At 45.8% G+C, this 144,179-nt stretch overlaps 2 long non-coding RNA genes across 2 annotated transcripts; both read left to right on the forward strand.

Moving 5' to 3' along the window:
• The first annotated feature begins 44,553 nt into the window (after window positions 1-44,553).
• LOC128322516 (uncharacterized) lies at window positions 44,554-66,437 on the forward strand. The gene is made up of 3 exons (XR_008305750.1): window positions 44,554-44,840; window positions 64,968-65,007; window positions 65,176-66,437. It is a non-coding gene; the product is annotated as an uncharacterized LOC128322516 (long non-coding RNA).
• A 33,687-nt stretch (window positions 66,438-100,124) lies between these two features.
• On the forward strand, window positions 100,125-115,485 carry LOC128322521 (uncharacterized). Its single transcript, XR_008305751.1, has 2 exons — window positions 100,125-100,321; window positions 115,064-115,485. It is a non-coding gene; the product is annotated as an uncharacterized LOC128322521 (long non-coding RNA).
• The last annotated feature ends 28,694 nt before the right edge of the window (window positions 115,486-144,179 follow it).

Raw genomic sequence — 144,179 nt, forward strand, 5'->3', positions numbered from 1 at the left:
TGACAGCCAACAACCTGGATGGCTTTAAGAAGGGTTTGGATAATTTCATGGAGGAGAGGTCTATCATCAGCTACTAGTTAGCTAAAGGCCACCTCCAGCCTCAAAGGCAGGATGCCTCTGAGACTCTGAGTACCAGTTGCAGGGGAGTAACAGCAGGAGAGAGGGCATGCCATCAACTCCTGCCTGTGGCTTCCAGTGGGATCTGGTGGGCCACTGTGTGAAACAGGATGCTGGACTAGATGGGCCTTGGGCCTGATCCAGCAGGGCTGTTCTTATGTTAAGTTTGTTCTCTCTCAGAAGTGGATACAGCTGGTTTATCTGCCGTGATCAATGGAGAATATGCAAGTAATGCAGCACACAATGACTGCCACATACTAGTCTATTTGCTTGCATGGGGCGAGAGAGGCATCATGGGCCATCGGAGAGCATGTGCCTGCCAGGCATTTGCCTAGTTACTGAGTAGCTCCTATCAGCCATCACGCCAAACACTTCATCTCACAGATGAATATAATGCATATTGACAGAGAGCTTGCTGCTGTAGGTAATCGTGCAGCCGATCCTTCGTCATTCTCAGCCAGCATTCCATGGGTGCATTTGTTTTCCAGCACATTATAAACAGCACCAGTGAGTAACGAAGGGTTGTCATGTCACTGCTGGGTTTTGATCTGCCCTGCAACTGAACTGGAAGAGTTCAGACAGTGACTCACTGTTGGTGAGTTAAGCAACAGCTGTTGGAATCTCTATCTGTGACTGCCTGGGAAGGCTGAAAGAGAGCGTGTGGGGTTGTAGTTATTCCCAGAAGGATGCCTGCCGGCCATGCCCTTATTGTCCCATTCACCTGAAGGCGGAAACAGGGACATCTTGGCAGGTGGGAGGATGTCCTGGCAGTGTTCTTTCTTCAGTAGTAGAATGGCGCCATTGCTCAGAGGCAGAGCATTTGCTTTGCAGGCAGAAGGTCCCAGGTTTAATCTCTAGCATCTCCAGGGAAGGCTTGGAAAGATTCTTGCCAGAAACTTTGGACAGCCTCTGCCAGTCAGTGTAGACAATTCTGAGCTACATAAAGTAATGATCTGACTCAGTGTAAGGCAGCTTCCTGTGTTCTTGTGTAAAGGGTTGTAACGTGTGCCGTCGAGTTGGTGTCGACTCCTGGCGACCACAGAGCCCTGTGGTTTTTCTTTGGTAGAATACAGGAGGGGTTTACCATTGCCACCTCCCGTGCAGTATGAGATAATGCCTTTCAGCATCTTCCTATATCACTGCTGCCCAATATAGGTGTTTGCCATAGTCTGGGAAACATACCATTGGGGATTCGAACCGGCAACCTCTGGCTTGCTAATCAAGTCATTTCCCCACTTTGCTACTAGGTGGCTATAGGGGGAGTGCTTTGCCAAAAAAAAAAAAAATCAAATCTGACCCCATGACCCCATTAGAACAAAAAGTGAGCAATTGCTAGATCATGAGACCAAAGGTCTATTTGATCCAGTATTTCTTTTCCAGCAGTGATCCAGCCCCAGATTCTTTTGAGTGCTTAGCAGCAAGGCCTGAAAGCACCCGGTCTCCCCTGTTCTTTGTCCCCAGTATCTGGTCTTCAGAGGCATACTGCCTTTGCATATGGACGTACCATATGTCCTTGACAGAACTTCAGTGTCTATAATCTTCCATCCAGTGCAAGATGATAGACTGTTCCTAGAAGGGGGCTGTTTCCGATGGAGCCAAAACAGAAACCAGCACTGATTAGCCCCACAAATGAAATTAATGTTATTTACATACTTGCCATTTGCATTCAAAACCCTGCTTTCATCTTACTCCTCCTCCCCGATCCATGCCTCAAATTACTGACTCATTCCCATCCCAGACAATTTGTGATAGTGCAGTTCTAGAATTCCCATTCATACCTCCCTTCTCGGTCCCTGCCTCAAACATATCGCTGATTCACTTTCAAAGACTGTGCTCGTGGGATGTCAGAATTCCCATTCATCTTTCCCCCCCACCTTGCCTTGAATCTTGCTGACTCACACCCAAGAGCTTTGCTCTTGTAGGATCCTAACATTCCCATTCAATGCCTGAAATATTAATAAGGACTGAAACTTTACGGTCGATCTGTGGGAGGAGGAGGAGGAGGCATGGCAGCAATACTGGTAGAAGCTGTGGACCTGCCTCCAATGCCATCTGCACCAGCCTTCCACGCCAGTATAAAAAGATCAAAATAGATTTGGTGAAGATGGAGAGTGGCAGTGCCCAAGATCTCATCTCAGCGTGGCTATAAAATTAACAAGAGAGCTTTGGGAATGACACCTTTGCAGCCCAATGTTACTTGCAATTCTCTTGTGACAGTAAGTAATAATTTAACAGTCAACCACTGTTTGTACATGAAAAGCATAATAAATAGAATAAGAATGAGAATGGCAAGGAGTACTTATGAGGTTAGGCTGTTTAGTCAGCTGCGGCTTTTGCAGGAGATGGCAGACCCAGCCATGGAATTTTCATGCAAATTGGACTACTGTGATGCAGTCTGCATGGGGCCCGGCTTCAAAAAGTGCTCAGAGACTTTAGTTGGTCTGGAACGCAGCTGCCAGAGTATTGACTGGGATGGAGTGTGCAGAGCATACTACTTTAGTGCTAAATCATCTCTCTGTGTCCAGTTCAAAGTGCTGCTTCTGATGTTTAAAGCCTACTTCAGGCATTTCGAGGTAGTGTGGTGTAGTGGTTAGAATGATTTTTCTTTAAGAATCACCTTGCGATTGTTTTTAATGAAAGGCGGTATATAAACCTATAAATAAATAAATAAATAAATAAATAAATAAATAAATGAACATAAGAAAAACCCTACTGGATCAGGCCCAAGGCGTATCTAGTCCAGCATCCTGTTTCACACAGTGGCCAACCAGATGCCTCTGGGAAGCCCACAGTCAAGAGCTGCGGGCATGCCTTCTCTTCTGTTGTTACTCCCCTGCAACTGGTATTTAGACGCATTTTGCCTCTGAGGCAGGAGGTGGCTTATAGCCCTCAGACTAGTAGCCATTGATAGACCTGTCCTCCATGAATTTATCTAAACCCCAATTAAAGCCATCCATTAATTTAGGAATGATACCCCACCTATTTTCCAAAGAACTCAAGGCAGCTTATATGGCATTATGACTATATAAGTAATAATAAGGACCAACATGATGCGCAGCATTCTGGTGCCAGAATGCTTCACATCATGTTGCCAAGATCTTAATAACTGTTACCACCCATAAGTATCTATGCAACCACTTAGATCTACAAAAGAGGCCCTTCTCTGCGTCCCCTCACTATCTGAGATATGTAGGTCACAGGATAGGGCCTTTTTTATCATGGCACCACACAGTTGTAGTATGCCCTCGTGAGAGAAGTGTGTTTGGCCCCATTAATGCTGGCCTTCCACCATATACAGTGAAGATGTGATTTTTTTTTAAAAAAAATAGAGCACTTGATGGTAGGTGCTAGGACACTCACATGCTGTTGTATCCTGGCTTATTTTATCTGGTTCTGTTACCTGGATATTTTACATTGTATTTGTTGGTTTTTAATGTTTTATTTCAGCTGGATAGAAAGGTGGAATACAAATATTTTAATACATTAATTAGAACCAGCTGGGCCAGGCGTAGAGCATCTGTACCTCTAGTTCGCTGTCACTCCCCCCCCCCGCCGCCACCCCCGGCTTCTTCCCCCCACCCACACAATTTCCTTCACCCACCCACCACTTCCCCCCACCTGCCCACCACCACCATTGTTTTCTTCCCATCTGGCCTCCGCCACCTTCTTCCTCCCCTGCCATTTTCTCTGCCCGCCCACTGGCTGGCTGTATGCTGCCATTTGCCGCCATCTTTCCCCCCGCCAGCCCCTGGCCTGGCTGCTGCCGCCGCTGCCATTTTCTTCCCTCCCGCTCATCCCTGTTGCTATCCAGCAACTGCTCACAAACTCTCATGAGAGCTGCCACTCATAGTATTAGCCACAGGTATGTCTTAGCGAATGATAGATAGATAGATAGATAGATAGATAGATAGATAGATAGATAATAGAACAAATAATATTATAAGATCATAGAGGCATATGTGTCTCAAAGGTCAGACCCATTCCACTTCTTTGTGTCCAGTTTCTCAACTCTGGCTCTGTGATGTCTCAAATGGAAAGGGAACCTTCTTCTCTGGAGCTCATACCACAAGTTCCCAAATCCACAGTTTTTTCAAAGAGCTACCCAATATTGTTTCACTTTGTTGTTTCTATGGGTTCTTCCAGGAGGCAATAAACAGCACTTGCAAGTAAGTTGAAGGTGAGAGTTTACTCAGCATCCAAACACTCTCGCAGACTTCTGTCAGCTTTCACATGGCCAGCAGCCAGGGACCTAGTGTGATTTCTGAAGCTCCACCTGCTGGCCGGCTCTTGCTTTCTGTGATTAACCTATCACTTTTCAATACTATGTTTCTGAATAGGGAGGAGAGTGGGTTAATCAAAGAAAGCAAGAGTTGGCCAGCAGGTGGCACTGTAGAAATCGTGCGAGGTCCCTGCGGTGTGTCCTGCATGTGTGATCCTGCAGGAAAAACCAATGGAAGTCTTCAAAAGTGTGTGGATGCTGAGTAAGCTCTTGCCTTCAGTTCACAAGCTCTTATAAAGTGCTGTTTATTGCCTTATACTTGGGCTGATCTCCCTCATTTTGTCTTTGCTCATAATTGAGAGGACTTCTATATTTCATTTTAGAGAGGAATTGCAAGAGGTACTTCTGAGCACTGTAGCTCATGGTCATAAGATATTGCAATAATGTGAGTGAGTCCTGGAAGATACATGTCTGATCTAATGTGTGTAAGAAAACCATTAGTCTTTAGGTGATTGGCACGGCAGGCTGCAGTTGCTGGTTGAGCTCATTGAGATAATTTATAGATCATGGTGAATCATGCCAGTGCGTATTTTTAGCCTTCTGACATAATTATTGTGGCACTTCGTCAAGTGAGTTATTGCCATTTTCATGATCATACCTATTGAGGAGCATTCATTCTGCAAAAGCATCACTGACCTTTTCAGCACCTTGGACAGCTGGTTTTTAAAACCCACCTCCACAATGTAGCTGTGTGTGCAAATCATGTACTATAGAGGTGTGGTCCAAACTAGAAGCACTTCTTATTTCATTTAAAGTAGCCACACACCCTGCTCCCAGTGCTGAGTGGAATCACAGTGTATGGGGGGGGGGGCAATTATTTTTGCTTGCACCATTTCCTAGTTATTCTAATTGCCCTTTAGGGGTGTGCACAAAACTGGAAAACCCAGTACGGTTCAAGTTGAATGACTCGAGCCAAAGTGGATCCGGTCTGGTTTTGTGCATGTTGAGCCAGGCACAGAAGGCAAGGAGAATCACTCCTAGCCACACTGCAGATGCAGTGCTGGCTGGATTTAGCTCCTAAATGGAGCCGTGTGGCCCCGTTTGGAAGCTAAACCACACCCCCACATCTGACATCAAATTCTGGGAGGCGTGGCTAACTGCTCCCTGAGTCTGATGTCAGATGCTGGTGCAGGGGGTGGGGCTGGGGGGGTGCGCAGCAGCAGGCTGAGCCTGGGCCATCGCTGGCCTCCCTCTGTGCCTGGTTCCAGCCCTTTCTGCACTGGTTGCGACAAGTTTGGGGGCCGCCGCGCATGTGCATTTGTGTGGCTGAGTGATGACCCCCCAAGGTACTGCGGGAGGTAAGTTTAAAAAGAAATTCCTCGTAGAACACCCGAACCAGTTCTGAGCCAGTCCTGGGGGGGGGGTTCAGCTCGACCTCGATAATCTACTAGTTTAATTGTAAGTACTTGAAAAATGACAACTTTTAACTCATAATGTAAATTTTAAGATATTGCATATGTTGTAGCTGGGCTCACATGTTATCCGTCATGGGCAGGAACAAAGACTCACGGCTTTCCCTGGCTCTTAATTTCTCCTTCTCCTTTTCTTCCCTTTCCCTTTTCTCTTTTTCTCTCTTTCCCCCCCTCTTCTTCTATCTATCCCTCTCTTTCTCCTCAGAGTAGCAGTTGGGCTCCTAACTGCTGCCAGCCTCTCCTTTCTCTTCCTTCTCATTGGCTGCCACTCTCTGAAACATCCCACATATTTAGTAGTTTGGTTGCAGTCCCCGCTTTCTTCTGTCCACCCTCCCCCCCCCCCCCGCCCCAAGTTAGGTGCCTTGGCTACATGGAGATTTCATTTTGCTTAGAAACAAAGACTAAATGTTGAGCCAATGACTTTCCAGAAAAGATAGGTGTTGTAGAGGAAGCTGAAAGAAGCGGGGAAAGTGACATCACATAGCCGTGTCCTGGGGTGGAACTGCGGGTACAGGAGGCACAGACTCTGCCATTTTGTTGTAAAATGGCATCATAGAATCATGTCAATTGGAAAAATCTTTTACAATTAAAGTTCAAAAAGTAGCTCATCATTCTTGAGTAGCAAAAATGGTTTGATAATGTTGCTTATATGAGATCCAGTGATTGGCACACCCCACTGAAGGACTTCAAAAGACTCCACCTCAAAATGCATTCCCCCCTGCAATGTGTATATGTTTTTATTTTTAGAAACCAATAAAATATATATGATTTCAGTGTGTTACATGAATCTAGTTCCAACTGTAGTATTTAGCCTTACAGAGCTCAGCATATACTTGTCAAGAGTATATGGGGAATATCCCAGTTTATCCTCACAACAACCTTGTGAGGTAGGTTATGCTGAGAGATGGGGGCCAGCCCAAGGTTGCCCCACGGCTTAATAGAGATCTGAATCCCTGAGCCAAGCCCAGCCCACTACATCACACTGGAACATAGTAACATAGGAAGCTGCCATATACTGAGTCAGACCATTGGTCTATTTAGCTCTGTATTGTCTTCACAGAATGGCAGCGGCTTCTCCAAGGTTGCAGGCAGGAATCTCAGCCCTATCTTGGAGAAGCCAGGGAGGGAACTTGGAACCTTCTGCTCTTCCCAGAGCAGCTCCATCCCCTGAGGGGAATATCTCGCAGTGCTCACACTTCTAGTCTCCCATTCATTTGTAACCAGGGTGGACCCTGCTTAGCTAAGAGGACAAGTCATGCTTGCTACCACAAGACCAGCTCTCCTCTCCTCACTGAGGCTATTCACACATGCAAAACTGGGCTAAGGGTGCCCAGCCCAGTTTTGCACATGTGTGAACCACCGGGATCAGGCCCAATCCTGGCAGCACCACAGCAGCAAACCGCCCTTCTAAATGTTTATTTGATCATCTGTCAGCCGCGGCTACTTGCTGACAGACTCAGGGGGGATCCTCATAATGTGCCGCACACTTGCGCAATGCATTATTGGAGCTCCGCGCAACAGGGTGACGCTGGGTGGCGCAGGAGCTGGTGCTCATCTGGGTGACCCAGGGGTGGCAGCCTGCTTGTGTGCGGCGGCAGGGGGTAAGCACTTTCCAGCTTCCTCCCCACAGACAGGGTAGCCCTTTCTCACTGCACATGAGAAAGGGCTCACTGTGAGGCTGTTCTCATGCACAGCCTAACCTAGGTTAGGGATGCCCAACCTGGGTTAGGCTGCACGTGAGAACCGCCAGCATCAGCCCCAATTCCAGTGGACCGGTGCTGCCTAGCTTGGCTTTTTAGCCCAAGTGCTAGCTGAGGTTCAGGGAGCTAGCCTTCCTTAAGCCAGGCTACTTGCTCATGTGCAAGCTGGGCTGGTTCCAGCCTGTCTGCATACAGAGATGGGCACCTAGAGCACTCGTCTCTTGGGGGAATCCCCCATGCACTGCACGTGTTGCTTGGTGCATTGTAGGATCTCTGGAGAAATCCAATAGGGTTTCCCTGTGCAGGCTGAGGAGAGGAGAGCTGGTCTTGTGGTAGCAAGCATGACCTGTCCCCTTAGCTAAGCAGGGTCTGCCCTGGTTGCATGTGAAAGGGAGACTAGAAGTGTGAGCACTGAAAGATATTCCCCTTAGGAGATGGAGCCGCTCTGGGAAGAGCAGAAAGTTCCAAGTTCCCTCCCTGGCTTCTCCAAGATAGGGCTGAGAGAGATTCCTGCCTGCAACCTTGGAGAAGCTGCTGCCAGTCTGTGAAGACAATACGGAGCTAGATAGACCAATGGTCTGACTCAGTATATGGCAGCTTCCTATGTTCCTATGTTCCTATGAGACTGGGACAAGAGGTCCTGGCCTCTGTTTATTCACACTTCAGGGTATGAAGATTCATCCATGCTGCTCCCGGCAACCCTTCAGGATTGCAAGCGGTTATCTGGGGGAAGGTAGGTTGTACCCTGCCACCCACCTCACCCACCTGACTGCGTGCACGCACACGGTCGTGTGAACAGCCTCTGTATCTTGTTGGAGATGATGTAATTCATTTTTCATAGCTACCATTCAGTGGCTAATGGTGCATCTAGTGAGAGAACAAAACCTGTTACAGATGCCCAGATGGGACAAAGTCAATAGAAGCACTGACTGGCTGCGATGCTGACTGCAGAAGAGAGAAGCCAGCATTCCACCTCCCTGTGGTGAGCTGACATAACTTATTAGCTCTCCCCTTCTAAGTTAGAGAAACCATCCTTTGGAAGGATTTCTGCCGGTTCCTTTCCTGCCGCAGTGCAGCTAGCTTCATCCACAGTCGTTGCAGGGGAAGTGAGAACAGCTCTGCATTTAATCCAGAGTGAGTTAAGAGATATGTTGGGAAGTGATCTGACACGTCAGAGGAGTGAAAGAAAGGAAAGGCTGTTGGCAGGGACTCCAGAACCCATGAGAGTCCTGCTTTGCACCTGCTGCAGCTGGTGAGCGTTCTCATTTGTCCACTCTGTGCTTCCTACTTGTGAGAGGGAGTGTATACTGCTTTCAGGTCACGTTCTGCCTTCCGTTCTTTCTGCAGTTAGCTCCATTTTCACCTAAGTTCACTTATACATTACATTGTTGGGTACGAATTCTGTCTCTTCTGGGGGCAGGGTGGGAAAAAGCAGTCCTGCAGCTTGAGTCTATAGGCGTTTTCCTGGACGTAAGTGCAACTCAGTTCAACAGGACTTACTTGGGAATAGGTTTGCATAGCAGGGCAGCCTTAAGGAGGGAAAGCCGCACAGCTTTAAGCTGATCAAAACGAGAAGCCTCACTGTGGCAGAGTTGCTGATGCCCGCCTTTGCTCAGCACCTAGCCCCTTTTGCATAGTGCCTTGGGGTTAAGGTGGGGAGCAAGTTCTGTCCACTCCATTCTCCACCTTTAGGACTATCCTCTGTAGTTTGTACCTCTCTGGAGGATCCTCTCTGGAGGATCTAGGTTCCCTTCTCATCCCTGCAACTGCCTCCTTCAATAAGGAAGAGCAAACCTCCCAACTGGATTCTGTCCCTTCCCCTTCAAAACCTTTATTAGCCCTGTGTTACCCTCTTGCCCGTGATTGCTCCCAAATTTGCTTCAACCTCAGCCCTCACTTCCTTTCTCCTGGTCTCTCTTCCTTGGCCGCTCACTCCCCTGCCAGAGAGGCTACTGTGCAGTTGCTCTCTGCTTTGCTGCTTTGCTTAGCCCATCGTCACAGGGCCCAGTGCTCATTCCTCCGTTCTGGCCATGAAGCCTGAGGGAGGCCCCTGGTTGGCTAGGCTGCAGTTGCCCGCTGCTTTGCTGGGTTTGGTGGGCCCTGGAGTGGCTTCTAAGAGGGCCACCAGGCAACCTGAGTGTACAGATATCACTGCCTTGAACCCTCCAGCTGCTGAGGTGGGCAGGGTGGGAGCAATGTCAGGACACTCACCCATCTCTGCCTTCTGATTCCTAAACACCTATACTTGGAAATGTGTGCATAGGGTTGGGGGAAGTATTGCTTTGTATTCTCCCTAGTATGAGAGGCAGGGAGTTTGGGGGAGCAGAATTTTGCTTTCGGGGCAACAGGACTAGAGACTTAACAGTGGCTGGTATCCTGCTGAATGAAGCGCTTGCAGAAGGATGTCACACTAGCACAGGACCGTTGCACTAGCTACTTGCTAGTGGGAAATAAGAGGAATTGAAAACTGAGCTGGAGAAGAATTTGGGAGTCATAATGCTTGCCTCATACAGTAGTTGAGTTGAGCATCACAAGTCTCTGAGACCTTCATTTCTCTGCTCAAGCAGATATAGTATGTGTAGTTGCTCATAGCCACTAACCATCAAAGGTCACTCAGCAAGCACCACCAGTTTGGAAGCCTTAAGAGAAGGTCATTTTGCATTTCCAAAGAGGACGCCTGCAAGATGTATCCATGTTTCTGCAGAGCTATTTCCGGGGAAATTTATCTGTATTTCCAAGCCAGGAAATGCAAGTCTCCATGACTTTTGTGTTAAATGCTCTCCAGGCATGCAGTACAAACTGTAAAGCAGAAGAGATTAGCTCTCTGTATGCATAATATTAACAAGCACACCTTTTAAGAGAGACAGCCAGCAGAATCAAAGGTGAGATGCTGAGCAGAGAGATTTCAGCATGACCTGGAATTTCCAAATTCACCTGGGGTTTAATGGCACAAATGTTGGCTCAGTTTGTACTGCTGGAATAGAAAGCTCCTTTGAAAACAAATTACTTTTGCTCCTAGATGATATAAATGAATGCAATTTTTTTATTTTAGCTTGCCTTAAAATGGGAGGAAACAATTTGCTATTCTAAAAGGTATTATCTGCATTTAGTGCCAAGGGAAGGTTTTTAAATCTTTCATTGCTTTCATCCTTCAAGAGCAGTGATTGCTACTTGAGTGTTCTATCCATAAATTCTTCATCTAGTTAATGATTGCTTTACTAAAACTTGCATTGATGTCAATTGGCCTCAAAATAGCATTGAACATTCCATGGCTGCCTGAGCAGGAAGAAATTTCAGGAACCAACATTTACAGGGTGAGTTTCATTGTGAGGAGAGAGTGCTTCCTGCTGGAATCCCCTGCTAACTAAGCAAAGAGGCACCTTCTAAAAGAGGTGATTCTCTTTATTTAGCAGAGGGGGGGGGGGAGCAACTGGCCTTATCCATCCCCAGCACAGCATTTCTCCAGTGGCTGTTGCTGGTGTCTATCTTATGTGTTTGTTTGTTTGTTTGTTTTAAGACTGTAAGCCCTATGGGGACAGGGAGCCATTTCATTCATTCATTCATTCATATCTATGGAAACCACTTTGGGAACTTTTGTTGAACAGCAGTCCATCATAATATGTCGTATTCATAATAAGACCTTCAGCAGTCAGCACCCCTGGCAGCTTTTAGAAAATGCATCTTTTTAGAAAATGCACTTATCCCTGTTTAATCAGGGTTTTTGTTAATTTTTAAAGGAGTTTTAAACTGTTTTTAATTGTCTTGATTGTTTTAATTTTTGTGGGTTTTATATTTTCACTTTGTAAACCACCTTGAGACATGTGTTTTGGTGGTATATCGATATGCTAAATAGGAACATAGGAAGCTGCCTTATACCTAGTCAGACCATTGGTCCATCTAGCTGAGTATTGTCTACCCAGTAGACAATACTCAGTGGCAGTGGCTTCTCCAAGGTTACAAGCAGGAGACTCTCCCTTCTGGAGATGCCAGGGAGGGAACCTGGAACCTTCTGCATGCAAGCATGCAGGTGCTAATTGGGAACCACTGCTCGAAGGGGAATATCTTACATTGCTCACATGTAGTCTCCCATTCCAATGCAAATCAGGGTGGACCCTGCTTAGCAAACAGGATAATTCATGCTTGCTAACACAAGGCCAGCTCTTCTCCCCTTTAAAATAAACTAAACTAAAAGTGTGCTGGAGAATTATGGCTCACTCATAATCTCTATTTATTTTCAAATATACATGTTGATCATGGAGGCAGTCAGTTTGACCAGTCAGTCATGCTTATTTTTATGTTGCCTTTCCACAATATAGTGTCCAAGGTAGCTCACAACAAATTACAATGATACACAGCAAAATATTGACATCTATATATCAAACCATTCAGTAAGAGTTCAATACACAGGGAGAAACACCACATTTCAAAAATTAAATAAATCAGTTCAAATGTATATCCATCTTCTCAGTATATGTTCAGCATATAAATTGAATAAAGAAGGAGAAAGTATACAGCCTAGTCTTACTCCTTTGCCGACCTGGAACCAGTCTCTTTCACCATGTTCCATTTGGACTGTGGCTTCCTGTCCTGTGTATAGGTTTCTCATGAGAACAATGAGATGTTCCGGGATGCCCATTTTCCTAAGGATATTCCACAACTTGACATGGTCGACACAATCAAAGGGTTTCTGTAGACAATAAAGCACATATTGACTTCTTTCTGATATTCTTTGGCTTTCTCAATTATCTAGCGTGCATCAGCAATGATGTTTTTTGTTTCCCAGCCTTTGCTGAAACCAGCTTGAATATCCGGCATTTCCCTTTCCACGTAGGGATCTAATCTGCGTTGGATGATCCTGAGCATTATTTTGCTAGTATGTGAAATTAAGGATATTGTGCGATGGTTTGCGCAATCTGTTAAGTTTCCTTTCTTTGGTATGGGTATGTAGACTGACCTCTTCCAATCTGTTGGCCACTGTGTCATTCTCCAGATTTGCCGGCATAGTTTGGTTAAAGCCTTGACTGTTTCTTCTTCTGTTGCCTGCCGTATTTCTGTAGCTATTCCATCAATTCCTGTAGCCTTCTGACTTGGTAATGACCAAAGTGCTGATCTAACTTCATCTTCCCATACTAAAGGTTCTTGCAAGTATGGAATAACTTCTAGAATGTCTTGGATGTTGACGTCCCTGCTGTACAGATTTTCAGTATACTCCTTCCATCTCTGTTTGCTCTTCTCTGAATCAGTTACTATCTGTCCTTTGGCATCCTTTAACATTTGGCATCCCTAGATTAATATCTAGTTATCAGTCAATAATCTAAAGATGCAAGACATAAAGCAACATAACCTACAGCCAAATACTAGAGGTATCCAACTATAACAATACAGCTCAGCATTATAGCTCTCCAAAATATACTTTCTGAGTCAATCAAGGGAGGCAGTTAGGGAGACAATGCTAGTCTTTAAAAAAGGAGCAGTCCCAGGGCAGTCCTTCCATGAGGCAAGATGAGGCAGTTGCCTTAAGCAGCAGATTATTAGGACACTAGTGGAAAAACAAGATGCCCCATCTTCTTCCTCACCACCTCACCTGCCTCCTGCCACCACTGTTTGAAAAAAGGGAAGGAGGGCACCATTTGGCACCTACTGGGCCACCACTGAGCAGCCCCTGCTAAAGCAACAGTATACCCTGCAGTATACCAGCATATATACTGGTATACTGTATACTGCAGTAGATTGTATATGGCAATATACCAGCATGGTGTAGGGTTAGAGTGTTGGACTAGAACTGGGGAGACCCAAGTTCAAATCCCCTTTCAGCCATGAAACTCACTGGGTGACTGGGCCTAGTCTCTCATCTTGTCACTTATCTCTCAGCCTAGCTCACAGGGTTACTGTGAGGATCAACATAACCAGAAGAGGGTTACCAAGATGATCAGGGCCAGGAGCACTTTCCCTATGGGGCAAGGCTACAGTATCTAGGGCTTTTGAGTTTGGAAAAGAGGCAACAATGGGGAGACATGGTAAAGCTGTATAAAATTATGCATGCAATAGTAAGAGTAGACATGGAGAAATCTTTCTCCCTCTTTCACAACAGTAGGGATGTGCACAAAACCAGAAAACCTGGTTTGGCTCAAATCGAACTGGACTTGAGCTGAACCACGTCTGGTTTGGTTTTGAGCACAGTTGAACTGGGACTGGTTCGGTTCGAACCAAGCCCAGTTAGGTTCGAACCAAGCCCGGTTCAAGTGGGCTCAAAGCTTTAATGGTAAAGGAGAATCTGGTAAGGATTCCCCTTTACCAGTAAATGAGAAGAGGGGACCAAGGGGCTTTGTTAAACATATTTGGAGCAGAAGGGGAGTCACAATTTACCTTAAAATTGCTGCTGCCTCCAGCAGTGGCTGCAGTGGCCTCAGGTGGCTACAGTGGTTCCCCCCACCCCACCCCACCGGAGCAGGCGGGTTTGGGCCTCTGCATGTGAATGGAGGTCAATAAAATTCATGGATAACAGGTCTGTCAATGGCTACTAATCTGGTGTCTATAGGCCACCTCAGGCCTCAGAGGCACAATGCCTCTCAATACCAGTTGCAGGGGAGCAACAGCAAGAGAGAGGGCATGCCCTCACCTCTTGCCTGTGGGCTTTCCAGGGGTATCTGGTGGGTCACTGTGTGAAAAAGGATGCTGGACTGGATGGACCTTGGGCCTGATGCAGCAGGGCTGTTCTTTTGTTCTAACCGTGTATACCAATCTAGTCTCCTTGGAGGAAGAGCGGAATATAAATGTAATAAAATTAATAGCTGTATAAATCAAATCTTCCTTCGCTTTTGCTGTCTAAAACCCCACTGATAAATTGTTTCCTTTAGTCCTTACTCAAGCAAGTGGAGTGTATCTAGCAGCTAGTAGCCTCTACCCATCCAAGGGCACTCATTAAGCACCACATGTTCAGAAACCATACACAAGCTTGAAGAGAAGGTCATTTTGTATAGAGGATGCTTAGAACCTGCTTCTGCAGGGCTACCTAGTGGGAATTTTATCCATCCCCAAGCAGTGTTGGAGTGGGGGGATTAATTCTCCTTCAGAGTGTTACATTTGGAGCACCAAGACAAATGAGACAGATGGAAATACTTCACAGCCTGTCAGCATTCAGCAACAGGCAGCAACGGTGGTGCTGTTCAACTCGTAAGTGCAAATCATGTTAGAATTCCTGCCATGTCTTTGGCACAAGGAGCGGGAAGGATGACATCATTAATCAGCAGTGACTCTGTGAGCTCATTCACAAAACCTACAAACAGAATCACTTTAGCTTGACCGGCTGGAACAGGATAAGGGAAAGGGGGAGTATGACGGCAGAGAAAAGTAACAATTAAGTTCAATTACTTTCTATTAATCCCAGGAAGGTCCTCCAGATGTTCTTGAACAGTCCTAGAAGCTAGTTTCTCTCTGTACAATTAAACTAGCTGGAGCATGCCATTTTCTGTCTTGATGCATGGTAAGGAAAACATAGAGCGAGAGAGAGCAATATCTTTCCTTTCGGACAATAAGTGATAAAGTGCTGGATAACATTTAGGTTATACAGAAAATTTTGGCATGCTAGCTGTTGATTTTTTTTAAAAGGCAAGAGGATGGAATATGTTTTGGAACCAGGACAGAATGATTCCTATCATGTACATGTTATAATATACATGGAGCTCCAAAATGGCAGTCTCATATCATGTTCCTCATCCTCCTTGATAACGTGTTACACAATTTGCTGCCACTCCATATAACTGATGCTGGAGACAGAGGAGCAGGGAAAATGCCAAATATAACAGCATCAGGTCATGTGTAAGTTATGATGGAAATGGATAGATGTGCAAGTAACCTGTATTAGACATGCTGGCTGACATCCTGACTAATGAAGCACCAGTGCAATGAGAGAAACACCAGTGTTTCTGAAAAATCCAACTAACACACCTCCACTGCTGGCTCAGTGGTGAGGGCAAATTTAGATGATCTCTCCTTCCCCAAAAAGTGTTCTGTGCTCCTCCCAAATATGTCCCTGAGGGTTGCACAGCACTTTGGGTATCACAGATGGCTTCTAGGGGAAGGGGTGGCTGTTGAAATCCCACACATTCACACCCACACATTCACACCCTAGCTAGTCTTGTGGTAGCAAACATGAACTGTCCCCTTTCCTAAGCAGGTCCACCTGAGTTTGCTTTAGAATGGGAGGCTACATATGAGCACTGCAAGATATTTCCCTTAAGGGCTGGGGCTGCTCTCGGAAGAGCATCTGCACGCTTGCATACAGAATATTCGAAGTTCCTTTTCTGGCATCTCCAGATAGGGCTGAGAGACTCTTGCCTGCAACCTTGGAGTAAACAATGCCAGTCTGTGTAGACAATACTGAGCTAGATGGACCAATGGTCTGACTTGGTATAAAGCAGCTTCCTATGTTCCACTGTTGCAACTTTAGTCTGAAACTCTTCAGGAACACAGGTGCTACTCTGGTACTTTTCCTCTTGCACTGGTGCTTTATTAGAATGTCGGCCAGTATCAGTGAAGGTAAACTTATCCCAAAACCTCCTCCATGTTACTGTATTGCCAGCCTCAGAGGCAAGATGCCTCCAAATACCAGTTGCAAGGGAGCAACAGCAGCAGGAGAGATGGCATGCCCTCACCTCTTGCCTGTGAGCTTCTCAGGGGCATCTGATGGGCCACCGTGTGAAAGAGGATGCTGGACTAGATAGCCCTTGGTCCTGATTCGGCAGTGCTGTCCTTATGTCTTTATGTCCATTATATTGTACATGTGTTCAGGTGTCTGTACACAGGTACATGTTTTTGTGCGAATGGATTGTACATGTGTTTATTTTCAAAGTAAACCTGGGTGCAGACCCTCTCAAATACAAGGAAAGATAGAGGCTGTTCTCATGCGTAGCCTAATCCAGGCCAGGGATGCCCAGTCTGGGTTAGGCTGTGCATGACAACTGTTGGGATCAGGCCCAATCCCAGCAGGCCAGCACTGCCTAGCCTGATTTTTTAGCCCAACTGCTCGCCGAGGTTAAGGGAATGAGCATTCCTTTAACCCAGGCTACTTGTTCGTGTGCAAGCCAGACTGTTTCCAGCCCGGCCACACACAGAAACTGGAACCTAGAGCACCCATCTTTGGGGGGGAATGTCCCAATAGATCGTGTGTGTTGCATGGTGCATTGTGGGATCTCTGGAGGCCAGGATAAAAAATCCCATCCTCTGTTAATCTGCGCTGCTCCAGGCAAAACTGGTCATGTGGGTGTGTGGCTTGCACACCTTCAGGGCTGCGAGTGGTCATCTGGGGGAAGGTAGGTTGAACTCTACTTCCCCCGGCCTGCCTGACGGCACATGTGGTCATGTGAACAGCCCCATAGGATTTGTATTGCTGTAGGTATATTCAGCATAATATGTGAATAACTAATCATGCATACAGATTTGTAGGTGTGTCCATAGCTTGTACATGCATTGAATACAATGTGTGACTAGGTCTTATGTGTTTTAACTACCCCTTCTCCTCTTCCTTCAATGAAATTCCTGCAAATAAAAAAAAGATTTTTTTAAAGTATGCTTAATAACTTTTTTGTTTGACAGTAAATATGTGAGCAGCAGCTGCCTGCTGGTCTGGGAGCAAGAGGAAGCAACAAGCTTATATTTCTCTCCTAAAGCTGTCCTGCCAGCTCTTTGACCTCGGGGAGCACTACCAACAACCCACATAACCTTACCTTGCTCCTCTGCAATGCCAGGTCAGTCCAAAATAAATCGGAACTCATCCATGATTTGATTATGGATGAAGGGGCCGACCTGGTGTATATTACCAAGACTTGGTTGGGAGAGGCTGGTGGCCCAGACTGGTCCCAGCTTCTTCCTCCAGGATATTCTGTAGAGGAGCGGGTGAGGGGATGTGGGCGGGGAGGTGGAGTGGCTGTGGTCTATAAGTATAACATCTCCCTTACCAGGGTCCCTATTAGGGTATTGGACCATATTGAATGTGTGTACTTGAGTTTGGGGACCAGGGATAGATTGGGACTTCTGTTGGTGAACCGATCGCCCCGCTGCCCAACAGAATCCCTTACTGAGCTCATGGACTTGGTTGTAGAACTTGCGTTGGAGTCTCCCAGACTTTTGGTCCTGGGAGACTTCAGTGTTCGTTTCGGGACCAATTTGTCCGGAAAGCTCAGGAGTTCATAGTGGCCATGGCAACTATGGGCCTATCCAAGTGGTCTTTGGACAGACACATAATGTAGGTGACACGCTTGATCTGGTCTTTTACTCTGATCAGGGTGGTGTTCCATGGGTGGGGACTCCTACTATCTCCCCATTGTCATGGACAGACCACCATCTGGTTAAGGTTGGACTTACAACCACTTCCCACCTCCGCAGGAGCGAGGGGCCTATTAGAATGGTCTGCCTGAAGAGGTTATTGGATCCGGTAAGATTCTAAGAAGCCTTGGAGGGATTTAATGTTGGCTCTGCCAGTGATCTTGTTGATGGCCTGGTTGAGAATTGGAACAACTTGCTCACCAGGGCAGTAGACACGATTGTTCCTCAGCGTCCCCTCCGACCTGCTTCAAAACTGGTCCCTTGGTATACGGAAGATCTACGGGGGCTGAAGCGGCAAGGTAGGTGACTGGAGCGCAAGTGGAGAATGACTCGACTTGAATCTGACAGATTATGTCATAGAGCACATTTAAAGTTCTATGCTCAGGCGATACATGCGGCAAGGAAGTGGTTCTTTTCTGCCCGTATTGCTTCTGTGAACTCATGTCTAGCGGAGTTGTTCAGGGTTGTGAGGGGATTAGTATCTGCCCTCCGTCCCTTGAATCAGGATTTGGAGTAATCAGTTATCCGCTGTGATGTATTTAAAGAATTTTTCGCAGATAAAATCTCTCGGATTTGGGCTGACTTAGATGGAAACTCCAATTAATTTGATGTCTGAATTGGAGGTGTCCAGCAACTTCTCTTATGTGGTTCAACTGGATTGGTTTCAGTTTGTGACTCCTGGGGATGTGGACAAGCTGCCTGGAGCGGTGAGGCCTACCATTTGTTCTCTTGACCCTTGTCCAACATGGCTTGTTCTATCTAGCAGGGAGGCTGTTTTAGGAGGCCTGGTGGAAATCATAAATGCTTCTCTGAGGGAGGGCAGGATGCCCCCTTGTCTCAAGGAGGAAATCATTAGATCTCTTTTAAAGAAGCCTACATTAGATCCCTCAGAGCGGAGCAACTATTGGCCTGTTTCCAACCTCCCATGGCTGGGCAAGGTAATTGAGAGGGTGGTGGCCTCTCAGCTCCAGGCGGTCTTGGAGGAAACTGATTATCTAGACCCATTTCAAACTGGCTTACGGACGGGCTATGGGGTGGAGACTGCCTTGGTCAGCCTGATGGATGATCTCCAGTTGGGAATTGACAGAAGAAGTGTGACTCTGTTGGTCCTTTTGGACCTCTTGGTGGCTTTCGATACTATCTTTGCATTTTAAAATTTCATTGGCTTTTACAATAGCTTTACAATCCAACTAGATTCTTTTATTTGACCATAGTATCCTTCTGGAACATCTGAGGGTGTTGGGGGTGGGAGGCACTGTTTTATAGTGGTTCCACTCCTATCTCTTGGACAGATTCCTGATGGTGTCAATTGGAGACCATTGCTCTTCAAAATCTGAGCTTAAGTATGGTGTCCCTCAAGGCTCCGTACTCTCTCCAATGCTTTTCAACATCTACATGAAACTGCTGGGAGAGATCATCAGGCGACTTGGAGCGGGATGTTATCAGTATGCTGATGACACCCAGATCTATTTCTCCATGTCAACTTCTTCAGGAGATGGCATATCTTCCCTGAATGCCTGCCTGGAAGCAGTAATGGGCTGGATGAGGGAGAATAAACGGAAGCTGAATCCAGATAAGATGGAGGTACTTATTGTGCAGGGTCAGAACTCCAGAGATGATTTTGATCTACCTGTTCTAGATGGGGGTCACACTTCCCCAAAAGGAACAGGTTCACAGTCTGGGAGTAGTTCTAGATTCACACCTCTCCCTGGTTTCTCAGGTTGAGGCGGTGGCCAGGGGTGTTTTCTATCAGCTTCGGCTGATACGCCAGCTGCGCCCGTTTCTTGAGATCAATGACCTCAAAACAGTGGTAACCTCCAGGTTTGTTGGTAACCTCCAGACTGGACTTCTGTAATGTGCTCTACGTGCGGCTGCCTTTGTACGTAATCTGGGAACTTCAGTTGGTTCAGAATGCGGCAGCCAGGTTGGTCTCTGGGTCATCTCGGAGAGACCACATGTCAATCATGGTCAATCACCACAATCAACTCCCTTGTTGATTGAGCTACACTGGCTGCCAATAGGTTTCCGGGCAGAATACAAAGTGCTAGTTATAACTTATAAAGCCCTAAACGGCTTAGGCCCTGGGTATTTAAGAGAACATCTTCTTCGTTATGTGCCCCGCCGCCCATTGAGGTCACTTGAGGAGGTCCGTCTCCAGTTACCGCCAGCTCGTCTTGTGGTCACACAGAGACGGGCCTTCTCCATTGCTGCCCAGAGATTGTGGAATGCGCTCCCTGCTGAGATATGATCCTCCCCATCTCTGGCTATTTTTTAAAAGAAGTCTGAAGACTCAACTCTTTATCCAAGCTTTTTCACCTTTTTAAATTTGTAGGTTTTAATTTTATGCTGTTTTTAAATTGTTAAACTGTTTTAAACTTTTATATTTGTTTTAATTGCTTTTATGTCATTGTTAACAGCCCAGAGATGAAAGTTTGGGCAGTATACAAGTTAAATAAATAAGACATTAAGCAAGGGAACACAGCAAAGAAATAATAAATAAATAAATAAATAAATAAATAAATAAATAAATAAATAAATAAATCACCAAGTAAACAAGAGGGGAAGGAGAAACTAACTAAGTCTTTTAGGGCTGGAGATTTCCTAGGTTTTGTTTTCTGGCTGGGTAGAAGTGTTCGTGTCTTTGACTGAAGAGTAGCCAGAGTAGGGGATTCTCTCCAGGTGAGTGCCTCAGCTTGTGGGAGGGGTCACATTCCTGAGCACAGTCAGTTTGTCTGCTGGTCTTGAATACAAGGGTGAAGACCCGAGAGCACAGCCAACAGGAAAAGCAAACAGGGCATTGGGGTTTAGTGGGAAGTGTGCTGGGGAGCCTGAAACAAGTCCACCTGATCACAAGTAGCCCAGTGGAAAGAGAAGGTAAGTACTACTCCCGCCTTCATATTCTTGATAAAGGAAGTTTGAACATTTAAATAGCACCAATACAGCTATCTCCAAATACTGTGAACAGCCAACAAATCCAGTTATGAAGATAGAAAGCCAGCAGGAGAGGGGGCACTTCCCAGTGTATTGCACAGAGTGCCACATGTATGACTATTTGCTCCATGGGCAGAAACATGGGTGTGTGCTTGGTGCAAGGAGCTCCTGACTCTCAGGGAACAAGTTCATTCCCTCGAGACCAAGGTGGCAGATCTGGAAACGCTCAGAGAGACAGAGAGGCACGCGGACAAGACCTTCAGGGATGTGGTAGAGACATCCCACTCCAAGGCTGATAGCTTCTCTGCTCTCAGGGTAAATGAAGGTCTCAGGGAAGGAGGATATCAGTCTGAGGGAAATGCTCCCTTAGAAGAGACCCCCTTCTGTGGACAATGAGCCCATATCCTCTCGCACAGGGGATACTCCTCCGGGAGGTGGGGGCCTCCTTGTAGTGGGTGATTCGATCATTAGAGGTATAGAAAGATGGGTTTGTAACCCGCTTCTTGACCGCACAATGACTTGCCTGCCTGATGTGAAGGTTGTGGACATCACACAGCATTTAGATAGGCTGTTAGGCAGTGCTGGAGAGGAGACAGCTGCTGTGGTGCACATGGGGAAATGTAGTTGGGAGGTCCTGGAAACCAAATTTAGGCTGATAGGTAATGTTTTAAAGGCCAGGACCCCCAAGGTAGCATTCTCAGAAATGCTACCTGTTCCACAAGCAGGTTCTGCAAGCCAGGCAGAGCTGAGGGATCTCAATGTGTGGATGAGATGTTGGTGCCAGGAGGAGGGGTTTAGATTTGTTAGGCACTGGGATACATTTTGGGGAAAGCAAGGCCAGTACAAAAGGGATGGGCTGCACTTGAACCAAGATGGAACCAGACTGCTGGTGCTTAAAATCAACAATGTCAGAGAGCAGCTTTTTAAATGATGCCTGGGGAATAGCCGACAGGAGCTGGACAGTATCCGGTTCAACAAATGCCATCCAGAAAGGTGCAAGCGTGTAAAAGATTCAGATAAAACAGAAGGGGACAGAGCAGAACCACATAAAGAGCAGAAAGGAGCCTGTGCCAACTGGTCAAAGAGTCTAAAGAAAGATAGTATACATCAAGTGAGAGATTCAGCATATAGGTTCTTATATGCCAATGCCAGAAGCCTACAAGCCAAGATGGGCGAGCTGGAGTGTTTGGTTGCTAATGAAGAAATAGATATAGTGGACATAACTGAAGGCGCACCTTGGAAGTCGAGTAGCACTGTATGCTAAGGAAGGGATAGAATCTAACAAGCTAAAAATACTAGGTGGACCTGAGTCCTCCACAGAAACCATCTGGGTGACAATACAAGGCCTGAAAGGAAATGTGCTACTGGGGACATGCTATCGCCCTCCAGAACAAAATGCTGACAGTGACTGGGAGTTGCAGGGAAAAATCAGGGAGGCGTCAAGGAGAGGTAGGGCAGTAATAATGGGTGACTTCAATTACTCACACATAGACTGGGTAAATTTACAGTCAGGTCATGACAAAGAGGTCAAATTTCTAGATATGCTGAATGACTGTGCCCTAGAACAGTTGGTCTTGGAACCAACCAGAGAGAAGGCAACCTTGGACTTAATTCTGAGTGGCACCCAGAACCTGGTGCATGATGTCAGTGTCATCGACCCTTTAGGGAACAGTTACCATAGTGCGATCAAATTCAGCATACATGCAGGAAGAGAATCAGCAAGGAAGTCTAACACAGACACTTTGAATTTCAGAAGAGGAAACTTCTCCAAAATTAGGAGTATGGTGAAAAGAAAACTGAAAGGGAAAATCACTCCTGAGAAAACTTAGCTGTCATGGGATAAGGGGACAAGTACATGTGTGGATTGCTAACTGGTTTAAGAACAGGAAACAGAGGGTAGGTATAAATGGAGAGTTTTCACAATGGAGGGAAGTAAGAAGTGGGGTACACCAGGGATCTGTACTGGGACCGGTGCTTTTTAATTTATTCATAAATTATCTAGAAGTTGGAGTAAGTGAGGTGGTCCAATTTGCAGATGATACCAAATTCTTTTGGGTAGCGAAATCCAAAACAGATTGTGAGGAGATCCAAAAGTATCTCTCGAAACTGGGTGAGTGGGCAACAAAATGGCAAATGCAGTTCAATGCTGGCAAGTGCAAAGTGATGCACATTGGGATGAAAAACCTCATCTTCAAGTATACGCTGATGGTCAGTCACCGACAGCTCAGATCCCAGGAGAGGGATCTTGGGGTCATGGTGGACAGCTCGTTTGATTTTTCTATAAAATCATGCATGGTGTGGAGAAAATGGATAAAGAGAAATTTTTCTCCCTCTCACATAACACTAGAACCAGGGGTCATCCCATGAAATTGATTGCCAGGAAATCTAGGACCAACAAACAGAAGTACTTTTTCAAACAACGCATAATCAGCTTGTGGAATTCTCTGCCACAAGATGTGGTAACAGCCAACAACCTGGATGGCTTTAAGAGGGGTTTGGATAACTTCATGGAGGAGAAATCTATCAATGGCTGCTAGTTGGAGGGCTATAGGCCACCTCCAGCCTCAGAGGCAGGATGCCTCTGAATACCAGTTGCAGGGGAGTAACAGCAGGAGAGAGGGCATGCCCTCAACTCCTGCCTGTTGCTTCCAGTGGCATCTGGTGGGCCACTGTGTGAAACAGGATGCTGGACTAGATGGGCCTTGGGCCTGATCCAGCAGGGTTGTTCTTATGTTCTTATTAGCTGTTAATCCAGATCTGATTTAGGTACTTCGATAAATCTCAAACATTGCAACATTATAGTCAATGGAACTTTTATACTTTTATGGATGCGTTAAATAATATGTTGCAAAATACTTCCTTGAATTCAATAGGATGTTTTGACCTATGGTCAATGTATACCATTGAATGTTTTTATTTCCATGGAATCTTTTTCTCCTGTGCATCACTAGCAAAATCAAACCAACTTCAGGAACCTGGAGGAAAGGGAACTAGGAAGAATGAAATATATTCTTGTTCTTTACTTCTGTTTGGAGTTGTTACATTCATGTTCTGATCAAATTTTTCAATTCATGGGTTTTCATAGCCATAATAGATCAAAAAGAGCAACAATCACCAATAAGGGAGAGTTTTGGAGCTCGCTTAGGCTTTTTCTGTGCTACACCTGTTCTCTGGAGAAGCACCAGCATCCTGTTCCAGGCCTGATACATTATTATCTTTCAAAAGTGCCTCTTTCATGCAATTCACTCAGAAAGAGGGAAGATACATCGAATTCCAGGTCTTTGCACCTGCTATTTTTATACATATTAATATTTTATCTACTTGAAAAGGATTACAATGTGGACAAAGAGCATATCTCAAAATAGATCATTTGTGCCTCAAGCACTGAGGAAGAGATTTGAGCATGCAGAGACAAATTAAATATTTAGAAACCTGAATAACCACAGTGTGTTGAAAATGTGGCAATTTTTCACGTTGCCTCCTGCTGATGCACTGGAGGGGCTCTCCATAAATCTGCAAGGCCATTTCACTGACTTTTCCAAGTCCACATTTATAACTATTCGCTACAGGAAACCTGGCAAGAGTCCGGGAGCTAATGTTTGGATGTTGATACTTGGCAGCAGCTTTCGATGGCTGGTGATGGCCCATATTTCATTGTGAAGCTGCACATGGAAAAAGAAGTGTGTGCAGAAAGGCTGCAGTGTAGTGGCTGAGAATGAGATGTTGACCAGTGTTGGAGATGCAGCTACTGAAGGCATCGACTCTTAGCAACAGCAACCCTATTGACTAGGGATGTGCAGAACAGTTCCGGTTGGAACATTCCAACCGTGAACCAGGATGTTCTGAGGGTCCCAAACTTGGAACAGAACACCTTTCAAATGAAGGGCCTGTTCCAAGCTTGCAATGGAATGACCCCATTCTGAACTCAGAACACACGTAATGTTCTGAGTGCCATCTTGGAATTAAAAATGTTGCTCTTCTGGCCTCTGCACATGCACCACAGCCATTTGCGTTGTTAGCACCACTACGCAAATGGTTGACATATGTGCACAGAAGCCAGAAGACCACTGTTTTGGTTCCAAAATGGTTCTCAGAATGTTCCAATGGAATGGGGTCATTCCGTCAGGCTCAACTGGTTTTCCCAATGGAACTTTTCGTGGATCTTGCATTCCATTCTGAGTTCAGAACAAAATGCAAGGTTCATTTTGTGCACATCCCTACTATTGACCATTAGGGGCATTAGAGATTCCCCTCTGACCATGCTATCTCTGTCATTATTCTTCTTTGTAGGACTGATAGTGTCAGGTTTCATTCTCTCACCTGAGAGGCAGACTTCTGTCTTCTTCCTCCCTCTCTTGTTGTAGTGAGCAGCTAGGCACATAGGCTTCCTGTCTATCTGAAGTGTTTCCTAAATAAACTATTTTAATTAGAACTTTTACTCCATGTCTCCTGACAATATTAATAGCACTGCTCTTCTTTCTTGTGCACTTCTGCTGCAGGTGGGGTAGATAAACAATCCAATACTCCCAAACTCTAACAACCAGAAAGTCTTTGGTTCAAATCCCACTTGTGGGCTTCCTTGATGTACCTGGTTGGCCACTGCGTGAAGCAGAATGCTGGACAGGAGAGCTGGTCTTGTGGTAGCAAGCTTGACTCGTCCCCCTTGCTAAGCAGGATTCACCCTGGTTGCATTTGAATGGGAGACTTGATGTGTGAGCACTGTAAGATGTTCCCCTCAGGGGATGGAGTTGCTCTGGGAAGCGCAGAAGGTTTCAAGTTCCCTCTCTGGCTTCTCCAAGAAAGGGCTGAGAGAGATTCCTGCCTGCAATCTGGGAGAAGCCGCTGCCATTCTGCAAGCATGCAGGTGCTCTTCCCGGAGTGGCCCCATTCCCTAAGGGGAATATCATCCTTTCACATGTAGTCTCCCATTCAAAAGCAAACCAGGGTAGACCCTGCTTAGCAAAGGGGACATTTCATGCTTGCTATTACAAGACCATTTGATGGTTCTCGTCCCATTATTATATATTTTTTAAAATCCATAAGACCACTGCTGTCATCCCACACCACTGCCCAGCTCTGCACAGAGTTCGAGCCCACCACTCACCTGGCTGCTGTGTATGTGCATCGACCAGGTGAGCGGCAAGGGCAGGGCATGCAATGGGTGCAGATTCCACGTGGAACTGGACAGCGGTGTGGAGCAGCAGTGGCAATATTAAGGATTTTAAAAGCTATAACCTCCTTCCTCCCCAGCCACCAACCAAGCAGAAGGTGGCTATTCATGGCAAGGGGCACTCCCCCGCAAGAATCAGCACCCTAGGCAACTGCCTACATCAGCCTAGAGGACAGGCCAGTCCTGCTTAAGGCAATGTATTTTATACACTGTATATATCTGAGTGTAAGAGAAAGATTGGGATGGAGGCCATCATTATAAGGTAACAGCTGTCAAGTTAGAAAGATCCTTGAGAACATCTGTGAAATGGCACGACTGGCTCCCTTTCTCAAGTATTTAAATTCCCCCTGGTTTCCATTGCTCCGGGTGCCTGTAGATTAAGTGTATCCTTTCCCCAAGAAGTAATTTCATCTCATGCACACGTCTGAGGTCTCTGCTCTGACACTGCCATGGGTGCTTCTTCTCTCACTTTTGATTAATGCTCCAACCTGGATCTGGCATGCCCCAGATGAACTGAAGAAGGAGGAAAAACTCTGTTGAACTAGTTGTTCTCAGAATCTCAGTGTGCTGTTGCCAGGTAACATTAACTAAAGCAGTAAATATTCTGTGTGTACAGAAGCTGTGCCTGAGAGCCCAGAGCCGGAATATGATCTCAGTCTGATAGACCCAGGCACGATTGACACAGTTTTACTATGAATCAATTAATCAGCCATCTGCAGAACCAGGAAGACAAATACTTAAGTAAAAGTTATGTCCATTTTTCTGTGTGTATATGATGAAACAAGTTCAAAGGGTTCGACATTTCAGTTTATTCTGCCTTCTCGTCACCTACTTCTGGAGCTTAAATTAATGACCTTTGCAACGTTAGATGGACCCTCCAAATATTCTCTGGATGTACAAATTTAGGGAGCATGCTTCAGATATTTTAAAGCCAGCATTAGCATTTGAAATGGAAAGGTTTTGCAGGAGGAGAACCAACACTTGTCAGTGGCTGGGATGTAGCTGGGATGTATGGTTGGGATTATGGGATGTATGGTTGGGATGTAGCTGACATACAGTAGCTGTCAGTTTTTGTACCAATCCTGTAGCAGCAGGCAATATTCAAGAATATTTGACAGTTGACATGTAGCAACAGTCACTATTTGCAAGTAACTGAATGCAGCAATCAATATTTGGCAATATTTGATCAATGACAGTCTGTACATCATGGCTTCTCAAACTGTGAGGGCACCGACTACCAATGGGAAGGGCAGCATAGGAATACTACAATCTTTTGTGGGCATTTTAATATTTACTGCATTGTTAATGCTTTCTTTTATCAGGTGGGTTTTGCATGCTTTTATTGCTGTTTTTATACTATATTGGGTGATTCTCATAATCGGGTGATATTAGTTATGCCACCGAAAGTTGGGAGGTGAAGGTGTGTACGCTCCTGTGAAAGCCAGAAAAGTGGAAATGTGCCAGGCCCAATTCAACTGGGCACCATGCTGCACCCCATCTGGGATTCAACCACAACTAGCAATCTAAGATCTGATCTTGATCTGTGGTGCTCATCATCACTGAATGTCTGGCAGGACGCGGTGCCCAGCCAACATTGAAACCTTCACACACAATCCCTTTATTGGCTTGCATAGGAGCACGCACATTTCGGCTTCCTGATTTACAGCAACATAACTAACATCGTCCAATATGAGAACAGCCCACTATATTGTTTTAACTTTTCAGCTGTCTTGGCAATATTCATATGGAAAGGTGGCAACTTCATTCTTAAAATAAAACTAGCCGACCCCACACAGAGCATCTGCACTCTTTGGGGACGGCAGTTACCTCTCGCCCCCCGATCTGCCGCAATCTCTGCTTCCAGGCCCAGCCACCACTCCTCCCCACTGCCACTTCTGCCCCCCACCCAACTTTCTTTCCCCACTCCTGGGCCTTGTGGCCGGGCCGGGCCGCCACCTCTGACCTCCACAGCTACCAATCCTCCTGGGTGTGCCTCATCCAATCAGGTGTGTCCACCGCCCAGCCAATCAGCTGGGCTCTGGGACACACATTCCAAGGCACACCCAGGAGAATTAATATAATAGATTTTAAAAAACCTTAATTGTCTCTGTCTCAGCACAAGGGTAGACCGCAAAACAACCCAATCCTGTCCCAGGGGTGATCCAAGACCACTTTGCACCTGAGGCAGGGCATAAATGTTACCCCTCTTTTCTCAAGTAGCAGCAGTGATAGCACCTTCCTATTTGCACATCAACCTTCACCTCTGCCACCCCTTCTTGGGCACACCCTTCTCTCATTTGCTGCTAGGCTGATAACGAGAAGGGGGAAGAAGCAGAAACGGAAATGAGGAAAGTGTTTTATGGTATTCTGTGGAAACAGCAGCAGAGGACTGGGTGTGTGTGTGTGTGTGTGTGTGTGTATTGACAAGGAACAAATTGTGCAGATCTCCAAAACTGTATTCAGTTTTCTTGAGGCACTTCAGAACTCCTTGGCTTAATATCTTTTCTGGCAACCAAGTGCTGCTTTGCTTACATAGCCATTTTAATCTCCTACTTTTAAATCTCTCTCTCTCTCTCTCTTTTTTAGTGCAATGGTGAATTAGGGAGTTAGAAGTGACCTCGGTGAGGGACAGAGGCAAAGATAGCTGCAAGTAATAAAATGATGGAGAGAAACAGGCTATAAATTATACTAAGGGTTCCCATGGTGATATCTTCCACATCCTCTGGGCTTCAAAAGATGTTGCTGGAGTATCATAATAGCACACTTGTGAGAAGCAGAAATACTCTTGGGTGGAAATAATACAACAGTACACCATAAAGATAGGGGCTGACATATTGTGCAAGGGTACACCAGTCTAGTAGTGTTGCATGTATGCAAGCTGCATACATGATACAACTTACACAAAATTGCATAAACACAAAAGACTTTTCACAAGGGTGAGGCAATTGGAAATAATGGACTTACTTCTGCATAACATTATTTGCCATTTTTTGCATTTATGCAATTTGCATAGGTTGCACAACTCATGTGCACGGGCTGATGTATCCTTGCATGGTATGTTAGCCAAATATTTCAAAACAATCAACAATCATGTGTTTGTCTTAAACTTTGTCATATGAATATGAATATGAATATGACAAATATTTATATACCACTTTTCAACAAAAGTTTCCAAAGAGATATAAATAAATAAATAATATGGCTCCCTGTCCTCAAAGGGCTCAGAATCTAAAAAATAGAACATAAGATAGACACCAGCAACAGCCACTGAAGGGATGCTGTGCTGGGGATGGATAGGGCCAATTGCTCTCCCCCTGCTCAATAAAGAGAATTGCCACTTTAAAAAGGTGCCTCTTTGCTCAGTTAGTAGGGATATGTTATCATATTATTATAGCTAATAATATACTGCATTCACCAACAGCTTTGTGTATTGAACATCAATTGTTGAGATTCACTTGGGAATTGGAAAAATTGGAAGCAATTTTTGTTGAAAAAGCCGGATTCAAATATAATATAAAAACAACATTTTTTTCTTTTTCTAAGTGTAAGGATGCAAGGAGAGTTAAATTGACAGTCCCTCTAAATATTGAAACCCCCCCCCCACTTTGTCCTTTGGGAAAATGAGCGTCACAGATTTGCAGATGATGACACATGTCTCCTTATCTGGGTGCACTTGGTTTATGGCGCCCTATCTATTTCTGTGACCTTCGGGATACGGATGGTGTGCACTGCAGAGCCAAGACTGGAATTCAGGAAGCAAAGGGACATAACTCCCACTGTCTTCTCCAGTTCAGCTCTTGATGGACTTCTTTAATTAATCAAACCAAGATCAGCTTAGAGCTTATTTCCTTCTTTCCCCAAAAACTACACCATTTCCCCACAACACTGTAATTCTCTCATTCACTGCTCATTTGTTTCCTTCTCAGCTCTGGTAAATCCTTGAAATGTTCAAGCCCAGTGATATAGAAATGCTTTCAGCCAAATACATCTCTTTGTTCCTTTGCTGTTCCTGAGCTTTCAACCCCTCCTCTTTCTATAATTCTCATACGCCTCCCATTCTCTTCTTTTTACTAGTGCATGTTAGCAAGGAAATTTCTACCTGCTCTTCTGATGTTGCTTTTCATGCCTCAACTGAATGCCAGTGGTGGCTCCAGGAAAAAATGGGGAGGGGGGGGCACAGCAGGAACAAAGAGCATTTCTGATAGGGATGTGCTCGAGATGCGACTCGGCATCGGAACACGACTCGGCATCGCGCTCCCCCCAGCTATGCCTGCATGCCTGTGGGGTGTCTCCCAGCTGCCCCTGTGTGATACTGGCACGCACATGGCCTCCACACATGCGCAGTGGCCATGTGTGTGCCTGCATTGTGTGGGGCAGCTGGGAGACGCCCTGCCAGTGCACAGGCATAGCTGGGGGGAGCACCGGGATTACGGCAATGGTGGCAATCAGAAAAGGAGCAGGTATGGACTTGCTCCCCTCCATGTTAAAGGGGCTGTGTAAGCCCTCAGGTTTGAAGGGATGAGCCCGGGATGAGCCCGGGATTCGGATGCTGAGTCACATTTCGGACACGTCCCTAATTTCTGGGTGGGCAAGCTGTGACCCACACACTAGATTTCTGAAACAGCAAGGGGTTGGGGTGGGAAGCAAGTCTGGGAGGGTGCTTAACCCCCATACTCCTCCTCTGGAGCTGCCCTTGCTGAGTGCATGAAAGGAGAAGGGGATTGTGTCCCCTCAAGCTCACTAAGTGACATTGTGCCCCACCCCTAATCTCTGCATGTCTGCCTTGACCACTGTGTTTAAAGTGAATGGTGGGAATAGTCCTTCTGTGCTCATACAGCTGTATCCAAGGGCGGCCCTTTTATGAGGCAAGTTGAGGTGGATGCCTCTGGTGGCAGATTACTAGGACACCAGCAGGGGGGCAAAATGCTCCCTGCCACCACCATCAGAGCAGCTGTTTAGGACTGATCTGACCTGATCTCCTCACCCTATCTCAGGAGCAGACTCATTGGCTTTCCCCACCTCCCCGCTTCCACCACCCAGCCACTTCTGCTTCTGCATTTTCCTACGCTCTTGCTGCCCACCACTGTGCTCCTTCCAGATTTCTCCTCACAGCATGCCACTCTGCCCACCCCCAGCAGCGGGCTGTGCCATGCTCCTGCAGCCTGCCACTGCTTTCCAGCCACTCGGGGTTCTGACCCCAAGGTGGCTGGGAATGAGGGCATGCGTGTGCCCTGTGTTATCAGGGTGGATGCACACTCTTCATTCCCAGCCCATCAGGCTCAGAGCTGGCCGGAGCATGGTGTATGGGTGGGAGGAGTGGGCCACCACCAACACCGGAGGGCGGAGACTGCCACTGCCATAATTGCCACTGCCACTGCGGTAGGGAGCGTAGCACTGCCGCCGCCACCATGGAAGAGCTTCCCATGGCAACACAGGCCACCAAAGCCATTGCTATGCCACTGGTCTAAAGTGTGCCATCGAGTTGGTGTTGACTCCTGCCAACCACAGTGTCCTGTGGTTATCTTTGGTAGAATACAGGAGGGGTTTACGATTGCCATTGCCTACATAGTATGAGATGATGCCTTTCAGCATCTTCCTGTATCGCTGCTGCCTGATATAGGTGTTTCCCATAGTCTGGGAAACATACCAGCAGGGACTCACACCGGCAACGTCTGGCTTGCTAGTCAAGACAGTTCACCACTGCGCCATTAGGTGGCTACGCCACTGGTCTAGTCTGGATGTAATACCTGCTCAACCTGTAAATGGATGTCATTATATGTTTATAAATATAACATGTATCTCCACTGCTCTCTGTCCTAAAAGTGGAGGGGACACCTTTAAACAATGCCCAGAACTTCAGAGAAAGAGAGCATTATTTTTATTTATCTTATTTTTATTTATTATTTCTCTCTGTAAATGGCTCTGAGCCATTTTTGGAAGGGCGGTATAGAAACCAATCAAACAAACAAACAAATAATACTTTGAGCCACAGCCTTATCCAGGAAACCCTTCTGAATAAATATCCGCTCATCCACTGAAGAGAAGTAACACTTTCTGTTCCCCGATAAATACATAAATCTGAAGAAAGACATATTTAAAAGGCCCCCTGACTGGGGCTTATTCCCAGTAGGCTTTTCTAAATGAGTCTCAAGGCAAGAGAGTGAATTTCTGAAATGAAATTACTCCTTTGACAATGCTGCCTTCAACTTCATGCTCCATGCATCTGGATGCTGCGAAGCCCACACTAGTCAGCCTTACCAAAAACAGCCTTACGCTCCAAAACAGATGAGGGTGCAGAATTAGAAAGAAAACACTGTGAAATGATCTTTCATCAATCAAATGAAATTTAAAAAGTCAAAAAGAGTGTGTGGGGGTGGGCAGAGTGAAAGAAGCAAATGTGTCAGTTTCAACATATCGGATGGTGTTAAAAATCAAAACCGCCACCAGGGGCAAGTCGGATCATTTCAGATGTAAGATCTAACGAGCATTATGATTAACAGACTGTGTGACAACTGCCAAGAAACAGGGAAAGAAAAGACTGAACATACAGAATTTCTCAAACAGCCTCTGGCAAATGTCCTGATTTCCATTGCTCTGCTCTCTAATGGGAAAGTTGGTCTGGTGGGGCCCAAATTTCATTTTCAGAGAGATGGCTCCTACTGGGAGCCATCACTGCCATGGCTATACCCACTGAGAGGTATAACATCCCTATTAATCGAGCAGCAATAGTGGAACATCTTTATAAATGCCTATGGTTGTTTTTGGGTTTTTTTTTTTTAATAAAAAAAACACCAGTGGGGCTCACTAATGAGGACAGGACTGGAATCTACATGTTGCTCCTTTCCTACTGATTTAGATGTCCAGGGCTTTGCTAGCACATTGCTCCTGCTCACTGAGCCGAGTAAGTTGTGGCATTGGCCTGCTTATATTCTGATTTAGTCAGTAGGGGCAGTGGTTGGGTCTGCTCCTGAGGCTGCCGGCCACAGCACTAAGCTGGGCGCTTTCTGGAACACACGCTACAACAGAGTAAAATGCTTCAACTTGGCAGGATCGTATTGAAAACGACCCCCAGAATCTCAAACTCCTACAACGGGAAAATACAGCTATTTTTCTGCAAAAGACTTGCAGTGTTGTAGCACTATAACACAAAGATAAAATCCAAAAATCAGGCATCGGAAATGTGAATGGCACCTTGCTGTCAGCGCAGGGACTGCGATGTCAAACGCAGGAAGTATAGAAGCACACTTTGCAGATCTGTGGCAACACTTGTAGGGTTTAATCTGGAAAGCGCCCTGATCTCACATAATCAAGTAAAGCAGTGCAGATTGAGGTGGTGGCTGTGTTGTATCCATGCATAGTAAGTTGAGTGTATACTGGCTTACCTACTACACAGCCAGCCACACACTCAAGGGGGATACGATCTTGCTGGCTCCATGGTGTGGCTACACATCTTAACTGTTAAGATATAAATCTTAACTCCCACTGACCATGGGACAAACTCTGGGCATTCTAAGTGCTGTGTTGGAACAGTTGCGACCAGCTCAGATAATTTCCAATGTGGAATTATGGGAGTTGGTCGCAGCTGCTTTGACGCAGCACTTAGGATGCCCAGAGCGTCCCCCGGCATTGGTAGGAGCATCCACATGATGGTGAGTGCTTCAGAGCCAGCAAGTTTGCATCCTTCTTGGATACACAGCTGGCTGCACGGCATGTAAACCAAACTGCCCCCTTCAAATTTTCCCATGGATGAGAAGCAGCCCTGCTGCAGGCATGAGTTAAGAGTCCTGCCCGGAAGGTGTATATAATCCCCCTGTTAATAAATTTAGGATTATCGCACCTTGTTCACTCACACTTTATGGAGGGCTCCCACGATGTTGTCATCCATTTGCTGTCAACATGTACTTTGCTCATGCTAAAATAATCACGTTTATTAACAGTGAAAAGCAGACCTTTTGGAGAACAGTGGCACAGTGACCATATGGGTGGACTAGTGCTAGTGTGACTTTTGTCTTTTTTTTTTAAAGACACATGTCCAGATATTCTTTACTTATTTACTTTTTTACATGTGTATCCCGCTCTTCCTCCACGGAGCCCAGAACAGTGTACATGGTTATGTTTATCCTCACAACCACCCTGTGAGGTAGGTTAGTCTGAGAGATAAGCGACTGGCCCAGAGTCAACCAGTGAGTTTCATGGCTGAATGGGGATTTGAACTCAAATCTCCCCAGTCCTAGTCCAACACTCTAACCACTGCACCACACTGATTCATGGAAGAATCAAGGGGGATAAAATGGGAAGGCATCAGCCTACTGTGTCCTTCGAACCCATGATATCTTCTACAGTGTGGAAGTTGCGATGCAGTTCCATTTGTGACTCATTGCAGAAAAGCAATGACAGGGTGGTACTACAAGGTATCTGGAAGGGTCCTAAAAGGCCTGAGAGAATAAAAGGGGTTGCTAAAGGAGGCACAGCTGCCTCTCCTTCTCGGAGCTCCATTTGCTCTTTTCTCGCCCATTCTGCCCCCTCCCAGCGTTCATGAGAGCTGGGCTTCCTGCAGGCTGGGAGCCTGTGCAGTTAGGAAACATAGGAAACTGCCATATACTGAGTCAGACCATTGGTCTATCTAGCTCAGTATTGTCTTCCCAAACTGGCAGCGGCTTCTCCAAGGTTCTACCTGAGGGATGGGCAGTCTGCTGGCTGCCTGGTTCTCACTAATGCTGAGGCAGGGTGGGATGAGAGAGAGAGAGAGAGGGAGGGAGGGAGGGAGAGAGAAGGAGAGGAGCAAAAAGAGAGCTCTCAAAAGGAGAGACCTCTCCAGGAAGAGGATTCCTCAAAGGGACCATCACAGTTGAAGCTCCTCTCTCAAGTTGCCACCTGTCACAGCTCTAAAGATGGGGTCACTTGAGTAAGCTCTCCAAAAGTACCTTAATGCACAGGTAGAAATAGAAGGATCGTAGCTCAGTGGAAAGAGCATCTGCTTTGCATGCAGAAGGTCCCAGGTCCAATCACTGGCATCTCCAAGTATGGCTGGGGGAAAGCCTGCAGAGCTGCTGCCAATCAGTGTAGACAATACTGAGCTAGATGGACCAATGGTCTGATTTGGTAGAAGGCAACTTCCTGTGTGGAAGCAGGTGTTCTTTCCTTCATATTGCAGCTTGTCTGTGTGGATAGGGGAAAGCTGATTTGTACAAAGCTACAATCCTCTACACACTTCCTAATAAACATGTATAAAATCGTGCTGCAAGACCACTGTGGAACCAGGAAATGCCTTGTTCACATTCGTCGCTACACCAACAGCTTGGGGAAGTGCACTGCACAGATATGCACACTCCACATCATATGGGAGGGAATAGTTCATCCAATCTCTTGGGAAATTAACTTAGGAACATAGGAAGCTGCCTTCTACCAGGTCAGATTTTTGGTCCATCCAGGTCAGTATGGTCTACACAGACTGGCATTGGCTTCTCCGAGGTTGCAGGCAGGAGTCTCTCTCAGCCCTATCTTGGAGGTGCCTAGGAGGGAACTTGGAACCTTCTGCATGGAAGCATGTAGTTGCTCTTCCCAGAGCAGTCCAATCCCCTCAGGGGAATTTCTTATAGTGCTCACATGTAGTCTCCCATTCAAATGCAACCAGGGTGGATTCAGCTTAGCAAAGGGGACAATTCATGTTTACTACCACAAGAAAGACCAGCTCTCCTCTCAGCTTGTGAAGAAGACTTGTAGATCTCTTTGGGCCAATGATTGACTACTTGACTGGATTTCTATGATGCCAGAGAAACCATCCAGAAACGTCCAGAGAGCAGAGATGCTAACTCATTTTGCCTCCAATACTCATAGGAGACTGAACGAGTTCCTAGTTTTGTTTGATACCATCTATGCTTCATCACAATATACTTCCTTGGTTTACATTTGGAATGTTTAAAAAAAAAAAAAAAGGAGAGGAGAGCTGGTCTTGTGGTAGCAAGCATGACTTGTCCCCTTAAGCTAAGTAGGGTCTGCCCTGGTTGCATATGAAAGGGAGACTAGAAGTGTGACCACTGTAAGATATTCCCCTCAGGGGATGGAGCCACTCTGGGAAGAGCAGAAAGTTCCAAGTTCCCTCCCTGGCTTCTCCAAGATAGGGCTGAGAGAGATTCCTGCCTGCAACCTTGGAGAAGCAGCTGCCAGTCTGTGAAGACAATACTGAGCGAGATGGACCAATGGTCTGACTCAGTATATGGCAGCTTCCTATGTTCCTAATGGAGCACTTTAAGTGTGTCTAATTATTTTTCTCATAAGAGAAGGGAGGGGAAAGCGCACTTACATCTAGTTACAATTTAATGTTAGCCATATTCCCAGGAACACACAGGTTGTTTCTCCTAATCTCTGTCCTTGTTTGCAGGAATATATCACATTCCTTCTAACTTAAGTAGACCTATAAGCATCCATTTTCCATAAAAGACACCAGAAGGTTTGAGGAAACTATGAAGATAAATTATAGTACATGTCACAGAAGATGAGCAATTGAGATGAGAGGAAATTCTGTTTGGGAAGCAATGAACAACAGCAACAGATGAGAGAGCTACCATTAGGGGCCTTTATGCTTGATCCATAAGAGTTTGCACTCATTATGCAAGGATAAAATATGATACTCTCACCAAAGGGTATATAGAGACAAATGCTATAGAGAGAAATTTGGATAGGTGTATAGATCTTTAAAAGGAAGGTCACAAAAAGATGCAAGCATAGAAAAAGATTGTACCACTCACTCCTAAACTTATTTATAAGGTTATTATAAATATTTATAATATTTATATTATAAATATTTGTATGAAATATATATTTCTATATCATATTATCACATATTTATATGATGTGATATGAGAATATTAATTGGATAATCATAGGAAGGGATATTTTAAATATTCTTTATATCACACCTTGTCCACTCACTCTTTATGGAGTTCTTTACCTTGTTTACACGCCCACGAAGATAAGAAAATACCAGAGAGACACCTCTAGTATTTGTTGTTTGTTTGAAACCAGCCAATCCAAAACACCCCAATTTCAAAATTGCAAAATCCGAATCTGAAACGTTTTGGATTTTAAAAAATGCCCCCAGGGCAAAACTAGTGGGTGGGAGTGGGAGTGCCCAATGGGTGGAAGCTGCCACCCAAATTTCAGTGAATTGGGCAAAGGGCTGATTTTTTGGTGAATTTTTGAAGTTAAGATTTTCCCCATAGGGAATAATGGAGGTTTCAGCAAAAGTATAGCTTCACATTGGGGGGGGGAAAGGGGTGGCCCAGAGCAGAGTAGGGTGGGTGGTAGTGCCTAGTGGGGGCAAGGAAGCTGCCAGAATTATTTCAAAGGAATAGTGGAGAGGGCTGATTTTTAAAGATTTAATGGAGTTTACGTGTCTTTAAGGTTCTTCCCCATAGGGAATGATGGAAGTTTCAGCAGCCCCATAACTGCACTTGGGGGGCACCGGGGTGGCCCAGAGCGAGTGATGGTGTAGAGCACATAGGGTGCCAACCACCCCCATGAGTTGCTAACCCATGAAGTTCTGGGTTCTGTTGTTTCCAAGATGTTTTGAGTGTAGATCCTCTGGTAGCATATGAGGGTGGATTCATGGTTTGTCATTGAAAATCTCATATGCTACCAGAGAATCTACACACTCAGAACACCTCAGAAACAACAGAACCCAGCACCTCATGGGTTAGCAACCCTATGTGAACCTTATGTGCACTACACCACCACTCGCTCTGAGCCACCCCAGTGCCCCTCAACTGAAGTTATGGGGCTGCTGAAACCTCCATTATTCCCTATGGGGAGAAGTCTTAAAGATGTGTAAACTTCAACAGATCACAAATAATCAGCCCTTGCCCCTTCTTCCACCCTTCCCCTGGCCAATGTGGGGTCAGTAAAGAGTGACAAGAGGCAAAAGAGCCAATGGGGAACAAGGACGGAATTGTCAGCAGGTCAGCCCATGCTTTAGGTCACCAATTGGAAGGCTGGAAGGGCAGGAAATTCAAAGAGATGTCAAACAGAAAATGGAAGCTGACTCAGAGATTGCCACAAAATGGAGGTCCGAAACAACAAAATGTTCTGTAGTCGAAACAGGGATGTTTTGTTTTGTACACAACACTTTTGGATCTGGAAAATGGGTGTTTCGTTTTGTCTACAAAACACCCGAATTGGGCTGTTTTGGGTACAAAACGTTTTGTATCTGAAACGTTTCACACATCCCTACCGCATTCTCAGCTATCAGAGTGGTGTCATCAGTGTAGCACAGTAGGGGTGTGCATGGAACCAGCTGGTTCAGCCCAGTTCAAGTCCAACCCTGACCGGACCAGTTTGGTCTGGTACCCCCTTGACACTCCCCCCTGTTGGGTTCGGTCTGGGGGATTTGCGGACATTTGTATTTTACCGAAAAATGTTCGCGGACTCCCTGAATGGGTTTGGTCTGGGGTCGAGCTGAACCAGGGGTGAAACCTGGTCAACAAATTTATACTATTCTTTTTGCAGCTTTAAAAATCATATCTATCTATCTATCTATCTATCTATCTATCTATCTATCTATCATCTAGAGAGAAAGAGAGATATGATTTTTAAACTTGCAAATAGAACTCCATATAAGTAATATCTATCTGGATCCTAGAATAAAAAAGAATAGAATAATTTTGTTGACAATTAACTAAACAGAAATATATTGTGCTAGATGTTTTGGCTTCTACCAGTTGTGATATGAACTCCCAGTCTTCCTGGCTATTCTGCCATTCTGTTGTATTGTATCCCTGCTTCTAAAGGCTTTTTCTGCTAGAATTTCTAGGCTAACCATTTTACTCTTGCAACTCTTTTCTATACATGTCAGAGGGGGAAATAGCAAACTACTGTATCAGCATCAACCACAGAAGAAAGAGCTATGCCAAGTACACCAAGCTGCATATATATAATGTGTATTAATTTGTTTTAAATTATTTATAAATATTTACCCACATACTGCACAGAGAAAAACTGAGGGTAGGGAGAGGTGAGACTGCTGAGAGGTGCTATGAAGCACACCAGCACGGCTGCAGGGGCAGTCTGCTCCATCCCTACTAAGTGCGGTTCAATCACAGGTGCAACACTCCTTCCATCGGGAATAACAGAAGCAGCATCTCAACTGCAACCAACCATTTCTCTGCACAGGGCGTGAGCAACTGTATTTAACAGCTTATGATTTCTTTTAATTTGCCTCCAAATTCATTTTTGTGTTGATCTCTGGAGCATGGACTTTGGGAAAAATAGAAGGTTGCATAAGTAAAGAACCAATAAAACACATTCTGAGCAGTGGCTTCTCTTGTTATGCAGAAGGGCTCCTTCATCCCACTGCAACAAGGAAAGTAGATGACTTCAACAGGTCAACAGGGGCATAGGAAGGCTCGTGGAGGTTTCTCCCAATGCTGATCTTCACGGCAGCCCCCACAGTTGTGTTGATGCAGGAGACGGCATGGCTGGCTTTGAGCCTGGAAGCACCATTCATCTCCCTCTCACAACCAGCAAGCACTTCATTTGCCGGTTGGGTATCAAGGGTGCAGGGGCAAGGGGTCACCGTGGCGGCCCCGAGGCCCCTGCAGCCCAAGGACATTTGTTTCCCCTTGCTCCACAGTGGCTATGCCAGCCACTGAAGTCAACATCTCATGCCATCCATTTCCAGCAATGCTTAAGGATTTTTGGATTACTACCAGGGACTGCATGGGAGGAGGTTATGGTAAACCCCTCCTGTATTCTACCAAAGAAAACCACAGGGCTCTATGGGTGCCAGGAGTAGAAATCGACTTGACGGCACACTTTACTTTTCTTTACTTGGGACTGCAGATCTTAGTGCTTGCTTATTTTTAGATGTATATCCCATCTTTCAACACAGATACCTGAAGGAAAATACAGATCTTTGTCCCAAAGAATCTTATAGCAATGTAAATTTCAACCACAGGGGGGGAAATAAAGGAAGAAGCAAGGTTAACAAGAAGAGAAATGTGAAAGAAAAGGGCCTCACTCTAGCTGCAGTCACAGACAACTAGTCATGTGTACAAGAAGACAGATCCCTGCACGACGGAGCTGACAATCTAATATTTGCCACAGGGGAGACACAAAGGAAGAAGAAGAAGAAGCAGTCAAAGGAAGGAGAGTATTCTTTTTTTCAGTTGCATGTCCTTAGACTTAGTCACAGTGTGGTACGGGAGACTAAGCATTCAGCAAGGCATTGCAGTGTGGATGAGTTCGAGTTCCCCTCCACCCCAATAACAGAGAGGGACCTCTCTCCCACTGTATCCTCAAACCAGCCCAGGCTAGACATTTTCTGGTCATCCGCACAGGCTGCTCATTCGACCTTGTGAATGAGCAGCCTGCATGGTTCAAGTTATAGCTGTGGACTCCACATTTCCCAGCTGGAGGGGTGCCAAAATCAAACTTCGCCCAGGGCACCAAAATGCCCAGGGCCAGCCCTGCTCCCTTGCTAGATAAAGGCAAAGACTAGCAAGGGGTGAATCTTGAAAAATGAAGTCATTTTACCATATCTATTTTGCACACTTACCACGAAATGCTGGCGACTGGTGCAGGTGCTACTGGGGCCGGGCAGCGGGAGGCACCTTGAAGTGTAAATTAGTAGGTGCTCACCTGCCCATACCGCCGCATCAGAAAGCGCTTCCCAGCAGCGGTGCGCTGCCCAGCACCTGCTTCAGTGGAGGATCAGCTCTGCCACTCAGCTGGCAGAGGCCATCTCCGTAACCAGCAAATGGCCAGCTGAGTGGCGGAGCTGAACCTCCACCGCAGTGGATGCTGGGCAGTGTGCCGCTACTGGGAAGACTTTCCAGGTACAGCGGTATGGGAGGTAAGCACCAACTAATTTACACTTAAAGGTGCCTCCCGCTGCCCCCCCCCGGCAGTGCCCACCCCAGCCACCACTGCCACAAAGCCATATTTTGGGCAATAGATCTATTTGCAGGGAGGGGCTGGTGGTTACATGCAGAAGGTCCCAGGTGCAATCCCTGGCAGCATCTCCAGGTAGGGTCTGATGTCAGACACAGGGGGCATGATTTAGCTCCCAAACGTGGTCACGGGGCCCCTTTTGGGGGCTAAACTACGACCCCGCATCTGACATCAGACACCCTCCCTCCGTGCCTGGTAATCAGATTCATCCAGGGCTGCCTGGAACTGAGACACCACCACATTCTCCAACATCTTGCCCAAGAAGGGGAGATTAAACACTGATCAAAAGTTATTTAAATCATCTGGGTCCAATGAGGGCTTTTTAAAGCCCTAATGACTGCCTTCTTCAACTGAGGGGGCACCATCCCCAGCTGATCTAGCCAAAACTAGCTGATCATTCTGCCATTGAATAAAAATGAGGGCATATGGGCACATGGAGAGGTTCTTAAAGTATGTAGTAAGAAACTATGAGAAATGCAGCAAATGAGTTCTGAAGTCCCTTGCATTCATTTGCAAAGTTTTTGCCTTGCACTATAAAACCTCTTGGTAAAAGGCAAAGGAAGCTCCCTCACTGTCTTACTTTTTTTTATACTTTGGAACAATATTTGCTACTCCAAAGAAACGGGAGGCAGCGATGCTCACAGCAATATTTGCTGAGATTCGCTGGAAGACCTTCTGAGCAAGTGGCTCAGCGATTACTTGATCCCTCGATGTCTGAAAGTTGATCCACAGGGGGGAACCGACACCTAAACTGATATTTCAAATTGCTTTGCTCCCTAGGCATCAGTCAGATTAAGCAGCATGATTCAATGGTTTCTTATTATTATAAAAACATGTAAATGTTTTTTAAAGTTACTGTTTCTGTTTAGCTGTATTTTATTGTAGTTTTAATATATACTAGGCAACCCCGCACAGAGCATCTGTGCGCTCGTTGGGGCCGGCAGTTACCTCTCCCCCACACTTCTGCCCAGTCTCTGCTTCTGGGCCCAGCCACCTCTCCTCCCCACTGCCACTTCTGCCCCCCCTTTCTTTCCCCCCTCCTGGGCCTTGCCTCTGCGGCCAGGCCAGGCCCACCACCTCTGGCCTCCACGACCCGGGCCGCTGCCACGGCAACCAATCCTCCTGGGTGCGCCTCAGGCAATCAGGCACATCCGCTGCCCAGCCAATCAGCTGGGCTCTGGGATGCACATTCCAAGGCACACCCAGGAGAATTAATATAATAGATATTAACTGTCTTATTTTCTTGTGTTATTGTTTTATTCTGTGGGTTGCCCACAGAACAATTGTTATGGGGGCAGCCATATAAATACAGCTGATTTGGGGGAGGAGAGCTTGATTTAGGAATATAGGAAGCTGCCATATACACAGTCAGACCATTGATCTATCTAGCTCAGTATTGTCTACACAGACTGGCAGTGGCTTCACCAAGGCTGCAGGCAGGAATCTCTCTCAGCCCTATCTTGTAGATGCCAGAGAGCGAACTTGGAACCTAGATGCTCTTCCCAGAGCGGCTCCATCCCCTAAAGGGAACATCTTCCAGTGCTCACATGTAGTCTCCCATTCAAATGCAACCAGGGTGGACCCTGCTTAGCTAAAGGGACAAGCCATGCTTGCTACCACAAGACCAGCTGTCCTCTCCTGTCTTGTGTTAGTGAGCATGAATTGTCCCTTTTGCTAAGCGTGATCTGCCTTGGTTTGCATTTGGGTGGGAGACTACATGTGAGCGCTGTAAGGTATTCCTCTTAGGGGACTGGGCCATAGTTCAGTGGAAGAACATCTGCATGCTTGCATACAGAAGGCCCCAGATTCACTCCCAGGCATCTCCCAGTAAGGCTGGGAGAGAGTTCTACCTGAAACCTTGGAGGGCCACTGCCAGTCAGTGTAGATTACTATTACTACAAATATTTATATACTGCTCTTCAACCAAAGTTCCCAAAGTGGTTTACATAGAAAAATAAATAATACATAAATAAAATGGTCCCCCGTCTCCAAAAGACTCATAACCTAAAAAGAAACATAAGGCAGATACCAGCAATGGCCACTGGAGGGACGCTGTGCTGGGGATGGTTAGGGCGTGTTGCTCTCCCCCTGCTAAATATAAGAGAATTATATTCTCTCATCACTTTAAAAGGTGCCTCTTTGCTCAGTTAGCAGGGGGTTGCATGACTCCAATGCCACGGTGGGCCGAAATCAACCATGACTTGGGGTGCAGGGGCCGAGATCAATTTTCAGCACATTAATTATTACATTAAAATGAATTCTTTAAAATATTAATGAAAGTGATGAGGCAGTGGGTTGGGGTCAGGGGCAAAGCAATGGCGGGGAGCAGTGGGCTCTGGCCCATGGGCAGAGGACATCTGGTCTCAAGTGGCCAGCTGCATTGAGCTGCTGCTGCTGTTCATCAGCAGGACAGGACAAGATCCCTTCTGTCCTGTGGCTGCAGGATATTCCTACCTGAGATCCAGCAAAAAAAAAGTCCTGCAAAGCTGGATCTGGCTCCTGAGCCTTATGTTGTGCAGGCCTGATGTAGACAATTCTGAGCTAGATGAACCAATAGTCTGACTCATTGGAAGGTAGCTTCCTATGTTCCTACGCATTATGATGAAGATGATGACTGGCTGACTTGATGTGTAGTGGTATGGTGCCGCATCAGACACAGGCAATGCTGCCACAGTTACTGCCACTGTAGCAAATGGGAGTAGCTACGGCAGCACTGCTTAGGAACATAGGGCGCTGCTAGGGATGTGCAAGCTGGCTCATCCAGTCCAAGTTCGAATTGGACCAGCCCCAGTTCTAAATGAACCGGTCCAAACCAGTTCAGGTCTATACTTGTAAAGGGCAATCCGGCGAGGAATTCGGATTCATACTGAACCAGCAAAACCGGTTCCGTGCACACCCCTAGAAGCTGCTTTATGCTGAGCCAGACTACCGTGCAACAGTTCATCCTCAACAACTCCAGGGCTGCCTTACATGTCTGAAGCAGCCTCGATGCAGTTCACAACATCGAGAAGATACTGGGAGCCGGGTCTCACAATCAGTGAGACCCGGTTTGGGGAGCTAAGCGGGGAGAGCAGGCTAAGCCCGCTCTCCCTGCGGGGTTTGGATATCAAATAACAACTCCCTGTTGTTTATAAATGTCAAAATATGGAATTCAGTGAAAACTGATCTAGAAAGATGGTCCAAAATGAATCTCTCTTTAATGGGAAGAATTTCAGTGGTGAAAATGAATGTCTTGCCTAAAATGTTGTTTCTCTTTCAGACTATTCCCATAATTAATACTTTAACTTGTTTCAAGCAATGGCAGAAGGATATAACTAAGTTTGTTTGGCAGGGGAAAAGACCAAGAATTAATTTTAAGAATCTAACAGATGCAAAGGAAAGGGGCGGTCTTACCTTGCCAGACTTAAGGTTGTACTTTGATGCTGTTTGTTTGACATGGATAAAAGAAACCCTAAGAAACCCTAGAATTCTTGATTTAGAAGGATTTGACAGAAGGTTTGGTTGGCATGCGTATTTATGGTATGAAAAAAGTAAAATACATAAAGATTTTTTGAACCATTATGTGAGAAGGAGTTTAATGAGGGTGTGGTTCAGGCGCGTAACAACGATAGGGCAAGGGGAGACAGTTGTCTGGGGGCCCCACTGCCTGGAGGGGCCCCCCAGAGGCACCTCACGTGACTCCCCATTGCCCCCTGCCCAGCCCCAAGGCTCCTCAGCCACTTGCCCTGTTCGCCGTCTCTCCAGCTTGTTCTCCTGGCCTGCAATCGAGGGAGCAGACAAGCTGCAAAGAGCTCCTTTTCTCCCGCCTCTCAGCTGATCGGCGGGTGGGCGGGGCTTCCACGGAGGTCTGGTGTAGGCCTCTGTGAAGCCTGAACTCCAGTAGGGCCCAAGCCAGCCAGGAAGGAGGAGGCAGCCAGAGAGGCCTCCACTGTTCTCTGCAGCAGAAGACCCCCTGCTGCCAGGTAGAGTGTGAACTCCTTTTTGTGGTTACCTTCCCCACCCCCCACCCCCACCCGGATATATAGGGATCTGCTTGCCATAGGGCTTTGATATGGGGGGGGGGGACTGAGAAGTCTCTGAATATTTATTTTTAAACAGCTTGGAAAATTTGCTGGCTTAAAAAAAACTATCTAAAAAGTCCTATAAGTGGCTTGTTTCATGGCAGAAAATTACAAAAACTTCTGGAAGAAACAGTATTATATTTATTTTATTCATTCATTTATAAATGCACTTATGTTCAAGTTGTTTTGCAACCCAGAAGGTCTGAGTGAGAACTGTGAAGCATGCCTTCTGCTTTTATTTTATTTTATTTTTCTTGTGTGTGAACTGCTCCCCAATAACTTGCAGGGACTTCAGGGTAAATCTGGCCAACATGTGAATGCAGCACCTCCCTTCCAGAGGAGATGTGTGTTAAAGGGCTTTAAAAGCCTCCTGTGAAAAACCTCCTGCAATCAAACTTGACTGAATTTGTTCAGAATTCTGAGAAAACAAACATAGGCTCACCCTGCATGGTTGAAAGTCTCCTTGGCTAATCTGCAGCGAGGGGCCCATTTTAATCATTCATCTTTCTAGTGTGTTCTAGGCATTAAAAGTAAAACAAATGTATAGTACTCAATGTATATCACTATATATTGTGACGTGTGCGTGTGTGTATTCAGTGAAATGTATTTCCAGGCAGCATACTTATTTTGGAATATCAGACTTAAATCCTTGGGGGCCTGGGGTGTGCGGAGGCCCTGGACTTTGAGTGGGGGGGCCCCATTTTAAAATCTTGTCTCTGGGCCCACTCCAACCTTGCTACGCCCCTGGTGTGGTTAAAATATAAAAATTGGTTTGAACCTAAAACTCCTCTATGGGTATCTCCGATTGAAGCTTTATCACGTAAAGAAGTAAATATGCAAACAGGTTGGGGTACCTATAGGGACTTGGTACATTTTCACGAAAAGGATTGTAAGTTAAAAAGTTTAATTGAAATACAAGATATAGTTAGAGGTTGGTTTCAGTATCATCAGTTAAATGACATGTATAAGAAGGACCTTAAAGTCAGATTTGAGGACCAGACTTCAAATTTTGAGAAGGAATTATGTCAAAATGATGAAAAATTAGTTTCTAAAATGTATAAACTGTTGCTTTTGGAGGAGACAAGAGAAGAAGTGGTTAAAATGACTATGATAAAATGGGCTCAAGATGCGGGGTGTAATATAGAAATGACAGCCTGGGAAAAGTTATGGAAAAAGGATTTAAAATTTACTGCATGTTATGCTATCAAAGAAAACTATTATAAAATGATGTATAGATGGTATCTGACACCAAAAAGACTGGCTTTAATGTATACAAATGTTTCAAACAAATGTTGGAAGTGTGGACATTCTGAAGGCACATTTTTTCACATGTGGTGGACCTGTGGGAAGGCTAAAGCCTATTGGGATATGATATATAATAAACTAAAGAAAATATTTAAAATGACATTTCCTAAGAAGCCAGAATCCTTCCTGCTGGGAATAACACAAGGAGCTATCTCTACAACTAATTTAACATTTTTAATGTATGCCTCTACGGCAGCTAGAATTATATATGCACAGAAATGGAAGTCTAGTGAACTGCCTTCAAAAGAAGACTGGCTGATAAAAATTTTGGAATATGCGGAGATGGCAAAACTTACAGCACTATTAAGAGATCAAAACTTGGAATGTTTTAAAGAAGATTGGAAACCATTTTTGTTGTATTTAAAAAATTACTTCCCTACTATGGACTTGACAGCAGGGTTTGATATTTAATATAAATCGCAGGTTGGTTAGTTTAATTATGTTCGTAAGGGCTTGAACTTATGTTTTGAATTATTATTATAGCAAGGGTAAATTTTATAGTTGATGATTCACGAAGAAGTGTGAGCAGGAAGTCCATCTCTTTTATGTGTGTATTTGTAATGAATGACAATATTGCTATTGTTAAAATTAATAAAAAATGAATTTGGGGAGGGAAAGCCCGCTCTCCCCGCAGATGAGCAGGGTGGGAGCCCTGGGCGGCCAGATCGGCCACCCACATGACTGCCAGTTCCATGATGGAGCCGGTGGGGCTGGGGAGTTCGGGGGCTGTGCAGCCCCCGGAAGCTCCAGTACGCCCTGCACGAGAGCGATGCCCTCCAGTATGCCCTGCGCAGGGCGAGAGCGCAGGGCATACTGGGGAGACCCCCAAGCCAGGAAGCAGCTTTTCAGCCTCCTAGTTGGGGGTCTCCTCCTAGTTGGGGGTCTCCGTGCCGCAGCTACTCACGATTTCAAAAACCGGGTTTGCGGAACACTCGCTCCATAAACCCAGTTTAAGGGGAGGGGTACTTAGGCGGGTTAACTGCCTGGGAGCCACCAGGCACGCTTGCAAGCCCAGTGGCTCACACGGTCAGCCGAAACCGGGCTAGGCTCCCCTAGCCCGATTTTGGCTGATCGTCAGAATAGCCTCTGCGTGTCATGTCAGCCACTATTATTGTTGTTGTTGTTGTTATTTATTACGAATATTTATATACCACTTTTCAGCAAAAAAAAAGTTCTTAAAGCAGAGTATATAGGGGGAAATGGGGAGAAGAGTAACACAAATAATATGATTGCTTGTCCCCCAAAGGGCTCACAATGTAAAAAGAAATACAAGGTAGATACCAGCAACAGCCACTGGGGGGGATGCTGTGCTGGGGTTGGATAGGGCCAGTTGCTCTCCTCCTGCTATATGCTTAACGGCTTGGGTCCCAGGTATTTAAGAAAGCGTCTTCTTTTTAATGAATCCTGACATTTACTGAGATCATATAGGGAGGTTCAATTATAGCTGCCGCCAGCCCATTTGGTGGTGACGGGACCCGGGCCTTCTCTGTAGCTACCCCAGGGCTTTGGAATGTGTTCCTAGTCAGTATAAGAGCTTCTCCATCTCTGGTTTATCTCAAAAAAATCACTTAAGATGCACCTGTTTTCTTGGGCCTTTTGTGAAACTACTTTCAAAAAATGCTTTTGTTAAAACTATTTTAAAAAAACTTATAATTTTAAAATGGTTTTTATTGAATTTGTATTAATTGTTTTGACTTGTGTATACAGCCTTGAGATTCAGGTGTTAGGCAGTTTATAAATGTAAACAAATAAAATGGCAGAGTGGCCACCCGTTTATTGTTTAAAAGCAGCAGCAGAAGAGCCACAAAGCATTTTAAGCCCAAAGGAGCAGCTCTTCTGAAAGCAAGACTGGTGATTAACCCCTTGAGTGGCCTGGAGTGCTACACTGCTGGGCTAGAGGCAAGTGTGGCTTTTGTGGAGCCCAAACTAGATGCATCTCTTTTAAAAAAGGATATATAGCAGGGAAACATGGAAAGAAGAACCACCAAAATGACAGGGTAATGCAGGGCCTGGCCTACAAGGAAAGGTTTGTGTCTGTTTAGAAAACAGATAACCCATTTTTATCCAATTTAAAAATAAACTGGATAATTTTTTATCCAATTTAAAGCGCTGGTTCTTACCTACAAGACCCTTATGGGCTTAACACCTGTATATCTCTGGGATCGCCTCTCTTGGCTGGTTGTATTCCATCCTGTGAGGTCCTCTCAGTTGGCCCTCCTTGGTGTCCCGGGCCCTGGTATAGTGCGTGGTGCCTGGGCCCATAGGAGGGCCTTCTCTGTGGCCATCCCTCTTCTTTGGAACACCCTTCCACCCCAGATTCATTCAGCCCCCTCCTTACTGAGTTTTAAGGCCCTTCTAAAGACCTGTCTTTCTCGCCAGGCTTTTGCCATTTAGTTGTGTGTGGATTTTTTAATCTTTTTTTAAGTATTATGGTTCACTGCCTAGCAAGTCTGCTCAACTTTGGCCCTCCAGCTGTTTTTGGACTACAACTCCCACAATCCCCAGCCACGGTGGCCAATAGCCAGGGATTATGGGAGCTGTAGGCCAACATCTGCAGGAGGGCCGAAGTTGAACAGGTCTGAGTCTTTGGAGGAGGCAGTATACATTTTTTTAAACAAACAAACAAACAAACAACTGCAAAGGAAATTCATAGGAAGCTGCCTTATACTGAGTCAGACTATTGGTCCATCTAGTTCAGTATTGTCTACACTGACTGGCAGAAGCTCTCCAGGTATCAGATGAGGCGAGGGTCTTTCCCAGCCACCTGGAGATGCCAGAGTTTGGACCTGGGATCTTCTACTTGCAAAGCAGATGCACTTGCACAGAGATACAGTTCTTCCCTTAATATGATAGAGATGTCTAAAAAATACATGGAGCCCTTTCACGCGATCATATGGGGTGACTTTTTTGGGGGTGGGGAAGACCTCCTACCCTGTCCCTCACAGAGCCTCCATTGGGTTCTGCAAACCCAACCCCCAGATGAACACGGCAGCCGGCAACAGTGAGCTTGAAAGTCCTCCCAGGATCAAGAGTACCTTCCTGGCATGCATTGTACTGCCAGGAGGAGGGAAAACCCATGATGTCATCAGCCACCTTCCAATTGGCCACGATGGGGCAGGAGATGGGTCCAGCCCCATTCAAGCCATGGAAAGGAATGGACCATAGAGAGAATTGTGCAAAGTGGCCCCTTCACAGATAGCAGTGTGTACAGCTTCTCCCTATACTACTGACAGTTCTGCTGTTGGGACACATGAAAGGTTTAATGCTGACACTGATGGGATATATATATAGAGGAGCTGGTAGGTGAGTGTCCATGTAACCAGGCACGGAAGGTTTGGGGGGGTGGGGTTAAAAAGGCAGAGAGAGGAGGATGAGAGTTGGAGTTGGTTGCGTGGGAATAGAAGGTGTTTTGGGCTGAGAGATGGGTTTGTGTGTTCTGAAAAAGAGAAATTGTTCAGGGCGGTTGTGTGGAACTTGAATTGTGAATGTATGGAGGCTGAGGAACCAGCAGTGTTCTGGGCAGCTCCTAGTAACAGACAAGAAGGTCTGGAGGAATTCACTAAGTTTACAAACCCAGTTTTAATTACCTCTGTCCCAGTTATCTCACTCTATATGTTACATTTTATCCAGAAGAAAAAAACACTCAAAAAGTTGAATAGAGGATGTACCAAGTAACTTGGTAGAGAAGCCTGTATGCCCTGCTTTGCAGAGATCTTTATTCTAATGAGTAAATAATCAACTTTGATATACCGAAAATCCGGTTCTTTGTCTGGGTGGTATCGACGCCAATGATAGATGCCACACAGCGGAAAAGCTTTGAAAGTTTACTACTGCTGTTTTAGTAAGACAAAAGGGGCGACGCAACGCCCAAATCAATTGTAAATTCTACAGAGCTTCAAGTAACTATTTATACATTTCTAAGTTCTTTGTTCTACATATCTATGACATAGCAATATATCGAAAGAAGACACTTTAGCAATTACATACGTACTGTAGATCAATCTCCATATGCATCAAAACATCAAGCAATTGACACAGCACTGACATACAACAGTCTCCAGAACTCTGTAATTCACAGTTTGTCCTGCCCCTTTTGTTTAGTTCTTTGGCCTTATCTCGCCCGAGTGTCAACTGGTTTGTTACTGGAGAATGCTGGGGCCTCATAGGGCCTCTGTGCATTGTTATCTTCCAAGGCTAAGATGTGCCTCCTTGGAGGAGTGAAACTAGCAATTCTAATTTACATTCTAAAGGTTCAGATACAGCTCTGGTGTGAAGAAAGGAAGTGAAGGGAGGGCCTGTGGGCCCAACTACATTCTAAAGGTAACTAAGAGTTCAATATTTGGTTACAAAATGGTTGTGCTTAGGTTCAGTCCTTGGGCCTGTATGTAGTGTTGTCCTGTGTTAAATGTAGTTTTATGGGAATTGGGGTTCTGGGTTATATCAACTTATTCTTGTTTTCATTTTATACCTCAAATCTTGTTTCATTTATATTCTGAACATACGCCTATCCTGCACTCGCGAGGCTATGTAGCCAAAGGCATTGAGTACCGAGAACAGCAGAACAAGAATTTATAGGGTGGCAGTGAGGGAAAGTTGTTTTTTTTTTTTTTTTTAAAGCTGAATAAATTTCCAGAAGTCTAAATTGTCATAGATCAATATAAAAACAAATCACCTCCCTGGAATTGAGAGGGCTGTCAGGGAGGGACCCTGACACCGACTGAGGGTTTGGAGCTGAGAGAACAAGTTTATTAACTTCAGCAAGACCGTGTATAACAGCGACTGTAGGTGGACATTGCAAGTAGGCCTCACAGTTGAAGAATGGTTAGAAAGGATATGAAATCTTGTTCAGTTGTCAAAGTTGACTTGTCATAGGAAAGCTTTCAGGGGAGTAGATAATGGCAGGTTTGTGAAAAGATGGAGTTTATTTTTTGAATACTGGAATAATAATTTCCAAGAGAAGATACACTATTTTGCACTGTTCTGCCTTTTCTAACGAATAGAAAAATGATAGGTTAAATCTAGGAGGTATGATGTGCAACTGACACAGAAAAGTGATCCTTTGAATTGAGAAAGTCTGAGTGTATAAATGGTATTTTTCAGGTTTTATATTTATTTTTGTACAGTGCAAATTGGGTGTATATGTCTAAGATATGAAGTTTATATAAACAATATTTTGAAATATAAAAAATGTATTGTGTAGAGAAAATGGATTGAGAGTTTTGCTCTTTTTTCATAATACAATGAAGCTCACTGACAGGAAAATCAGGAAAGAAGGCAGGAAGTCCTTCTTCACATGACATGTAACTAATTAATGGAAATTGCTGCAACAAGATATATTTATTTATATGCATATGTATATACTGCCCTTCATCCGGAAAACCTCAGGGCAGCTAACAAGATAAAAACAATTCAGTAAAAACATAAAAACAGAACAAATGCAACTAAAAGTTTAAAAAGAATAAAGGACAGCTCATTGGCCAAAAGCCTGGAGAAAGGGGGCAGTCTTCACTTTCCTCCTAAAGGCTGGGAGTAAGGCAACTATGTGCGGGTCTCAGCTGACATCAATTTCCACAGCTTGGGGGCAACAACTGAGAAGGCCTTCTCAGTTGTTGTGCTTGACAAACAGTGGACCGGGTCTCACAATCCGTGAGACCTGGTTTGTTGCAGTGAGCGGGAAGGGAGCCCTGGACGGCTGGATCAGCCGCCCACACGATTGCCGGCTCCGAGACGGAGCCGGCGGGGGCTGGGGGGAGCGGGGGCTGATTGGCCCCCACAAGCTCCATCATGCCCTGTGCGAGCGTGCAGGGCATGCTGGGGAGACCCCCGGAGCCGGGAGGCGGCTTTTCTCCTCCCCTCCGGGGGTCTTCTCATGAGTAGCCGCGGCGCGGAGCCACGCCGTGTCTACTCAAGATCCAATAGCCCGGGTTTGCAGAGCACCCGATTTTCTTCAGTCGTGTGAATAGCCCCAGTGTGTGCTTGACAAACAGGACTCAGCCGGTGTCAGCTGATGGAGGAGAGCCCTCCCGGCCAGTCTAGTCAGGCGGGTAGATTAGGCTGGGAACAGATGGTCCCTATGGCACCTGGGGCTTCTATGCACAGCAGGTTTTACTGTGAGTTTATGGGGAGGCTTTATTGTCAAGTTATTTTTTTAAAACCCTGATACAAATCATGGATTTGTTTTACCCTAGATGTAAATTGGGCTACACTCTAATGCGCTGTGAAAAACCCGAATTGTGTGTGAGCTGCTCCCCGATAACTCGCAGGAACTTCGGGGTAAATCTGGCTGATATATGTATGCACCCCCAGCGTTCTGGAGGAGATGCGAGTTAAAGGGCTTCAAAAGCCCCGTGTGAAAAGCTTCCTGATGTCGTGATGGCAAGAGACAAAAGTGTCTCGGAAGTGTCTCTTTTGTTGTGAGCTGACTAGACTGATAGGAAAAACTTGATACAAATGTTTTACAAGTAAATAAGTAATGGTTCAGGACCAAGAGTAAATCATAGGGATGATGGGCTTTGTAGTCTTAAGGTTTGTTTCAGTGGTGGTCAACAGTCTCCTGAGGCCTAAAATATTGTTTCAGGAAGGTGTGGCAATGGAGCTGCATCCTAATCACTAGTCAGTGAGTCGGGGAGGCTCTGAATACCCCTTGCAAGCCTTAAAAGTACCCCCGCCCCTGGGGTTCTTCTGCCCCTTGTTGGAAACCACTGTTCTAAGCTATGACAAATTATATCTTTCAAATTTAATTGCTGCTTTTTGCAAAAAGCCTTCAAAGCATCTCACAACATGAATGAAACTCAGTGGCTGACAGCCAGACAAAGTTACTCAATAGTCTCTCTACAATTACTCAGGGGTTACTTCAAAGGACTACTTGATTTCAATAGGACCACTTAGGATTAATTTAGTCTGCGTGTCAGCCAGTATAATTAAAGAAATTTGATCAGTAAATACTGTAACGGGCTATGTCAGCACAACAACCAGAGTTCGAAGGTCTCATGGACTCAGCCCACCACAAAGACCCAACCAGATAACCATGCCTTGGCCAGAGGTCAAAGGGAGGGGCAGCACACACACCTCAGGGGATGGAATTCTAGAGTCCTCTGGACATTATTCCATAGAAGGCCTTTTCCTGAGTGCTTGCCAAAGGCATTGGCATGCAAAGCAGAGCCTCCCTCAAAGCTATCAAGAGGAATGTCAAGGTTCCTCTCAAGGAGAAGCATCTGAGAATGGTTTCTCAGCTGGTTTTTCTACACTCCTGTGCAGATGGAGCTTCAGAGTGCAATTATTTTTAATGCTCTGCCCTTGACCTTGAGGAGCTGGAGCCCTTAGGAAAGAAAGTTAATGGGGGGAGACTATTTTCCTGGGTTATTTTCTTTAAACGTATCTAAAAAGAAAATATGATGGCCTTCTTTCTATTCTGGTGTGTTCGGCCAGTGGATGTTTACATACCAGCCAACATGTCCCTATTTCCCATTCACCTGAATGAGAAAATAGGGACATGTTGGCAGGTATGTACTTACTGATGCCTAAAACCACTTTGGGTTTCAGCCTCCTTATGACGACTCAGGTTTTTTAAATCTTGTGGCAGGCATGAAGAAAATTACTCAGAGTACTCCCACTGAAACGTAAAGGATGTTAGGCAATGTCTAACTTGTCCTTTTAATTTCAATGGGACTACTTTGAGCAATTTCTCTCATCATGACAGTCAGTGACTTTGATGATAAGTGCTTCCCTCCCAGGGCAAATAGCAACCACAGGGTGCCCCCAATTTGGATAGGGACCATGCTGAAGGCAAGAATTAAAGCACCCCTGAAGGCAAAGCACCCCTCCCCCTTCAGTGCACGGCTCAGTCTTAATCCTCTAGATCACCTTTCCATGGCTGTGCAGTTTACAAAAAAAAAAAAACCCACCAAAAAAACAAACAACACCCCCCCCCCCCGAAAGCAAGCACACAGAACCAATAAAACATGCAGTTTGACCCTAAACAAGACACTGTTCAGAGAAGCAGAGAAATAATGCTTTGAAGATCAGCCATGAGCTGGCCTTCAGATGATTTGACATTGGTTAGCCTCCATGGTGCTCTAAGGGTATACAGGAAATCAATCCCAGTTTGATTAAAAGAGAGAAGTGACTCCCCAAACAAATGAAAATGCTGTAGGGAAGGGTTAAAAGCCACAGAGAGGGTAAGTCTGTAATCCAAGTGGATCATCCTATGCTTTTAAATATCTTGTCCTAAATAAGAACAGCCCTGCTGAATCAGGCCCAAGGCCTACCTAGTCTACCATCCTGTTTCACACAGTGGCCCACCAGATGCCTCTGGGAAGCCCACGGGCAAGAGCTGAGGGCATGCCTTCAGTTGCTCCGCTGCAACTGGTATTCAGAGACATCTTACCTCTTAGGCTGGAAGTGGCCTGTAGCCCTCAGACAGGTAGCCACTGGTAGACTTGTGCTCCATGAATTTATGTAATCTCCTCTTAAAGCCATCCAGGCTGGTGGCTGTCACCACATCTTGTGGCAGAGAATTTCTTTGGTTAATTATGCATTGTGTGAAAAAGTACTTCCTTTTGTCGGTCCTAAATTTCTTGGCAATCAGTTTCATGGGATGACCCCTGGTTCTAACTTCAGCTATGCTATTTTCTTGTCATGCTACATCCTCTCTATCTCTCTCACTCATACAACTGCTTGCTGGATCCTTTGTAGGCAGCTGCTCCACTGGTGGAGTCTGGGCTGTTGCAGGCAAGTGGATTTCAGATGGATCTGTTCCAGGTGGATTTTTTCTAACCTCTGTTGTACCATCTTCTCTTCAGGCTGAGCTCTCTCTCGCTCACTCATAAGATCACTTGGCAGAGCAAGACTTCTGGGTTTCACTATCTCATCTTTCCCCCCTTGCATCTGTTATAAGATGGCGGGTCTGTTGGAGGCCTGATTCTCAAAGGCTATATCCATCTCTAGGGCTCCTTACTGAATCCTAACACCTTGACTAAAACCAAACAAAAACTCTGTTAGTGTGTTTACTTCTTTCCACCTGTCTTGTGCAACCTGTTCCATAACAACGTTAACAAATGTAAAGGCTGAAATCCCCAGTTTTACAAAGCACGGCAAGATAAATTTTCATAAGATGTGACATTCAATGTCTCGGGAGACTTCATTAGCTTTAAAACTCACTGTTCCAAATGGACATGCTATGTCAGCAGGTTTGACTCTCTCAACTAGCTATCACATTCGCATCTCATCAGTCTTTACGTAGGTGCCGACTTGTAGATAATTGCTTTATACGCTAGACTGAGCAACGTATGCTTGGGAGGTGGAAGAGTCTGGAATAATCTAGAACCCATATTGGAAAGCTGTAGTAATGTGGGCAACAGTATTGTCAAATTCCTGCCTTGCCTTCTGCAGAAGTGACAGTACACATCATCTATGGCATCAAATTCTATGGGTCATGGTGAGATGTCTTTCTGTCGCATTATTTACCACATTCTACAGGCTGTCAGCTTTGCTGCCACATGTCCTGGTATTTCTCTGTAAGTATAGCCATATGTTGTGCGCTAATCCCATATGGAGAGCCAGTGTGGTGCAGCAGTTAGTGCATCAGACTAGGAAAACCCAGGTTCAAATCCTGACTTGCCATAAGGCTCACTGTGTGAGAATCAGCCATTCTCTCTCCATCTCACCTATTCACAGAATTGTTGTGAGGACAAAATGAAAGGCAAGAGTAAGCTGAGGTACTGCCCTGACTTTGGAAGAGGGGTGGATTAAACATGCATTACAATAAATATCAAACCAGTCAGTTAAAGCAGGCCTGCACAACCTGTAACCCACAATCCCAAAAGCAACCCACTAGCCATGGGTTGTGACTTTCCTCTCCTCATTTAAATGCCTCCTCAAAACTCATATTTTCTACAAAGTGTAACCCAAGTACATGCAACTGAGCCATCCAAAGGCACTTTCCCCCAATCTGTCTCCTTCCATCTTCTTCCTATGCTCTGTAGCCTTCTTTTAGGTCATATAGCAATATGTGTGCGTGGTTTAGGTTGTGTACTCTTTTGGGACAGGGAACCATTTTCTCTGTCTTTTTGTTATACAAACTGCTTTGAGAATTGTTTTGTTGAAAAGCAGTATAGAAATATTTATTAAAATTATGGACCCACAAAAAAATGTTGCAGAACATCCCAAGTGTGTGTGTGTGGGGGGGTGGATGTTGTGTGACTGTGTGTGCGCAGATTAACAGATTCTATCCCCTCTCCATTCCTCAGGAGAGTTCACACATATACAGTTTTTAAAATATTATTGTGGGATGGGTGGCAGGGTTAATCCTTCACACCAAGCAATTAAATGTGTCAAACCCCTTTGGTGAGAAAACCAAAGATTAGATACCTCCCTGCACCCACAAAGCGAAGGTGTTATGACTATCTTGAGGGAGTATTCTTCAAACTGAGAACCATCCCACACTTTTTGTTTAAGCCCTCCTTTCTCCACCCACCTGGCTGGCTGTTAAGCACCCTCTGAGTCCATGAACATTCCACTCCACTGAATTTACAATGGGGCAGTTTGATGGATTTTGTTTTGGTTTTGCCCTGTTATTTTTTCTTCTTCAGATTTTTGTGGAAATGGTTAGCCTGAGTCTGCCATTAGCTCTCTTTTACCCACAGGTGCTCCAGTGTCTATAAGGCTCATAACATTTCCAACTCTTTCAGAAATAGATATAAGATTAGCAGACTAGTAATATTAGTATTAGTATCTCCTTGCGGGGCAGGGGCCTGTCTTCTTGTTTGTTACTTTGTAAAGTGTCAGGCATATTGATGGTGCAAAATAAATAATATAATATAATATAATATAATATAATATAATATAATATAATATAATATAATATAAAGAATTTGTCACCCAAGGAAAGTTATAAGTATTTGGGTATTCTCCAAAGTGACAAGATCAAGCATGCTGAAGACCAAAGTTAGTATGGAATATATCAGGTGAGTAAGAAAGACACTGAAATCCAAACGTAATGGTGGTAACACTATCAAAGCAATCAACACATGGGCAATTCCTGTAATCGTTGATTGGACACAAGCAGAACTGGACATGTGGGGTCAGAAAACCAGGAAAATAATGACCATCAATCTTGCCCTGCACCCAAGAAGTGATTTTGATAGGCTGTACCTGCCAAGAAATGAAGATGGACATGGAATGTTGCAAGTCAGACAGTCTGTTGAAGAAGAAAAACAAGCATAGGTGGAATACATCAATGAAAGTCAAGAAGAAATGCTACAGGAAGTGAGTAAGACAGGACTGTTGAAAATAAAGGACACAAAGGATGAATACAAAAAACAGCAGATGAGGAATAGATGAGGAAAATGGCACAACAAACCATTGCACGGTCAGTTCTTTAATGACATACAATCGAAAGTCAACAATAGTACAACATGCCAGTGGTTAAAGAAGGGGACACTGAAGAAAGAAATGGAAGGTCTCATTTTTGCAGCTCAGGAAAAATCACTACGAACAAATGTTATAAAAGCAAAAATTGATAAGACCAGAAAGACAGTAAGTGTTGGTTATGCAAGGAAGCGGATGAGACAGTTGAGCACCTTGTATGATGTTGTAAGAAAATTGCTCAGACTGATTATAAGGAAAGGCACAATAAAGTTGCTGTGATGATCCACTGGAGCTTTTGCAAGAATTACAAATTGCCAGCAAGCAAGAATTGGTGGAATCATCTGATTGAGAAGGTCACAGAAAATGAAGAGGCAAAACTTTGAGATTTTCGAATACAAACGGATAGGCATTTAGTGCACAATATGCTGGATCTGACAGTCATTTAGAAGAACCAGGTTCTGATTATTGATATTGCAATCCCAGGGGATAGATGAGTCGATGAAAAACAAGTGGAGAAAATAACTAAATACAAGGACCTTCGATTGAAATTGAGCGGCTCTGGGAAAAGAAAACAATAGTGGTGCCAATAGTTGTTGGTTCCATTGGTGCAGTACCAAAAGAACTTGAACACCATCTTGACACCGTGGGCATCGATAAAATTACAACACATCAACTACAGAAGGCCACACTTCTCGGGACAGCACAGATACTATGACGCTATCTTTAATTTTTCTTTCCTTATCCTAGACCCTTGGAAAGGGCCCAATAATTAAAGTATCAAATCCAGTCAATAACATCTGGTAGACTGTGTGTAAACAGCATAATAATAATATAATAAATAATCCTGTGCTGCAGTAATACGCAGAACAAAAAGACAATGGAGCACCTCTCTGAAAAAAGCAGCTGAAAAAACTCCCAACTTAGACTTTGAAGTCACATGAGGCCAAAGCCCCAACCCAGAGGTTCCTGAGCCCCGCTCAGGGATTTTCATTGTTGGGTCCCCAGATGTTATTGGACCTCAGCTCCCATAATCCCCAGACTCAGTGGCCTTTGGCAGGGGGTTATGGGAGTTGAAGTCCAATAACATCTGGGGACCCAATGCTGAGAATCCCTGATCTGTTCTACACCAGCATGCACACTGATGACAGCAAGAACCTCCATGCATGCCTCCTTATTCCAGAGCTGCATTTGAGATAGTCTGTACCAGGTTCACTTTTAAAATGAACACAAGTACAGTCATTCACATGTCCAAGCATACAGACACCTGAATACACCTACAATATACAGGTGAAACTCGAAAAATTAGAATATCGTGCAAAAGTTCATTAATTTCAGTAATGCAAATTAAAAGGTGAAACTGATATATGAGATAGACGCATTACATGCAAAGCGAGATAAGTCAAGCCTTAATTTGTTATCATTGTGATGATCATGGCATACAGCTCATGAGAACCCCAAATCCACAATCCCAGAAAATTAGAATATTACATGAAACCAATAAAACAAGGATTGTAAATAGAACAATATCAGACCTCTGAAAAGTATAAGCATGCATATGTATTCAGTACTTGGTTTGGGCCCCTTTTGCAGCAATTACTGCCTCAATGCGGCGTGGCATGGATGCTATCAGCCTGTGGCACTGCTGAGGTGTTATGGAAGACCAGGATGCTTCAATAGCAGCCTTCAGCTCTTCTGCATTGTTTGGTCTCATGTCTCTCATCCTTCTCTTGGCAATGCCCCATAGATTCTCTGTGGGGTTCAGGTCAGGCGAGTTTGCTGGCCAATCAAGCACAGTAATCCCATGGTCATTGAAGCAGGTTTTGGTACTTTTGGCAGTGTGGGCAGGTGCCAAGTCCTGCTGGAAAATGAAGTCAGCATCCCCATACAGCTCATCTGCGGAAGAAAGCATGAAGTGCTCCAAAATCTCCTGATAGACGGCTGCGTTGACCCTGGACTTAATGAAGCACAGTGACCAACACCAGCAGATGACATGGCTCCCCAAATCAACACAGACTGTGGAAACTTCACACTGGACTTCAAGCATCTTGCATTGTGTGCCTCTCCATTCTTCCTCCAGACTCTGGGTCCTTGGTTTCCAAAGGAGATGCAAAAGTTGCTCTCATCAGAAAAGAGGACTTTGGACCACTGAGCAACAGACCAGTTCTTTTTTTCTTGAGCCCAGGTAAGACGCTTCTGTCGTTGTTTGTTGTTCAGGAGCGGCTTGACAAGAGGAATACGACATTTGAAGCCCGTGTCCAGGATCCGTCTGTGTGTGGTGGCTGTTGATGCACTAACTCCAGCCTCAGTCCACTCCTTGTGAAAGTCCCCAACACTTTTGAATGGCCTTTTCCTGACAATCCTCTCCAGGCTGCGGTCATCCCTGCTGCTTGTGCACCTTTTTCTTCCACACGTTTCCCTTCCACATAACTTTCTATTAATGTGCTTTGATACAGCACTTTGGGAACATCCAACTTCTTTTGCAATTACCTTTTGAGGCTTTCCCTCCTTATGGAGGGTGTCAATGATGGTTTTCTGCACAACTGTCAAGTCAGCAGTCTTTCCCATGATTGTGATTCCTAATGAACCAGACTGAGAGACCATTTAAAGGCTCAGGAACCCTTTGCAGGTGTTATGGATTGATTAGCTGATTGGAGTGGGACACCTGGAGCCTAGACTGTTGAACCTTTTCACAATATTCTAATTTTCTGGGATTGTGGATTTGGGGTTCTCATGAGCTGTACGCCATGATCATCACAATTATAACAAATTAAGGCTTGACTTATCTCGCTTTGCATGTAATGCGTCTATCTCATATATCAGTTTCACCTTTTAATTCGCATTACTGAAATTAATGAACCTTTGCACGATATTCTAATTTTTCGAGTTTCACCTGTAATGTATGAATAGGGCTCCACTCATACATAGAACAGTGGGAGTGACTCAGGATCAGATAGACACAGTGAGGCTGTCATGCTTATTTATTTGTGGGTCTGACCTGTTCACATATAGAAAGGATGAGGTGGGGTGGGATCTATTTTTTACATCCAAAGAGGCATGTGGGTGAGGGGATCTGAACCCTCCCCCACTTTACCTTCTTGTGCAGTGACTAAGCACAATAACTGAAATGGTAGTAAAGCTGACAGCCTTACTCCAGATTATCTATAATCAAACCAACAACCCAAATGGCCTGTTTGGGGCACAAAACATTTTGTATCCAAAACGAAACACACACCCCTACCATTGGATAATAAATAATCAAATAACAAATAATCCAGATTTATTTATTTACTCATTCATTCATTCATTCATTCATTCGATTTCTATACCGCCCTTCCAAAAATGGCTCAGGGCAGGTTACACAGAGAAATAATAAATAAGATGGAACCCTGCCCCCACACGCGTAATCAGGGTATGGCAGCCAGGCCACATGCCCTAGACGCCAGCTGAAGGGGGCACAGAAGTGCCTGCCATCACATGCACAATTTAAAAAAAAATTTTTTTTAATCAGCCGGACGGGCCCACCATCATACCATGTCACCGCGGCCAGAGTCTCCATCTGGCTCTGGGTGGCACCCCCTGCCCCCTCCACGCAGGTGCAGTAGCCTGCGCCCTTGACTTGCGGGAGATCTCCAACTCCGATTGGGTTGCACGCAGCGCGGGTGGGTGCTCCCATTGGCTGGCGCCTGCTGGTATAGCAGACACTGCACGTGGCGCCCTCTGTTTAATCCACAGGTGCATGCATGACCACGTGTGCATTGGACTGGAAACTGGAAAGAGAGAGACTAGCAGCTGGGCCTGGGCGTCTAGTGCTGGATAGTAGTTCTTCGTGTGTCTGCTGCCGCCATTTTTGTTGCTGTTTTTATTTATTTATTTTTGCCTACCTGCCTGCTTGATTCTACTCCCGATCGCCCAGTCAACAAGTAAGTCAATAAAAACTGACTGAATCTTTCTCTGACTCTGTCTCCGCCTGTGTTGCGCCGCGCACCCACCTGTGCTTCTGTGAGCTGGATGATGATCTTCCTGACTTCATTCCTCCTCTCCCACTCCCCTCCCCCAAGCCAAATGTAAAGAGTCCATCCTTGGAGCGGAGGGTCAGTCAGGGCGCCGTCAGGGGTCCGGGTCTGGTGGTCAGTTGGGAAACTCTTGGGTGTGCTACAGGCAGGCAGCCCGGTCAGGTGTTTGCTAAGGGTCCAGGCCAGGGTTTGGTCTTCCTTTGTCTGTCTGGGGGTGGGCGGGGAGTGACCACGCCTCACGGAGGAAGGGGTGCATGCGCTGCATCCACACTGTAAATTTTGTGGGATTGGTTTATTTATTTATTATTATGCTGCGTTAATGTTAGCTGCCTGCCTGTGCAGAGGGGGTGGGCGAGGACTGCTCCCGAACACAAGTGGCTCTCCTCGCTGCGTAGAGGGCCCCCTCCTCTGCCTGCACAAGCTCCAGAAACCACCCCCTCCTCCTCCTCCTGCTCACAACTTGAAGAGACAAGGCTCTCCTCCACACGACTCTGCACCCGTGCCTTGCCTCACTCTCGAAAGCCAGAGATTGGGGGAGGGGGCAGGAGGGAAACCGAACAAGGGAAAAGCCAAGGTGAGGCTCACTCGCTCCATCCATCCTGGAAGCAAGCGCCAGCTGCCAAAGCGCCAGCCAGCCTGCTGCAGACCCGGCCCTGCAGGCTGCTTGGAAGGAAGAACCAAGGTGGGGACTGGGATGGAGGGCTTGCTTGCTCTCCCTCCGTCATTGTCCCAAACTACTCAGCTCAGAGAGGCTTGCAACACAACTCAGAGAGGGACGCAGCTCAGAGAGGCTTGGGACGACAACGGAGGCAGAGGGGAGGCAGCAAGCAAGCCCTCCGTTCCAGTCCCCACCTTGGCTCTATCTATCTAGCTATAGATTTTTTTATACCACCTTTCATTGAAACAATCTCATGGCAGTTTACAAAACATTTAAAAACACAAAACTATTAAACAGTTAAAACTATGCAAATATTAAACTGGAATATAAAAAGACAAATCTAGTTAAAAGATTAAAAAACATACACAATAAGACCATAAAATACAGAGCAGTAGCAACAAAAACAACACTCTTATACAAGCCTGGGTGAAATGCCACGATAACACTTTCTTTCTAAAAACTGTGATGGAGACGGAAGAGCAGATGTCCCCCAGGGGAGCATTTCAAAGCCTGAGAGCAATAACTGAGAAGACCCTGTTCCACATGCTTGACAGCTGAACTCCCTCATCGTCAGCACACAGAGCAGAGCCCCCTACGATGACCTTGTCAGGTGGGCAGAAATCCTTGGGAGCTGGTGGTCCCTCAGATATCCGAGGCCCAAACTGTTAAGGGCTTTAAAAGTCAAAACCAGCAGCATGAATTTGACCCAGAAACAAATTGGCAGCCAATGTATCTTTTTCAAAATGGGTGTAATATGATCCCAGCAGACAGATCCTAGCTGTTGCATTTTGCACTAGCTGCAATTTCCAAATATTCTTCAAGGGCAGCGCATTACAGTAATTCAGCCATGATATGGCTAAGGCATGGGTAACTGTGGCCAGATCTGCCTTCTCAAGAAAGGGATGCAGTTGATACACTAGCCAAAGCTGTGCAAAGGAACCCCTGGCCTCCACCCTCAAATACGTTGAGGGTGAGACTTTACTCAGCATCCACATACTCCCAGACTCCTGTCAGGTTTTCCAGCAGGATCTCACATACAGGTCATGCAGCAAGGACCTTGCGTGATTTACACAGCGCCACTGCTGGCCAGCTCTTGCTTTCTGTGATTAACCACCTTTCCCCCTATTTGGCAGAAAAGTAGCATTGAAAAGTAACATTGAAGTGGTGGATAGCTCCTGCCTTTTAGGATCAACCATCAACAGTGAAGGATCCAGCTGTCAAGAAATACGCCGCAGACTAGCACTTGGGGGGTTGTAATGAAGGACTTGGAAAGGATATTTATATGCCATGACATGTCTATACCAACAAAGATTAGAACTGTTCAGACAATGGTTTTCCCTGTGATGCTCTATGGATGCGAAAGCTGGACTTTGAAGAAGCAAGATAAGAAAAAGCATTGACGCTTTTGAACTTTGCTGTTGGATAAGACTTTTGAGGATACCATGGACAACCAGGAAAACAAACAAATGGATCATAGAACAGATCAATCCAAAATTTTCACTTGAGGCACAAATGACCAGGCTCAAACTATCATACTTTGGACACATTATGTGAAGACACAGCTCCATAATGCTGGGAAAAGTTGAAGGAAAGAGAATAAGAGGACGACCAGCAGCAAGGTGGATGGACTTGATTACGACAATGAATACAGCACTGAGAGACCCTGAAGGCCAAGTTGAAGACAGATCATCCTGGAGAGAGAATCTATCTATGTGGTTGCTAAAAGTCGACACTGACTTGACGGCACTTAATCAATCAGCATTGAAAAGTGGTGGTTTAATCACAGAAAGCAAGAATTGGCCAGCAAGCAGCATAGTGGGAAGTGCACTGTGTCCCTGCTGTAGGTGTGATCCTGCATGTGTAATCCTGCTGGAAAAGTCAATAGAAGTCTTTGAGAAAGTGTGAATGCTGAGTAAGCTCTCACCTTCAACTTACTCACTAACTCTGTTTATTGCTGTCTGGAGCAGCCTTCTGGAGATTTTCCTTCCAATAATTTCCCCAATACCAAATTTACTCAGATGAAATATGACTCTGAATTTATGATGACCCTCTTTAAAAAAAAAAAGTTATACCAAAAAGGAAGATGACTCTGAATTTAAGACTACTACTGATTTATAACATCACATAACTTGGGGAAAGTCTTACCTTGAATTCAGGTAAATACAGTATTTTTCACAATATCAAGCCATTAAAATCTCTAGAGTTGCTTTCAATAGGTACCTCGTGCCGATTCCTGGAGACTCTGAGCAAGTTCTGGAGGGTTAAATCCACTCAGATTATTGAGTGGAAAGAGCGAAAGTCATGGGCAGAACTATACCAGGATATGAGAGATAAATGTAGGGGAGGAGTAGAGGTCATGAAGAGCTTTAAAGGAGAAGAAGCAGCTTGTGCTGTATGCAGAAGTGGAGTGGTACGAAGCCAAAGAAAGCATCTGAGAAGGACTTTGGAAGTTCAGCAGTAGTAGCAGCTGCCTAGCTTGACATCTTCCTCCCGTTACATTTTTTTGTATCTCAGCATAGAGGTGCTATTTTTACCGCAGTAGCCTGTGGGATATCACAGTGTGTGAAACTGAGCAGCATGATGACTGAGTGCCTTTTTCATAATAAAATGTTTGTTTTTCCTGCTAAACCTTAAAGTATATGTGTTTCTGTTTTTAAAAATGTACATTTTCTTTTTTTGGAACAGGTCTTATTTTTGCAAGAGGCATCAGAGTTCCTGCTTAGAGGTATGGGACAATCTGATTAACGTGTTGGGCTTTTATTTTAATGTTCGATACACGCAATTGCTCTGCAGGACACAGATTGCAGAGAGTTGTTAAGAAAGGTGGTGGATTATGTCATATTAAGAAAAGACTATATTTGGCAACAAGGAAAGCTGTCTTTTATGCACACAGGAACTTCACATACTATTAATGGAATGTAAAGGAAATTGGACAGATTTGCTTAATTTACATCTCGGCTTCTCAAATACGGGGACAGTAAGTATTTTAAGGCTATTATGGAAGAGTCTCCCCAGAGACATATGTCTAGCCTTGCACAACATGTGTGTAGGAGAGCCATGAAGATTATTTCCTTCCATCAAGCCTTTTAGAAATTATTGATATTACTACTATTGTTTACATACTGCTTCACAACAGAAAAGTTCTCAAAGCAGATTCCATAGATAAAATAATAATAACAACTAGCTGACCCGGCACAGAGCATCTGTGCCCCTAATTCTCCCTGTCTCTCCCCTATCTTCATTTCATCGTCCCCCCGTCCCTTCAGCTCCATTTTGTTCTATCCCCCACCCTTCAGTCCCAATTTGTTCTCCCCTGATGGCCAACCTGGCCACCGCTTCCTCGGTGGCTGGCTGCCACTTCTTCTCCGTAGCCGGCCGCCACTGCTTCTCCCCACCTGCTCAGCTGTTCTCCTGGCCAGCAGTTTCTTTCCACCCATCCCTGTCACTATCCGGCAGCTGCTTGCGAACTCTTGCGAGAGCTGCCATGTGTGGAATTAGTAACGGGTACGCCTAATATAAATATAAACATAAATTTGTTTATTTATTAATTATTAATACAGTCATCCCTCGCCCACTGCGGTTTTGAGTATATGCAAATGGGAAATTGTGACAGGTCTTGCCAGCCACGATCCGAGTATCTGCAGCTGGTAAGGTTTTTTTTAGTGTTCGGGAGCAGGGTTAGCAATTTGGGGAGAGGTTGGAAGTTCAATCTGCTCATTCCTCTTGGTGCCCCTTGCCGACTCCTAGTGATTTAAAGAGAATTTCAGTGGGTTTGGGCGGTTCAGAACATTTCCAGAGGTTCAATCTGCTCATTCCTCTTGCTGACTCTTGGCGATTTTAAGGGATTTGGGGTGATTTTAAGCTAATTTTTTTAGCACTTCCCCCTTTATTTTTAGGGGTTTTTGCAATCATGGTCCACCTGTTTCTCAATCATTCCTATTGCTCACCAACCGTGAATTTGCGATAACCACTTCTGTTTTGCGAGAACATAACCCTTGTGGTTGGCGAGGTATGACTATATTATTATTGATGATGATAATAATATGTTCCCCTGACCCCAAAGAGGCTCATTTGGTGACTTCACCCAACTTTTGGAAAATAAGTTGACAGGAACCACTGACTCCCAGTGAGCTCAAGCTCCCTATACGAGCAGTTTCTTCCACTCATTTCCATGTCATCTGAACCAGAAACATCCAGTTCCCAAGCCGCACTTCCCTCCACCACCTGACATTCGCCACCCAACTTCAAATGGTTAGAGATATCAGGTGGCAGAGGGAAGTGCTGCTTGAGAATTGGACATTGGCTGATTCAGACAACATGGAAATGACCAAAGCAAGGAGCACACACTTTCTGGAAACCAGCACATTCCAGCAAACTTACTTTCTACCATTTGTGTGAAGCCACCCACAGTCTGAAAAGAAACACAAAGGTAGACAGATGTAAGCAGTAACTACTGGAAGGATGCTGTACTGGGGTTGGATAGGGCCAGCTGAAAGTTGTTCTTGCTACTTTCAAGTGGATCACCACCTCGAAAGGTGCCTCTTTGTGCAATTATCAGAGTAGTTGCTTTCTGCAGGAGTTAAAAAAGGCTGCTTCTTTGATGTGATTTTATTCCAATCCACATTATGTTGTTTTTATTGTATTTTTGTTTATTCCATTGTTTGCTGCCTTGAATGCATCTGTGTGCTTTTCAGTTTATAAACAGAAAAAACAATCCTAACTTGTTTCATTTAATCTTCACAGTTCTTTTGTCTGTGCAGCTGGGGGACAATCACACAAAAGTTAGTTGCCACCATCCCACCCACAATGAGCAGGGTGAGAAAATCTATTCGGCTCAAACAGCTCTGCTCACAGTAGAGAAATTCACATGGCCACTAAAATGTCAGACACATTGTGAACACTTCCGTGGAACACAAATCCATATTTGTGGGTGTGTGAATCAGTTTTTAATCAAACATACCTTTATTCAGCACCCTTGAGAAACTGTTTCAGGAGCCACATCAGCTTTGTGATTTGTTTGTTTGTTTATTTAACAAATTTCTATACCGCCTAAATCCAGAGGCGTAACTATAGGGGGGGCAGGGGGGGCACGTGCCCCGGGCGCCATCTTTTCTGGTCACATGGGGGGCGCCGACATGACAAAAAATATTTTTAATTTTTTAAAATTTTTTTGTTAATACAAATGTTTCCTGCTCAGTGCAGCAGCGCTGCAGCAGTCAAGGGAGCGCGTAGGCAGCCCATCCCCCACGAGCGGTCCCTTCCACGCCGCCCGTGGCCCCCCCCCCCATTGCTTTGCTGGCGCCTGGCGGCCAGTCAGTGGCCTGGCTTGGCGGCGGTGGGCGCTTGTGAGGAAAAACCTAAGTATAATGTAGTATGTTGTGGCGCGGGGGGGGGGGGCGCGGGGGGCGCCATTTCAGTGCTTGCCCCGGGCGCCATTTTCCCTAGTTACGCCTCTGCCTAAATCTCTTGTTTCTGGGCGGCAATGCTACCGTGTGGATTGCAACTTCAGGGCAATGCAAGCAAACCCATATACTCCGGCTGTCTCTGTTGACCAGTCCCAATTTTCTGGAATATGTCCATAGGAAAGCAATGCACCATTTTGCTTTTGTGGCAGTGTGTATTGATGTTGAATGTTAAGGGAGTGCTCAATCTACATTAATCCATCTTTGCCTTGTGCTCTTAAATCTCCAGGAATAGTCCTGTTGTAAACCGCCCTGAGCCATTTTGGAAGGGCGGTATATAAGTCGAATAAATAAATAATAAATAAATAGTTGGAGTGTTACAGATGTTTGGGGAAGCTAATGCTTTCATACTCTGTGTTATCAAGTTGCATGGTGGGTGGGGTGTTGGGAAGTTCTAATTATTAGGATAATTATATCTAATGTGTTGGATATCCGTAGTAGTACTAGCATTTCTATCCTACCCTTCTTTTCATTGTGGAACTGAAGGCAGTCTACATGGACTTCCCAGGAGTCACCTATCCAGGCACTGACCAGACTTATGTGGCTGCAACAGGTGCCCTCACCCCAACCCAAGTGTCTTGGCTGCTGCTACTTCAAGAGGTCTTGATGAAAATACTTTCCCCAGGAAAAAGGTCTTCAGAAAGAATGGTAGCAATGGATAGAACAGCCAGCCAAGTGGTTATAACATAACAGCTTCCTATGGGGAGGAAAGCTGGTCTTCTTAGCGAGTGCGAACTGTCCCCTTTGCTACACAGGTTCTGCCTTGTTTTGCATTTGGATGGGAGACTACGTGTGAGCACTGAAAGATATGCACTGAAAGAGAGCATCTAGGTCCCAGGTTCACTCCCTAGCATCCCCAGGTAGATTTGGGAGAGACTCCTGTCTGCAACCTTGGAGAAGCCACTGCCAGTCAGTGCAGACAACACTGAGCTAGATGGAACAGTGGTCTGACTCTGTGTAAGGCAGCTTTCTGTGTTCTGTTTACTGCTATGCTGCAGTCACGCATACATTTAAAAAGACCCCTGAGCCTCTTAGTCACTGTTTGTCCGCCTTTGGCCAGATGTGTACGGCCAGAAATACGGGTGGGACATCTATTTAGTGTCTGCGTTCAATGAATGTAGCCTGCTGGGGGCGGTGGGGCCACCAAGGGGTGCCACTGCAGGCCCCACCATTCACCACCCCCCGTGTGCTGCTCCGGGGCCCCCACTAAGCACCAGCATCAATGCCAGCCTGCCCCTCTACCAGACAGCCAACCCAATGTAATGATGTTGTTGCCTGGCAGAGCAGCTGGCAGGTGAGGCAAGCAGGTGGGCTGTGGGAGTGGCAGCAGCAAATGGCGGAGCAGGGAAACAGGTGGGCTGTGGCAGAAAAGCTCCCCTGCAGAAATTCAGCAACCCCCGCAAACATGGGGAGATGCAGTTCAACTCCTGAGCATGGGCCCTTAGGAGATAGTGATCCTCCTGGCCAGAAACAAACATTCAGTAACTAAGAGGCATGGCAAAGCACATTCAGAACAAAAGCACTTCTTCGACAAATTCAAAATACTCTTCCGTTTCCTCATAATCTCTGGTTAGTGTGATAAGGAGGTGAATTTGCAGGAGTCTTTCAAGCATACTTATGTGTGCTGTAGTGATATAAAGCCAGTGGGTGATACAACAGTTTGTTTGGAAGACAAGGGTGTGATCATGTTTACAAGTGAGACATCTATTCTGTAGCCACCGCCTCTTTAGAGCACTAATGAATACAGATCTGCCCTTCAGCAAGAAAAGAGAAGAGGGGAAATGACACATTTTCCTACTTTATCTGTTTCTAAATGGTCTGAAGCAGAAGCCATTTCCTGGACAAACAGGGCCCTAAAGGGAATATTTACAACCATTATTGCAGAGAATTATAAAGAATGCTTTTGCAGAGTCTAAATATGTGTTACTCTGCCAGCAGATTGCTGGAGTTTAGGCAGTGCTACTTTTGGAAAGTCTCAAGTACTGGCAAAACAGTCCAGAATATGCCAGCTCCCAGCCTACATTAGTTTCTTGGTTGCCCGCATTGCATTATTGGGAGGCGAGGTGGGGCGGGGGAGGCAGCCACAAAAATACAGGGAAGGGAGACTGGGCTTGATAGGGAGGAACTCAAGGGAAATTTGACCATTTGAGATATTTATTTTGCTTATCGCTGGACAAAAGAGCTAAGATTCCTTAATGGTCCACTGATGCTTTAATGGGACACTTCTCAGGAAGACAGAGAACCACCCAGGGCAGATTAAGCTTTTTGCTGCCAATAGGCAAAAAGGTCTTTGCCGTCCTTTAACCTTTTAAAAAAGAGTGCCACTGCATGGCAGTGGCAGCAGCTGCGGGGAGGGGGCATGAGGGGAAAGTTTCCATTTTGCCCTGTAAACAATGCCGCTGCCAGCAGTAGGGTGGGGCATGGTGGCGGCTGAAAGGCATAGGAAGTTGCCATATACTGAGTCAGACCATTGGTCTATCTAGCTCAGTATTGTCTTCACAGACTGGCAGCGGCTTCTCCAAGGTAGCAGGCAGGAATCTCTCTCAGCCCTATCTTGGAGAAGCCAGGGAGGGAACTTGGAACCTAGATGCTCGTCCCAGAGCAGCTCCATCCCCTGAGGGGAATATCTTACAGTGCTAGTCTCCCATTCATATGCAACCAGGGTAGACCCTGCTTAGCTAAGGGGACAAGTCATGCTTGCTACCACAAGACCAGCTCTTCCCTGGCTGCAAGCAGGCAGAGAGGGTTGGGAGGAGAGGAGGGGAGAGTTCCCCCTTTGACCTTGGAAAAAGCTGCTGCGCGGCAGGATGCTGGTGAGCTCATTCCAGCTCCCCTCCTCCCAAGTGACTGCATGGGCCTCTCTGCTGTGCAGCCCATTTTCGGCCTTCCTCCATGTGCGGAGGAAGCCCTCTTCAGTTGTACAGCATCCTCATATACGGCATCCTGTGGGTGCTCCCACAAGCCCCACTCCCATGCTGATGCCCTCAGAATCTCAACCTGCCTATGGTCCATGCTTACAAGGTTTGTCTGAGGAGGCCAGCTGGGCACCCCAGCCTTCCAGTCACAAAAAGAATGTGTCCATGGTTGTAGTGTTTGCAAATAAATTAAGTGTGGACAATGGGCAGGTGGGGTGGGGATTCTGAGGGCATCTGCATGGGGGGTGGAGCTTGTGGCACAGTCTCAGGATACTCCAGCTTGGCCAAACAGAGGCTTCTGGGAAATTTAACGTTCGGAGCATGAAGGCAATAGCCCTCCCTGGCAATTTATATTTAATGTCATACTGCCTCTGAAGAGGGGGGGAGGGTTCTGTACAGTAATCATGGGTTCTTCCAGATGGTAATTTATTCCAACTTCAGCTCAAATTCCAATGGGATATATAATGATGAGTCCAAATTACTTCAAGTGCACTGCATAAATTCTTGGCACAATCCACTGACAACCCATGGGAAAACTGTGTCTTTTCAAGTCAGAATAAAAGTAGTATTGAAAATACACAGCTTTTTCACAGCTTTCCCTCTGTTTGTCAGCAGATGGTGCTAAGAACTTAAGTGGCATCCTTGGACATCATCTGGACACATCATTATATCTCCCATCAGAATTTGTGCTGAACCTGAAATAAATTGTCCGGGAGAGCCCCAGAAGTAATAATTGCTGATAGACATATCCTTCCTAAATTTGTCAAAGACTCAACCATCTATGCTGGTGGTCAGTGCCACATCTTGTGTCAGCAAACTGCATTAATTATGTGTTCAGTGAAGAAGCACTTCCTTTTGTCTGTTCTGAATCTACTGCTCATCAATTTCACTGAAAAATGACCTATCCTCCATAAATGTGTCTAATGCCCTTATACTGAAACCTTCTCCCAAACCCTTGCGACCCATATTTTTTTACTGCAGCTGATAAATAAAAGATAACTTCAAACTCAGAGCTATCTTTGATATAGGTCAAGTGTCCTAGCAGAATTATTATTAGACTGAGTTAAAACTCCTAGAACTGGATGTCTTGTAGAAAAGATTTGTTGATTAATTCCAAGTGCGTTGTCAAAAAGAACATATTTTTGACCCAGCATTTCTTAAGGAACATTTTTGCCAGTGTGCTTAATCATAGGAATAGCCAATGATGGGAATAAATGCTCTTAACAAGAACACATTGGAAATGTTCAGATTAATATCAATGAGCTCCCTCCCACGTCCTCCATTCCATTATTGACCAGCCTTTTCCCCCTGCCTTGAAATTAAAAGTGATACAGTTTGATTCAGTAAACGGACCCAAGATATGGACTATCTTTTGCTTTTCTTTGCCTTGCATTGACCTCTCCATCCTTTGTTGCAATTTCTGTTCCCAAGTTTAGAAAGCTCTGCACAATCAAGGTTTTGTGATGGTGCAGCTTGAGAAGAGAATGGATTCAGACAGGGCTCTCTAACAGTTCCTGTCTGATCAGGATCCAGACGTTAGAGAGCCAATTCTCAGTTTACATTTTATACTGCTGGACAGATACCTGAGTTTTTAAAAAGGCTACCTTGTCCAGCATCCTGTTTCCCACAGGGGCCCATCAAATGCTTCTGTGAAGCCCACAAGCAGGAGATGAAGGCATACCCCCCTCCTACTTTACTCCCCTGTCCTACCTCTGTACCTGGACGTAGCCTATAGCCATCAAAACCAGTCGCCATTGATAGATGTCCTCCATGAATTTGTCTAAGTCCCTTTTACTACTACAGATATTTATATACTAATACTACCACAGCCACCTAATGGCACAGCGGGGAAATGACTTGAATAGCAAGTCAGAGGTTGCTGGTTCGAATCCCTGCTGGTATGTTTTCCAGACTATACAGGAAACACCTATATTGGGCAGCAGATATATAGGAAGATGCTGAAAGGCATCATCTCATACTGCACGAGAGGAGGCAATGGTAAACCCCTCCTGTATTCCACCAAAGACAACCACAGGGCTCTGTGGTCGCCAGGAGTCAACACTGACTCGACGGCACACTTTACTACTACCACTACTATGAATATTTATATACCATTTTTAATAAGATGATTGACTCTGCTGCCTACCTATCATAGAAGGGTGTGGCCAGTCAGACAGGCTGCTATTGGCTGAATTGCTGTAATCCTCCAAGAGATGTTGGTTGTCACAGGGAGAGCCAAGTAGCTCAGCCAGACATGGGTTGGCCAGCCCAGCAACTCATGCCAGGTGATTGCTTCAGGTGTAAGGAGGTCGGCAGGGGTGGCGAGTGCTAGTCTCTAACATCATGGGCAGATGCCCCCACAGATGGTGGAGAGTCACACTGTCCTTTGCCTCGGCAAAATGTCTTGGGCCAATATTTTTATTTAGGGTATTTGTAATTCTATCTTTCACACTGGTAGAAAAGATTCCCAAAGCACCTTTTAAATTGAAACAAAATCCAAAAAATATCATGGAAATCATTTGCAAAGTGACCGATATAAAATGGACTTTGAGCATAAAAACAGCAAAAAGCAACCAAATATCAGATTGAAATAATTGTAATAAAACCACAGAGCAGTAATAATAGCACATTTTATAACAGCATCAAGAGCAAACATTAGAAATCCACTGGCAGCAAGAATAAAGAGAACCATTTTAATCTAGTACTTGATTAAACCTCACTTGTTGGTACCTAGTGAGAATCTCTGGGGAGAGAGTCCTAGAACTGGGGTGCCACGACAGAAAAGGCTCTATGCATAATTGTCAGCTGTCCCACTTCCAAGTTTGAGGGCACCTGGAGAAGATCCTCTAATATAGATTTTAGTAATTTGTTAGGAGCACATGGGAAGAGGTGTATATGGGCAGAAGTTACAGATGTCAGGAAGTTCACCAGCCAATAATCATTCAAATATTTGGACAGAGAGTATATGGTACATTTTTTTCCTCTTTCATACAAACAGAATTGGGGATCATCCAAATGTGAAGGCAAATCTGTTTCTGGATTGAAACATTTCAGAGTGCAAGTGGAAGCTCACATAACTGAATGTTCTTCCATACAACAAAAGTTCCCTACATCTAGAAAGTCAGGTGTAAGGGGGAGTGGTTCTAGTCTAGCTCTTTTCCTGACACGCTAGTTTTCTATGTGCAGGGATTTTTATTTTTATTTTTTAAATGGTATTGAGAAGTACTCAGTCACGTAAGCACTCACCTACAATCTGAACTGAAGTGGTTCAGACAGTTCACAAATAGGTTTATCATTTCATCTGCTATTTGGGAGAATTAGGCCTCAGTTGGGGATGAAGCTGTGGGATCAAATCCACAGTTGCCCAGAAGAGGCAAGTTTTGAGCAGAGGGCTGGAAAAGCCCTCTTATGTGGAGAGAGTTTGGAATAAGAAAGAGCTGTGGCAAGGACTTTTTTTTTTTTCTTTGCTTCTACAAAGTCTTGCAAAAATACATGTTCTACTTTTGTTACACACCACCTTTCTTCCAGGTTTAAAATTAATGCTGGACTCTGAGTGTTAGTAACAAAAGTAGAACATGCACCTGAGTGTAAAATGCAGCCCCCATTCATTAAAGGCTGATCCATTTGTGCCCTCTTACAGGATGTTCTTAGAGAGATTAAAAGGAATGCATCCCTGAAGCTGCCATCCTAGTTAGTGGCTGTAACGGGAAATGAATAATGAGCTCTACAAACCTTCAGTAAATCTAAGACAAATTTGGTTACATCACTAGGGGGAGCGCGGAGCGAGATGGCAGCAAAGACATGTTTGCTCTTCCAAGAAGACATTTGGATCAGTTTCCTGCACTGAGCCACATCATGCATGGTCAGAAATGTGTGATTGTAGATTTGAAATCTCATTCCAGTCATATTCTAGATGGGGCAGCTTCCTAAATCAAAAAGAAGAACGCTGGTACTGTGGCTGTCTCTGGCAAAGATGAATTCCAGGTGAGCAGCCATATTACAATGGAGATTACAATAGATAATCATTTTTAAGAGACTGGAAGGTGGTTTGATGGAACTGTCATGGTTCATCGTGCGAGTGTGCACACAACCACACACACACTTCTTTTGTCCCACTTGGAGAAAGTAGGGGGCAAAGAAGTCTTGCAGATTAATTAACTGCATTGTTCAGGGTTCCCAACTTTGAGTCCCCAGATGTTATCAGACTATAACTGCCATCATCCCCAGCAGGGCCAGATTAAACTAGTGCGGGGCCTGTAGCATATGTTATAAAGGGGCCCTAAATTTTAAAAAATGCACATAAATATTAAAACATAAACATAAATTATTTACTTGCGACAGATGTCTGACACTTCAGTAATACTATTACTTGCATGTAGATATCAATTTCAAATGTCAAAATTAAGAAAACTACAATTTAAAAGTTACATTTTCTAAATTTAGCATGAGCAAATATGTTGATGATACTGGAAATGTTTCTGCATTGTACATGAAAATCATTTCCCTTTCGTTTTTTGAAACAATGTTAGATTGTGCACATTTAACTCCAGCATACATTGACTTAGCCTTGACTTAGCCTCTGCAGTGCACCGAACTGGAGCTTACATGATTTGATTTCCAGGTTTCCCCTACGATCCCCTTACAAATCTCATTTGTACTTTAGGCTAATTAGCCTTGCCTCAATCCAGGTTCTTGGGATGGCTAAGCTAAACAACGCACATGCAAAGTCCAAAAGGTTCATCTGGACTGGGCAATTTAAGCTTCTTTCCACCCCCTCGATGTTTTATAAGAATGCATTTGGGAGAGAAAGATAGGGGAAAGACCAATATTATAAGTGGCAAGCACTCCGCATTTCTGCGCTTTGATCTTATTTATTTATTTATTTATTTATTTATTTAAACATTTTTATACCACCCAAAACTTACGTCTCTGGGTGGTTTATAACAGAATTTAAAAAAGTAGAACATTAGTTAAGACAAAAATGAAAAAATTAACACATTACAACAATTTAAAATTTTTAGAAGAATATTTTAAAACAGCATTAAAGCCATTAAAACAATATTAATTAAAAGCCTGGGTGAAGAGATGCGTCTTTAAAGACTTTTTAAAAGCTGTCAGAGATGAGGAGGCTCTTATTTCACTAGGGAGTGCATTCCAAAGCCTCGAGGCAGCAGCGGAGAAGGCCCGTCCCTGAGTGGCCACCAGACGAGCTGGTGGCAGCTGCAGATGGACCTCTCCAGCAGATCTCAGTGGGCGGTGGGGTTCATGATGAAGAAGGCGTTCCCTTAAATACCCAGGTCCCAAACTGTTTAGGGTTTTATAGGTTATAACCAGCACCTTGTATTTTGCCTGGAAACATATCGGCAGCCAGTGTAACTCTTTCAGTACAGGAGTTATATGGTCTCTCCGAGATGACCCAGAGACCAGCCCGGCTGCCACATTCTGGACCAACAGGACCAATCTTGCCTAGTGCCCCCCCACCAACCGCCCCATGCCCCCACTCAGCCCACCAACCAACTTTGCAAAATGCACCCCCCCCCCATTTGTGTTCAGTCTGCAGACAGGAGTCTTGGTGGGAGATGGAAGGCTGGGCCCACTTCTCGGCATGCTCTTTCTCCAAACATACTTGGCCCACCCGGCAGCCTTGGCTCTTTGGATTCGTTTTGGGGAGGGGAGTGGTTAGTGGGTTCAGCAGCACAGCACCCTGCAGGAATGTTGGTGGCGGGCAGTGGCGGGTAGACACGCTCTTCGTGAGCATAAAGCATGGCGTCGTGAGAGAGAGAGAGAGAGAGAGAGAAGCTCTCGCGGTGCGGCTATGGGTGCTCACAAGCAGGCGTGCATCACTGAATATTAGGGATGTGCCCGAAACATTATGAAGGCCTCCAAAACGTTTCAGCGCCGACAGGGGGTAGCGCTTTAAGGGTGGGGGAGGGTGTACTCACCCCTCCCGCTGCATTTCTCCTGCTGGCGCGCTGTCATTTTGAAGCCCCTCGGGGCGGCAGCATTCCTCCCTGCCGCCCCATTTCCCCCATCGGCTGGAAGTGGCCGGAAGTGACAAGCGTGCGTGCGCACAAACATGGCAGAAGGGCATGTGCGCACGCACGACGGGCGCACAGGCGCTCGCGACTTCCAGCCGATGGGGGAAACGGGGCGGCAGGGAGGAACGCTGCCGCCCCGAGGGGCTTCAACATGATAGTGCGCTGGCGGGGAAAATGCAGCGGGAGGGGTGAGTACACCCTCGCCCACCCTTAAAGCACTACCCCCCGTCGGCAACGAAGATCTTCGTGCACATCCCTATTGAATATAGGTGGTTGTGTGGCCCCACAAGCATGAGGAGGGAGCATGTGCGGGCTGGGCTGCCAGAAACCTATCAGCCCCACAAGAAGCACGTGGGTGAAGGGCAAGGAAGCCAACTGGAATCGGGCAGCAGCCAACTCGGGACTCGGGAGACGAGAATGGGCAGCAGGAGTGAGGAGAGAAGCACCACCAAGTAGAGAGCAGAAAGAAGAAGGGGCAGTTCAAGCCGGGCGTGTGGGGCCCTCGAAAACGTGGGGCCCGTAGCAAATGCTACATTTGCTACTATGTTAATCCGGCATAGATCCCAAGTCACAATGGCCTTTGGCCATTGAAATGAAGCTGTCACTACCTGGGATCCCCAGATGCTGTTGGACTACAACTCAAACTACAATGGGAGTTGTAGTCCAATAGCATCTGGGAACCCAAGGTTGGGGACCCCGGGTGGAGACAATACTGAGCAAGATGAGCCAATGGTTGCAAAAACAAGGAACAATGACAAATCAAAATGGTCTAGTGCACCAGTTCCTAACCTTGGGTCCCCAGATGTTGTTGGGCTACAAGTCCCATCATCCCTAGCTACATGGCCATTACAGCGGAGGATTATAGGAGTTGTGCTCCAACTGGGGGTGCAGGGCTGGGTAGGGATGTGCACAAAACTGGCTTGGCCTGTTTGATTCAAATTTGAACCAGCTTTGAACCAGGGTGGGTAGGTAGGTTTTGCTTTTGCTCAACCCTCCCCCCCTCCACTCCAGTTCAGTTCAACTTCAATACAATAACAATACAATGGATGGAAACTGAGGAAGGGAACCTGCAAAAACAAGAGACAACCTGTAAAAACAAGAAACAGCCTGTAAAAAAAAGACACAGAAAAAATACCTCCCCAACTCAAACCAGAAAGGAGGCTCTATTTAACAAAAGCGAAGGACAAAGGGGGCACCAAAAAGAAAGCACTTACCCCCTCATCATCCAGAAGATCTTCTGCCCCACACACTGGTCAGGGGTGGGGGGAAAGCTTTCCTGACCAGTGGCAGGCTGGCAGCAGGTGGGCATAGCCAGGGCTAGGGGAGGGCAGAATGAGCATCCTCCCAGCTGCTTGCCCACCTGAACAAACAAATTAAAATAACCACTGAGTAACTTAAAATAAAAAGCTGGTGGGGGGGAAAGGGCTTTGGGGAATAGGTGAGGAGGGAAGGGAGGAGAAAAGGACAGAGGGGAGGCGCTGCTGGAGTACTCTGGAGCAGGTGGTGTGTTAAGCACAGCATGAAAAGGGTTTTAAAAAAGAAAAGCACCTGCTCCAGAGAAAACAAGAAACCCCACCCCCACAAAACCCCCAAACAAAATAAAACAACTGGCAGCAGCTGAGTTGAGGATTCTAATCTAATCTCAGCTCAACCCAGAATTAAAAGCAGCAGCCACCACAGAAGCAAAAAATGGGGGGGGGCAGTGGGGGTTACGCAAATTGGGCCAGAGAAGCCTCTCAGACCAAAGGGCCTGCCCCCTCCCCCTCCCCCCACCCAGCCAAGAGCAGGAGAGGGGAGAGACTCACTCAAGGGGCGGGGGGACCAGAAAGGGGCGTAACTATAATAGGGCAAGGGGAGACAGTTGTCTGGGGGCCCACTGCCTTGGGGGCCCCCCAGAGGCAAGTCACATGACTGACTTGCCCAGCTGCGCACCCACCCCGGCTTCCTTCAGTTGTATTCATCCTCTGAAATTGATGTGAGTGTTAAGACCTGGAGCTACCAGAACAGCATGTCTTTCTCTAGTACCATTACATGACTTGCATCATCCACAATTTACAAAACCTTTTTAAAAAATAATTTAGGATGGTGTTTTACTATGCTTTTGGTTACCACTATTCAGCCTCATTTAAGATTTCTTTACTTCATGAGCTGAGCTTCATGGGGGGGGGGCATTTAAAAATCTTGTCTCTGCGCCCACTCTGACCTTGCTACTCCCCTGGGACCAGCAGCAGAAACACACACACTCACACTCACACCAAAGGAAAAAGGGTTTAAAGCGGAGGGGAATGTGTGTGGGAGGGAGCAGAAAAGCAGGCAGAGGGGCAGGGGCTGAAGGCCAGGGAACAAACACAGCACAAGTCTGCAGGCAGACTCTGTCTCTCACCAGCAGAAGCAGCAGCTATCACAGCAAGCCAAGGATTGCAGCAAGAGTGATTCTGCAAGGCCAGAGGCTTGCCTTTAAATAAAACTTTAAATAAGACAGCCAAAAATTGATATTGAGTGAGGGGCCCCCGATCCTCATGCACAAACAAACAGCCCCCTGGGAAGGGCCCTAAATCCAGGTAAAGCCGTAAGGCAGTCACTGGACAAAGTGAGGCGTTGCTGGCAGCCGCCAGGCGGACAACATGTCCCTTACCCTTTTGGTCAGTTTTAGAACGGCGTAAAAGCAAACATGCCTCTCCCTCCGAAAAGGACAGATCTGAAAACCGCAGGCAACTGTCCCTAGGGGAACCCTTGCTTTTTGGTAATAACTCACTGGGCCAGAAAGCTCCAAAAAAGGCAACCAGTACTGCTGCTCAAAAAAGCGGGACTTCCCAGGGGGCCCTGCAGCAGCCTGGCAACTGCCCAAGCAGGGCAGCTACCAAATCCAAGGTAAATGGATGTCTAGCGTCAACTCCCGCAGGACATTCTCTAGACCAGTGAGTCTCAAGCTTGGGTCCTCAGGTGTTATTGGACTTCAACTCCCATAATCCCCAGCCTCAGTGGCCTTTGGTTGGGAATTATGGGAGTTGAAGTCCAATAACACCTGAGGACCCAAGTTTGAGAATCACTGCTCTAGACCAACCCTCCAGCATACGTCTAACCCAGGGGTCACCAGAGAAATCTTTGACCCCTCTGGCTTGGGCCTCAAATGCCAAAGCGGACAGATAACCACCTAAGGTAGACACAGCACGCCCCGCCCTATGGAGGAGCATCAGGAACTGCTGCAAGTGACTAACCGGTACCGGCCAAACCTCCGCCAGGCCTTCCGCCTTCCAAAAAAGGGGAAAGGCCTCAATCTTGGACGAATAACTCGCCCTGGTGCTGGGCGCCAGTGAAGCCACTATGGCAAGCTGAGCTTCTACCTGCCAAGATGCCACAGAAAGGCAGGCATAGGCTCCGGGTGCAGTGCTGATTCGGGTGCTGACTCCCTGAATCTGTTCACCTGAAAATGAGAGAGGGCGTCAGCAATATTGTTCCGAATCCCTGGCACGTGGCGAGACTGAAACAAGATGTTGGCCCGAAGGCATTGCAGCACGAAGACCCTAATGAGCCCCATAACCCTCCGGGAGTGGGAAGTCTGAGTATTGATAACTTGCACCACGGCCTGGTTATCACACCAAAAACGAACTGACGAGTTAGAAAACTCGTCAGCCCAGAGGTGCACTGCTACCACTATGGGAAAAAACTCCAGGAATGTCAGGTCCCTGGTGACCCCCTGCTGTGCCCAATCTACCGGCCAGCGGGCAGCGCACCAACGGCCCCTGAAATAGACCCCGAAGCCGATCCCCCCAGCAGCATCCAAGTGGACCTGTAATTCAGCCTCGAGGAGCTGCCCGCTCCTCCAAAATGAAACGCCATTGAAATCCAACAAAAAGGACTCCCAAACAGCCATATCGGCCCTGACTCCCTCTGTGATCCTAACCCTGTGATGAGGGGCCCGAAGCCCAGCCATCAAATCACAGAGACGCCATAAAAAATCCCACCCCGGGGCCACCACACTGCATGCAAAGTTAAGGTGCCCTGCTACTACCTGAAGCTCCCTCAATGTAGCCTTACGGGCACGCCCCAAAGCCCTAACAAGGTCCAAGAGGACCCCCCAGCTTTGCTCGCGGCAGCCTCGAGCAACCCGCCACCGTGTCCAGCTCAATCCCTAGGAAGGAAAGCCGCGTGACCGGCCCTTCTGTCTTTTCTTTGGCCAGAGGAATGCCCAGCTCTTCTGCCAGCTCCATAAAGGAGCGTAGCAAGTGCATTCATTCCCCTGTATTACTCCTGCCTACAAAAAGAAAATCATCTAAATAATGAGCGGTAAATACCAAGCCATCCCTCTGTCTCACTGCCCACTCCAGGAATGTGCTGAAAGCCTCAAAGGCTGCATAGGAAATGGAACAGCCCATTGGCAGGGCTCGATCAAAGTAGAATTTTCCTGTGAAGGCAAAACCCAGGAGGTCAAAGTCTTCCGGGTGCACGGGAAGCAAGCGGAAGGCTGACTCAATATCACACTTGGCCAATAGCGCACCTACTCCCCGGCCCCTCACAATCTGAACTGCGTTGTCAAATGACATATAACGCACTGAACAAAGAACTTTGGGAATTCCGTCGTTGATGGATGACCCTCTGGGGTGTGAAAGATGGTGAATCAATCGAAATTCACCAGGAGCTTTCTTGGGGACCACCCCTAAGGGAGATACCCATGGACAGGGAAAGGGGGTGCTGTCAAAAGGGCCCAGGACCCTACCAGAAGAAACCTCCTTATTAATTTTCTTCAACACCACCGCCTCTTTACCCACTACAGACCTAAGATTACAGGACATCCATGGCTCCCGATGGGATAAAGACGGAATCCTAAACCCCTCTTGGAAACCGAAAAACAAATAAGCGGCGGCAGACCTATTGGGATAGGTCCCCAGCAAGTGCCCAAGCACCTCAAGCCTGATGGGGCTGGGTCCCTTTACCCGCAGGGGGTGGAGGGGGGCCTCCTTTCTTATTGCTACCTGGCCTGAATTTTGAGCCGGGACTCCCAACCCTGGCCCTAGGGCATGTGGAGCTCGGGTGCTTTGCACCGCAAAGCCCACATGCGTGCTTGAAACAGCATGACACCCTTGAACACCAGCCACCGGTGTTAAATTCCCAGCAGACCATGTGGGGTTGAACCCACTGTTGGCCCGCCGCTGTGGCTGGTGAGATCCCATGTGACCTGGAAAGCAAATGCCCACTATCCGACTGGTCTCCCTCTACGGGGCAGGCCAGAGACATAATTACCAGCCAAAGCTCCTGCAGGGGTGTGTCCCACGGTAAGGAGGGGTCCAAGGCAGCCCGCATGCGGAAACCTTCATCATAGCGGATCCAGGAGGAGCCCACAAAGTCAGAAACTGCCCTATGAATGATGTCCATATATTTTAAAAGTGCTGGGCCCCTAGCTGGTTGCGCCTGCACTATTACTCCCATATAAATAGTGAAGCCTGACAACCAATTGTTCCATGTCTTCTCGACCGGTTTGCGCTTAGTCGCCTCATGTTCCTTACAAGATTCACCCTCCTTATGCTTGACCTCTGGTTCCCGAAATAAAAGACTAAATATGTCAACATATTTGCCTTTCAAAATCTTTTCCCAGGTAGCCGGGAGCAAATGGTCGCCCAAAGGCAGCCCCATGCCACTGTAGGGGGCATGTTGTGAAGAGGGTAAGATTCCCATAGGGTAAAAACCTGCCTGACCCCCCATACTAGTGGGTGCCAGTGGCATTGCTCTCGCTGGTCCCGCCAGGGAACCACGGGCGGGCCTATTGCCCAGCCATACCTGTTCAGCCGCTCCTTGAAGACCTGCTGTAACCCCTGGAAAGCCCATTGGAAGACCCAATCCCCAGGGTTGTGTGTAAGAGGACCAGAATGGGACTGATCCCCAGCCACCCATGGCAGGCATCGGCCAGGGAATGGAAGGCCACTGGCCGGTGCCGCCGGGAGGTGTTGGTGCTGCAGGCTCACCCGGCGCCATCAGGATGGCTGGATCCGCAGGAGTATTATCTACTGGCAATGGAGGCAGAGGAACCACAGGCAAAGGCAGCACTGGAACAGGATCAACTGGCACTGGAGGCAGAGGAACCGCAGATGAAGGCAGCACTGGAACAAGACCACTAGGCATAGGCATTCCTGGATCAAAAGGTTCTGTGGGAGGAACTGGGCCGGCGAGGGCCCCACTTTTCTCAAGCACTTCAAGCCTATTGGAAAGAGACTTTAGTAACTGGGTCCTGGCGGTACTGCGCGTGCAACGAGGAACCTTGGTAGGCGCAACCACCCCAGAAGGGCCAGCACCCTTGTCAGAAGGAACAGCCTTTGCCTTCTCAAGAGCTTCCATCCTATTAATCAGGCCTCTGATGAGAACCATCTCTTCATCATTCTCTTCAGAGGAAGAAGGTGGAGGTGCAGGCCTCTTAGGTTGTCTAATGGGCCGCCCTCCTTTCTTTTCCTTTGCCTTTCTGGGCATTTTGAACCACTCCTGCCCCAAATGATAAAGTTGAACAAGAAGAGGCTGTAGAAGTAAGGGAAAAAATTCCACGCCAGCCCCTGCGAGCAGTGGTAACCCTCAGGGCCCTTCCAAACGGAAGAGGAACCCACAGACTAGCAATTGGTAACTCTAAAGGACCAGCAAACCAGAATAATGGCTGCAAGCCCTCTTGGAAAGACAAACCACCCAGCTATGGCCACCACCCCGAAAGCCAACTCCCAACCCCCAGTGGGAAACAACCACCCATCTGTGCATACCACCAGAATGGTCACCCGCCCCAGCAGAGGACGCTTAACCCGCCCAGCTATGGCCACCACCTCCCAGGCCCACGACCGCAGGGAGAGGGCCCCAACAAACCAGAGGGCTAAAGCTCTCTTGAATGCCCAGCGCAACCTGCCCAACGGCCCAACGGCCAGATGCCGAAGTCCCCACGCTCCGCGGAAGCCACCAAACGCTCCCTTCGCCGCTCGCCAAACGCTCCTTCTGCTGCTCGCGACGGGCCAAGAGGCCTTGCCGAATACACCGCTCGCCCACTATCGGGCGTCCCTGCCCCGCAAACCAAAGCCTGGTCTCGGAAGGAGCTCGCGTATGAGCTCCTTCCCCAACGTGAAATCACCATCAGCCAATTACAAAAAGCAGCTTTACTGGGAACAGCCTATATTCTGCGACGATATCTATAACAATTGACAATATAATTCAGCCATCCCAGGTCCTTGGGAAGGACTCGATGTCTGGATAAAACAAACCAGTCAATAACACCTGTCTGACTGTGTAAACAAGAAATAATAATAATAATTCAATTTCTATACCACCCTTCCAAAAATGGCTCAGGGCGGTTTACACAGAGAAATAACAAACAAATAAGATGGAACCCTGTCCCCAAAGGGCTCACATTCTAAAAAGAAACATAAGATAGACCCCAGCAACAGTCACTGGAAGTACTGTGCTGGGGGTGGATAGGGCCAGTTACTCTCCCCCTGCTAAATAAAGAGAATCACCACGGTAAAAGTTGCCTCTTTGCCCAGTTAGCAGGGGTGGTTTTAAATGTTAAGCGCTATCCCCCCTCCCCTTGGCCTCGTGCAGAGGGGAGGGAGTTTGTCCCAGCCCTGCTCTGCACAAGGCCCAAGAAGCGAGCCTATTGGTTCTCCATTTATGGGGGCGGGGTTTCGGCCATGGTCGGTTATCGGTCTATAATTACTTGGAACTGCACCTTTTGCTGGGTCTTTCATGATGAGATGAGTTTTCCCAGTTGTTAGCCATTGTTCAATATCACCTCCTTGCCAAATGTGATTGGACTGTTTTGATAGTTGTTTATGAAGGCTTGTTAGGTGTTTAAGCCAAAAGCCATGCAGTTCATAGTCACCTGATACACTCCAATTTTTAATTTTCTTTGCACTTTCACTTATTAATTCTGGTGTTATTATTAGATCTTGCATTTGTTGGTTACATTTTCCAACCTCTTTCACCCAGCCTGCTTTTTTATTATAATCTATTGGATTGTCTCATAATTTCCCCCAGAATTGCACTGTTTCTTCTTTATTTGGTGTTTCTACGTTTCTTGCAGTTTCTCCTTCTATGCTTTGGTAGAAACATCTCTGATTTGACTGGAATTGGAGATTCTGCCTGTGTTGTGTAATTCTGGCTTCGTATCTGCTAATCTTCTTTGTCATTGCTGTTATTTGCTGCTTTATTATTTCCAGGACTTCTCTAATTTTCCTTGAATCTAGGTGGTATTTTTGGATCAGATACTGTTTGGTGTTTTCATTCTTCAGCTTCTTGTCTTTCATATCTTTCAATTTACTAGCATCTGATCTAAGCCTGGAGATTTTATTTTCTTATCTAATCTTCCATTTAGGTGATGTACTACTTCCTTTTTTTACAGGTCCACTGATCTTACATCTGAGCTTTTGTGTTGTTATTGTTGCTGTGCTGTACATTAGTTGGTTTGTTTCTTGCAAATTATTGGTTGTTATTTCTGCAAGTGCAGCATTGACATCTTTTAATGCCTGAGCAGGTTGTTTTTTGGCAACTGTTTTTAGAGCTGGAAGTCGAACCCTGGTGGTTGTTCGGTTCATGTGCTCAGTTATTTTTTGCTTTAGTTCTTGTTGCTTTTCTGTTAAATGGTATTTGGGTTTTTGAGGTGAAGGCAAAGGGGAGGTTGCCTGGTTTTGATTTTGAAACAGTTCAGCAACAGTGGCATCCTCTATTTCCAACACCTCTTCCACCTGCGCCTGAGCAACTGCTTCAGTTGGTGGTAATTCTTCTTCCATATCTTGAGCCAGTGTTGCTCTTTGCAGTTCTTCCAGCTCAACTCCTGTAAATACTTTATTTCTTATTAGGAATCTTCTCTGGTCTGCTAGCCTTTGTTCTGTTATTTCTGTATCTGGATGCTTCTCTTTCCAAATTTGGTACATTCTTTTTAAATAACCTCTTCTAGTTGGACTAGACTTGTAATAGCAGATCATTATTTCCTTGTTAGCATTTTTTGTATATTTCCCCCCGTTAAGCGACGTTTCTTCCAGTAACCTTGCAGTCTCCAGCCCTGGTTGCTCAACTGAAGATCCTGAGTCGTGTAGCCCACTTGCCACCAGATGTTCAGAGACTCCAGCACCTGGCGCATTCCTTGTTGACTCGGGCAATGACCGATTATTATTATTATTTAACACACTTCTATACCACCCAAAACTCACGTCTCTGGGTGGTTTACAACAAGCAAACAAAAAGCTAAAACATTAGTTAAAATAAACATTTAACATTAGTTAAAATAAACTATACACACAAAAAACTTAAAACGGTAGTTAAAACAAAATAAATGACATAGTAAAACTTAAAACTTTACAACAATGTAAATTTTAAAAACATTTTAAAACAATGATAAAACTATGAAAACAATATTTAATTAAAAGCTTGGGTGAATAGGTGCATCTTTAAATTTCTCTGTGTAAACCGCCCTGAGCCATTTTTGGAAGGGCAGTATAGAAATTGAATAAATAATAATAAATAATAATAAATAATTTTTAAAAGTTGTCAGAGATGGGGAGGCTCTTATTTCAGCAGGGAGCGCGTTCCAAAGCTCTGAGGCAGCAGCGGAGAAGGCCCATCCCAAATGAGCCAGTGGCAACTGCAGACAGACCTCTCCTGATGATCTCAATGGGCGGTGTGGTTCATAATGAAGAAGATGTTTTCTTAAATACCCAGGGCCCAAACCATTTAGGGCTTTATAAGTTATAAACAGCACCTTCTATTTTGCCTGAAAACTTATCGGCAGCCAGTGTAGATCTTTCAATACAGGAGTAATATGGTCTTTCCGAGATGACCCAGAGACCAACCTGGCTGCTGCATTCTGAACCAGCTGTAGTTTCCAGACTACACACAAGGCCAATCCCACATAGAGCACATTGCAGGAATCCGGTCTGGAGGTTACCAGCATATGTACCACTGTTCTGAGGACATTTATCTCAAGAATTGGACACAGCTGGCATATCAGCCGAAGCTGATAGAAGGCACTTCTGGCCACCACCTCAACCTGGGAGACCAGGGAAAGGCTCAAATCCAGAAGCACCCCAGACTGCGTACCTATTCTTTCCAGGGAAGTGTGACCCTGATAGTTGTCCAATATTCTGTTATGTAACCAGCTGTTGGAATAGCAGGAGCAACATTTTTTTTTCCCATTTAGAAAGCAAAGGGCTTTGCATCCCTGCTGGGACCCTGGAGGGAAAAAGGTACTGGGACTGCATCCCTTCAGCACTACATCACTGTTCCAGACACTTTTATTTCTTCCTGGCCCAAACATCAAAGAACCTGTAAGAGAGAAACCTGCCTGGAGCAATTCATTGGAGGAAGGTAAGGCACAGGAAGAGGGAGCGTCTCTCTGACTTGCTCCTTTTTCTGTTAAAATTTTATTCATTCCCCTCCCATTGTGTACGAGACTTTCCGTCCTTCTAGTGCTGCATCTACCTTTTTTTGCACATCAAACATAGAACAGCTCTAGAGCTTACATGTGCCATATCAACACTGACTGCCTTCGGACATAACGCGGAAGCCCGCGTCCAATAGACCCATGCATCCGTGCCCCCTCCACCCACACTCCTGTCCACATTCGGACACACTGGAGAGTGTCCTCTCTGCATTCAGCAAGACTGTAGAGGGGCAAGGGAGCTGGCTGTGCAGCTCCCTTCTTTCATGAAGGACAGCCCGGACAGCCAATAACAGTTGGAGCGAGGGAGGAGCTTCCTCTCTCAACTCCAGTTTGAGAGAAGGGAAACAGCAGTGCCAGTGTTTGGATGTAACACTGGCACCACTTAACCGGAGGTAGAGTTGGCAAAACATAGAGAGAATCAAAGGTTCAAAATGGACTTTGGGGATGGAAACCATGGGTCTATTTTTTGCTTTAATGGTTGTGGTTGCCTGCATTCAGATGTGTGGTTAGTGAAACCGGAATTAAAGGGACCTCCAGTTTCATGTTACATGTGAATGCGGCCACAGTGTTTTCAATGCAGTCAGATCAGACAGTCAGCTGTGTCAATAAGCAAGTGCAGAGTAATCAGTGTGAAGAAATCTAATGATGTATATGTGCTTACAAACCAGTCTTAGCAGACTAACTGTCTTTCAAAATCTTTCAAGGGAGACTGGGAACAGCTTTGCAACAAATTTTTGTATTTGCAAATATGCTGCAGAAGAAACTCTCCTCTCAGCTCAATTGTTATTCCAAACAGGTATACACTCTGCCTTTAGATTTGTTGTGTATTGTACTTATGCCAATTTTATGTCTTGCACATAAAACTAAAGTACCTTCAGAAGGCATCCAATAATGGCACTATTTCAAAAGAAGATTTAATTGCAAGTTTCAATCTGCTTGCAATATTCACTAAAACTTAAAAATATAAATTTTAAAAATACAATTTAATAAAATGGCATAAGATGTGCCAAGCACATGAAGTTCAACCCCCTCCTCTGCTTCCATAAATAGATTTCATTTTAAAAGACCAGTCTGACTAGTGAACCAATAAAGCGGTGTGGGGGGGGTTACAGCAGGAAAAAGTCAAGAGATAAGGTAGTTTAAAAACAGCTCCACCACCACCACTTATCCTTGGAGACCTTCTTGGATGCTAAAGGGCATACAAGATCTCAGGAATTGGTAAGCGAGATGGCACTCTGTAATTCCAAGGTATTTCCTTTGGAATAATATAACCTGAACCACACCTTAGTTTTCATAGAGGTGCCTGTTGTTTTCTCATGGGGTGTCAGTTTTGAGAACTTGCTGGAGTTATTGTAAGCATCCTCAGACACAGATGATGTTTCCTCAATGGGCATTGATGCTTGCTTCGATGAGCACTGATGGTTTTTGATGGCTCATAGCTTCTGGCTATGAGACACATTTCACATACTTGACTGGAGGCTGGAGAGAAACAATTTGGAAACTGGAAGATAATAAGCAAAGGAGAATGAAGATTATGGTTGGCTGGCAAGAAGGAGCCTGTGAGGAAAGTGAGGGAGTGGCACCACGGACATGCTGAACTAGCCCTGTCTGAATGCTAAGTGAAACGCTTATTGCGAAAATGTTGTGGGGTGTGTGTGTGTTGTCCCAGTGCGGTGTTAAACAGTCAAATCCCTTCTTAAACATACAACTCACTTGGTGTCCTTGGGCTGGGTGTCCTTGGGCATCACTCTCTGACTGGCCCAATGTATGCTGCCCTGAGTTGCTTGGAAGAAGAGCTGGATAAGAACACAATAAATAAAACTAGCTGTTAGGACTGTACACTTCAGGAAAGTTGGATTTCTAATGTCAGAAATCCCTGCCCCCACCACTAGGAGGCGACAGAAAGTGGGGCAAGTGCCCTGGGTTGGGTGGTGGTGGTGGGCCCTTTAACTGCCCACCCAGAACTGGTGCATTGGTAGCTGGGCAGTGCAGCGATTCTCGGGAGCCTTGGGGGGCGGGCAGGGAGTGATGCAGGGCAGCCTGGGAAGCCTGCATGCCTGCTGGGAGGATGTGTGGGTGCCGACTGATCAGCTGAGCTGCCAGAGCTCAAAAACATGAGCCCTGCGTCTTTTCTCAGGAAGGACACATCAAGACTGAGTGTGTTTACAAACCCACCAACCTCAGCACATTCTACAGATAAGGAACCCATCTGTAACTAAGATCTGAAGTGAGGGACAGATGTTGGGTTCTGTACCACAAGCAGGGTAGAATATGCTAAGATCGGTGGGTTTGTATGACATGCCCAATCTTGGCATGTCCTTCCCAAGACCAGCAGTAGGGCTTGTGTGCATGCTCAGGGTTTCGGTGGCTCCGCTGAACTGCCAGTTCACTGCTATGTGTGAACCTCACCTCTGTTTCTGTCCCTGAAAGGGGAGGCTTTCATTGCTGGTTTCTTCTCATTTTTTTCCTTTTCCTTTTAAAAAATATATATAGCAAAATAGCTATAAATGCTCTACTGGATTCAAGTTTACTAGTGCCCAAACAAAATGTGGCAGTGACTCAGGACTGCACTGTGAGCTTGTATCAGTGTCATGCCATTTTAATTGTCATGACTTCTCTTAAGAGAGTGTTGTTTGGTGAAGGTCTTGAAATCATATTTCTAAGAACTGTGTGTCAAGTTCCCAGTTCCCACCTTTAACACTGTAGTTTTCTGGTCAATCCTGACTGGATAAATTCTACTATTAAATGACTGCAGGATATGAAATGCAAGCTGTTTGAGGGAGGAGAAAACCCTATTTTACTGCTTTGTTAAATATCTCTTTCAGAATTTACAAATATATCCGTCCAATTGGTGCCATCCTGCTGGGAATCCTAATTCTTCACCCCACACTCTTCTGGCATTGAAAGACAATTGAATATGGTGCATTTAAAGATGAATGCATGAATGAATGAATGACCCCATGACTAATTCTTTGCAGTTGGTCCCTATGATCTTCCTTGAACACATTTATATGAAAGCTATCACATTCCTCGCTCTGGAATGCTAAGAAATAGTGTGATTTTGGTGGGTGAGTGGGTGAGGGCTGTATATATGTAAACTGAGGCATCAGCTCCTACTAAACATTGAGGCTATTCTCACGAGCGAGCAAAACTGGGCTGGGCTCCCTTAGCCCAGTTTTGCTCGCTCGTGAGAATTGCCTCATTCTGTCTTCAACGTCTCTCTTTATCTTCAAACTGTATCCTTCTAATTAAATGTCTCCATAGAAAATGACCTTCACAATGAAGCATCTGGCTGCAGGGACTCATTATACAGGATTTCAATGACAGAGAATTCACATTTGCTCTCACATAACGGTGATCAGAGAGATGAAGGACAGGCGACTATGCCCCCTTCCCCGACCTATGCCTCCCACCTCAACTTTCTGGACTTCCCCATCATAAACATCTCTTTTGAGCCATATCTTGTGATCATCAGTAGGGATCAGATTGTAGCTCAAAGGAAGAGCATCTGCTTTGCATGCAGAAGGTCCCAGGTTCAATCCCTAGCATCTCCAGGTAGGGCTGGGAGAGATTCCTACCTGAAACCTTGGAGAGCCGCTCAGGGATGTAGCTATAATTGAGAGGATGGGTTCAAAGTACCTGGGGCCCCCAGCTCCTGAGCCCCCCCCCCACCGCCCAGTTCCACTCCTCCCTGTTTTCTTAATTATCTCCCTCTCTCTAATGTGCCGCCGGGGAGAGGAGTGCAAACAGGCCCCCTCTCCCCTAACTATGTCCCTGGAGCCTCTGCCAGTCAGTGTAGACAGTACTGAGCTAGATTGACTGGTGTGACTCAGAAGAATGCATTAGCTTCCTATTATTCTAACAAAACTCCAGAAACCCTAACTTCTTGGGTTTGATCCAATATTCAATCCCATCATTTGAAAGACAAGAGAAATGATGAATGAGTGAATGAGAGATGGAGCATCAATTTGCACTACAGACTTAAGCTGGTTTAACAGTCATAAAGGAAAGATTGTGCCGTTGAGTCGGTGTCGACTCCTGGCGCCCACAGAGCCTTGTGTTTTTCTTTGGTAGAATACAGGAGGGGTTTATCATTGCCATCTCCTGCACAGTATGAGATGATGCCTTTCAGCATCTTCCTATATCGCAGCTGCCCGATATAGGAGTTTCCCATATTCTGGAGGACGCACCAGCGGGGATTTGAACTAGATATCTCCTGGGATCCCTGGGAACTGCAATACTGTGAAGGGCCCTAGGGATATCTAAAGTTCCCGGGTTTCTTAATGATGTAGTCAGCAAGTGATTAACATTCATGTGTGAATGAGCCCTCAGGTTTTAATTAATACATACACACTGATAAGGAACACATATGCTCTGCTAAGAAAGTGGAGCATATATTTACATCATGCACATATAAATACACATCAAAGGCTGCCCTGGGAGCCATGTTGCATAAGAACCAAACTCCAACAAGGATATGGCTGTATGCCCCTTTAGGAAGCATGTCAGGCAGTTACAAGGGAAAATGTCTTTCTCCCTAAATAGAAGCCCTAGGGGCCCCAAGTCAGATTGGAACCACAGAGTGAAGGCAGCAGGCTTTACTACTACTATTACAAATATTTATATGCTGCTCTACAGCCAAAGTTCTCAAAGTGGTTTACATTGAAAAATAATACACATATAAGGTGGTCGCCTGTCCCCTGTCCCCTGTCCCCAAAGGGCTCACAATATAAAAAGGAACATGAGGCAGATGCCAGCAACAGCCACTGGAGGGATGCTGTGCTGGGGTTGGATAGGGCCAGTTGCTCTCCCCCTGCTACATATAAGAGAATCGTCACTTTAAAAGGTGTCTACTCAGTTAACAGGGCCACCACATCTTTGTGCCACCACATCCCAATCCAGACTGGTCCCCCTGCAGCTGCTATTTGCCTCCCATCCCAAGTCAAACAGCCACCACTGTGGGGCCCAGTGCAGCAGGGACATACCACGGTTGGAGTGGGCCCAGAGACAAGATTTTTAAATGGGCCCCTCACTGCCTTCCTCTCCTTCTCCTAGCCCCATGTCTCTGCTGCAGAAGAACATTAAGGGCACATGTAATATAGTGTAGCAGATTAACAGAGGACAGGAGACTACAGTTACGAGGTGTAAACTACAGCAGAACCAAATAATACAACAGTATCAACTTTGTGAAATACAAAAGGGCAATTCATGCTTGCTACCACAAGACCAGCTCTCCTCCCCTTCTGTGGTTTTCAAAGGAAGCTTCTGTTCCAAGCTTAACAATTTTTGTCAGGGCTGTAGCATGGCAGATTTTTTTTAAAAAAACAACAAAACAGCAACAACAACATTTTTCATTTGGAAAAGGCAGGTGAAGGGATATCCAGGGAAACAAGTTTAAAATTAGCAAACAATCAGGAAGGATGCTAGGCTAGCTCTACTCTTCCCCAACTCTCAAGTATTGTGAGCCATTTTGGGAGCAAGGAACATTTTTTTGAGAACTTGTTTGGTTGAAAAACTATTGAATATATTTTCAACAACCATGGCACCATCAAAGAACCAATCAGTAAACTCCTTGCCAACACCCCCTCTTTCCTTTCCACAGAGAGGAAAATGACTCATTGGAAGTTGGAAGAAGATCACTTCACATGGGTCATCAGGACTTAGAGGGATGAAGCCAATAATTTAAAATCATTTTTTAAAAGTTAAAAATAGCTCAGGCACAAACAATCTCTCTCTCTCTCTCTCTCTCTCTCTCTCTCTCTCTCTCTCTCACACACACACACACACACACACACACACACACACTCCATAAATGTGGGAAGCGGGGGAGGGGACAAATCACGCACACAAAAACACACAGATAAGAGTTACATAGGAACATAGAAAGCTGCCATATACTGAGTCAGACCATTGGTCTATCTAGCTCAGTATTGTCTTCACAGACTGGCAGCAACTTCTCCAAGGTTGCAGGCAGGAATCTCTCTCAGCCCTATCTTGGAGATGCTGCCAGGGAGGGAACTTGGAACCTTCTGCTCTTCCCAGAGCGGCTCCATCCCCTGAGGAGAATATCTTACAGTGCTCACACATCAAGTCTCCCATTCATATGCAACCAGGGCAGACCCTCCTTAGCTAATGGAACAAGTCATGCTTGCTACCACAAGACTAGTTCTCCTCTCCAGTTGTTGTTTGACTTTCCTTTCCACTTGAACAGCTTGCTAGCTCCCAGTCCCAGCTCCATCCTAACCACACTCAGTTGCTGAGAGGAGGAGCTCAAGAAGCCTCTCTGCTGCTGCCAGTCTCCTCTGCTCCAACTGACAAAAGGGAAATTGAGAGTCACAGAGAACCTGCTTGGGGGGACTGCAGCTCACACTCCTGGGTACGGGACTGGAGAGAGTGCAAGGAATGGACTTGGGGGCCCCTCAGAAGTTGTGGCCCAGAAGACATATGTTTCCCTTTGTCTTATTAACAGTACACCCATGCAATGCAGATCAGGACCATGGCAGGAAGAGGGCTAAAGCCCCCTTCCCTGTTACAGGGATCCAGTCTTGATCAGGTCCTCCTGTGGCTGCTGTTTAGGAGGGGAGGGGAAGCAAGCATGAAAAGGCTTGTCGTGTGCATCTCCTACCATGTAGATTGGCCCTAAAGTAGGTCCAATGTCCAGGACTGTTCCTCTTCAGCTTGAAGGTGAGGGGTCATATATTTGAATGTCCCACCCACAATAAAAATGCCTCTCCCCCAAGCAGCAGATGCTTTTAAAACAAAGCCCTGCATTCTCAAGTGGCACAGCCCTAGGAACTTGTTCCCACATCCCACCTGATTCTGCTCAAAGCTCATAGGGCAACCGTGGACATGCCTTAACAAGAGTACCACTCTTGTATCACTCAAACACACTAGTGGGCAAGAACCAACTATGACTTGGTGTGTGTAGGCCGAGGTCAGTTTTTAATTATTATTAAATTATTACATTAAAATTAAAAATTAAAAATAGGGGAGGGGGATGAGGGATGGTGTCCTTGGACTCTGGCCCAGGGCAGAGCCAGCCAAGGTGGGCAGAAGGGACCTGATCTCAAGCAGCTACTGAGCCATTGCTCAGTGCATTAAGTTAGGACTTGGAGGGCCAAATGGAGCTGGGAATGAGAGAAGCAGAGCAGGAACAGGGGGCCAGAAGCAAGCCAAGAGTCCGAGACAAAACCAGGGGTCAAAGCTGAGCAGGTAAACCAAGAATTGAAGAATACTACTGAGCTGAGTCCACCTAATGGCTCAGCGGGGAAATAACTTGATTAGCAAGCCAGAGGTTGCCGGTTCGAATCCTTGCTGGTATGTTTCCCAGACTATGGGAAACACCTATATCGGGCAGCAGCGATACAGGAAGATGCTGAAATGCATCATCTCATACTGCGCGGGAGATGGCAATGGTAAACCCCTCCTGTATTCTACCAAGAAAACCACAGGTCACCTCTGTGCTCACCAGGAGTTGACACCCACTCCAGGGGCTTAACTATAATAGGGGAAGGGGAGACAGTTGTCTGGGAGGCCCACTGCCTTGGAGGCCCCCCAGAGGCAAGTAACATGACTGACTCTCCCAGCCATGCACCCGCCCGGGCTTCCTTCAGTTGTATTCATCCTCCAAAACTGCTGTGAGTGTTAAGATCTGGAGCTACCAGAACAGCATGTCTTTCTCTAGTACTATTAAATGACTTGCATTGTCCACAATTTACAAACCCTTTTAAAAAACAATTTACGATGATGTTCTGTTGTGGCACATAGGAGATATAGATATAGATATAGATATAGATATAGATATAGATATAGATATAGATATAGATATAGATGCTTTTTGTTACCACTATTCAGCCTCATTTAAGATTTCTTTACTTCACAAGCTGAGCTTCATTGGCAGGGAGGGGGGCATTTTAAAATCTTGTCTCTGGGCCCAATCCAACCTGGCTACGCCTCTGACCCACTCAAAAGCACACTTTTAACTTTACAGATCTGAACAAACAAGATTTTGATGCTGAGACAAAGCCTTAGTTCATACAGGAAGCCTTTATATCCCTCCTGCTTGGGAGGAATCCCATGGTCAACTCATCTGGACAGGGCCAGTCTAGGACTTGAAAAGTCTGTGTTCTGGTCTGAATGTTGTAGTGCAGCAGTCTGCCACATGGGGCAGCTATAGAAGGATCTAGCCTCAAACCAGGCAATTCCTGGCCATAAGGTAAATGCAGCAACCAGAAGTCGATCAGGGTGGTGAGGATAGCAAGTGACCAGGTGCTTCATGGCATTTTAACGTTCTAAGGATGTATCTGCTGTCCAGACTTCAACCAGTTTAATAATCCTTGCCTCTCGCCAGGGAATCCTGGGGACTATCATACTAATGGGGCATGGATGAGGCATCTCTTTAAAGAAGAAGCTCAGCACTCTCAACCAGCCACAATTCCCAGGATTCTTTGGGGAATGCTTTGTCATTTAAATACAACTTTGCCAAACAAATTTAAAGGAGTATAAAACCACTATAACAGTGTGGCATATAGATAAGCCCGTGATAAATCTTTTGATTTCAATTTGCAAGGGTCATTTACTTGATCTTTGAAAACAGATTTTATTTTACGGGACATCATGCAGTGATTAGCAAAATAATTGCTCATCCCTGAGTCAAAGCCCAGAGCTAACCATCTTAATCTAGCAAAACAAGCCAGGGATCTCAAGTAACCAGAAACCATCTTGACCTTTGGTTTTCTGGAACCTGATGATGCAAGAAGAAAAGAAAAAGTTATTTACTTAGCTTCAGTAAAATGACCATAAGAAAAGGCAAACATTGCTCTTTTGCTGCAGACTAGTCCCAACTGGTGTTCAGATCCTTTGATCCCAATTTGAATCAATAAGTGTGGGTGCTTGTTGCACTGAAGGCAAGGGAAATGCCACTTCAGAGGACAAGTGCTCAGAACATAATCTTCAGCCATGGAATACCTGCAGGCAGCTGAATTCATACATAATAATGACCTGTTTCTTACTTAGAGCCTCTTGCCATCTGCTTGGCTTAATATTTCTCTCTTACAACCAGATCGTTGGATGAATGCATATAGGAAATGAATAAGTGATTACAAGATAAATTAATGCACATGCACAGCATCAGCTTAGTTGTATTACAGCAAATACTCAACTTGAAATAATGGAATTAAATTACATTAAGATGCAATAAAAATTAACACTGTGTACACACAAAGTTAATCAAGTGGATGTTAATCTTTAGGCTATGGTAATTGCAGTTTACCACTTGATAACTCAATTGCATGGCCCAATTTCACTTTTTAAATATTAAAATCACCCAGTGTCTTTAAATAACATCAGTTTAATGATGAATGGATCATCTGAATACCTCCTCATGTGGAGAAAGGGAGTATTATCACATCAAGTTTAAGTCTCGTTTTCAACATTCCCCCCTGGCCTAATAAATACTAGTTGCAGACACATTCTGATGAAATAGTCTGAATGTCTGATTCACCAAACAAAAGTGAAGTGATAAAATAACCTCACTTTTGACTTTAAAAATCAACAAGAAAAATATGACTCTGGAGTGTGATGTTGCTTGTATCATGTGAAGTTGCTTGTATCACCTGTATCAAGAATGACTGCCTGCTCATCATGTAACATCTTATTATTCAGTGATGTGCAGCTAAATGTGCAAACTGCCTCTTTGAAAACAGTGATGTTTGAGATGATGCAATGCTTATGGAAGCTCTGAATGTTGTGTTTGAGCGGTTAAGGGGTTACCCCTCATATGTTATCCATCACTTAATAGTGCCAGAGGTGGTCCGTCCATGAGGCAAGATCAGGCAGTCACCTCAGGCAGCATATTATTGGGATGCCAGCTGGATGGCAAGACACCAACTCCTCAGCTGCTTTCCTACGCTGCTGCTCCCTCATTCAGCAGCTCCTCGCAGTCTCCTCTTCCTCCTCCAGAGCTCCTCTTCCTCTTTGCCATATAACCTTGTGCACCCACCTCAGTAGCGGAGCCAGGCCAGCGGTGGCCCGTGTCAAGCCACTGCCACGGCCCCGCTCGCCCTGCTCCCTACGTCTGATGTCAGATGTGGGTGTTAGCCATGCCCCCTATGTCTGATGTCAGATGCTGGGGGTGTGGTCTGGCTCCCAAACTGGGCCCTGTGGCCCTGTTCAGGAGTTAGATCTAGGCCAGTGCTGCATTTGCAGCGCGGCCAGGAGCGGAAGGCAGGGAGAGCCTCTCCTGGCCATGATGCAAATGCAGCGCTGGCCATCTAACTCCCAAACAGGGCCGCATGTCCCCATTCAGGAGCTAGATCGAGGCCAGCACTGCTAAATCAGCTTCCTCCGCTGACACGGGGGACTTGTTGGGGCTGAGAGGCACAACCCCTTAGGGCCGGCGGCCAGGGTTCTTTGAACCCAGTCGCCCAACGGTGGTTATGCCACTGACCCACCTCCTCCCACATACGCCCCTGGACGGATTATGAATTTTGCTTCCTCCCCCTTTTTTATAATCAGCCCAGCAGTGCAAAAGGGAAGAAGTGGAAAAGAGAGTGGGGGGAGGGAGGATGTGTGTGTGTGTGTGTGTGTGTGTGTGTGCACATGAGCACAAAATCAAGAGATGTCTATTGCTGCTCAAACTGGGGGGGGGGAGGAAAAGAGGGGTAGGAGGGTTGCACAAATGGATACATGGCTTTTGATGCCCTGCCTCAGAAACACAGAATGGGGCTGCTATTGAACGATAAAGATAACATGCATGTATGAACTCGCTCTTACTGCCCAATCCTATACATCCTTTCTTGGATGTAAGTCTCACTGTGTTCAATTGGACTTTTTCCTGGTAAAGATACATAGGACTGCAGCCTTAGTAAAGGTAAAGTGTGCCGTCAAGTCGATTTTGACTCCTGGCGGCCACAGAGCCCTGTGGTTCTCTTTTGGTAGAAAATAAATACTCATCCCGTGCAGTATGAGATGATGCCTTACAGCGTCTTCCTATATCGCTGCTGCCCGATATAGGTGTTCCATACCAGCTGGGATTCAAACCAGCAACCTTCTGCTTGTTAGACAAGCATTTCCCTGCTGCACCACTTAGTGGGCTACCACAAATGATTGCCTTTGATCAGCTTAGGCGTATAACCCCAAGTGGGAGAACTGGGAGATGTGATCGCTCTCTATGTGGCAATTTCAATGTGTACACATTAAATACATAAATTGCAGCTGGGGGTGGTGCAAGTACTAGTCCAACAACATATGGGGACCCAAGGTTGGGAACCCCTGGTCTCTGTGGCAAGGGGATTTGATTTTATAGCTGAACATGAAGCATAATTTGCAGCTTGGGCGGGGGGGATGTGTGTGAGGTCCCCTCTTAGTAGGGGCTAAAAGTTTGTAATCTTTGGCTTTGTTGGTTTCAGCCTTATTGTTTGGTACCTAAATCAATACAACAGGCAAATATGCAGAAGTGGGCATTACCTGGACAGGAAAAAAGGTAAAGTGTGCCATGGAGTCGATGCCGACTCCTGGCAACCCCAGAACCCTGTGTTTTTTCTTTGGTGGAATACAGGAGGGGTTTACCATTGCCTCCTCCCATGCAGTAAGAGATGATGCCTTTCAGCATCTTCCTATATTGCTGCTGCCCGATATAGGTACCAGTGGGGATTCGAACCAGCAACCTCCGGCTTGCTATTCAAGTCATTTCCCCGCTGGGCCATTAGGTGGCTCCTGGTCAGGAAGTAGGGTGTAAATAACAGGAAGAACATAATGGGAGGGGGACCTATGAGAAGCTGGAACTGCCACATGGTACTTTAAGGAGGATTCCCACTCCATATGTTGACAAATGTAACGGATTGGAACAAAGTTGTATGGTCACTTCTGTTGGAAGTCTGGTCCACATTAGGGAGATGGACACTAGAAATGCTGGTGACAAGCCTGTTTTGTTTAGTTCTGTTTAATTTAATCAGCTGTATATTCATCCCATACCCTTCATAAGTTCTCTGCAGGAGACAGCATTTTGCACCACAGTTCCTCTTGCCTTAGTCTTATGAAATGTCAGGATGCATTTCTTGTCTTGTTTTCAAAACTAATTACCATTACTTGCTTTTGGGGGGGGGGTGCGCGCACTCACACACGTGCAGCCTGCACTTTCCCTACTGAGATGGCTACTGCAGAAGATGAACAGAAAGTTTTGCAGAAAACTGGGGAGGCGTCTTCAGGTCACTGGGATGAAAGTGTCTGGAGCTAGAGCGTGTGCAGAGGATCAAGATTTTGCTTGCCATGTACGAAGTACTTTCAGTGATAACTTCTAGAAGAACCACCCTACAAGATCAGTTTGTGTGACCATAAGACTTTGGGAGGCTGCCTGAAATTATGCATATCCCACATCATGCTTGTGCCAAGGGAAACTATCACTACCCACTTAAGACCCCTGTTGCTTTTATATGGGGCAACATCCTTCCCACCTCCCTGGCCGCTATCCCATTGCTTTGGGAATGTTGAAAAACTTCTCTCCATGTGGTCTGGCTCTAAGCATAGAAGCAGTGCCCACTCCCTTGAGAGCTGTGCTGCTTCCATGTTATGGAATGGAAACCCCCGCTCCTCCAGTGAAAACAGTAAGAGAAGCACTTCTGTTGCTCTCTACCATTTCCCAGTGCCTTGGCTTGTACAGTCCCATACTTGTGTGCTGCTGTCCCCAGGAATGGACTCCCTTGCCTCCTTCCCCTACCATCTTTGGGAACACAACTATGTACCTGGGCTCTGTTATCTATCCCCAGCCTTCTTCTCCATGGGAGGAGAGCTGGTCTTGTGGTAGCAAGCAGGAAGTGTCCACTTTGCTTAGCAGGGTCTGCTCTGGTTTGCATTTGAATGGGAGATTACATGGGATATGGTGCCACTCTGGGAAGAATATCTGCATGCTTGCATGCAGAAGGTCCCAGGTTCTCTCTCTGGCATCTCCAAGATGGGGCAGAGAGAGAGACTCCTTCCCGCAACCTTGGAGAAGCTGCTGCCAGTCTGTGTAGACAATACTGAATGAGCTAGATGGACCAAGGGTCTGAATCGACATAACCTTCCTAGGTTTCTCTGTTCCTGTGACCTTGCCTGTTCTCTCCAGAGCCTGATCTGAATCCTTCTACTTTGCTTTGGAACAAGGGTGAGATTGACAACAGCAAAAGGCTTGAAGATCCTTGAAAGATACCCAGACATAGGAGGAAGACTCCAAAAAAGGTCAACCAAGGTAGATAATTGTGATCAGTCTCAATAAATGGCACCCCTTCCACCCTGGACATGTCCAGTTTACTATGTATAAATGACTGAATAATAAGCAGACACAAAGTAATGATGCTCCATTGATGTGGAACTGAAAATGATCCATATATACTTGCCAAGAACTATACAATATATGTGTTTTGTTTTCTTTTGTTTTTAATTTTCCAATGGCTCTACCTTTGGGGGAAAAACAGTTCCAGATAGGTTCTTCAGCCAAACCAGGCAGTAATATGGAGACGGCCAGGGTGCCGTTTTGGATAGTTTTCAGTGGGAGAGATGCCAAAAAAGGCATTCACATTTTATCACTGAACACAACATTAGTTAGTTTCTTTCTCATCCCTCTTCATTATATGAGTAAGAGAGATACCCCCAGCTGACCTCTTTGTAGCTAAACCGCAGCTTTATTTTTTGCTAAACGCTGTACAGACTTATTTTTATTGCCTCCATTTAGTTTTTAAAACAGGACAATTTCCTACCTCTCTTTGATTCATTCGGTATTTTTGGGGGGTGGGTGGGTGAGATGTTGTTCCTCCCGTGGTTTAACATATACCCTTTCTTAGTCTCCGCAGCCATCTGGTGTTCCGACATCATACTCTTGTTTCCCATTCCACAACCTTCTTTTATTTTCGTTTGTTTTATTTTGCAATATATGTATACCACTTTTCAACCATCGTGGTTCTCAAAGGGCTTCACATACATAAAGGGCTTTTCCACACTATGGGTTATGCCATATGTTTTAAAGCTCCCACCTTACTTAATAACAGGCCCTCCTACAGGCTCCAAATGCCTGTGTTGGGTTTTAAAGAAACTTGTACTAAGTGTACTAAATAATAAATAAACAAACAAACTTGTCATCCAGAAAGAGTAAAGTGTGCCATTGAGTCGGTGTCAACTCCTGGCGACCACAGAGCCCTGTGGTTGTCCTTGGTAGGATACAGGAGGGTTTTACCATTGCCATCTCCCATGCAATATGAGATGATGCCTTTCAGCATCCTCCTATATCGCTGCTGCCCAATATGGGGCCTAGAGCACCTTTCTTATGAGGCAAGGCTACAACACCTGGGGCTATTTAGTTTAGAAAAGAGACGACTGCGGGGAGACATGATAGACGTCTATAAAATCATGCATGGTGTGGAGAGAGTGGATAGAGAGAAATTTTTCTCCCTCTCACATAACACTAGAACCAGGGGTCATCTCATGAAATTGATTGCCGGGTAATCTAGGACCAACAAATGGAAGTACTTTTTCACACAACACATAATCAACTTGTGGAATTCTATGCCGCAAGATGTGGTGACAGCCAACAACCTGGGTGGCTTTAAGAGGGGTTTGGATAACTTCATGGCAGAGAGGTCTATCAACAGCTACTAGTCGGAGGGCTATAGGCCACCTCCAGCCTCAAAGGCAGGATGCCTCTGAGTACCAGTTGCAGGGGAGTAACAGCAGGAGAGAGGGCATGCCCTCAACTCCTGTCTGTGGCTTCCAGCGGCATCTGGTGGGCCACTGTGTGAAACAGGATGCTGGACTAGATGGGCCTTGGGCCTGATCCATCAGGGCTGTCCTTATGTCCTTATGTCCTTATAGGTGTTTCCCATAGTCTGGGAAACATACCAGCGAGGATTCGAACCGGCAACCTCTGGCTTGATAATCAAGTCATTTCCCCACTGCGCCATTAGGTGTCACCCATAGGGACATAGAAATCTGCCTTATTCTGAGTCAGACCATCGGTCTATCTAGCTCAGTGGTGTTTACACTTACTGGCAGTAAAGTGAACTGAAGCTCCAGTGTTTCAGGCAGGAGTCTCTCCCAGTCCTACCTGGAGGGATGTTGGCGACTGAACTTGGGACCTTCTGCGCTCAATCAGATACTCTACCACTCTGCCCCATCCCCTAAGGCAGGGGTTCTCAAACTTGGTCCCCAGATGTTGTTGGGCTACAACTTCCATAATCTCCAGCCACAAAGCGATTGTGGCTGGCAGTGATGGGAGTTGTAGTCCAACAATAACTTGGGGGCCCAAATTTGAAAACTTGATATAGCAGACTGCACTTACATGTAGCCCACCCATCCAAATGAAAACCAAGGTGAACCCTGCTTAGCAAGGAAGACAATCCTTGCTCTTTACCACAAGACCAGCTTTCTTTCCATTGTGAGCTTCAGTTGTTGCAGACAGATGTGGAGCACTTTGCTTTCTAATATTTTTGGAGCGCCACCTGCTGGTCAGCGCTTACTTCCCCATCTTTTAAAATCACTTAAAAATGATAATGAAAAGAGAAGAGGAAGGAAACACTGTCACCAGGCAGCGATGCAACAATAGCATGAGGAAGGTGCTCTGTGTTTGGCTGGAGCCCTGAAGCTTGCAAGGAAGGACACATTTCCCCCCAGAACCTGACAGAGGCATCTGGAGCTTATGGGAGAGCCTGTCATTAAGTAAGGCAGGAGCTTAAAAAGATATGGAATATATGATTGTGTGGAAAAGCCCAAACCAGCCTAATTCAGACATTATGCTGTACAAGTGTACAACTGTCTGTACACTTGTACACATTTGTGTGAGTGACTGTACCTGTGTGCATTTTAAACGTGAACCTGGATACGGGCCCTTCAAATGCATGGTACAGATAAAAAGTGTACTTCTGTACCTGTGTTCAGCATAACATGTGAATGACAGTACCTGTGTACAGATCTGTACCTGTGTACACTGTGTACTCATGGTACGAGAGTTAAATAAAATGTGTGAATGGGCCTAATGACAGAACCAGAAGAGCAAGTACTGTCAATTGTATCGAGTAATGTTATTATGATGACTTCCAGCTCTTGCTCCCCTGAAAGGCTGCGGCCCCAACAGGGGTACACAATTGCTTTCAGAACGAATAGGAATGGAACTGTACAGGACATATTCAGGCTGGTTCTCATTCGTTCTGAAATGACCACCCAAAAAGTACTGTAGTTACCTGAATGTCAGACTAGGTTTTTTCCAAGTTCTTGATGTTAGAAATGGTGTTGGTGGGGGTGGGGGGTTGTTGTATTAAATTCAGGGTCCTCTTCCTTTGGGGTAAATTTGAGTATAACCTCTATTTACACAAAAGGAAGAAGAATGAATGAGTACAATGACAAACAGAGATATGAATGAGTACAAATTGGGTTCATTTTTATGACACACACACACCCATTCGTACCCTTTTCTTTTCTTTTCTTTTTTCTTTTCTTTTCTTTTCTTTTCTTTTCTTCTCTGACTTTTGCAAGTAGTTTTCACCACTGCCTCTGTCAGCATCAGCAGGGGCTCCACTTCCCCTGGTGGCAGCCATATTTTTTACCAAAATACGGTTAACCACTAGGGGAAGCATAGCCACTTAATGGCGCAGCAGGGAAATGACTTGACTAGCAAGCCTGAGGTTGCTGGTTCAAATTCCTGCTGGTTTGTTTCCCAGACTATGGGAAACACCTATATCGGGCAGAAGCGATATAGGAAGATGCTGAAAGGCACAGCGTGGGAGATGGCAATGGTAAACCCCTCCTGTATTCCACCCCCAAAACCACATGGCTGTCGTTGCCAGGAGTCAACACCGACTCGCTGGCACACTTTACCTTACTAGAGGAAGCAGGATGAAGTCCAATGGCTTTCTCCCCACTGAGTTCTAAACAAGTTTGCTTTTCCAAACATGCATTTGGAGCTCTGTGTTAAGGAAAGCAGCTGAGGAGGACATGATCAGGAGCAGAGATGCAGTGGGTGGGGAAAGAGTTAAGCTCTTCCCCCTTTCTCTGCTCTGAACCAGCCTCCAGAAACTGCTTTCCCCTAGGAAAAACAGCTAGCAGGCTTTTGGTACATGCATATTCATATAATATGCAGCGTTGCCCTTGGTAAAGGTAGCCTCAGGGCTGCCTAGCATCAATTGGTTAATCAGTGCAATTATTTCTGCTTCCATCTTTACTGAGATGTGCAGTTATTTCTCAGAAGTGTGGAAATCAGATGTCCCTCAAGAGAGCTGAGGATCAGGACTCTCTGGTTTATATACCTGGAAGTCCAGAGTTTGGGATCTTGTCATTTTTTTTCCTGTGACAAAGTTGTTGTTTCAGTGAGAGAGAGCCACCCATCCAGTTCCTACCTCTTGCTTGAAAATTACTAAGCTGGACAGGGTGCCCTCCATTTTATCGTTCAACTAGAATCAGAGAGCAAAACTAACCTTTCAAAATGGCAGCTATTCTGCTCTGGCCTCCTCAGAACACTTCAGTTTTAGGAAGTGAAGAAATGGAGATCAGTCTCTATTTTCTGCAGTCCATTAAACTGCAAGTGGAACATTCACCTTCCCAGGGGCGTAGCAAGGTTGGAGTGGGCCCAGACACAAGATTTTTAAATGCCCCCCACTTCACTGAAGCTCAGCTCATGAAGTAAAGAAATCTTAAATGAGGCTGAATAGTGGTAACAAAAAACATAGTAAAATGATGCAAGTCACTTAATGGTACCAGAGAAAGCCATACTGTTCTGGTAGCTCCAGATCTTAACACTCAAATCAATTTCGGAGGATGAATACAACTGAAGGAAGCCCGGGCGGGTGCGTGGCTGGGGGAGTCAGTCATGTGACTTGCCTCTGGGGGCCCCCCAAGGCAGTGGGCCCCCAGACAACTGTCTCCCCTTGCCCTATTATAGCTACACCCCTGCACCTTCCTCATTTAAAGATTCCTTTGGGGAAATCTAGTTGAGTTCCAAAGAGAAACAGAGTGGGGGGTCAGTGGTGTCCTGAGATATCTTTGTGTCTGAGGCAGTAGTGGCCTGTATGGGTGGGGCAGGGTAAACAGCCCACAGAGGCAGCTCATTCCTACTTACCTCTCCCTGCCCCAGCTGCCTCATGCTGCCGCAGTATTAATGCCAGGCACATGGGCTGCTCATTCACTTGGGTTGCGGAACCATTCGGATCAGTGGCCAACACACTTGGGATTAACATGGCAGCAGGGCTGACAGGGCAGAGGCAGAGGCAGGGAGCAGAGGCAGGGAGAGGGGAGTGGGAATGAGCTACACCTGTGGCTCGTTTACTGCCCCCCCCCCTGCTCTGCCCATATAGACCACTACTGGCCTGAGGCAGGATACCAAAGGCCACCAGGCGCGGAGAGAGCCCAGTGGCAGCCCAGGTTCTGCTGCTGCGGCCACCGCAGCCCCCGCCCCCAGCATCTGACCCCCAGCATCTGACGCAAGGGGTCTGATTTCGCTCCCAAACAGGGCCATGCGGCCCTGTTCAGGAGCAAATTTAGCCAGCGCTGCATTCACAGGGAGATAACTTTTAAAGGCAGGGAGAGTTGCTCTGACTGCTCTGCAAATGCAGCGCCAGCCAATTTTGCTTACAAATGGGGCTGCGCAGCCCCATTTGCAAGCAAAGCCACGCCCTCTGCATCTGACCTAGATGCAGGGTGTGTGGCTGGGGTGCCAAGCGCGGCCCCTGATAGGCCGTGGCCTGGGTTCTTTGAACCTGTTTGCTCAATGGTGGCTCCGCCCGTGCCACCTTCTTTCCCTTTTTCAAACACTGGCTGCAGGAAGCAGGTGAGGGTATACAGAGAGCATCTTGCCACCCCATTGGTGCTCCAGTAATCTACAGGTTGAGGTAACGCCTTCACCTCACCTTACAGAAGGACTGCCCCTTCTGGGTGTCATCAGCTTCCTGATGACATCTCTCTCCAAAGTTCCAGATGACCTCATGCAGTGATTTCATGTAGATAAGAACATAAGAACGGCCCTGCTGGATCAGGCCCAAGGCCTATCTAGTCCAGCACCCTGTTTCCCACAGTGGCCCACCAATTGCATCTGGGAAACCCATAGGCAAGAGATCAATGAGGGCACACCCTCTCTCCTGCTGATGCTCCCCTGCAACTGGTATTTAGAGACATCTTGCCTCTGAGGCTGGAGGTGGCCTAGTAGCCATTAATAGACCTGTCCTCCATGAATTTGTCTAAGCCCCTTTTAAAGTCATCCAAGCTAGTGGCCATCACTACATCCCGTGGCAGAGAATTCCATAGATTAATTGTGCACGGTGTGAAAACGTACTCCCTTTTGTTGGTCCTAAATTTCCTGGCCTTCAGTTTCATGGGATGACCCCTGGTTCTAGAGTTGTGAAAGAGGGTGGAAAATTTCTCTCTGTCCACTCTCTACTTCATGCATAATTTTATACACCTCTATCATGTCTCCACATAGGAATACATGAAGGATTACTTTTTTCCAAACTAAAAATCCCCAGATGCTGTAGCCTCATATGGAAGGTGATCCAGACCCCTGATCATCTTGGTTGCCCTCTTCTTCAACTTTCCCAGTTCTATAATATCCTTTTTGAGGTATGGTGACCAGAATTGCACACCATACTCCAAATGTGGCTGCACAATAGATTTGTATAAGGGCATTATGATATTAGCATTTTTATTATTTGTTTGTTTGTTTGATTGATTGATTTGTATACCACCCTTCCAAAATGGCTCAGGGCGGTTTACAATTAAAACACACCACTAAAACAGTAAAGAGCTAAAACAGATTTAAAAACAACATAACAATTAACAATTTAAAAACATTTTAAAACAACAATTAAACAATTACAGTGATAAAAAACCCCGAAATCAGGTTTTGAATTTTAAAATAAAGCAGAAATTAAAAAACCCCACAATTTAGGAAGCTGAGAAAGCTTGGGTGAAAAGAAGGGTTTGCAGGTGTTTTTTTGAAAATTGCCAGAGATGGGGAAGATCGTAACTCAGCAGAGAGCGCATTCCACAATCTCGGGGCAGTGACTGAGAAGTTCCGTCTCTGTGTACCCACCAAACGAGTTGGCGGTAACTGGAGACGGACCTCCTCAGATGACCTCAGTGGGCGGTGGGGCTCATAACAAAGAAGACGCTCTCTTAGGTACCCAGGGCCTAAGCCGTTTAGGGCTTTGTAAGTTATAACTAGCACTTTGTATTTTGTCCGGAAACCTATTGGTGTAACTCAGGGGCTACCATTAGGCAAGGGGAGGCAGTCGTCTTGGGGCCCCACTGCCTCGAGGGGCCCCCCAGAGGCACATCACATCCCACCCGCCCATGTTGCACCCCCTATGAATTATGTTGAGTCTCTTGGAGATCGGCAGGAGCAGAAGTAAAGAAACTAGATTCAATGTGAACTAGATATTCACCGTATTCATAATGGGGATGTGAGTGTGAGTGCACTATATATATATTGTGTGTGTATATCAGCGAGGGGCCCATTTTTAAATCTTGTCTCTGGGCCCCCTCCAACCTTGCTACGCCCCTGGTGTAACTCCATCAGTAAAGGAGTAACATGGTCTCTCCGAGATGACCCAGAGACCAACCTGGCTGCCGCGTTCTGAACCAACTGAAGTTTCCAGACTATGTACAAAGGCAGCTCCACATAGAGCACATTGCAGAAGTCAAGTCTGGAGGTTACCAGCAGATGTACCACAGTTTTGAGGTCATTGATCTCGAGAAACAGGTGCAGCTGGCATATCAGCCGAAGCTGATAGAAAGCACCTCAACCTGAGAAACCAGGGAGAGGTGTGAATCCAGAAATACTCCCAGACTGCAAACCTGTTCCTTTTGGGGAAGTGTGACCCCATCTAGAACAGGGAGATCAAAATTGTCTCTAGAATTCTGACCCCGCACAATAAGTACCTCCGTCTTATCTGGATTCAGCTTCAGTTTATTCTCCCTCATACAGCCCATTACTACTTCCAGAGTTCCAGACAGGCATTTAGGGAGGATATGCCAGCTCCAGAAGAAGTTGACATGGAGAAATAGATCTGGGTGTCATCAGCATACTGGTAACACCCAGCTCCAAATCCCCTGATGATCTCTCCCAGCTGTTTCATGTAGATGTTAAAAAGCATTGGAGAAAGTACGGAGCCTTGAGGGACACCATACTTAAGCTCAGATTTTGAAGAGCAACAGTCTCCAGTTGACACCATCTGGAATCTATCCGAGAGGTAGGAGTGGAGCCACTATAAAACAGTGCCTCCCACCCCCAACACCCTCAGACGTTCCAGAAGGATACTATGGTCAATAGTATCGAAAGCCGCTTGGAGATCTAAAAGGACCAACAGAGTCACACTTACTTTGTCAATTGCCAATTGGAGATCATCCATCAAGCCGACCAAGGCAGTCTCCACCCCATAACCCACCCGAAAACCAGTTTGAAATGGGTCTAGATAATCAGTTTCCTCCAAGACTGCCTGGAGCTGAGAGGCCACCACCCTCTCAATTACCTTGGGAGGTAGGAAACAGGCCTATAATTGCTCAACTCCAAGAGATCTAATGCAGGCTTCTTTAGAAGAGGTCTAATGATTGCCTCCTTAAGACAAGGAGGCATCCTGCCCTCCCTCAGAGAAGCATTTATGATATCCACCAGGCTGTTTACAACAACCTCCCTGCTAGATCGAACAAGCCATGTTGGACAAGGGTCAAGAGAACAAGTGGTAGGCCTCACAGCTCCAAGCAGCTTGTTCACATCCTCAGGAGTCACAAACTGAAACCGATCCAGTCGAATCACATAAGAGGAGTCGTTGGGCACCTCCAGCTCAGACATCAAAATAATTGTGGAGTCTCCATTTAGGTCGGCCCGAATCCGAGAGATTTTATCTGTGGAAAACTCTTTAAACACATCACAGCGGGTAACTGATGACTCCAAATTCTGGTTCAAGGGAGGGGAGGGGATTATTTTCAATCCCCTTCCTAATGTTAATCTTGTTAACATCTTGCTGGCGTTAAACAGCATAGAGGACAGAACAGAACCCTGTAACATAAATGCCATGGGGATGACCACATTCAGGAATCAGCTACCTACCATGTTTCCCCGAAAATAAGACATACCCATAAAATAAGCCGTAGCAGGATTTCTAAGCAGTTGTGCAATATAAGCCATACCCCGAAAATAAGACATAGTGGTGATCTCTCCTGGCTCAGTAGTAGGCTGCTTGCTGAAGCTTTTCCCCTATCCCCCTGGTGTGTGTGTGGGGTGAGAGAGACCCACAGACAGGGACGTAACGATACCGGTACGGGTGGCAGGCTGCAAGCTGAGGCATACGGTAGAGGGAAGTACGGTAAAAAATCTCCTCAGAAAATCTCCTCCTCAATCTCCCCTCCTCCTGGCGCGGTGGTGTGGGAGGCGGCAAGAGTACGCCCGGAAGCGACGCCGGGCCTCGGCGTCGCTCTGCGCACTGGCGGGCGGGAGTGCGCAGAGTGACGCCAAGGCCTGCCGTCTGGCCCGGCATCGCTTCCCGGCGTACTCCCGCCACCTCCCGCCACCGCCGCGCTTACTCTCGCCGCTGCCCGCCACCGCCAGGAGGAGGGGAGATTTTTGAGGAGGAGATTTTCTGAGGAGATTTTTACCGTACTTCCCTCTACCGTATGCCTCAGCTTGCAGCCTGCCACTCCTACCGGTATCGTTACACCCCTGTCTGTGAGTCTTTCTCACCCCACACACACACCAGTAAAGCTGCTGCTCCCCAACACTGACCAGCAACAGTCTGTGGGTCTTATATGGATCATATGAGAGTTATGCAGGGCCGGACTGGGGGCACCGAGAGGGCGCCGGAATGTATGTGGGGAGGGCGCCAGAATGTTTATGGGGAAGGCGCCAGGTTTTGAGCAGAATAGGTAATTAAGGGTGAGAGTTGGGGCGCAGGGGCACCGCATGGGTAGGGCGCACTGGGAATATGCCCTGTTGACCTATGGGCCAGTCCGAGCCTGGAGTTATGATGATGTTCCAGAAGAAGATGACTTAACTATAATTGAATAATTGTAGATTGTTGTACCACACTTAATAAAAATAAGACATCCCCTGAAAATAAGCCATAGTGTGTCTCCTTGAGGAAAAATAAATATAAGACAGTGTCTTATTTTCGGGGAAACACGGTAGTAGCGATGTGTACAAAATGGATTTAGCGTTCTGTTCCGAGCTCAGAACGGAATGTTAAATCCACTGAACATTCAGTCAAAACAACTGGTCTAGCCAGTTGTTCCGATGGAACAACGACGTTTTGACTCGGAACGTTCCGAGTGCCATTTTGGATTCTAAAATGGTGCTCTTCTGGCCTCTGAACACAAGCGGAAGTCGTTTGCATGGTGGTTCTGACCATGCAAATGGCTGCTGCACATGTGCAGAGGCCAGAAGAGTGCCATTTCGGGATCCAAAATAATGCTTGGAATGCTTGGAATGTTCTGACTCAAAATGGACCATTGCATTCCAGGCTCAGAACAGGCCTTTCATTTGAAGAGTGTTCTGTTCCATGCCTGAAACACTCAAAATGGCATGTTTCAAGGAGGAACACTACAGGCACACAATGTTCTGCACATCCCTACTATCTAGGCAGAAGCAGCACTACTAAGGGACAGTGCCCCACAACACCCATTCAAAATAGCTTATCCAGATGGAGACCTAGCTCAGTCCAGGAGAATTAGCAGGCTCAGACTCCCCCATCCTTCTCCCAAAGTAAGTTATCCATCAGGGTGTCCAAGAAGATTTCAGTGCCAATGTTCAGAAGCAGCATGATACAGCATGGATGCCCAGCAGTGATCCCTGTATGTATGTATGTATGTATGTATTTATTTATTTTCTATTTCTACACCGCTCTTCCAAAAATGTCTCAGGGCGGTTTACACAGAGAAATAATACATAAATAAGATGGATCCCTGTCCCCAAAGGGCTCACAATCTAAAAAGAAACATAAGATAAACACCAGCAACAGTCACTGGAGGTACTGTGCTGGGGATGGATAGGGCAAAGTTACTCTTCCCCTGCTAAATAAAGAGAACCACCACATTAAAAGGTGCCTCTCTGCCAAGTTAGCAGCGGGCGACCAGAGGTGCTCTTACCCCTGGACTTCGGGGCCAAAGTCCAGGGCCTCCACACACCCACCCAAATCCTCTTTAGTCTGTCCTGGTTGGTGTAGTTTGTGCCCTCAGCTCAAGAACTTACATGTTAAAAAAAAAAAGACTCATAACTTGCAGTGGGGGCAGGGCCTCCGAAGGCCTTTAGGTCCAGGCTCCAATATTACCTAGGTGCACCTCTGATAGGGACTCCCAAATGTTGTTGACAAAAACTCCAATAATCCCCAGCCAAAGGCCATTGCAGCTGAGAATGCTGGGAGTTGTGGTCAACAACATCTGTAAATCTCTGTTACAGGGAACGCTGATGCCCATCCCTTTCTGGATTTTGCAGGGCAATATGTTTTTGTTTTTGTTTTAAAAGCACTCCAGAATTTCTTGTACTATATACTTAGGGGTATTCCCCTAGTATGCAGAATCTCACTCCTGTACTCCCTCTGGACCAGTTTTGATGCTCAGTTCATCTACATGTGCTACAGCTCAGAGGGTGAAAATACAAAAACATGTTTCAGCTATTCTCTGCTCTGCTCACCTGGGAACTGACCTTGTAAAAAGATGGCTGTGAAACGTCCTGCCGCTCAGGTTGGTGGAGGGACTGCAAAACAGTATTTTATTTGTGCAGTGCCAACGATGATTTAGCTCTGTACAGAGAAGCAGAAGTGGGGGCTGCCACAGCTTAGCCACCTTCTCACAATTTCTGCAAAGAGCAACTGAATGAGTAGTGATGGTGACTATGAGACACCACCTCTTGCTCATCTGCTCACAGCCATGGTGGCAGCTGCTCCTAGCAGCCATCACTGTTTCTCCGTTCACTCAGTGGCAGAGAGGCAAGCCAGCAGCAGGAACAGCTCTCCTCTCTTGTAGAGGAACGAGAGAGGGGAAGACCACCAGCACAGAGCACAGAGATGGGTGGCTGGGTGGGTGGCATTCTGCAATCTCTTCTAGGAATAGGAGTGTGCCACAAATTTCCCAAGACCAGCAAGATGAGGATATGGGGCCTAGGGTGTGTACAGCTTGCAGTGATTCCTGACATTCAGCTTAAGGCTGCACTAGTGCAACGCCAGTTTGAATCCCCACTGGTATGTTCCCCAGACTATGGGAAACACCTCTATCGGGCAGCAGTGATATAGGAAGATGCTGAAAGGCATCATCTCATACAGCACGGGAGGAGGCAATGGTAAACCCCTCCTGTATTCTACCAAAGACAACCACAGGGCTCTGTGGTCGCCAGGAGTTGACATTGACTCGACGGCACACTTTACCTTTTAGTGCAACAAACAAATATGCACCCACCCAAGCTGAGCAGATGATCAAAGCTGCTCAGTCTCTTGAGTGCTTCGTTCGCTTGCACAAAAAGGATGGCATGGCAGCTCTGCAATGTTCTCTGCAACATATACAGGCTGAGGAAGAGATCTCGCAGCAGGAGGTATGCCACAGGTTGTGCAAATGCATCCAGTTGCACACTAGTCAGGAACATAAGCTCCCAACATCGCGGAACTAGCTAGTGGAACATCCTTACACTAATGCATTTGCACTACTGCAGTATTAGGCTGGATATTATTATTATTATTATTATTATTATTATTATTATTATTTACATTTATATCCCGCTCTTCCTCCAAGGAGCCCAGAGCGGTGTACTACATACTTGAGTTTCTCTTTCACAACAACCCTGTGAAGTAGGTTAGGCTGAGAGAGAAGTGACTGGCCCAGAGTCACCCAGATAGTATCATGGCTGAATGGGGATTTGAACTCGAGTCTCCCTGGTCCTAGTCCAACACTCTAACTACTACACCATGCTGGCTCGCAGCTGGATATCAGCTGTTATGTTTCAGCACATCCGAGGAAGAGCCCTGCTGGATCAGAACAAGGTTCCATCTAGTTCAGCATCCTGTTTCCCAAGTGTCTCCAGGAAGCCCATGAGCAGGGTATGAAGGCCAGAACTGCCCCTCCCATTGCTGATCCTCAGCAACTGGTATGCCATGCTGTACTGCCCCTTTCCACCTGGAGCTTCCATATAGCCACCGTGGTTCATAGCTGCTGACAGACCGATCCTCCATGAATTGGTTCTTTTACAGCCATCTCAGCTGGTGCCTTTATATATCAACATACAAAGCTACCTTATACATTGGTCCTTCTGGGTTAGTAATATATAGTAGATACTGTATATACCATTCAAGATGGGGGAAAGGAGTGGAGGAAAAGCTCTGTTATTATGGGTTTCCCCCCACTGCTTTATTAACCTTAAGTTACAATACTACTAGAACTAAGCTAAGAGAAAGAATCCATGACATGGAGTGGCAAATTGACTGGGGCGTTATACCAGACAATGTTTTCTTGGGCAGTCGGATCATGAATCATTCCCCTGCAAATTATTTGTCTCAGATCCACAGAGTTCCATAGAGCTTTGACACTGGCCTGTTGTAACGCCCTGCATACGGCACTGCTGGTGGGAAGATTCCAAGGAACTCCCTTGAAGAAAACGTTTGCCCTTGTGGTTCCGGGGAGATTGAAACCACTGTGCACGTCCTCTTGTATTGTCAATTTTATCACAATATCCGACTTAAGCTTATTTCTCCTGAAATTACCTCCTATCCAGACTCTACTGATAAATTTTATTTGTCTCTTCTTTTAGCGGATCAGAATCCAGCTAGGTCATATAATGTTGCCAAATACTGTTATATTGCTAGCAAAATCCGATCTGAAGTTCTTAATAACCAATAATCAAAAATCAATTATTTGAGAACCCCTGACTCTGATTCATATATATTAGGTTCTTATTTAGATATTTTAGTTATTTTAGATATTTTAAAATGTTTGTTTTTAATAGCTAATTTACTAGTACCATTTCTTTTGGAGATTGATTGTATGATTCCTATCTCATTCTGGTCAATGACTGAAATAAAGACTTGACTTGACCTGGGTTAGTACTGTCTATATTGACTGGCAGCAGCTCTCCAGCATTCAGACAGGGGTCTTTCCCAGCCTACTGGAGATGCCAGGGATTGAAGCTGGGACCTACTGCATGCCAGGCAAGTGCTCTACCAATCTAAGCTATGGCCCCTCCTTAATCACCACATCTTATGGCAGTGAATTCCACAGATCAAGGGTTCTCTTTGGCCCACAAATTGTGAGCCCTTTAGACTGTGAGCCCTTTGGGGACAGGGATCCATCTTTCTTACTTACTTACTTACTTACTTACTTACTTACTTACTTATTTATTATTTCTCTGTGTAAACCACCCTGAGCAATTTTTGGAAGGATGGTATAGAAATCGAATGAATGAATGAGTAGATAGATAGATAGATAGATAGATAGATAGATAGATAGATAGATAGATAGATGATGTTTTTGGATTACAACTCCCATCAGCACCATTGTGGTTGGGGCTAATGGGAGTTGTAGACCAACAGCTCTACAACTAACTTGGGCCTTTGTCCATTGTGGCTGGGGCTGATGGGAGTTGTTGTCCAACAGCACTACAACTAAATTGGGGATTTGGCCATTGGGGTCCAAAAGCATCTGGGGAACCAAATTAGAGAACCCATGTCATAGATTAATTATGCAGAGCATGCAGAAATACATTTTCTGTCTTGAACTTAATGCCTATCAATTTCATGGGGTGAGTCCAAGTTCTAGTATTATAGAGGGAGAAAACATTCTCTCTGCCCAACTTCTCCATACCATATGCTATTTTATATAACCTCCAGTTTGTAGATGGTACTATACTATTTCCTTACTGATCTGTTCTGTATGTTGTTCACTTTTGGGTCGGTCCTGAGAAGAAGTTGGAAGTTCAGGTATGTCCTAGAATGTGGGCTACTTCTGAGATGTCTTGCTATGATTTCATAAGTTCTATTTCTTTCAGCAGGTATCTCTGCAAACATCCAGGATGGGCACTTTGTATTAAAGGTGGAAAGAGAACACTAGTTCCCTGGAATCAAAATTCTGCACTGCACATCAAATATAGGGTTGACTTTTGCACACATTGGATTGTAAAGTATAATGGAACTCTGGTGCTTAAGTGGTCCTTGGGGGAATCAGAGTGTTGGCAGTAGGCATGCTGAAACTGTCAGGACTTCTTAGTTTAGAAGAAGATGAACTAATGATGGAGGTCTATAAAATTATGAACAGGGTGGAGAGTGTAAATAGGAAGACTCTCTAGCCCTATTCACACATTGCGTTCTATGTATGTACAGTCTGTGTACAGTGTATGCATGTACAGATTTGCACACACATACACTAATTCATGTTATATTGTACACACATTTAGTATATTTCCTATCTGTACCTGCATTTGAGAAGGTTTGTTCCCAAGTTCACTTATAAAATGTATGCAGGTGCAGTCATTCACACAGAAATGCGTGCATGTCCACAGACACCTGAACTCACGTACAACATAATGTTTGAATAGAGTTTATCTCTCTCAATATTAGAACTCTGGATCATGCAACAGGATTGACTTTTAGCAAGTCAAGGGCGACAACAGAAACTTCCCCAAAGGCATGCTAAACATTTGGAATTGGTTTCACTTTCATTTGGTAGTGATGGTGGCCTGCAGCTTGGAAAACCTTTGTAAAGAATTAGCCAAATTAATCTAGGATGAGTCTTATCAAGGGGTATTAATCATGATAGCAAAATAGAGCTTCCTTGTTCAGAAATGGTAGAGGCCCAAGCCACAAGTGGTGGCTATCTCTACTTTGCTCTGTAAGCAACAGTTGTGCTCAAGGTTTTTGTACAATGATGTCTGGTGACTGGCTTATCGTACAAGATTATCAATCATACAACATTTATTACCAGGAAGTTACCAGGGGTGGATCTTATCTATGGGCAAAGTGGGTGGCACTCATCTTAAATGTCTCAGTCAGCCATGTTGTCTCTGCCTCCATTTTGTGTGCCTACAACCTCCCTCTCTTATTACCTGCTGCTCTTGCCTGTAGCCTGCTGCTGCTTTAAGAGTTGTGAGGTGGGGGACGGTAGCGAATGAAAAGCCTCAGATCTTTTAAAATATTAATATTAATAATGCAGGAGCCAATAAGCATGCTCACTTTTGTTTTTACAAAGTGGGCAATCCTAGGATCACCCTATAAACCGATCAGTGAGGGACTACGCTGATTAACTCCTCAGGCAGCCAATCACAGTGCCCAGAGGGTGGGGAAATATATTTTTTGAGATACTCAGAAGAATCCAATCACCATACATCGAATAAACAACAACAACAACAACAACAACCCCCAGTGAGGCACTACCTTGGTGTGGTTGTGGGGCTTGCGTGCTCTGAGGAAGGTGAGAGCTATGCCAGAGGCCCAACCATACTGGACAGGTCTCACCAGAGGAGCCAGACGAAGAGTGCCTCTCCCATCAACAATATGGTGAGATGTAACTTTAATAAATCTATACCGGATTGGTCGTCGCCCGGGTCAACAAGGACCATGCCAGGTGCTGCAGTCCCTGGACATCTGATGGCAAGTGGGCTACAGGACTTGATCTTCAGTTGAGCAACCAGGGCTGGAGACTGCAAGGTTACTGGAAGAAACGTCGCTTAACCGGAAAAAAAATATGAAAAATGCCAACAAGGAAATAATGATCTGCTATTACAAGTCTAGTCCAACTAGAAGAGGTTATTTTAAAAGAATGTTCCAAACTACAAATCAAAACTTTGCCCACTTCGGGCCTCTGAGCACACTCTAATGTATATCAACACATTTAAAAAGGAGACACCTTTTTTGCAGCCATAATATTTACTGATGAGAGGTGGGTACAAAAAAGAAACAGAGAACATAGCAATCTTGGCATCAGAGAAAATAACTACCTGGCATTTTGCTCGACAGCTTCATTTGTCTTTGTGGCCAGCCTGGCATATGTCTTTGAACAAATAGATTGCTCTCCTCCCATTCATTACCTGATCCATGGCAATTATTGCAGCCAGCAATCTAATTATGCTAATAGGGAGAAGCCAAGGTACATACCAAACAGTCAGCAGTTTCAGTGGATGGACAACAGTCATGGAGGGGGTGGCAGAGGAAGCAAGAGCTGGTGCTAACATTATCTGGGGATAATGTTAGTTCTCAGTCCCCCGACCCAAGGGTGATCATGCAAAAGAGACTGCCATTGTGGTCATGGCTGTATGATAAACGAGAGGGAGAGGTGCAGCCAATTCTTCTAAGAACCAGAACACATGTAAGTGGCACAGCACAGAGAATGCCCACCTTATGCGGTCAAATCAGTTGGAGATGTGACTCCATAAGCATTGACTTTCAGTACTCATGATTCCTATTGATCACTAAGGACATTGGGAGTTAAGGCAGAGAGTATAGGACTATACTCTCTCTCTCATTTCTTGTATCTCTACTCCAAGCCTCTTCTGATTGGCAGACAGATACTCTTAGAACACTCCTTTCTTTGTTCTCTCGGTTCCTTCTCCCTTTCACCATGAAGTCATTAGTAAAGGGTGCAGGCTTTTCTATCTGTAACTTCTTCCGATAAACCTTTGCTTACTTTAAGCAACTGTCTCCAGATCTCCTCTGTGAGTTTCTCTGCCAAATAAGGGGTTGATTCAAATTCTCCCATACAAAATCCTCCCAGGAGACCCTCCTGCCACTGGAGGTGGTAGATGCTGTTCATAAGCAAGGCTCCTCTTGAGGTGTTGGGACCACTGCCGAGCCGTGCCCGCCCCTGGTAACAGCCCTAGAGAGAGTGCAGTTTGGTTCACCATTCCTGTCCTAACGTGGCCCACTGAGTCACCAATCAGAAGGCCAGCAGTGTGATGCAGCTGCTAAAAAAGTTAATGCAGTCCTGGGCTGCATTAACAAAGGCAGTAACAGAGTGCCCAGAAATCATAGTTCCATGCTAGTCTGCTCTGGCCAGACTTCACTTGGAATGCTGTGTCCAGCTCCGGGCACCACATTTGAAGAAGGAGATTGATAAACTGGAGTGGGTTCAAAGCAGTGATGTGTGAGCTGGCTTGCATCGAGCCAGGCTCAACATCAAACCTAAAAACATGCCTGTTTAGTCAGGCTTTTTAGTTCATAGTTTTAAAGCTTTGGTTTTAGAGCTTTTATTGTATTTTAAATTGTTTTAATTATGTTAATGTTTTAATGGTTTTATATTGTCAATCGCCCAGGGACTTTTTTGTATGGAGCGGTATATAAATGTAGTAAACAAACAAACAAACTGGCCCTGTTGGAGCGGTCCATCCAAGTTCAAACTGGACCACCCCTGGTTCTTAGAACTGGCTTGTGGGCCTGCTCAGGGGGCCTGCCTAAGAAGAGGGAGTTGCGAAAGGGGAATGTTTTATCTTTAGTTTCCCAGTGATGGGGGTGCGACATTGTAGGTGTTGGCAGGGGCTCCTCCACTCCCCCCCAACCAGCCTCCCATGTGCAGAGACCCTTAGAGTGTGTTCAGAGGCCCGAAGTGGGCCACAGTCAGCCCAGCCTCTCATTTGGGAGGCCAATGAGGAGGGTTGGAGGAGCCCCTGACACTTTCTCCAATGTCATTGCCACGGCTGCCACGGCAATCCCCGCTGGCAGGAAACAAAAGGTAAAGGATTCCCCTTTCATCGCCCCTTCTCCTTCTTAGGCTACTGGTAAAGGGGAATCCTAGCCCAATTCCCTTTTACAAGTATGCCCCCTGAGCTGGCCCGCGAGCCAACTTGGCTGGCTTGATGGCTGAACTGGACCCAGTTCACCTGAGCCCAAGCCCAGGCTGGGCCAGGTTGGCTCGAATCCGGTATGGATTTGAGCTGAACCAGCAAAACCGGCTCCATGTACATCCCTAGTTCAAAGGAAAGCAACAAAGAAGATGAGGGGTTTAGGAACCAAGTCCTTTGAGGAATGTTTACTGAGTATGCTTAGCCTGGAGAAGAAAAATGATAGCTGTCTTATATGAAAATATATGTGTGTGTGTGTGTGTGTGTGTATATATATATATATATATATATATATATATATATATATATATATGAATATATATATTACAAAGAACAAACAGCAGGTTTGTTTTCTGTAGGTTCTGAGGGCAGGACTAGAACCAATGGATTGAAATGACAAGGAAACAGATTTGCAAGGAAGCAGGATAGACATTGGGAGGAATTTCCTAACTCTAAGAGCTGTTAGGCAAGAGAATAGTTCTCTGCCCATGCAATGGTGGACTGTCTTTTTCTAAAGCAGGGCTGCACCATTTCAGCCTTCCAGCTGTTTTTGGATTACAACTCTCATAATCCTCGGGTGCAGTGGCCAATAGTCAGGGATCAGGGGAGTTGTCGGCCAACATCTGCAGGAGGGCTGGAGTTGTGCAGCCTAGCGGCTTCCACAGACTGGTAGGGGTCTTTCAGTTATGCTTTAGAGGGAATGATTAGCTGTCCAGAATGGGCTGGACTGGGCTGGACCTCTGCAGTCAAGGTCACTGGGTGGTGTCCACTGATTCCTCTTCCTTATCATGGGTGGACCTTACTCCATCTGGACTCCATCCCTTAGGGCATGTCTTGTCTCAGGCTTTGCCCTGGCCATCTGGTTTCTGGACTTCACTGATGCACCCCTTTGCCCATATTTCAGAGTGTTCTTGAGCTCTCTGGGGCGTAGTTCTCTATTTCTTGAGAAAGTCCTTTGTCCTTCTACAGATAACACCTACTGTCCATGACCACACACTCTGGCAAAGATGCATGATTAAGTGTTTTCCTACTGCTACTGTTCTTATCTATTATTGCAAGCTGTTAGAGTCTGTAACCAAAGCTAAGAGCAGAAGCTAACATTTCCAACACAAGCTAATATTTAGTAGGCAGGTCCTGGAAGTCCAGCTTTGGCCCAACACCCAGCCCTATCTGAAGATGCCAGGGATTGAACCTGGGGCTTTCTGCCTGTGAAGCAGATGCCCTGCCACTGTGAGCTACAGCCCCGTTCCAGTTTGCAGGAAATGTCTTTGGCAGCGGAGGGAGAAATAAGTGCGCTTGATCAGGGTCCAGGTTCTAGAGGAGCCTGGGCTATTAACTTTATTTTCCTCACTGTTAGAGTCACTTTTTTCACCAGCTAACATAAGACAACTTTTGCAAGACTTGAAGTTTTGAACTGCACAAATGTCCTTTTCAAAATACATTCCCCCCACCTAGAACTGCAAATTCTGTGTCTGGTTCAACATTAAAAACAAGCAAACCCTGGACTATAGATTATGTGGGCTTTGCAGCTACTTGTAGGCATAGTAATAATCATCATAACAATTGGCATGCATGAGGAGTAGAAGAGAGTACACGGCTGGGAAGGAGGCTGAAGGAAAAGGGAACAATGCAATGTCATCTTCTCATGCCAACTGTCGCAGATCAATACTGCCATGAGAATATATCTCTTCTGTGCTCTGCAGAGAGCCTGTGGTGGATGCAAGCATCATGGTGTGTGTTGCATGTGGCAATTCATTGAAGGACAAAAAGAATGTGAATATCATGTTGGCTGGCTTCAGGTTATCCCCATTCGCTGTAGCTATTATCAGCCTTTTCACTGACACATGGGAAGTGCAGGAGTCCAAGAACTTGAGATATGAATATTTCTTTCTTATATTTTTATTCATTGTCTATCCCTGCCTAAAGCCTTAAGGCAACTAACCTAAAACTTATAAAAGTCACAGTTAAAACAGAAACAAGAACAACTTTCCTTTCCTTCTGCAGACCCCCAGCAAGCAGCAGCTGGTACAGAGTGTTCTTTTCTGGGATTTCCTGCAGCTTTTCCTTCCTTGTCTGATGAATAGGACCATCCCTTTACCACAGTGTTTTTCGTGGGAGGCAATGGCCTCATTTGCACGTAACACAGCATCATGGGTACAATGGGCCCATGATTCCACTCCCCCCCCGCCCCCGCTGCTCACTCTCGAGTTCTCATTCACACATAAAGGACAGGAGGCTCTCTGCAGTCAGGGAGGCTGTAGAGAGGAGGGGGAACTGGCTGCGTGGGCTTCCTTCTTGACTGAAGGACAGCCCTGGCAGCCAATTGCAGCCAGAGTGAGGGAGGAGCTTCCTGGGACTGCAGCACAGCGTTTGGAAGTAACGCTGGCACCACCAAACCAGAAGTAGAGGCGGTGAAACCCAATACAAACTGAAGGCACATACTGGTGTCTTGGGAAAGAAACCTCGAGTCACTTTTAGGTCCGAACTGTGCTTGCACGCATTTGGACAAACAAACATTTCCACCTGAGGCCCCTTGAACTCTGGTTTCATTTTATGTGTGAATGCGGCCAGTGGCTGCAACATCCCAATAAAGGTTTGAGTGGAATATTGTTTTTTAGCAAGCGGTGGCACTTCCCCCAGAGCACTCTGCTCATTCTAGCCTCTATCCTGCAGCACAGTATAATGCAAAATATATGGACAATGACTGACAAAAACAAGAGGAACCGGACATGGCAGAGGGATGGCTGAGCAGGAATTCCAGTGGTCAGGATCAGGGCCTCTTCAGTGCTCTCCATGCCTTCATGTCACTCCCCATGACTAACAAAAATTATGAAAAAGAAGCAAATGCAAGCTAATTTTCATGCCTTTCATAAAATTATACATAATTCTACTTTTCTTGAGACAGACTCTTCACACAAACAAACAACACACATACGACTATAGCTCAATGGTAGAAGATCTGCTTTGCATGCAGAAGGTCCCAGGTTCACTGATTAGTATCTGCAAGTAGGGCTGGGAGAGACTCCTGCCTGAAACCTTGGAGAGCCACTGCCAATTAGTGTAGAACAGGGATCCTCAAAGTAGGGTCCTCAGATGTTATTGGACTTCAACTCCCATAATCCCCAGCCCCAATGGCCTTTGGTTGGGGATTATGGGAGTTGAAGTCCAATAACATCTGGGGACCCAACACTGAGAATCCCTGGTGTAGATGATCCTAAGCTAAGTGGACTCCTGGTTGAATTCAGTATAAGGCAGCTTCCTATGTTCCTGTGAAGGGCAGTTGGGAGGATAAAATGGTGAGGAGAGGGAGACTTTGGACACCCTGAGCACCATGGAGGAATGGCAGTGTAGCAGAGTGTAACAGAGCAGAAACCAAGGCTTGTTAAGTTTACTGAACAAAGTTGCCAAGGTTTATTACTTAACTATTATAGTTAAAGTGTGCCGTCGAGTCAGTGTCGACTTCTGGCGACCACAGAGCCCTGTGGTTGTCTTTGGTAGAATAGAGGTCATTTTCCTGCTGTGCCATTAGGTGGTTCTACTGAACTATTACCAAACCATAAAGAAACCACAATTGTACTCTGAGTGAAAGATCATCCTAACAGAAAAATAACAGTCTCAAGCACCCAGTAAGAAATACAACCTGACCAATCAGTCTACAGAACTGCTGACTGACACAAACATTCTAAACTCTACCACAAACCTATACACAGACATGCATACAATACATCACAGGCAAGAACAAAGACAATAAGTTCATCCACACAGTCAAAAACTGTGTCCTACCCGGGTTTGGAAGCGGTGTGTGCTCCCAATTTTCAGTTGTGTGGAAGCAAAATAGGAGGAAAACCTGGGTAGAAGTGATTGTGTGGGACTGTTAGACAAAGGATAGGGCATTTTCTTGTTCTATGGCCAAGTTGACCAGTGTGCTTGCCATTGGTTTTAGGAGAGTCAGGCTTTTTGGGCCTGAGATGACAGGTGTGCGGTGTCCACGCATGTTTCCAGGATGTCAGGAGATGCTTTTTTAAAATAAAATGTCAAACAATGATATTTCGGGTGTCACATCAGGACACTTCCCCAATTTAGTCTATATTTTACTTTGAGTACATTAGGACAGAACATGTTCAAACCACAATGTTTGCATGAGTTTCGATCAAACACCTATGATATAACTTTTTGTGGGTTTCATTTACGCACATTCAGGAATTGACCAATGGGTCGATATGTCAAAAGGGGTGACAAATTGAGTTATAGGTCACCCATGGTGTAGACCAATCATTATTAGCAAGAGTGGGAAGCAAGGTTGTGGGGGTGACTTCACAATCGAGCTTAAAAAGAGGGGCTATTAGAAATTGGTAGGAGGGCGGAGAGAAGAGGTGAGAAAAAGAGGAAGAAGCGGAGAGAGGCCAAGCAAGTCAGGAGAAATTTGAATAGAGAAGCAACCACAACGCATAACTGTGAAGAACAAGAAGAGGTAGTATAAAAATATCTAACCATTAACTTTTGATTTTAACCATAGGAAACTCTGTGAGGTGTTTGTGGTTTATTGATTGAACTTAAAACCTGTCTCTGCTTTTTATTAACTGAATACTGTTAGGATTTTATGGGGGGAAATAAATACTGTTACTTTTTCCATTCCTTGTCTGTGTGCTTTCATGAATTATTTTTTTTGGGGGGGGGGGGGACAAAACCTAACCAAGGCATTAGCAAGAGCTTACCCTCTGAGAACTTCTGAGTTTTTCATTCTTCATATGTGAAGGGAGAACTCTGAAGCATCTCATTTTTCTTATAGAACCAAGGTAGGAGGAAAAGCTACCCAGATTTCCCTCCTATCTTGCTTCCACACAATCACTTCTACCTGGGTTTTCTTCCTACCTTGATTCCACTCAACCAAAAATTGGGAGCATACATGGCTCCCAACCTGAGTAGAACACAGTTTTTGATTGTGTGAATGACCTTGTATATACACATAAATCCCAGCAAGTGGGATATATATCTTTTTATCTGTTTTCTTAAAAAGTAAATGTATATGCGGCACTTAGAAAAAGTAAAAAGGGGACATCTGAATCAGCTTTTGATTGGCTGGTTCTGTATGTATGTCATGCACATAAGGAAGGCAGAAGGAAGCTGGGCTCACAGCACAGGTAAAGGATCCATAAACACTTTTCCTTTTCTTTTTTGTATCATGTCTGTCTTCGCCCTAAAATTTACTAGTCCAGGTACCAAAGGGTAACGCCCCATGACAGTACAACACATTTCATAAAGTGCAAGGATTGTTATTAGATAACACTGATATTTACCACATTCACTGATGCTTACCGTTTAGTCTTTTGTAAAGATATTTAATGCTACGAAATCCTAGGGACAGAGCTACAGGGTTTATTTTCCTTTGGATGGGAGGGACTAGAGATGTACAATGTCCTGGTAAGATCAGCTTTCCTGACAAATATGCAAGCAGAGCATAACAGGAGCACATAGGTTCCTGCAGGGCACCTGCTGACTCAGAAATCTGATTCCAAACGTGCGGCTAAATTACAGCCCCCGGCTGCATCACATTTTTAGCTAAGTGCAGCTAAACGCTCAGCTCTTTCTTCTGCAGATTCAAACTGCAAACTGGTTCCACTTATTTCTCTGCCCTGTTTCTCTTTGCTGGAAGGCTGTTAGCTGCTCCAAGCTCTGACAGGTATCACATTCCAAAAGCCGGAGAGAGATCCCCAGTTATCTAGAGAACATCTCCCGTCATTAGCCACTTTTAATGAAACATCAGCAGATCATCCTAGGATATTAGAAAACCATCAGCCTGAGAAAATTTGATCGTCCAGCATCTGTAATAATGTATTTCGTGTGATGCTCTTGCATTTTCCCCCTGAAGAAAGGCTGTGACCCAAAATGCATTGGGAAAGTCAGTGTTTGCCATTCTGTCCAAAGGGGGCCTATGTCTCTGCCGTTGACAAATCAAGTACTAGCTCGCAGATGCTCTGTGTGGGTTAAGCTAGTTATATATAATTTGCTAAGGCATACCTGTGGTGAATCACATGTGTGGCAGCTCTCATGAGAGTTCAGAGAGCTGCCGGATGGTGACGGGGACGGGCGGGACGGGGGGAGAAAATAATGGTGGTGGCGGCAGCCATCTGGCCAGAGGGTCAGAGGAATAATGGTGGCAGTGGGCAAATGACGGCACTGGCGAGCATGAGGAGAAGGCGGGGCAGAGAAGGCGGGGGTGGGTGGGAGAAGGCGGAGATGTGTGGGGAAAATTGGCGGTGGCAACAACGGGGAGGGTGGGTGGGTGGGCGGGGGAGGAAATGGCGGTGGGGAGAACTAGAAAGCAGCAGCCAGGCCAGCCAGCCAGTGGGCGAGGAAAAGCGCCACCGAAGGGCGGTGAGGGAAAATGCCAGCCATGCTGGCCAGCAAGGGAAAGCGGACTGGGAGGGGGAGAATGGACTGGGGCTGAAAGGGGGGGATGAAGATGGGGAGGAGAGATAGGGAGAACTTGGGGCACAGATGCTCTGCGTTGGATCAGCTAGATATTATTATTTAAGAACATAAGAACAGCCCTGCTGGATCAGGCCCAAGGCCCATCTAGTCCAGCATCCTGTTTTGCACAGTGGCCCAGTATTTGTCACTGCTGCTGATGCTGAATATACTTACCTTTGTGCAACCCTTGCCTTAATAAAAGTTATATACATTAATGTCAAAATTATATCAGGCCTCCAGTGTCTTCCTTCCTCTAACCTTCTGGTAGCGAGGAGAACACCCCAATCCCGCAAAACACATGTAGGAAGTTTTCCGAAAGACCTTCCAATTCTCTTTTCATAACTTGTAGAAGATGACCTCTCATGTTCAGTTTAAGCGAAAATCTAGCATGATATAGTCATTTTCACCCCCAGATGGTGTGTCACCACACCAGGTTGTCTGATGTGATAAGGTAATGTAATTACAATAAAATCTTACAGCCAAAACCCCAGGTTATGGTAGAGACCAGCAGCAACTGTCATTAAATCTATTTGGTAAGATGGTTGCTACTAGGTTTATCAGGCATGCTTAGTGGTAGCCATCATTCATACTATCAAAAATATTTTATATTCTAGAGGTGAAGCCTCTTGTTGCAAGTAAAATAGCCTTGTGGCACCCTAAGTTGGATTCATTGCGGCATAAATTTTCATGGCCTAAAACCCATTTCATCAGATGCTCCAGTTCATGCCAGTTTGTGCCAGGGACTATTACTCCTTTCATCAGATGCTTGTGTCCATGAAAATTTATGCTGCAATAAATCTGAAGATGCTGCAGGACCTTTTGGCTGTAAAGAGACTCTGTACTTAAACTAACAGTTGCTTTTCAGCTCTCTCACTCCTCACATTTATCAGAATCCAAATGTTAGATCCAGCCGAATGGTGGCCTGTGTTCGGCTCGCCCGCCAGTAACCTCATGCACACGAGGCATGGCTCAGGCTCTGGTGAGGGAGAGGAAGGGAAATCCTCAAGCAGTAAACGCTGCCTGAAATGAGACGGGGAGAACTTGCTCGGACTATCCCAAGCCCAAGCCACGCCCCCGTGCACGTGATGTCACATGCAAAGGGGGCGTGGCCTGGGTTTGGGATAGCCCAAGCGAGCTCTTCCCGTCTCATTTCAGGTAACGTTTGCTGCCTGGCAGCATTTATTTCCCCCCTTCCTCTCCCTTGCTGGAGGGAGAGGAAGGTAAATAATTGCTGTCAGACAGCAAGCACTGCCTGGAAATTAGAGGGGGAGGACTGGGGTGGGCCTTCGGGCAATTGGGCCATACCCGCTTTGCACGTGACAGCGAGTGCAATGTGGGCTCCAGCAGCCATTTTCATTGGTGGCCTGGGTTCTTTGAACCCGTTCGCTCAATGATGGCTCCTCCCCTGGTTAGATCTCAAGGTAAGAGGGTGGATGCATCATGTCTCTAGTGCAGCTGCACGTCAATGGGTGCGCAACATTAAGGCACTATGCAGGCACAGCATATAGTGGGTGGAATCCAGGATTCAGCAGTGTCATTGATAGATAGATAGATTGATTGTTCCATTTTTATACTGCCTCTCATAAAGCATCCCAAAGCAGTTTTAAGAAGTTGAAATACAATAAAAACCACAATAAAAAACTTAAAATCAGTTAATAAACAGTAAAAACCACAACACACAAACAAGAAACACAACCATAAAAAAAATACAACAAAAGCAGGAGATCTGAGAGGCCTGGCAGCCCCAAGGAGTAAAAGCCTGAACAAATAAAAAGGTCCTCCAGTTGTTTTTTAAGAGCAGTCACAGATGTCAAAGAGCGGACATTCACTGGGAGTGTATTCCAGAGCCTGGGGGCAGCAACAGAGAAGGCCCTGACCCTGTCGTAGTGGGCGAGGGGCTTGGGCAGTAATCCTTGCTACAAGAATGGGTTGTTCATGGCATCCCTATTTTCATCTGCAAAATGTTGGAGGATCTTGGCATGGCTGCCCTGCTTTGGTAATCTGGAATCAAGTGTCCCACATGAACTGTACGCCCTGCTTGCCATCTGTGGCATGCCTGCAGTCAGAATTGCAGGCTATGCCTCCCAGATTGCTTGGCCACACCCCCTACACATTCACGGGCGTGGCTTATTTCATCAATGTAGTTTTGGAGGGTGTATCTTTTCGCTAAGGAAGCAGGCAAAGAGACACCTTTCAAAGTGGTGGTTCTCTTACATGTAGCACAAGTGTATAGTTCGTGGAGGGTGATCTCGTGTTCCTCCCTGTCCCCGGTGGACCCTCTTGCATACCAGCCACACCCTCTGTGTGTGATGTCACATGCAGGGGGGCATGGCCAGCAGTCCTGTGGAGCTCATTTCCCAGCTGGTGACAAAGTGTGGGCTGCATGTTTTCTTTGGTCTCTCTCTCGAGAATGAAGAAAACATGAAGCCGACTATTAAGCCAGTTGGATGAGGCCAGCCAGAGCTCAGGGGAGGGGCAACGATGGGTGAGCCAAGTAGCTCCAGGAGCTGGGCAACTCATGTTCTTTGACCACGTCTGCCCAATTACAACTCTGCCCCAATTTAGCAAGATGAGAGCAACTGGTCCTATCAGCCCAGCATTTCTGCGGTGGCTGTTGCTGATGTCTCCCATTTGTTTCTTTTTAGACTGTGGGACTTGTCAAAAAGTGGTATATAATCGTAGGAGTAGGAGCTGTAATCTCACCCTCTTCCTGATGTGTTGGTTATGTCCAGGAACTGGGGTCTCAATCATGAAACCTCACCTGTAGTACAACCCAAACCCAGATTGACTGCCTCAGTTCACATGAGTGATTTGGGGACTGCTGCTGCTGCTACTACTATTTACATACCATGTTTCAATTTAAAAGTTTGCAAAGCAGTTTATGAAGAAGATGCCAAAGACGACGATGATGGATGATGGTGACAAAGATGATAGCTCCTTGTTCCCAAAGGGCTCACAATCTAAAAAGAAACACAAAGTAAGCACTAGCAATAGCCACTGGAGGGATGCTGTGCTAGAGACCAGAATCAGCAGTGATGGGCGTGATTTACTTCCTAACTCAGAGTAGGAGCTGTTCCTGCGAGTGAAAAGGGTTGCCCAGCCAAGTCACTTTCCAGATGCTCAGTCGTCTGCTGCAGCCAGTGTGATGACTGGAAGTGCCCTGTTGCTAACAAGAACTGTGTCAACTGAGTAGGCCATGACAAATGACATCAAGGCCAAAATGACTTTTGCTTCATATCAACAATAAGCCAGGAAGGTATTCATTCATTCATTCGATTTCTATACCGCCCTTCCAAAAATGGCTCAGGGCGGTTTACAGAGAGAAATAATAAACAAATAAGATGGATCCCTGTCCCAAAAGGGCTCACAATCTAAAAAGAAACATCAGATAGACACCAGCAACAGTCACTGGAAGTACTGTGCTGGGGGTGGAAAGGGCCAGTTACTCTCCCCCTGCTAAAGAAAGAGAATCACCACTTTAAAAGGTGCCTCTTTGCCATGTTAGCAGGGGTATGCCAAAGATGTTTGGGTCCAGTGTTCCTTCTAAGGCGTGTGCATGCGCATACACACACAAAAGTTTTTTTATGTCCGCCCAGTTAATTTTAGATCCCGCTCAGATTGAATCAAGAAGGTCCCGTGTGTACACACTGCTTTGATACTGCCGCCTAGAACAAAACTCACTCTGCACAGAGATGAAAAAAAATTAGAGAGCACTGCTTGAGTCATCAGGGTATATGCCAGGAAAATCGGGTCTGGCTGGATCACTCTGACACTAGAAATAAAAATTCTCTGCAGAGTCTAAAAACAAATGAGTAAACACTCACCTTAATCATTTTAATGCTCACAGAACACACACTGCTAGGCTTGTTTGTGCAAACAGCAGGTGAACTGCTCAAATTTCTCTCAGCGATACCACTACAGACTGCAGGTTGGCAGTCATATAGCTGAATCTTGTGGTAGCAAGCATGAATTGTCCCCTTTGCTAAGCAGAGTCCGCTATGGTTTGCATTTGGATTGGACATGCAAGCATGCTGTAAGAGATTCCCCTTAGGGAATGGGGCTGTAGCTCAGTGATAGAGCATCTGCTTGCATTAAGAAGGCCCCAGGTTCAATCCCTGGCCTCTCCAGGTAAGGCTGGAAGAAACTCCTACCTAAAACATTGGAGAGCTTCTGCCAGGCACTCAGCAGTTGTTAGTGTGCTGCTGTTGAGCTTGATTTCTGCAGCAAGTGCAAGGAGAATCCTGGCTGCTGCAGTGGTGTGAGGAAGGCCTAACCGGTGTGTAGTCTACAGTGCTTCATTTAATTTCTTGTAAAGCAGAGTTTCCAAATTTTGGGTCCCCAGATGTTGTTGGACTACAACTTCCACCCCACAATGGCCATTTTCTGTCAATATCAAGCTCAACGATAGCACACTAACAATAGCTGGGTGCATGTTTTACTAAACATAAATGTCCTTGTCTTGAAATAGAATGGTTCATAATGGTTTTGACAAAGTAAGCAGTTCTGGGGCCGTTTTTAGCGAGCACTTCATTAAACTGTCTGGAATCAGCAAGTGATGAGATGGATGTCCTCACCTCTGCAAGGGAAATATATGGGAAGAGAAGCCATCCATCGTTCAGATGAAGTTTTGCATGACAGGAGACACATGTTTAACTGATAGAGCAGAGATTCAGAAATTACAACAAAAGCACCAACTAGGAATATTGCATTCACTGAGAGTCACATAACACATCGATCATTATGATAAATAAGTGATGCAGAGGATCGACACTTCACAGCATAGGAGCAGAATGCAGCATTGTACATCACAGGTAGCCTTGCTTGCTGAAAGGACTTTCCAGTGAGAGACATACCTGAGGACAAAGGCCCCAGCTGCTCAATTATTTAGTTGGAAAGTTCAGGTATAAAAGAACAAATACATTTAGAGAGATACTTTTCTTTGTTGCATTTTATTTTAAAAAACAAATTGTCCACCTTTCAGATAAGGCTGTCAAGCGTCTGATGAAAGAATAATAAAATAATGTAACAATTGATTAAATGTAAAATATAACAATACAAATTAAAAACGGCACTAAAACAGTACTAAATTTTTAAAAACCTATTTGTTAAAAGAGGAGATTGGTCACCTGGGTGTTATTCGCACTTGGCTTTAGGCTTAGGGGTAAATGTTGAGCAAAGCCACTTCGAACTACACTCGCGGCATTGAGGGAAGCAGCCCCTCCCCTCTGCTCTCAGGTTTGGTTTTGAAACAAGTCCACATGGCATGCGTCCGTGTTTTCCTTCTAGCCAATGGAGGGGAGAGGGAAAGCTTCCTAAAAAGCGATATCTGCATTTCTAGAGAGCATTCCTCTTATCATGCTAATGATTCTATGTCAGTGCCTCTCCCTATTTGCTCCGGCATTTTCAGAAAAAGTAGCTTAAAACCAGCATTTTTAAAATCTGGAAATATGTCAAGATAAGCTAGAATTCACAACACAAAGCCCAATGTGTGTGTGGAGTGGGTCCAAGAATCTCGAAGGGACTTCAGGGTAAGTTTGCCTGGTGTATGCACACACACACTGTCTTCTGAAGGCGATTCAGGGTATAAGCCCTGTGCGTAAAGCCTCTAGGTGCCAAAAAGAAAACAGAGTTAATGCTCAGGGGAGATTGGTCCACAATTGGGATGTCAAAACTACAAAAGCTGTGTCAGACAGCGATTTTACTTTGTAAGGGCAGGTGACCATTCACATATCATCCAGATTTATATCGAAATCCCTGCGAGCTATGGGAAAGCACTCCATAAATGATTTGGGTTTTTGATTGTGCATTGGAGCTTAGCCCGATATATGTCCAGGGTAAAAAAATTCCACATTTTGTGTCGGGTTTTGGGGAAACTTGAAACATCCAATATGCCCTGTAACTCACAGTATTTCACCCCTCTTAATCCCACGGGAAAGTCTGCTGTGTGGGAAAGGCCCTGGTCATCCATTGCCACCTACTGTGTTTCTCAGATGACTGTTCCTGAAGCAGGGCCTCCAATACTTAATGAATGGTCAGGTTCATCTGGGACACCCCAAAGGCCACTCACACTCCAGAGGGCAGCTACTAAAAGGCCAGAGAACAGGGGCAGAGCCACCATTGCAGGGGGGTTCAAAGAACCCAGGCCGCCACGCTCAAGGGCCACGCCTGGCACCCCAGCCATACCCACTGCATCAGACATCAGACGCAGTTTTGCTCACAAACAGGGCCACTTGCAAGCAAAGTACGGCCAGTGCCATGTTCGCAGCACAGCCGGGAGCGGCTCTCCCTGCTTTAAAAGGCAGAGAGACATGTTCCCGGCCGTGCTGGGAAGTCAACACTGGCTAAGCTTCTGAAAAATGGAGCCGCCTGGCTCCGTTGTTCAGAAGTTTAGCCAGTGCTGGCTTCCCAGCCTGGCCGGGCATCTCCCTGCCTTTTAAAGCAGGGAGGCCCACTCCCGGCTGCACTGAAAACACGGCACTGGATTGTACTTTGCTTGCAAATGGGGTGCATGGCCCCGTTTACATGCAAAACCACGCCCCCCTGCATTTGACGTCAGCTGCTGCGCCTGACATCAGATGCAGGGTGTGTGTGTGTGGCTAGGAGGGGCCGCTAGCGGCGAGCTGAACTGGGGCCGCCACTGGCCTCCCTATGCCACTGCCAGAGAACATATTGTATTGGCTACCATGGGAAACCTTCACTATGCTGTGCAATTCCCATCCTGACCCTGTGGTCGGTGGATCTAGATATCACTGAGTGTGCAGCTATTATGTTGCAAGTCTCCACACACCCTCTCTGAATGAGTTCCTGGCAGCTAACAAACTAAAAGTACTTGTACAGTTATGTTGTGCGCGCGCAACACGGTTGTGCAAGCAAGTTGAGCTAAATGAGGAGCTTGTGTTTCCAGACTACTGTTGTTCCAGTGCAAAAATCCATGCATTTATGCCACAAGGTGCACATTTGATGCACTTCCTGCTGAGAAACCTTTTCTTGTGTCTGTTTATGTTGCAGGGATTATCTTGGCAGTAGCACAGCTTTGGGCTTTTGCACAGCAGATCTTGCAGGTGTGCGACTTTGTTAGCCACACAAGTACTTCATTAGTGTAGCTGTCAGCCGCAGTAATTAGTTCTAGAAGTTATTATCAATTCCGGTCCTGCCCTCTGACAATCTGGCTAACAAGCAAGCTATTACTAGTGATGGGCATGGTTTGGGTAGAAGGTCCTCCTTGTGATTGTCAACTTTGACTCAAGACAAAATGGAGGAGCTATTGTCAAGCTCTTAGGTTATGAAAAATCATAACATGGCTCTTGTCACAGGAACATACATAGGAACACAGGAAGCTGCTAACCCCTGCTAACTTGGCAAAGAGGCACCTTTTAATGTGGTGATTCTCTTTATTTAGCAAGGGGAGAATAACTGGCCCTATCCACCCCAGCACAGTACTTCCAGTGACTGTTGCTGGTGTCTATCTTATGTTTCTTTTTATATTGTGAGCCCTTTGGGGACAGGGAGCCATCTTATTTATGTATTATTTCTCTGCGTAAACTGCCCTGAGCCATTTCTGGAAGGGCGGTATAGAAATCAATCAATCAAACAAACAAACAAACAAATATACTGAGTCAGACCATTGGTCTATCTAGCCCAGTATCGTCTTCACAGACTGGCAGCAGCTTCTCCAAGGTTGCGGGCAGGAATATCTCTCAGCCCTATCTTGGAGAAGCCAGGGAGGGAACTTGAAACCTTCTGCTCTTCCCAAAGCGGCACCATCCCCTGTGGGGAATATCTTGCAGTGCTCACACATCAAGTCTCCCATTCATATGCAACCAGGGCAGACCCTGCTTAGCTAAGGGGACAAGTCATGCTTGCTACCACAAGAGATTCACAAGAACAGTTCTGTCAGTTGCAGGTGGTTACGCACCAAACTCTGTAACAATGTATTCAGAGTATGTTGGACCACAAAAAAGAAGCATCTGTTTGAGTGAGCATGTGAGGAGTGAACATTTTGCAGGAATAATGGGCTGAAGAGACCATGCTGAGGAGGGCAGAGCAGCAAAGGTAAGATGATGCTCTCCTGGGAGTGAGTGATAAGTGACGGTGAAAAACGTTCTATCCTATCAAGGAGAGGCTGTCTATCCAATGACCACCCTGTCCTGGAGGAAGGGCAAATACCAGGAAGAGGCCTTACTCATAGTTCAGCTATAAAAGTGACCCAGCGCAAGACCAAGAGGGAGAAGTGGCCATCTGGAACTTGGATCCTGTATTCCAGCTGCTTCTCTCCCCCTTCACTGCCCAACACCCAGTGCCTACTGACGTTGGACCTGGTGTAGGACCCTAGGATGGGGCAAACCTGATAGCTAACTTAGCCATTTAGCTTGACCAGTGTTTCATAAGAACATAAGAACAGCCCTGCTGGATCAGGCCCAAGGAAGCCCATCTAGTCCAGCCTCCTGTTTCACACAGTGGCCCACCAGATGCCACTGGAAGCCTACAGGCAAGAGTCAAGGTCATGCCCTCTCTCCTGCTGTGACTCCCCTGAAACTGGTACCCAGAGGCATCCTGAGGCTTGGGGGCCTGTGCTAAGCCTCTAAAGGAAAAAACAACAACAAGTTCTCTTTTCTTTTCTCTGTGTGTGCACTGAATGGTCAAAAAGCTGGAAGGTGACAGGAAAAGTGTTTAGGAAACACCTGAGGTGTTCAGGAAAGGTATCCAGGAAATCTGGCCATCACAGAGTCCCGGTGTTTAAAGAATGAAAGGGGAACAAGGTTCTGAAAAACAATGGCTCAGGATATATGGATATAAACCACCCAGAGACATAAGTTTCAGGCAGTATATAAATATGTTACATACATACATACATACATACATACATACATACATACATACATACATAATAAAATAAAATAAGGTAAACCACAATCTGTGTAATTGTGACTTCATGGAGTGATGTATCTGAACAACTGAAAGGGGAAATCTTGGGGTACCGAAAATAAACAAGGGAGTGGGTAATTAGGTGAAAGGCAACACAAGATGAGGTACAAAAACAGGGTACATGGGAATTCTGGTTCTAGCTTCTTCTGATTTCTGTTAACTTTTGCTCCTTTTCTACTTTGACTTTGAGTTGGCTTGACTCCTTGCTGTTTTTATCTTGTTGCACCAGTGTGGTCATGAAACTGCCTTGTGGTTTTCTACTCCTGTCAAGTCTGGTGAGAATAAAGTTCTTATATTGATAACTTGTGTACAGCCTTACTTCCTTGGGTCAGTGGGCAGCAAATGAACAACATCCTATACCTCTGATCCCTTTGATTCCCTGAGGGATTTTTCTATATAGAAGTCTCTAACACTGGCGAGTATGAGTTAGTTAGTTAGATAGATAGTTAGTTAGATGCATGTGGGAATGACTGAATTTAAGCACTATTGTTTCCAAAATCTTATTTTTCTTATTATCTGAGCTGCTTGCATGGCTCTTATCCTTAATACTTGAATAAAAGTTACATGAATAGTGTTCAGCCTACCTCTCCACCTTCATCTCCCCCTTGCCACTTTTGGAGTAAAGATTCCAAGTCTTGGGGCTTTTTAAAGAAAATTATCCCATTTAGGCATAACACTAGTCACAATCAGGCCTCATAAGCAGCAAGTTCTTAATTCTAGGTAGGATTATCCAATCCAGTTTCTGTTGGCTCTTTAGTGCATCATCTAAAATAAATGTCCAGCTTTGCTAATACAAACATACCATTTCTCTGTTCTTTTGCTGTGCCTTGGAAGGGACCTGCCTGTTCCATTTAGTACTGGCAACAGATCCAAGTAACTGCTAGATGTCATATAGCACTTACACTTACATTTGTAAGTGTAATATGTTCCAAAAGATAGGGGACCAACCACTAATGTTCCTTTGAGCCAGCAGGTGTTGATGCAATGTAAACTCTAGCATCCAGCAGGGTCTAATGCTCTGATTCCATCCTATTATAAGCTGCAGACTTTAGCCCATTTATATGCTAGATCAGCAGAGCACACTACAATCTGTGAAACATATACACACAGAGAGAATTATACATATATACAGTACACTTCCTAACTGTACCTGCATTTGAGAAGATCTGTACCCAGGTTCACTTCTTAAATGAACAAATGTACAGTCACTCACAGAAAAACATGTACATTATATAGATGCCAGAACCAGGGTTTTTTAAAATGTGCAACCACACATAAAACATGCAGTTCTAAAAAAAGAAAAAGAAAAAGTGCTGTTTTAAAATAATGTGTGCAGTTTAAAAATTCCAGTCATGCAAAAGTTGCACTATGTTAGCTGATGTAAAAAGAGACTGTTAGAAAAGTGAAGTGAGTAGACTAGACTCCAATAAACTCCAGGCCCTGGTCAAGCGAACCCTTTTCTCCTCCCCCTGCCAAAGATGTTTCCCATCTTTGCTGCTCTCCACAGAATTTTCACCAATGACAATAACACTTTTCTGTCAAATTCTGAATTCTAAGGATTTTCTCCCATTCTGTGTAGGCTTCTTCTAAATGTCATGGAATGTGACTCTGGGTAAGAAACTATCGGTGAACAGACAAGGAAAATGCACAGGTGTGTGTTGTGTTGTGATGTGCATGCTATGCATATGAATTACATTCACATACCATTGTTCAGTTCTGAATTTCCCTTTTCAAACGCCCTAACTGGAAAGCATGTACAGAACGTCTGAATAGGGCTTTCGAGGCTTTGATATCATGCTCACTCTTTTATCTCTCCTCCCTCCCCTTGTTTCCATGCTAACTGAGGAAAGAGGCACATTTTTATAGTGGTGATTCTTTTTAGTTAGCAGGGGGAGAGCATCTAGCCCTATCCACCCCAGAATCGCATCCTTCAGGTGCTGTTGCTGGTGTCTCTTGTGTTTCTTGTTTAGATTGTGAGCCCTTTGGGGACAGGGAGCCATCTTATTTATTTATTCGTTTGTTTGTTATTTCTCTGTGTAAACCTCTTTGGAAACTTTTGTTGAAAAGCAGTATATAAATTGTTGTTGTTGTTTATTTAGCAGGAGGAGAGCAACTAGCCCTATTCATCCCAGAACCGCATCCCTCCAGTGTCTTATGTTTCTTTTTTAGATTGTGAGCACTTTGGGGACAGGAAGCCGTTTTAATTTATTTATATCTATGTAAACCACTTTGGGAACTTTTATTGAAAAGTGGTATATAAATATTCACCGTATCTGTATTTGCTAGCATCCAACCTGAAGAAGAATTACAGAGAACTCAAAAGCTTGCTCATTACTATGGGATACTTTAATTGATCCTAATAAAACTCTGCTATGGCTTCTGATTTTATTCCTTCTTCTAACGGACCAACACAACTACTATAATTTTTGTCTGCCTCTTCTTTTTGCCATCTCCTTCCTGTATAATGCTAATAATAATGCTAATATCCATGTGAGTCCAGCAAAACCATTTGCCATGAGATTCCGAGACGAAAGGTCACAGAAGTGGTACTTTTTGGCCAACAGTGACAACAACCTCAAAACTATTATCCCTAAACTAGTTTGTATGCCTCGAACAGCCAATTCTGAATCACTGCTTTATTAAAGGGTTTTCTCTTGTTGCCCTTAATGAACAAATTAACAATGTTTCATTTCAGCAACATACTAAATGAGATACATTTGCAGAGTGGTGTTTTTTTTAGCAGCCAGCCATAAATTATGCATCCATAGGAACTTAAGATCAATTTCTTTTAGGGAGCAGCCAGGCTTGTCTGCCTAAATATGAAATGCCTGTTCAGCCAGATACCTTTTTGCATATAAAACTATGCCGACATTTTTCAGCACCACTGCAGGTTTTACGCGAAATGAATTTTTCAGGATTTATAATGCATGTCACCCGATCCTCCCCAGCCAGGCTCTTGTTTAACTGACAAGAGTCAGAGGAGAGGAGAGCTGGTCTTGTTGTAGCAAGCAGGACTTGTCCCCTTAGCTAAGCAGGGTCCACCCTGGTTGCATATGAATGGAAGAATTGATGTGTGAGCACTGGAAGATATTCCCCTCAGGGGATGGAGCCCCTCTAGGAAGAGCAGAAGGTTTCAAGCTCCCTCCCTGGATTCTTCAAGATAGGGCTGAGAGAGATTCCTGCCTGCAACCCTGGAAAAGTCGCTGCCAGTCTGTGAAGACAATACTGAGCTAGATGGACCAATGGTCTGACTCACTAAGGCAGCTTCCTATGTTCTAAGAGTCAGTTAAAGCCTCTCCTGTGCTTGCCGCTGCCTGGTTTGTTCTCTTCTCCATCATCCTAATGTGTGGAAAGTGGAATTGTCCTAGACCAGGGTGTCCCATCCTGTGGTACTCCAGATGTTGCTGAATGACACCCTGGGGCTTTGCTATGCCCCTAATGCATCCGGGGCCAGGCCCAGACTGTCACAGCACCTAAGGTGCCATAACTTTTTTTAAAAAAAACTTTTAAGGTTCCTTCAGGAGTCCGGGGTATGGGAGCAGCCTTGGTCACTGTCACTGTTGCTGTTTGCCACTGCTGCCTCAATGGCAGCAGCAGAACTAAACAGTGCACTGCTGCCCGGCGTGCAAAAAGCCAGCCACAAAGTGGCATGTGCACACCCACTGCCATTTCCCTGCCTACTTTTCACATGCCAGTGGCGCACTTAGCTCCTCGCCTTCTCTCTTTGTGGTGGCGGTGGCGGAGGAGTGAGGCAAGGGGCGAGGCGTGGGAGGTCTAGGGCACACACCCCAACACTGACTACAACTCCCATCATCCCCAGCTGCAATGAACCATAGAACAGAGCTGCACAATGGAGCCGTTACGGAGCCAGTGGGGGCTGTGGAGTTCGGGGGCCGTGTGGCCCCCGGAAGCTCCAGCATGCCCTGTGTGAGCCAGAGCCCTGCTTTTAAGCCTCCCGGTCAGGGGTCTACTCGTGAGTTGCTGTGGTGCGGAGCCGCACCACGGCAACTCATGATCGGAAAGCCCAGGCTAGCGGAGCACTCGCTCCACTAACCTGGGCTTACGGCAGGGGCAATTAAGTGGGTGAACCGCTTTGGCTCAACCGGGCCCGGCTATGAGCCCGGTGAGTCTCACGATCGGTGGGAAGTGGGCTAAGCACCCTTAGCCCGCTTTCCACTGATGGTGAGAATAGCTTCAATGTTTGGTTTCGCCCTTAGCAAGGGTGGTACTTTCATGAGGTGAGGTGAGGTGAGGTCAGGTCAGGTCAGGTCAGGTGAGGTGGTCACCTCAGGTGGCGGATTAGTGGGGGGCAGGCAGGGCAGCAAGATGCCGTCTCCTGGTACCACTGAAGCAGCTCTTTGGGGTAGTTCTGACCCTTGCAAAGACCTCGGGGAGAAGAATGAAGCTGCTCTCTGCACCTCACACCCCTTGCAAAGCTTGCATGTAGCTCAAGAAGGGGCTGCTGGCAACCTTCCCCACGTCTTGCCCCCTGCACATATTTCAAGCTTGCAAGGCTCAGTTTTGAAAGGGGGTTGGCCTCTTCCAGGAGTGTGGGGCCAGGCAGCATTTGGCCTCTGTCCTCAGGTGCCACAATATCTTGGGCCGCTCATGGCCTCTAAAGTGGTTGCTCTAGAACGGCAGCATCTGAGAAAACCCTTGGGGCAGGGGGTAGCAGGAACCATAACCTTTTCATCGTAGGAAAGAAGGCTAGTGCTACAAATAGCATATATGGAGTGCCATGCACTCTATAGTTCTGCTGGAATCACTCAGAAGTAAATGGGTTGAAATTTGCAGTCAGCTCACTCAAAAGAGAGAGGCGGTGATGGAGAAATTCCTTTGTAACTGGCTTTGTTGTCTTACCTGTTCCTGCAGCATCAGTGGGCCCAGAACCAGGGCATGTGTTGTTTCCATCTTCCTGGTTTAGGGTGGACGGCCTTGTGCTGCCAGATGGTCCCTGCCACTTCAGGTCTAGGCTTCTGCCCTGACTTGCTGCGCTCTCTGTTCCTAAAGTCCTGAGGATGCTTTTGGTGGGTCTACAGTGACCCTCACCCCTTCCATGAGGTGAGGCAGCAGATTATTGGGACACCAGCAAGGAAGCAAGATGTTATCCGGCCCCTGCTTTTTAAGAAAGGGAAGGCGGCAGAGGAGGCTGTGCATAAGGGGGCAGCATTAGGCACACTACGTCAGGTACAATGGTGTGTCTTGTGCCTTCACTGCAGGGGTGGAGCCAGTCAGGTGCATCATAGCCCTAGAACCTGCAGCCTCCTGAAGTGGGTCATTCCACACACACCCCTTGTGATGTTCTGGGGAGATCACTGCCAGGGCTGGGACAATGCTGGGATCCCCCTCTGAGAACGAGGCCACCTCCAGTTTGGAGATGCTTGAGAGAAGGTAAAGGACTACTTGTTAGAGTTCTCTTTGGAATACTACAAATAGTTTCCCCCGAAGAAAGCCTCTGGTGGCTGAAACGTGTTGGGCTCCCATGAATGCTTCACAGCACCTTGCAGTTTTCGTTTGGGTGCTTCCTGTTTTGTGTTGGTTTTTGGTCTGCACCTCCAGTTTGGAGCTGTTCCTGTCGGGTGCTAAGACTGGCACCTGAGGAGGCCACGTCTAATTCCAAGGTAGTCCTAGTCAAGAGGATGGAGGGCCATGACACACTCACACAGGGCACTGTTGGATCCAATCCCTATTTCCCAATAAATCTCTTCAGTCTGAGCATAATTGAGTCTTTGGCTCCCTTCTTTTGGCTTCCATTCTCTGCAGCAGCATCCACGCTGGGAAACGCTCGCCCCTGGGAGAGCCATCTGGCTACATCCATACTAGTTTTTCCTCACCAAGTGGAAATGGTTTTTATTTGAGAAGGCATTTCTCCAGGCTGCTGATTTTGTTATTCTCTGCTGGTGGCTGTTTATAGAGAGTTGTTGTTTTTTTACGTCTGCTGGTAAATTGGATTTAACAGCCATCAATATGGAATTGGGTGGTTGTATTAAACTTGTTTACTGGTTGGCTTTTAATTGTTGTTGTTGTTTTAAATAAAATTATTTTACTCTTCTTTGTATTGCACATCAAGTAGTGTTTTAGCAGAGATCATAACTAAAATGATTGCAACTTAATTTCGGGGCAGGGTAATCCTGGCTGGCATTCTGCACAGTGGGACACCACTCTTAGGGGCAAGGGTGTCCGCAAGACTTTTATGGAGTGGGGCAAAGCCAGCAATCCAATACCCCCCTCCCTGGGAGTATGCCCCATTGAATTAAATGGGAACTGGCTCAATCCAGGGGGCAACTGCCCCTTCTTGCACCCCTCTGGACGCACATAGTTAGGAGCCTGCCAAGGCGGCTGTGCAACATGAAAGGTAGCTGCAATGATATTGTGCAACAGGATAGTTGTGCAATGACTTGAAACAGCATGAACGCAGTTGTGCAGCATTACTTATTATTTTATTTATTTATTTATTTATTTTTATTTGTTTTAAATACCACCCTTCCAAAAATGGCTCAGGGTGGTTTACATCAAAATAAAAACCATTAAAATCAATTAACAATTAAAATCAAAACTAAGTCAATTAAACAGTTAAAATCATTTTAAACATTAAAATCATTAACATTAAAATCATTTAAACCCAAAATTTAAATTTAAAACCATAAATCTAATTAAAAGCCTAGGTGAACAAATGTGTCTTCGATGCTTTTTTAAAAGTTGCCACAGATAGGGAGGCTCTTATTTCAACTGGGAGCGCATTCTGAAGTCCAGGGGCAGCAATGGAGAAGGCCCATTCCCGAGTAGCCACCAAACACGTTGGCGGCAACTGCAGACAAACCTCTCCAGAAGATCTTAACAGGCGGTGAGGCTCATGGTGAAAAAGATGTTCTCTCAAATACCCAGGGCCTAAGCTGTTTAGGCCTTTATAGGTAATAACCAGTACTTTGTATTTTGGCCAGAAACATATCGGTAGCCAGTGTAGTTCTTTCAACACAGGAGTAATATGGTCTCTCTGAGATGACGCCAAGACCAACCTGGCCACCGCATTCTGGACCAACTGCAGTTTCCAGACTTCATACAAAGGCAGCCCCACATAGAGCGCTTTGCAGTAATCCATCCTGGAAGTTGCCAGCAAATGTACTACTGTTTTGAGGTCATCTATCTCAAGAAACGGACACAGCTGGCATATCAGCCGAAGCTGATAGAAGGCACCTCTGGTCACTGCCTCAACCTGGGACACCAGGGAGAGACTTGGATCCAGGAGCACACCCAGACTGCGTACCTGTTCCTTCTGGGGAAGTGTGACCCCATCCAGAACAGGCAGATCAAAATAGTCTCCCGAGTTTCTACCCCTCACAATGAGTACCGCTGTCTTATCTGGATTCAGTCTCAGTTTGTTATCCCTTATCCAGCCCATTACCCCTGCTAACTGGGCAAAGAGGCACCTTTTACCGTGGTGATTCTCTTTATTTAGCAGGGGGAGAGTAACTGGCCCTATCCACCCCCAGCACAGTACTTCCAGTGACTGTTGCTGGTGTGTGTCTTATGTTTCTTTTTAGAATGTGAGCCCTTTGGGGACAGGGAGCCATCTTATTTGTTATTTCTCTTTGTAAACCGCCCTGAGCCATTTTTGGAAGGGCGATATAGAAATCGAATTATTATTATTATTATTATTATTATTATTATTATTATTATTACCGACTCCAGGTAGGCATTTAGGGAGGTTATGCCCTCTCCTGATGATGCTGACATGGAGAAATAGATTTGGGTGTCATCAGGATACTGATAACACCCTGCACCAAATCTCCTGATGATCTCTTCCAGCGGTTTAATGTAGATGTTAAACAACATCGGAGACAATATAGAGCCCTGAGGGACACCATAGAAAAGTTCAGATTTGAAGAACAACAGTCTCCAAGGGACACCATCTGGAATGTGCCCATGAGGTAGGAGCGGAACCACTGCAAAGCAGTTCCTCCCACCCCCAGTCCCCTCAGACATTCCAGAAGGATACTATGGTTGATAGTATCGAAAGCAGCTGAGAGATCCAAAAGGAGCAAAGGAGTTACACTCCCTCTGTCAATTCCCAATTGGAGATCATCCATCAGGCTGACCAAGGCAGTCTCCATCCCATAGCCCACCTGAAAGCCAGTTTGTCATAGGTCTAGATGATCAGTTTCCTCCAAGACCGCCACTTCCACTGAAAACAATGAAAGTAGTGCTGCAAAACTGTGTGGACACTGTTTTAAGCTGTTGCACAACTACTCTGTTGCACAACACTGTTGGGGCTGCCTTTCATGTTACACCGCAGTCTTGGTGGGTCCCTAAATCCAGCATCCTGCTGCATAGAATGCTGGCCACCGTGTGTCAAAATTTCACTTTAGATCATTTTAATTTTGTTCTTAGAGGATTTCTTTACTTCCTGGTGTAATTATTCTATTTTTTTAAAAGCGAGAAGAAACATATTAAAGTTTTCTGTTTGTAAACTATTCTCTAAACATGCTGAGGAATGAGGACTGGTGTCTTATTGTGTCTAAAAAAGAGAGAGAGACTATCACACAAAAAAGCATTCAATTGCAGGGCCAGCACCAGGGCGCCTTCCAGATTACCCGCTTAACAGCAGTAAAATGCTTCGGCATTGGGCAGAGCGCATTGAAACCATAAATAAAGACTGTTATGCAAAGCCACCAGCAGAGGGAGCAGTCTTACGAAAACTCCACAACAGGGAAATACAGCTATTTATTTGCACCACACATGTGACATTATAAGACTATAACCGTTATAATGTGGCAACAAAATCCAAAGGAAGGCATCAGAAATGTGAACAGCACCTTGATGTCAGTGCACGGACTGCTATGTCAAAACTCAGACAGTTTGGAAGCACACTTTGCAGATTTGTAGTGACCCTGTGGTAAGGGTTAATCTGGAAAGTGCCCTGGGGTCATTAATATTAGCATCAGGCATCCACAACTATTGTGGGCACAGGTCACTCCGAAAAACTGCCAATCCCTGAGACCACCTCTGTGTGATGGTGGTGGAGTGACTCTCCCAGTGTTCCCTCGAAGGCATGTGCGCATGCACACATGTTTTTAAAATGTCCGCTCTGTTAATTTTAGATCCTGCTCAGGTTGAATCAGGAAGGTCCCACTCTGAATGCGCATGTGCGCACACTGCCTTGATACTGCCACCCAGAACAAAACTCATTCTGCACACAGAAGAAAAAAATTAGAGGGAAGATTACATCTGAGCCAAGAGTTGCTCTGTCATAATCACCTATCACATCCGCCAAGGTATGTCTCATGGCTGGACTGAGCCAAGAGGCACCTTTTTAAACTGGTGATTCTCTCTTTACTGAGCAGGGGGAGAGCAACTGACCCTATCGCCAGCACAGCATCCCTCCAGGGGCTGTTGCTGGCATCTACCTTGTGTTTCTTTTTTAGATGGTGAGACCTTTGGGGACAGGGAGCCACTTTATTTATTTATATCTATGTGAACCGCTTTGGGAACTTTGGTTGAAAAGGTATATAAATATTCATCGTATTCATATGTCAGGTATTCTCCTTAATATCACGATTGCCTCAATCAAATTGTAAATTGCCATCAAACCATCTGTGTGTGTGTGTGTGTGTGTGTGTGTGTGTGTGTGTGTTGATAGCAGCAGGATGCCTGCCTACCTACCTACCTTTGAAATGACATGGGTTATGTGATGTGTGTGTCTTTGTGTGGTTGAACTTTGACCTCTGCTGTGTTTTTCACCCCTCCTGGAAGCTTTTCACACAGGGGTTTTGAAGCCCTTTAACACACATCTCCTCCGGAATGGAGGAGGTGAGTTCACATATCAACTAGATTTACCCCAAAGTCCCTGCGGGTTATCGGGGAACAGTTCACACACAATTCCGGGTTTTCACTGCATGTTAGAGTGTAGCCTGATTTATATCCAAGGTTTAAAAATCCACTA

This window comes from Hemicordylus capensis, chromosome 1 (genome assembly GCF_027244095.1).
Source record: "Hemicordylus capensis ecotype Gifberg chromosome 1, rHemCap1.1.pri, whole genome shotgun sequence".
Lineage (NCBI taxonomy): Eukaryota > Metazoa > Chordata > Lepidosauria > Squamata > Cordylidae > Hemicordylus > Hemicordylus capensis.